We start from the raw sequence: 144,179 nt of genomic DNA, 5'->3' as shown, positions 1-144,179 counted from the left end.
TAAATCTACTGGATTTAATTTAAGTGTAATTTAGTAAAACTATTGTAATATACAAAATATTCTAAATTAGGATTAAATGAAAAACAAGTTTCATTAAATATATATGGAATTTGGCCTTTCCATAAAAGACCAAACATTAGATATGCATTGTTTATAACCTGCATATGACATTCTTCATTCTTTAAAGCAAAAGTGCAACTCCAAAATATTTAAGAGAAAAACTGTATTTAGCAGTAATGCGATTGCATCAAACGTGAAACTGACCCATATATCTTCTCTTTGTTTTCTCCAGCTGTTGCCATTTCATTATAGTTTAAGTTAGCAGGGGCCAGTAGTCTGTACTGGTCAGTCAAACAGGGACAGTGAAAGACAGAAACCCAGTGTAGGCTATGATGATGTCGTGTACTCGTGCATCCCACGTCATCAGGTGGATCAGTTACTTTTCAAATGTGCGTCTAAGAAGATTAATTCTAATTGGATCTTTTCTAAAAACGTCCCTCACTCACATTTTCGTCTCGTTTTTATTAGTCAACGAAAATGTCAATATATATTTATTTAGTTTTCGTCGTCATCACTTAATTTTTATTTAGTTAAAGTCTCGTTTTCGTCAGTGAAAACTTGTTGTTGACGAAAATTATAACGAAAATACTTCAACAAAATTAACACTGAATCACTGAAAATTTAAATCAGAGTCACAGTAATGCAAAGATATGTAAACACATTTTACATTTTGTGGTATTGTGAAAGAAATGGAAGTATGCATTACCTCTATAGATATTTTCATGAAAAAAAAATCTAGTAGTGACATTTGAATAAAATGCTAAAATACAATTGCAATATTAACTTTATAATAAAACAGCACAGAAATCTGCACTTTGATACAATGTACAAATACCATTATTGCAACACAATATTACACACTAAAATTTTTAACCACTTCCGGGGTGTATTCATCAGTTCCCAGTTTGGTATTAGGTACATTGTGGTTATTGCTGAGGATACTGTTTTGTAACACTTTGTGTACACATTCACAGCAGATGCATGGAGTGTTTTGCTTCAATTAACTCCTTTATATCAGCAGCTCATTACCAGGGTCAGTGGACACAACACATTTGGAGCTGGGGTCATATTTATAGTGGATGTTTCTTGTGGAGAGATGCACAAATCCTGTGGGAAATTTAGTGTATCGAGGTGTTCTATCTATAGTAAATCTAACTTGCTGGGGGCATGATGTTCAGTGTTTGTGTGGTTGTGAGACAAGCCCATGATGTGACAAGGTTTAAAAAATGAAAAAACATGCATATTAAAGTTTATAATGTCACATCAACAAAAGCATAAATTTAGTCTTAGTCATTGTAACAGTGCAATTTTTAAACCTATGTTGCTGTATAGTTAACAAATATTGATATATATGTACAATCTCATGTTACCATGCAGAAAAATAAGGATCATAATCAGTTCACATAGAAATATAGCTGTGGAGAATCACCGTTTGTGGGGAAAGAGGGGGTTGTTGTATTTGCAGTTGTCTTCCTATCTGTGATGTTTGTCCTTTTGCTCTGTGTGGTTTTGTACATAGGGAGAACATTAACAACTTTAAGTATTTAAATAAGTATATCCATTTTTTGCATGCAGAGATTTCTACATTGTCTTTAAAGTGCTGTTTGTAGCACTGAAAAGGAAGGTGACGTAACCCTCATAGAAGACAACTGCATCTACAGGAGCAGGAACCCCTGGCCACTGCTGCTCCATGAGCATTGGTGATCCCTCTATGTTCTTCTATTGCTCATTGTACCTATATATTATACACAAAGAAATTATGTTAGAGGTTTGTGGCTGTGCATTCCTGAATGTATGACACAATGCTTCCTCAAAACATGCACCTTTTTGGGAAGTATTGTAAGCCACAGGGCTGTGCCTTATGTCATCACCAACAGCATCTTGGTTAATCATGATTACATCTGTGTTGGATGAGAAATCAAATACAGTGACGGCAAGCTATTCTGGTTTACTTACATGGGAAATTTCATCAAATACTATAAAGGAAGCAGTCTGGTTTGGACTGGTTTACTCTAAACACATCAGATTTAAAGTGTGAGAAAATGTTAAGACTATAGGCTGTCTTTGGTATCTCTCTAAAAGAAAGTCCTTTTAGGGTTATGACTGCCTGTGTATCTTCCTTTTTCTCACCATTGTAAAAGCAATACACTACTTGCTGCAGAACAAAGATGTCCAAATATTGCTTAAGAGGGTGTACCAACAGTCTGTTCCAACACTGCTTTTATACAGAATACAGATAAACAACAAAACTTGGGACACCTGTAGGAATCGTTAGCATCAACGTTCAAGGCTTAGAACAGCTGTACATTCCCATTACTTGTTCCATTAAAAAGGCCTTTGGGTCAACCTTGGCCTCAACTTTTTTCCCACCTCTGGCAGTTTAACACTTTAACTTTGTACCATTTCAGGTTATTCATTGGACTTTAACTGCTTAAATTAAAAAAGATAAGTTTGAAACATTATCTAGAAGCTCTAGAAACTTTGCTCTCCATCCTCATCCAACAAAGATGTCCAAATATTGCTTAAGTTGTGCATTATATTGTTATTGTAATGCAGAATAGAAAAAAATTCATAGAAATTCATAGAAAAAAATAATCCATTGGCAGGTATACACACACACAACCAGTTTAGGTTTCCAAGCTTAATACATGCATAACACAAATTTATATTTATTTGGAATGATGAACAAAAGATTTAAGATTTGAAGGTTTCATCTGATTTAAAACTTTTCTAAATATGCTTGTATGCTTTTCTTATCTAAGTAGGGAGGGACACTGTCTGGTCACAGACTGCTTGTCAGGGTGATTCCTGTTTCATCAAACTTAGGATGCGTTCACCACATACATCTCAAATGCTGTTTCAGTTATTGTTTTCTTTTCCATTATCAGTGGCCCAAGGAAACATCACATGAGACTAAATCCAGTCTGTCACCCTTCATGATATAGACATACTAGCACAGTTTCTTTGAAAAACAGGAGCTCTTGTTGTAATTCAGTTACAGCATCAAAGGACAATTCTGGATCACATTTGTCAGGTGTTTTTGTGGAGGCTTTTTTGATTTTAAAACTACTTTAGATTAGACTTTGGATTTCTTAATGAGGTTGTGACGTTAATGTTCCCTTAAAGAGGATGTTGTGGTTTTCAGAATTTGGTCATACTTGAGCACTTATTTACAACTAATTATTGTGTGATTACTTATGTATTAATCGAATGTATCAAGTGTCATATGACTAAATGAATTTATGTTACTTTTGTGTGTTTCGGAAAAAAGTCAGTTTTTCTGAATCTAAGCAGTGATATTATGCTTCATCTGTTGAATCTGGCTAAACTCACCATACAGGTGCTGGACATTGCGAAAGGACAACTTTAACTCATAATTGGGGTCAAAATTGTATGCTGGGTACATGATGGTTCCAGATGTACACTCAGATGAGTGGGGCAGGCCAAGAGCATGGCCAAATTCATGGACTGCCACAGCAAATAGGTTGAAACCTGTTTAATGGCAAAGACTAGCTGTAAAGCTGCAGAAAATACTTTATACAAATAGTGACATTAAAAGTGTTTCTCTACATTCATATTAGGTCATCTATTAGGCTCATGATGCTGTTTTCAAGCCAAAATTAACCTTCAAATTGATGAAGCAAATTGGACTTTAATTTTGGGTAAATTTGGATAAATCTGTGAAGTGTTAGTTTTTAGTGTTTTAGCTTTAGAGGAGCTAAAAGTGAGCCATCCTTATGGTCTGCCACAAACTGTGGCATTATTACATTCAGTAAATCCTGTGACTTTCATGATCCCCTGTGATGGACTGGTGACCTGTCCAGGGTGTACCCCTGCCTTTCACCCGAGAGAGAGCTGGGATAGGCTCCAGCAGATCCCTGTGACCCTGGCTTTCAGGAAAAAGCGGGTATAGAAGATGGATGGATGGATGGATTTTCATGATCCATGCTCACTTCCTACTCTACGCTTTTATTTTGAAGAACCTCCTGTCCCTTGGTCTTATGTTTAGCTTATAGCTTATGCTATAGAAACCCCAGTCACTTTCTCCTTGTTGCTGGGTCATCTCTTGTTATAACCTTGAGCTTTGTTCCCCTCAACCTGGGTCTACCAGCAACAACCCAGGCAAGTCCACTATTATGTCTCTATGATACCACTGAAGAGAAACACTCTTCAGTGTTGGTGCACTGCTGGCGACCCCACTGAGCTCACTGTGGCCAAGTCCAGCCTCTTTTCTGCTTTGCTTGCAAAATTTCATTGGTGCAACACTGGACCAAAGCCTCCTTCCATGCCTCTCTGAAGACTTTGTGAACCTTTAAGTCTGAGACTGGGAGGTTAGAGCCAGCGATCTTAGGGAACAAACACATACATTTTACTCATTTAATTAGTAATCCTGTGGCTTTTATTATAAATAAATAAATAAAGGGTCTTATACATCCTGCATATAAAACGATAAATACCTCTGCAACCTCCTGGTCAGCTTCAGATGGTCCACCATGGGGTTGTGTAAGCAGGCCTGGGTTTTGGAAAGGCAAGGCCACAACAAAATTCTGGTTGGGCATTAGAAGAGTCAGAAGACTCAGCCTGAGCTATTTCATGTTTGACAGGCAAGACCAGACACCAGCTGCTACACATGGCTATATGCAAAAATGCAGTGGGGACCACTTGTTTATTATGTGTGTGTGCTCATATCCCAACAAGAGCAGGGATGTGGGTTCATGAAAATCAGGGTAATCTTTAATGTCTCTTTAAGAAAAAAAAAAAAAAAAGTACACTATGAAGACTAAACTCAAAATGCTGTTGAAGGATTCTGTCAGGAGTTATCATGGAGTCAGTCTGCTCTCTGCAGAAAACCTACATTGACCCCTATTTACAGACATGTTGATTTGACATTTTATTTATTGCACCTCCAAGCTGCAAAACATGTTCAATAATCTAAAGAAAGTATGATCACTGATGGTGTGAGTTACAGATGAACTAGTATCACTGTTTTCATTTTTCTGATGCTTGAGTATTAAAAGCAAAACATGAGGCATTTCCAGACAGAAGGAACTTTTTTATACTTTGGAGAAAGATCCTCTTTTTGTGTAGGAACCGCAGAAACTGAGAACGATCATAGATCTTAAAACAAAGTTTTAGGGGACTATTTGAGTTCCTATTTTGGAGTAGGCACTATTCAGTACAATAGGAAGCACAAGTGACATCATCTGTTTATGTTGAGTTGTCAAGCACTAAGCCAATACACCGGCAGCTGACATTGTAGTAGTGTGAACAACCGCTTTTACATAGAAAATAAAAACTCAGAAATGGACCGACTAAAATGCAGGAACACAGAAATGTTTATCCTAAAAGTGGGGCAGGTTGGACGTTCTAACACATATGTTAATTATAGTGTTTGCCTTTACTGAACTGCCTGCAAAAATATGGCTGATTTATGGTGTTACACCTTTTCTTTCTTTCTTACTGTTAAAGCAGTACGATGAAGATGTGGTGCCAAAGATCAGACTATATGTTCTTATGAGCTTTATACATTTCATTGCACTGGAATCTCTGAATTTTTGCAGGCCAAACAATGAGAGATTTCATCTAACTTTAAGCTCATGGATGGTACAGAGCAGGAAAACATGGCATTCCACACTGTTAAACAGACCAGTCTGCTTCATCACTCATTCAGTACAAACAGCAGCCTATAGGCAGGTTATTGCAAAAGTGTACTGTGATAGTGTCAGTGTCATGCTCAGTGTTATGTTATTATCTCGAGACAGCCCAGAGGATGAAAATTAAAGCTTTAATAATGTGTTTAGGTGTACTATAACCTAAAAACTAAGCATGTACAAAGGGCTCTGTGTGATTAGATGATCACATAAGAAATCAGGGCCCAGTCAGGACAAACAGGAGAGTTAAATATGTCTATCCAGCTCGTTTTGACAAGTGTTTCCCCCACTGGCCCTGCCCCTGTGCTCCCACTTGACCTACAGACCTCACATCCCCTACCCCCCCCCCCCCCCCCCCTATTCTATAGAATAGAATTTAAAATCCTTCTTCTCACATACAAATCCCTTCATAATCAAGCTCCTTCATACCTTAAAGACCTCATAGTACCATATTATCCCAATAGACCACTTCGCTCTCAGAGTGCAGGCCTACTTGTGGTTCCCAGAGTTCTCAAAAGCAGAATGGGAGGCAGAGCCTTTAGCTATCAAGCTCCTCTCCTGTGGAACCAGCTCTCAGACTGGGTTCAGGAGGCAGACACTCTCTGTACTTTTAAGGCTAGACTTAAAACCTTCCTCTTTGACAAAGCATATAGTTAGGGCTGGCTTCAGGCAACCCTGAACCATCCCTTAGTTAGTTATGCTGCTATAGGCCTAGACTGCCCGAGGACCATCGGTGCACTGAGCTCCCCTACCCTACCCCCCCCCCCCCCCTTCTATCCCACCTCATGTATATTCCACCATTGAATGTTACTAACCTTGTGCTCTCTCTCTCCCCTAGTTTGTGCTCTCTCCCTCCCTCTCTCTCTCTCTCTCTTTGTACCTTCTGCAGGTGTCCCTGGTCCTGGAGCTGTATATGGCTGATGTGCAGTTACTGGCCCCACCAACTTGCAGTGTCTATTTGTTGTTTATTGTTGCTGTTCTTTTCTCTCTGCTCTATCCACTCACCCCAACCGGTCGAGGCAGATGGCAGCCCAAACTGAGCCTGGTTCTGCTGGAGGTTTTTTTCTTCCGTTAAAGGGAGTTTTTCCTCTCCACTGTCGCCAAGTGCTTGCTCATAAGGGAATTGTTGGGTTTTTAGTTTTAGTTTTTGTAAAGTGCCTTGAGATGATTTGTATTGTGATTTGGCGCTATACAAATAAAATTGAATTGAATTGAATTGAATTGAATTGAATTGAATTGACATTAGGGTCACAAAAATAAACTCACTCTTGTATGCTCTGTTTACAAAACTAAAATATTCATGAATTATTAAACTCAAAAAGTCTAAAAATATGTCTTTGCAGTTGGAGGTGACCTGTCAGTCTGTCAGGTTTTACACACATTTGCATGTGAAGCCTCCTCTTGTTTCAGTTTTCACAAGGTGACTAGGAAAGTAACTTTCTAAGTGAATTTCTAACATTAATGCTGATGAAATTCTTTATACGTTTAGAAGTTCACCTCCATACAAAAAAGAAAAACTCATGACTACATCACAATGCTCTCATTACTTGAAACAACCGAAGTAGGTGAGAACTGGACTAGACTATATTAGTATTTAACACAACTGGTTTCCACTAACCTGGTACACTGTACTTATGTTTTCACTCAAAGGATTACTGTTGTTAACCTTTCCTGCTTCGGTCTCCTGACCGTGGTCGGGGGACACAGGGGAGGTCTGTGCGGACTTCTCCAGGGCCGAAGGTGCTCGTCCTCCGGGGTTAACTCCCGTTACTTGTTGGTTAGAGTAGTGAGGCACATAAGATCGACACCAGTCTTTCTGAAGAGTTTTTGTAGCTTTATTGCCGTACTGCAATCAATGAGAACAGTATACACTCCAGCCTACAGCTAACTAAACAAAACTAGCCCCAATTGCCACTTCAGTCCACCGGCCATTTCTCTGCTTTCCGTCCTTTTCGCACACACTGGACACGCGCATCGGGCACACACATACACGCCACGCCCCCCACACACACCCCGTACACTGAGCTCCCTATTCACCTCAGTGGTAACAGGCAATTCCCATAACACTGTAAAAGCTGGCAGCAACTAAAGCCATAACCTAAAGCTCACATTTGAAAAAAGAAAATTGTTTATGCAGAAACATATTGTTAAAATACAACTGCACACCTGTTCTCAGTATACAAGCTAACAAAAGCTTTAAGCAACCTGGGCATTGCCAAGATTAGTCATCTCAGTACTGACACAGCCTCACCCTGACTAAATCTGTTGCACAGCTGGGACATCTACCTGGACCAGGGCCACCATTTTAATTCCTGATAGCAATTCAGTCAGCAGTTTCAGTAGCTATTACTAACACTGAGTCAAAGGAAGTAGGAATGCTGGGAAAACCTACCAATGGTGCTTATTAGGACTCTGTTACACACACTTTGACTCATAATATTTTTGTACCTAAAGGCTAAGTCTGTGTCTGATGTCTCTCAAAAGACCTGAAACATGATACGAATGAAGTACTGTTATTTTATAATATGCCAGTGGTTATTTAAAGTTATATGTCTCTCTTACCCACCAAATCTGTTTTAAATCTTATATGATTTACAGTTTTAAACAGGGTTAGGCCTTAAAATATCAACATGATTTTTCATCTTTCTGGGCTGTTTTGAAAGTGAGATAAGGATTTTTTTTAAAGATATGGTCTTTCATGTCTACCAGTATTAGAAAAAGAACCCCATATTTATCACACCTATAAGCTATCACAAGTACAGTTAAACATTACAGACATTACATAACATTAAAAAGGGGAAATATGTTACTATATGGCATCTATTATTATGGCAACAAACTAAAGATAAAAATGCAAAGAAGTGAAAAAAATCTTTTCGGGCAGAGTTTCATATGTTATCAGATAAAATGGATCATGTGTTTTGGCATTCGAGGTGCAGCTATCCTTATCATGCATTTAAAATGAAGTGATTTTCTTTACTGAATCCATAGTTCATGTTGAACACAATTACATTCTGATGAGTGTCCTTTTACTATCTGCACATAGCTGACTAGCAATTAACCTTTTTTTTCCCCAACAGCTTTTGAAAGCACTCCTGCACCATAAAAGTAGGACGGATTATTACACAATGTGCCCCTGGGACATGGAAAGGCCCCCCTACACTTCTAAAACACCCTAAGACTGAAAGAGGCACAGAATTTGTTTGTTGTTATGGTCGTTTTGCATCTTCTTGTGGCTTATCATCTCTTTGCAGATATTTGGTAGTTGCTCAGTGTCTCATTCTGGATGTGTCGTTTTCTGGGATATTTTGCAGGTGAACTCCATGGTGCCCCTGATCACTCAGGCCTCTGGGTAGGCTTAATGCTTAATCTTTATGACCTGCTGAACCATCTTTGTCCCAGCATGCTCATAGACCAACACAAACAGCAGCTACAGACCTTAGATACTTCAGGATCTTCTCTGGATCTTCTCTGGAACCTTTGGGCACTTCTCGAGCAATTAAAGCAACCATCAAAGGACTCGTGAAAACATCAGTGAATCACTGATGACTATGTAAATGAAAATCCAAATGACGTACACTTTTAGTTGAATTCAGTTGAATTCAGTTGAATTCCACTTCCAATTTAAAAACCAGTTATTTATTTGTTTTCCTTTCGGCTGCTCCCTTCGGGGGTTGCCATGAATGACTCAATTATATGAGACATTTACTATATTTAGATAACTAATGTTTTTGGAGTTATTTGTGATGTATGATGTATTATGTTGGGGTTGTGTGGTGGTCTTTTTATATGAAAGTATAGACCGTATTTTGTATTCATCATCAGTCAACTGTTTTAATTTGTCCAGTTCTTTGGTTTATTACTAAAAAAGTACAAAGCTGTCACATCATCGCTTTGTAAATTCTTACTCAACTTATAGCTGCTAACACACTAAACTTCTTCTTTTCCTTTCGGCTGCTCCCTTCAGGAGTCGCCACAGCGAATCATCTGCCTCCATTTAACCCTATCCTGTGTATCCTCCTCACCCACACCAACTATCCTCATGTCCTCCTTCACTACATCCAAGAACCTCCTCTTTGGTCTTCCTCTAGGCCTCCTTCCTGGCAGCTCTAACCTCAGCATCCTTTTACCAATGTATTCACTGTCCCTCCTCTGAACATGTCCAAACCATCTCAATCTGGCTTCCCTGGCTTTTTCTCCAAAACATCTAACATGAGCTGTCCCTCTGATGTCCTCATTCCTGATCCTATCCATCCTTGTCACTCCCAGAGAGAACCTCAACATCTTCAGCTCTGCTACCTCCAGCTCTGCCTCCTGTCTTTTTCTCAGTGCCACTGTCTCTAAACCAGACAACATTGCTGGTCTCTCCACTGTCTTGTCCACCTTTCCTTTCATTCTTGCTGACACTCTTTTGTCACACATCACACCTGACACTTTCCTCCACCCATTCCAACCTGCTCGCACACGTCTCTTCACTTCTTTTCCACACTCTCCGCTGCTCTGGACTGTTAACCTATTCCTTCCATCTTTCCATCACACTTGTGGCACCTGTCAACACATTTCCATCCTTGTCCTTAATCACCCTAACCTGCTGCACATCCTTCCCATCTCTCTCTCTGCCTCGCCAACCTGTACAAATCCACCTCTCCCTCCTTAGTGTCCAACCTATCAAACAAATCCTCATACTTGGCCTTTGCCTTGGCCTACCACTATGTTTGGCCTTTGCCACCTCTACCTTCATTTTACGCTGCATCTCCCTGTACTCCTGTCTGTTCTCTTCTGTCCTCTGTGTCCAACTTCTTCTTAGCTAACCTTTTTCTCTTAACACACTCCTGAACTTCCTCATTCCACCACCAAGTCTCCTTATTTCCTTTCCTCTTTCCAGATGACACACCAAGTACCCTCCTACCTGTCTCCCTGATCACTTTATAGATACAGACATGCTAATGGATCAGTGACATTTCAGAATTTCAAAATGGCAAAAAAATAAAAATGAAACAGTAAGTCAGTTTCATCATTTCCTGTGTACATCCACATGTATATTTTTCATTTCAGTATGTGCACCTTATAAAAATATAAAAGACATTTTAATGCATTTAATGTTTTGCACTTCTTGAAAATGTCATTTGGCAAAACAGAACTATTTTTCATATATTAAATTTAATGTCAATTATACAATCATAAATAATGCAAAATGCAAGTGTTGATTTACAAGTAATTTATAGCCACTTGCAGAATTTCCACACTAACTACAAATATTGAATAATTAATGAAGACGACTGCTGGTAAAATTATAAAAATTATTAAAATCATACAGTTTTCTCTTTGGCATATTTTTTAAAGTCATGAGATAAGGCTGTAAAAGTATTTGCATTATAGACCTTTTAAAAACATTTTTAGTATATAAAATCTATTTCCTTAAATGTCATTTGGCAAACACCCACATTTTGTGGGTGTGAACCTTTGACAATCTGTTTCTACTATGTAACCAAACAGAAGTGAAACCTAAACTCTACTTTATAACTCATTATGTGTAAAACAACCACACCAGTAACTGCACATCAGCAATATACAGCTCCAGGACCAGGGACACCTGCAGAAGGTACAGAGAGAACAGAGAGAGGGGGAGAGAGAGAGAGAGAGAGCACAAAGTTAGTTACATTCAATGGTGGAATATACATGTGAGGGGGGAGGAGAGGAAGAGAGGGTTAGGGTAGGGGAGCTCAGTGCACCAATGGCAGGTGCAACTCAGGCAGTCTAGGCCTATAGCAGCATAACTAAGGGATGGTTCAGGGTTACCTGAAGCCAACTCTAACTACACGCTTTCTCAAAAGGGAATGTTTTAAGTCCAGCCTTAAAAGTACAGAGAGTAAAGGGGCCGCTGGCGGCATAGCAGTAGCGTGCCCATCCACGAACGCAGGGAACGCCAGTTCAGAAAGTGTGTGCCTCCTGAACCCAGGCTGGGAGCTGGTTCTACAGGAGAGGCCCTGCCTCGAAACTCTGGGAATCACAAGTAGACCTGCACTCAGAGCCAAGTGGTCTATTGGGATAATATGGTTCTATGAGGTCTTTAAGGTATGAAGGAGCTTGATCATGAAGGGATTTGTATGTGAGAAGAAGGATTTTAAATTCTATTCTATATTTTACAGGGAGCCAATGAAGAGAAGCTAATATAGGAGAAATATGATCTCTCTTGCTAGTTCCTGTCAGGACTCTGGCTGCAGCATTCTGGATTAACTGTAGGCTTTTTATAGAGATACTGGGACATCCTGATAGTAATGAGGGGACGCATCAGGCAGACAGAACATACATACACAGGATGCGGAACACAGCCTGGGTCACACACAAACAGGGGACACACCAGGCTAACACCTGGACACAGGTGAAAATAATCAAAATCAAAACAAGGTTAAACCAATAGACAAACTAGATCCTGCACAGTCCTTCAAAGTAAAAGTCCAATGCAGGAAGTCCATGGCAGGATCCTGACAGGCAGGATAATAATAATAACTTTGCCTAAAGGAAGCATGTACAAGGTGAACAGAATCTGTCCTAGCACCTTGTGGAACTCCATGACTAACTTTTGTTCGTGTGGAAGGTTCATCATGGACATGAACAAACTGGAATCTGTCCGATAAATAGGATTGGAACCACTTTAACGCTGTTCCTCTGATACCAATCACATGCTCCAGTCTCTGTAATAAGATGTTGTGGTCAATGGTGTTTTTCTAGGATTTTAGAAATAAATGGCAGGTTGGATATTGGTCTATAATTAGCCAAGACTCCTGGATCAAGAATAGGCTTTTGGAGTAGGGGTTTGATTACTGCAGTCTTAAAGGCCTGTGGTACGTAGCCTGATACGAGAGATAAATTTACTAAGTCTAATAAAGATGAGTTCATTAATGGCAGGGTGTCTTTAAGCAGTCTAGTCTGGATGGGGTCTAAGAGACACGTTGATGATTTAGATGAAGCAACTACTGATGTAAATTCAGAGAGATCTATGGGAGAGAAGCAGTCTAAACATAACTGAGGTCTTACATATGATTCAAGAGCTACTGTAGTAGAGGATTCATTTATTGCAGCTATAGGAAGCATCTGCTGAATTTTATCTCTAATAGTTGTGATTTTATTTGTAAAGAAACTCATAAATTCATCACTGCTGAGAGCTAAGGGAACACTGGGCTCAACAGAGCTGTGACTTTTTGTCAGCCTGGCTACAGTGCTGAAAAGAAACCAAGGATTGTTCTTATTTTCCTCTATTAGTGATGACTAATATGCAGCTCTGGCTTTACGGAGAGCTTTTTTATATGTTAATGACTGTTTTTCCAGGCTAGATAAAATTCCTCTAAATTTGTGGAACGCCACTTCCTTTCCAGCCTTCGTGATTGCCTGCTTTAAGGTATGAATATGTAAATTATACCATGGAGCTAATCTCCTCTGATTCACTAACCTCTATTTCAGAGGGGCCACAGTATCAAGCATTTCACGCAGTGAGGCTACAGCCCTGTCAACAACATGATCAATTTGATAGGGAGTGGGATTGAGGCAGCTGCCCTCCACTGTGTTGGCACATGGCATAGATGGAAATAAAGATGGAATAATTAAAAAAAAAAATTTAACAGCATTGTCAGATAAACATCTGCTGTAGTGGAATTTTCTTCCAAATGCTGCATGATCCATCATTTTAAATTCAAAAGTTATTAAAGAATGATCTGACAAAACAGGATTTGGGGGAAAAACTATTAGATGTTCAATTTCGATGCCAAAGGTCAGAACAAGATCAAGGGTGTGATTGAAATGAAACAGGTATCCTTAATGAAACCAACTGAATCTAATATAGAATTAAATGCAATGCTGAGGCCGTTATTTTCAACATCTACATGAATGTTAAAATCTCCCACTATAATGACTTTATCTGATCTAAGCACTAAATCAGACAGAAAGTCAGGGAATTCAGTTAAAAACTCTGAGTAAGGGACAGGTGGACGGTACACAATGACAAGTAGAACTGTTTTTTGTGTTTTCCAGTTTGGATGTGAGAGACTAAGAGTCAGGCTCTCAAATGAGTTATAACTGTTCTGAGGATGAAAGTTTAATAATAAGTTTGAGTGGAAGATTGCAGCTACTCCTCCACCTCGACCTGTGTTTCGAGGAACATGACAATTTTTATGACTGAGGGGGGTTGATTTATTCAGACTGACATATTCATCCTGCTGTAACCAGGTTTCAGTAAGATAAAGTAAGTCAATTTGGTGATCAGTGCAGGGGTTTCTGATTTACATGATTTAGATGGTCAGGAAGCAGACACAGTCTCTAAAGAAACTGCAAAGAGGCATATAAAACTAAGTCTCTGCGTCCCAGTACCCACTCTGGATTGTCATACTAGAACATTGATATTGTGTATTAAAGTTAAAGCTTACGTGGGAAATATACTTGAAATTTACTTAAGTATCCTTAATTAAATAAACTTTAGGTATGCTGTTTACATTAGTTACATGTTTTCTTTAAATGCAGTAAAAAGCCACTTTACAATTACAGCTACCTGAGACAAATGTAGGAAAAGTTCCCTTATCCCTATGACTGAGAGGAGTCACTCAAATATGTCAGTGTAGTGTACAGTGTGTTTGTGCCACAGCCAGTAAGCGAGTGCCACAAGGTGTGTGAATCATTCAAAACAACATAATATTATCAACGACAAGATGCGTCATACACTGTTGACACTGTAGCCTTTTGTGTCATACATTCATTATGACTGCTCTGCATGTCATAAACATTAAGGAGTAACACAAAATAAAGCCCAGACACTCCTTTATTTGACAATACAGGACATCATAAGAGACTGGCAAATCACCAAAAACCAAACATTGGCAGACTTTGCTCTTTTGTCGTTAGCACAGATGCATCACCACTTTCTGCTACAGTTAACATCATCAGATTAACCCGTAATGAAGTAGCTGGACACATGAAGAGAATGCAAAGCCAAAGAATCAGGCATAGACTTTGCATTATAAGCTGTTATTATTTGTCCTCCTGATGCATTAACTGCTAATAATCAGGTGAAGGGCACAATCACAGCCACAAGAGACAACAGATACAGTATGAATGGATTATCATGAACATCAAAGGCAACTTGGATTACACTGATAAGGATATCTATAAGGCACTCTCTTTCACAGCTGCTCACCTTTACTAATGAACAGTGCTAATAACACATATTGATGATTCTACACAAACAGTGTTAATACTTAGTTTCATACATTGTGCTTCCAAATATTTGTAACACTGTATTTAAGCTGTTGTTATATTCTAGCATATTTTAGAGTTATGCATAATTAAAAATGAATGTACTATGTGTTGACAATCCAGCACACTGCAGTTTCAGAGGCCACATAAAACATTCAGACAACAATCAAGTTCCATGTTCTATACCATTACATATCTACAATTTCATAGTAACAAAACAAGCACTGCACATAAAAAGCCCTTCATTTCAGATCCAGTACATGAAAACTGAAGCAACGATCCAAAGCATTTTGGAGTAGATAGATATTCAAGCCACTATGGCATGCTTGGCAATGTCTGAAATAAGCTATGGAAATTACTGCCATCTAGTGGTTGTATTTTGTTCCACAAAGATTTTACTCTACAGTGTGATTATGTGCCATTTGACTCTTGATGCCATGTTGTAAACACACAAGATTAATAAATAATAGAGTAATAAATATAAAATATTAGTATTTGGGGGGTTAACTCTTAAGTACCTGTAGATAAAAGGATGTCAAAAACAAGTGTTTTGTCATAGGGGCACAGTACCACTGACTACCAAGACATAATAAGCAGATTTAGCGGAAAGGAGCGGGAGACAACAAGAAGCGGCTGTATCCTGTTCTCTGCTGATGCAACCATTTAGACACGTTTCATTCATTCACTTGATCCTTGGAATTTTAACAATTACATCAAAAAAATGTTCTTCTTTAACACGTTAGTTTGGGCATGGTCAAATTCTACAGATGCTCGTCAAATTCAGACAAAGTGATTTTTAAACCTAACCCAACCTGAAGGAAGGTCACTGTAATTCTGATACTCATTCATCCCTGGTGGGTAAAATTAGATTCCTTCATGTGTGAAGTCTTACTTTAACAACTGTGAAAGTCACACAAAGTCAAGGTGTAAAAGTTGTTCAACTTGTTCTGTACAGCTGGGAAAGGTTCAACCCTGTCCTAAACAAAATGAAAAGTCTGTGCAGTAATGCAAAGCAAGAAAACTGTACATAAGCACTGTATTTCTTGCTTGTTTATAGTGAGGTAAAACACGAACATTTCTCACATATTATGTGACTGTTTTAAATTCTAAAACAACTTTGGCACAACAAAAAGAAATAAACAATTCCAGTCCTGGAATGTTTTCAAGTAAAAATTTAGGCCTGTGGCTAAAACAAATGCAATAGGATTTGCTAATCATGATAGCTGAGCTACAATAACACAGTATCACTTTCACTTTCTAGCAGGAAGATATTGCCCCATATTAAATGTACACATCAAAACAATGTGATATTCCTTGAAATGGGATAAAATAACATTGTGTTGTAAGCAGTGCTCCCTCTTCTAAATGTACATATAAGTAATAAGTTATTGATTAGTTTAGGAAACTATTTAAATAGCTTTAAAGTTTGATGTTCCACATATCTGAAGAATCACACAAATAATGATACATGCAAATTCTGAATTAATGGTATTGTTTTCCCTGTTACCAAACCCTGATCCACAATGTCATTTGCCACTACAGTCAACTAAAAATCATATGTTCATTAAAAAAATGAAGCAAAGTGAAGCAAATAAAATGTTTATACTTCAATTAAGCCTAGTCTAATAAATTATGATTTATGAGAAAACTCTTCCATTTTAAAACTGGACACAGTGTTATACTGTACTTAGTAAATCCCCAAAGTGCAGAACCAAAGGATCCATGGGGTGGTGCCTTGGGAGTCCACCTGCCCCTTGGCTATGAGATGAGTTCCCAGCAGTGAGCACTAGCAGGTCTCTGTGCCGATGGTGCATAGATATGGCAGTCACCATCCTTTAGTTGGTCCTGAACCTTTCACTTCAGCTCATCTTCTGTGGTTCGATGTGCAATAAGGGCCACACTCCACACAGAAACTGAACAGATTTGGGAGAAGACAAGAAATATTAAATAATTCAATTACAATAAATAATAGCTTTGAGACATGCAGCATCTAAGAACTAGACATACCTTTACTTTTGGTCTGTACTTGAGGTAGGTTGATCTGATCTGCAGACTGAAAGACAATGACAGTTTCATTTTCATGCATATGAATACAAGTCACCACAACAAAGCTCACTTCAGCTGTTATCCCCTTACCTGAGAAGTATGTGCAGGTAGGATCCCAAGCCTGTGAAGATATGCCACCAGGCATGAAACTGTGTTACTACTCCAACACCAGGGGGCAGGGACTGTCTACTGGCTCTGAGATGCAAAGAAAAGATTGACCCAACAGCTTCGAATAATGAAAACAAAAATTATATCTCACAGGAGGGTGCTAATTAACTAAAAATTCATTACCTTTATTATTTTTATAAACACTTGCACTTTTTTTTAATCAAAACCTAAACATACATCCATCCATCCATCTTCTATACCCACTTTTCCTGGTTCAGGGTCACGGGGATCTGCTGGAGCCTATCCCAGCTCTCTCTCGGGTGGAAGGCAGGGGTACACCCTGGACAGGTCACCAGTCTGTCGCAGGGCCACATATAGACACACAAAGACAGACAACCTCACACACTCACACTCACTCCTACGGGCAATTTTAGAGTCACCAATCAACCTAACATGCATGTTTTTTGGACTGTGGGAGGAAACCGGAGTACCCGGAGTAAACCCACGCAAGCACAGGGAGAACATGCAAACTCCACACAGAAAGGCCGGGATGCGAACCCACGACCTTCTTGCTGTGAGGCAACAGTGCTAACCACTCAGCCACCATGCTGCCCTCTAAACATACATTTTAGATAAAATAAATACAGTTAGTTTCTTATTCCATGGTAAATAAGCTGGTACATTTCCAAGCTCTGACATTACTGTTTGATCTGTACATCACATCTGTGCTGTGATGTCAAATAAAGGTTAATATCTGATTGTGAACATTGCAGATAATTAACTTTGCTCTCAGAACTGTAAACTTAAATCTGAGCAGGTTAATACATAATAATAAGACCTTAGTGTACTGTGTTTTTACTACAAATCCTCACCTTAATGATTCACAGAAGATATTGTCGACATTCCACAGAAGGAACCCTAACATAAAGATACCTAAGGAGGTGTAACACAGTGGTCTAAGCCATGGATACACCCTGCAATTCGAACAAAAACAGGAAAGCATTTAGAAAATTGCTACTTCGTGAATGACATTTTCTTTAATACAGTAATAGCAATTTTAATTGTCCTCTTGGCAAGCTTACCATGTAACAATGAAGATAGATCGCATCACAAGGCAAGCTACTAGAGCACCATACATCACCTAAAAGAATGGGCAATTATTTGGCTTTCAAACAATGCAAGAAATTGTGGTGCAAAACATGAAAAACCATTTGGCTAAATCTTCATCAAGTCACCAGAGCTCAGAGTGACAGCTTGTAACTGCTTTACATCGATAATGCTTTCATAACCTGCTCACATAGCAGAGCATTCGAAGCAGAATTGTCTTCATCCCACAATTTTGCCTGCATGACTGTAATGAACATTTACAGCCATTTATTACAGGGTGAGCTCTGTATTAGCACCACAGACCTTTTGTCTTTTTATAGGACAAATGACTTGAACTATTAATCTTTCACCAGACTTGCCAATTGATTTTCTTTTCCTGTCCTTGGACTAATTAAGCAAGTTGATAAAGAACCACTAACACTGCTTTTTTTCACCTAAACGTTATAAATCTGCTGCAGTAGATCAGTGTTTCCCAACCTGGTATCTGAGAAATCTTACAGCATTCAGTAAGATTATGTTTTCATTTATAGGTGGATATATGGATAGAGAAATTCTTGATAACTCCATGTTGTTTGATAATAAGACTAAACTGTCATTTCATTTGCACTTTTTTATTTCTGTGATTTGGTTGAAACTAGAGATGTGTGTGGCAATTCAAAGAAGTGAAACAGCGCATAAAGAAAAATCCACTCTGGTTAAACTGCACACAGCTCATGTCAAAACAAAGGTCATAAGCTGTTTATACATTTGTTGGTTCATTGTGCTCTTAAAGGAATATAATCAGTCTCATTATGAACTACAGAGCAATGTGATTAGTAAACAAACAGCTATGTCATGCTGTCTTTACTGTTGTAAAGCCACACACACACACAGTGAGAGAGGGAGCAGGTAAAGACAGACGTTTTTATGCTAATGTTGAAACGCCTACGTTGTTATTTTATATGGTTAGGGTTATAGTTAAGCATTAAGTGCAGAAACTCATCTTCTTAATGTCACACCCTAATAAATTCGTAACTGATCAGCAACAGACTTAATAATGACGTTAAAAGCTGCAAAAGTTTGTCTTATTTGATATGAAATGCTAGTTTACTGCATGTTTAATGACCACCATGTATTAGACTGAGTGCTGCATGCAGTTTTGGCAATCCAAGTATTTACACAAGGTAAAAATAACTTAAGGCATACTTAGCCCTAACAGCAAACAATGAGCAATCTGAGATAGGTCAATTTAACACAGGACACTCCCTTACCTGGTGAAACACTGGCTCCTTCCAATGTAAGTATACCTACAAAACACAAGAACAGAAACTACTCAACATAATCTGATGGATGTATACTCCATTTACATTATGGTTCAAAGTAAATGATCGTGTTCTAGTGAAAGTGGATACTCACCAAAGTGACTGAGACACTGAAGAATAATAATAATGCAATAGGAAATAAACTGATTCTCTTCTCCTGTTTGAAACACTCATATCTGAAAAAGCAATATATGTGTGTATCTTACATGTTCAGTTTATATAGCCATAAAGAGAGAGAAAATAACATGAGCTGATGTAGAAAGAGAAATACTGGTCCAGTTTAGAATCAATAGTTCCATTACATACAGTACACTATAGCAAAACAAATATGACAGTGGGATTTCAATAAATGGATAAAGTGAACAATAGAGTTTCCCTGGTTCAGTTTACAGCCACAGTCAGATTAAATTAGTTCTCTGAGACTGTCAGACTTGAGAGTGATTCAGCAGCAATTAAGGCAAGCAGCTAAGGCACTTACAGACAGTAGACAAAGATGCATGTACTGTAAATCATTGGCAACTCATCCAGTAGCTGCAAATGAGAACATAGAGAAAACACATATTAACTATAAGATTACATTGTTTCAGCATTATCCAACATTAAATTTGGGAAAAGATGCTTGACCTCCTATTTCCAACCAGTATGGTGATCACCTCTGCCAGGTGTTATAGGAGCTTGAGTGCCCCATATTTCCTTTCCTTTGCTTGCCCAATAAAACAATACAATATCTTCCACATGTGTTTTTAAGACATATGGATAACTGAATTTTAAGTGAAGTTTAAGTTGTTGAGCCTCCAGTCTCCATGCTCACTGTAGCCTACCTGCATCTCATACAGCAATGTCATGTGGAAGCACCAGGAGCCAACACCAACAGCTGGGTGACATGCAGACAGAAAATATTCAAACTGAAAGTCAACACATTCTCACATGCATGCATTACAGTGCATGATCTTTAGTATTTAGCACAGATAACAATCTGTGCTAAAGTATTTAGCACAGATTGTTATCTGTGCTAAATACTAAAGACTGTTATAAATGACTATAACAGGTAAACAAGAGCAGTGTTTGCTTCCATATTGTCCCTGATGTAGAGTCAGGTAGTTTGTAGTTACAACAGACTAACCTGCTAGTCCAAAGAAAGAGCAGATGTAGCGTAACTCGAGGCCATCTCGAAACGTCTGGATGGCCCCATAAATAGGAGGAAGAATCATAATCAAGTTGCTGACAGTGTTCCCTGTTGAAAGATATGAGAAATACATTAGAGCCAGATCATATGACCAGTGTGGCATTTGAAGTTCTTAGAATACCCCTGTGACTGACATGAGAGTAACCTGGGTTGCATGGTGTGATCCTTTTAACAACATGAATGGTATAATGGTGTGAACAGTTATTCAGGTTAATATACCCTCTTCAGATTTAGTTTAAAGATTAGAATCTAGATATTAGTTGAAGCCCTAACTATTTGATTGTTTGTTGTTGTATTGCACAGCTCATTTGAAGGAACTGAGATACATGCATTATTAATAATCCCCTTGTGTGAAGAGAGTGAAATGAACAGAAAGGTGACGACAGTATGCCTGATGTTAAACTCGTGAGAAAACCTGCAGAGGAGAGAAAAACAAGCTCAAAAACTGTCCCACATGGCCGCCTGAAGCTAAGTATTTAAGCAGTTTGCTGAACTGGTGTCAGTGTTTATGTATGTAAATCTCCCTCCCCCAGGCTACTGCTGTGTGCCTGCTGTACTGCTGTACATCATCAAGCCTGATAACCCGGTAACACGGCTCAACACCAATCCTTACTTTACTGTTCCTGGGTGTGGTGATGTTCAAACTCGGGTGTGAAAAATAATCAAACTAGCCCGGATGTCAAGAGACCAACATGACATTTCCCGTTTATCTGCATGTCTGATAAAAGCCAAGGTGAGTCCTTTCAGTGGCCCTTTGGACTTGGTTTACTGATGAAAACATCTGAATGTGAGATGTACCGTGTGCCAGACTTTTTGTCTGTCACACGTCCCTCTGTGTCTGCCTTCTGCTGTCACCATGAGGTGATGGTTTAAACAGAGAGATAATGCACAAAAACAAAAGGGGATTTTAAACCACGTCGGTGTCACTTTTCCACTGAAACAATGCCACATACCAACCATTGTAACCTGAATCACGGTTTATAGGCCAGACTCTTCTTCTGTGGCTGAAATATCTAGCTAGGCTAAAATGTGTCAAATGACCAAACAAAAGCCTTAACTGCCAGTATCCTAGATTTATAAATATATCAATGAAATGACTGAATACACTAAGCCAATAATATGAAGGGCTTCATAATTAGCAGCTTAAGAGTTGGATTTTGGACTGTTTTGGACAAAAACTGTCTAACATTACCCAGGCCTGTTGGCATGGGTAAATACAAAGAAGATGGAAAAGCAGTAATGAAACTAAACTCTAACCCACTTGGCTTGAGTTCACCAACTGCATCACTTAGTACCCTAAACACCACATGCAACATGACCACAGCAAATGGTGGATTCAGAGTTCCCAGTGAAACTGTACTCCCAGTAGTTCAGCTTGTATTTTAGTTATTCTGTAAGGAATCTGTAGGGCATGTAACTTCTGCGCTATAATGCTAGTTCAACGTCAAGTTCATGTAACATTTAATGAAAGCTGCCTTTCTTTAATGCGCGCTGTAAATACTCAGCCGAGTCCAGACGCCTAAACACTGCACATGGTGATACATTTTCAAGTCCGATTTTCAGCTTTAAAAAATCGTAGCTGTGTTTGTCTAGAGAGAAATCAAGTATGCACCGCTGCGGGTCAGTACAAAGCCGGCGCCAGCGTCATGTGCCGTTTCTGCACGTCCCAGTGACAGAGCAGCTTTGTGAAGCCTGTCAGCCGCTAACATCTAAGATAGTGGGTCCTGGGAACCAGTTTTTATCGTTAGACAAAGCACTGTGCGCCCTGATAGCATGAGGGAAATGTGTTATCTGCTTTCAAGCGCTGTGAATGTCTAATGCAGCCGGTGAACAGAAACACAGACACGCACTTAAAATACAAATGAGTGTAAATGTGGAGTCATGATGAGGCTAAAAAGGGCCATAAACAATAAAGGTTTGGTAAAGACTCTGCAGCAGCAGGAGAGCTATGCAGTTCAGCTCCACACACAAGAGGCTGGCTGGGTCTTGGCGGTGGAGACAGCTGTACCGTGTCTCACTAACGCCAGCTCCGACCTTAGTTGCTTAAATGCCGTTTAAAGATTTTACTCAGTGACCGAAAACCCTGCAGCCATGCTGTCACTGTGGCATCAATCATTATCACCGCCCCGGCTCCCACTTCATGTTTACGTTATTCCGGAGCGACTGTACGTGCACAGGCAGTCCTCCACTAAAAACCTCCCTTACACGGACTCCACATTCACAGTTTTAGCGTCAACGACGCAGGTATGTGTTACTTACAGAATTCCGCTATGTAAAAAGAGACCACATAATTTTCTTCACACCAGTCCAGCGTTGAGGTCGGCCGCCCCCAGTATCCTTGCCTGTCTATCGAAGGAGCCATGATGGAAGAGGAGGAGGCTGTGGCTGCTCACAGACAGCCCCACCAGAGATCCCGCACAGCTACACATCGCCATGTAGAAGTCACGCAGTCACAGTGGGAGATTGGGTGTAATGTGGGTGCACACATAGCAGACAGGTTATTCTACGTTTTAATCAGCTTCACTGTGTGTCAAAGCATCAATGTATCTGTTAGTAGTTTGCCATCACGTTCAGGATATGATTGAAACTAGAAAACCCAGTGGTTCTTTTCCTGTGTAAATTGCATAGCAAGCCTTATGAACCATACAGAGCTATGGTAAATCAATCAATCATATTGATACTTTCGATTCTGTGCTTTATCGCCACATCAGCTCAGACAGAGGAAGAGAGGGTAGCGATTAATTAACCAGCCAATCATTAACGGGTTATGTTACAGTCAGCATAAAGGCACTGGAGCAGAAGTGAAACAGGACGTAGTCCACATTATTTGAGGGGGGGGGGGGGATGAAAAAAAAGGGATCAAAGGTCAAAACGCCAGTTTGGCCTTCAGTCTACACTGTATATGCCATAACAACTAAATGAAAACATTTTAGGACTGAAATCATTCCTGGAGTGGTGTCACTCCAAACTTCCTAATGCAAAGATCAGGATAAAGGTGGTAAAACCTCTTCTGGGTGTTGACATGAGCACAGTGGATTCAAATAACTGTGAACTGAAAGATGTTTGAAGCTGACTATTGACATTTATAGGCCTAATCATAGAATATAGTTTATATTAATACAGGCTTATTTTAAACACTATTTCAATGAACACCTCTGCTGTATAACATATATTATAAGCCATATTTTAAAAGTAGCCAAATATTTGAAAACACAGATTGACTTGCAACTGCTGTATTGTCTTACTGCTTGATTGGCTTCTTTGTCTTGTATGTATGTCTTGTGTGCAACTGTGGTGTTTTTAAATTGAGCAGCGGAGAAACATAAATTCCTTCAGGATTAATAAAGTATACAGTGGGTAGACCCCCCTCAGACCCCTTTAAATTTTTCACTCTTTGTGTCATTGCAGCCATTTGCCAAAATCAAAAAAGTTCATTTTATTTCTCATTAATGTACACTCAGCACCCCATCTTGACAGAAACAAACAGAAATGCAGACATTTTTGCAAATTTATTAAAAAAGAAAAAATTTCTGTTTTTTTCTGTCAAGATGGGGTGCTGAGTGTACATTAATGAGAAATAAAATGAACTTTTTTGATTTTGGCAAATGGCTGCAATGACACAAAGAGTGAAAAATTTAAAGGGGTCTGAGGGGGGTCTACCCACTGTATATCTGTCTATCTAGATATCCATCCATCTATGCAAGTAGTGGTGTTGCATTTCTTTTGCATGTAGGGAACAGGCAAACAGCAATGGGAGCAGGTAACAGAACCACAAATCTCAGCTGGACAGAGGAGTCCTCCATACTCTTAATACAGTACTTTAACACCTCAGGAGCTGTCTCACATGAATAACTATTATCTTTTGTAGGATTTACTCTTAATTGTAAGGAAAATTTTAATTGTAAGGTCATGATTTAAAAATGTTTCTTACTAGGAGAAAGTCTTTAGACTAGTAAGCTTTTGTGAAGATCAGGGACCATATTCATAAAGTTTCTAAGATTCCTCTCATAGAGCTCCTAACTTAGCTTAAAAACTTTTTTTTTTTTACCTGAAATCGTAACTTAAGTGATTTAGGACTGATCTTAGAGCAACACTGAGCAGGGAAGAGACAAAAACCTATAGGTTAGTAAAGTTATAGTTAGGAGGTATGACACCTCTTTCTGAAGACTCTGACTCATTGTAAAAATAATTTAAAAAAATTAAAACAGCCCCCCACAAACAAAAGCACTTGATATATTATAATAAGCCTTTACTTTGAAAACATTTATTCTATATTTTCCCCTAATCACACTCACAGGCTCAGTTTGTTTAAAGTAACTGGAGAAAAATGGCCCTGCTACCCTCAATGGAAACAGCTTGAATGTTGTTGTTTTACCTCTGTCTATTTACATAAACCTCTGCATTTTCTGACGTTGCAATAATTCAGGTGTGCAATCTGTCAGTTACCTTCCTTGTCAATACTGGGGAAGCTTGCTTTGTCACCCTGCAATAAAGTATATTCCGTGTCCAGTGGAAACAGAATTAGCTGAAAACAGGATGAAGTTCTGAGATGCTGTGCTAATTATTTGCATGATCATTTTTCTGATGGAGATTGTGACAGAGGGGGTATAGATAATGGATGGGTGTATCTTCAAGTTGTACAGTACAATACACAAGTTTCCTAAATTCAAATGGCTGCTGACGTTGGTATGTGGTTTATGACTGGTATTCGGAACTTGTACTTCTAAAACTCAGTAAAGCTTTTGTCACAGTGTGCCTCTTCTGCTGGAGAGACCGAGGCACTGGGTTGGGGCATTTTAAATGCTTTCCTCTGATCTGTCAGGATGTTATGTGTCTCTATGAACAACTATATATCTTTATGTATTTTTTACTTTCCTTTTTTCTTCCTCTTGAGCATGATGTTGCTCAGGAGACCTTTGGGGGACAATTTTATTTTCCCTGTACATGATTCTCTGTGGGCACATTTAGAGACAATGTATGGGTCCATTGTTATTCTGATGACATGGTAATATAACTGCTATTTAGCTCCTCTGCCTTATTCATTAAATTATGTCAAAAACTGTAAAAAATTCTTCAGCTGATCTCAGATAAAAGAGAGAATATTGTCCCTGAGTCCTAACATTGCAAGATAAATTCCACCATCTGCTGCACTCCTCCAGACCGTACAGCACTCTGCTGTCATGCTTTTTTAAATTTATTTTTTGAATATGCAAACAAACAACAAAGAAAACAAAGTATGTATATACATATATATAGTCATGTGTATATACACAGACACATAACTAATAACAGATCAATGCAGACATAATTATTTATCTGACACAGACTGTGCTTACATATCCGAAAGGGAGTGAGAAGAAGTAAATACTTATTTGCTCTCATCCCTTTGCATGTACAATAAAATCAAGTCATGAAACTTTTAAATATAAATATCACTCCTCAAAAAATCCTGAGGTAACAGCTCAATCAAAGAAATATATTGTACTATTCATATGGCTTTCTTCATACACTATTTATCATCACTTTTACTTGTGTATTGATTCTACATTCCCGTCCCTGAAGTCCTCCAGTCCTCCACCTTATCATGGTTTGAGTACCCGAATGATCCTAGGAGCTATGTTGTCCAGGGCTATATGCCCCTGGCAGGGTCTCCCAAGGCAAACAGGTCCTAGGTGACGGACCAGACCAAGAGCAGTTCAAACACTCCTTATGAAGAGAAGCCGGGGCCCCACACTGGAGCCAGTCCTGGGGTTGGGGCCCGTTGGCGAGCGCCTGGTAGATGGGTCTCCCCCCATGGGGTCCAGCCGGGCAAACCCTGAAAAAGTGACATGGAACCACCCTTCTGTGGACCCACCACCCACAGGAGGATCCATAAGGGGCCGGTGCTCTGTGGATTGGGCAGTGGTCAAAGGTGGGGACCTCGACGACCCGATCCCTGGGTGCTGAACCTGGCTCTAGGGACATGGTATGTCACCTCACTGGGGGGAAGGAGCCTGAGCTTGTGTGGGAGATCGAGCAGCACCGACTAGAGATAGTCGGGCTCGCCTCCACACACAGTCTGGGCTCCGGAATCCAACTCCTTGAGAGGGGCTGGACTCTCTTCTACTCTGGAGTTGCACAGGAACACACAGGAAGAGGGACTCCAGCCAGTGTCCCCCCACTAGAGTATGAGACACCAGAAAACGACACATCTGAAACACCTCCACCAGAGACTAACTCTGAAAGTGTGAAGGGACCCACCATGCTGACCAGATCTAAAGGGCAGAGCCACTCGTCTGGTGAATAAGAGGAAACAAAAGATGACTGGGGACACGTGGACAATACCCTATACAGAGATGCCATTGTTCAATTGGTACAGGGGGTGCAAGCAAAATTCCCACCCAAACAAGATATGGGTATTATCAGCACAATGCATCAGAAGTCGGAAGAATCTGTGGGAGCCTTACTGAAGCTTATGACATCCACAGCGGTCATGTCCCACCTGAAGATGGGCTGGGGGGCAACCCAATGAGTACCTATGAAGCCTTTTTAAACAGGCTGAAACCTGAGGTCACAAGAAACTGCTCTGTGAATAAACAGAGAGCGGACTGACTTGGAGAGGGGGTGGAGCAGATGCCAGGTCAGGTGACACCTACACAGGAACAAACGCCAAACCAGGTAACTCCAATCCACACATTTACACATAGGAAGATAGAGCCAAAGTATAAATTGCTAAATTTTTCCACGTACTGTGATTCTGACAAATATAAGATTTTCCCGGAACTGTGTCTTTCTATTGATAAACATGAAGTAACATTTCTGGTGGATTCAGGAGCTACAAGCTCTGTACTGAAAACTGACTCACTACCATACCCTCCTAAAATGAGTGGTAGGTCTTGTCTCACAGTAGGTGCTAGTGAAAAACCTGTTTTGGAAGCTGCTCTGTTCCTCTCAAATGCACTTTGGGGAAACAGACCAAACACCAAACACTCATTCATTATGTCACAAAATTGTCCAGTAAATTTATTGGGTAGAGATTTGATGTGTCAATCTGGCATACTGGCATACTGGCATTCTACACCTAATGAAATAAAGGTCCTGAAACAGGGAGATGAGAATTATCCAACACAACTCACTCAGATGGTTAACGTCCTTTCACAATTTGCATATAAATGGCAGGTTGTAGGTAAGACTCCTGTTACACAACAACTCATAGACTTTGCACACTCACACTGTACACAAGCAGGTACCCTCACACAACATAAATCACTACACTGCACAGCACATGTAGATGTAGGACCAGAAGTTGAATATGAAAGACTGTGGAAGGTAGAAAATAAAGAAGTGGAAGTGATAGATTTGACACATGTCTATTGGACAAAGACTGCTGCTGTTGCCTCTGTTCTGCTCTCCCCTACCCAGAAAGAACTGTTTACAGGAAACACTCCACAGATCCCACTGCAAAAAAAACTGTTGACTGGAGTTGGAAAGACCTAAACCGCTGGTTGCAGAGCTTGCTGTTCCTTGAGGAGTTTCAACCAACAGCATCAGATCCTAGGACAGAGTACAGTAAGAAGGGTTGATGTACATCGTACAATTTACATCAGTTGTACAAGTTTGTAGAACAGTTGAGCTCATTAATAGCCATAACACCGCTAATGCTGCAGCCTTTACCATCACAGAAACTAGTTTACCACCAGAGCTCAAGCAAATTCCAAGATCTCTCTGGGCAGCCCATATATATGATGTAGGCCTTGTAAAAATGCTGAACCTCTGATAGTACATCCAAAATCAGAGTACAGGCCTTGTAAAAAGCAGTACCCTTTACGACAGGAAGCCATCAATGGTATAAAGCCTGTCTTCAGTTCTTTGTTAAAAGCAGTAGTAGATTTGGCCAATGCTTTCTTTTCTGTCCCTGTACAGAGGGACAGCCAGTACTGGTTTGTCTTTTCATTTGAAGGAAAGATTTACACCTGGACCAGATGTCCTCAAGGTTACTCTTAAAGTCCAAGTTACTTTCATCAGACTCTCAGTAGAAACGTTCAAGGCCTTTATTTACCTGCCAGCTCAGCATTACTACAGTATGTAGATGATTTGCTGATTTGTAGTCCATCTGAAGAAGCATGCAAAATAGATACAGTGCACCTGATAAAACATCTTGCAGAAAATGGCCATAAAGTAAGTCTTTCCAAACTGCAGTTTGTACAACAAAAGGTGACATATCTGGGTCACATCGTCACCCCAGAAGGAAAGACAAAAAAATTATCCCAAAAAATTTCTACAATTCAAACTGTTCCTAAGCCAAGTACAAAAAAAAAACAACAAAAAAAACAAATGATGAGTTTTCTTGGCATGACATCCTTTTGCAGGCAGTGGTTGCTATTCGTTGCGTGAAGCTCCCATGTCTGCTATGGTGCATGGTAAATAACTCTCTGCACATGACAAAATCATGTGGACTCCTGAAGGAAAAACAAAAAAAAAGGCCTTTCTGGATTTAAAGGCAACACTCACCCACACTGGGTCTGCCTAATTCTAACTTAACCTTCACTCAGTTTGTCGACCAGAAGGACAGTTACATGACTTCTGCGTTATGCCAAGCTCACAGCAGAAAACTACGACCTGTTGCTTATTTCTCGTCAAAGCTGGATCCAGTAGCAACAGGGCTTCCTCTCTGAGAGCCGCCGCTGCAGCAGAGAAAGCCGTTCTAGGGTCACATGATTTAATTTTGTTCGCTATTTTGATTTAACATTGATAGTTCCACACGCCATTGCGCATATACTGCACACAGAAAACTGCACACTTGTCAACACAGCGCTGGTTAAGATATCACACTATTTTGCTTGAAATGCCTAACATCACTGTCAAAAGGTGTAACATGCTAATCCCTGCAACTCTTCTTCCCACAGAAAATGATGGAGATGCTCATAACTGCACTGAGGTGTTGGAAACCATCTGTACTCCCAGACCTGCTCTTGCAGACACACCAATCTTGAATACAGAGAAGGAGTTATTTGTTGATGGCTCTGCTTCCCGTGATGTCAAAACTCAAGTAGGGTTTGCAGTTGTCACAAAATGGTGTGATCTCTATTGATCTGTCTGCACAGGCTGCTGAACTAATTGCTGTCACTAGATGTCATCCTGTTGCCTAAACAGAGCTCAGTTATGAAATGTGAAGCTCACACTAACAAAAAAGATCCCATTTCTACAGGAAACTCAGCAGCAGATGCCGCTGCAAAGCTGCAGCCACGATGGGTCAGATGTTTCACCTCATTCAACTTTCTCTCTCACAGGAACTCAACCTACAGGCTGGCTTGTCAACCATGCAGTCACGAGTATGCAAGTATATCATAAAAAATTTGTGGAGAAACTCTGGCGCAAAATTACAAAAAAGGGATATGGCTTGGCCCAGACAACAAACCTTGTTTACCTAAAGCTTATTTCCATCCCTATGCAAAGCTTGCTCATGGTAAAGATCATGCATCCAAAGGAGGGATGTGTACATATGTTAATACCCACTGGTACACCAGGGGTTTTTCAACACATGCAGCTAAGTACTGCAGAAGATGTACAGTGGGTACGGAAAGTATTCAGACCCGTTTAAATTTTTCACTCTTTGTGTCATTGCAGCCATTTGCCAAAATCAAAAAAGTTCATTTTATTTCTCATTAATGTACACTCAGCACCCCACCTTGACAGAAAAAAACAGAAATGTAGAAATTTTTGCAAATTTATTAAAAAAGAAAAACTGAAATATCACATGGTCATAAGTATTCAGACCCTTTGCAGTGACACTCATATTTAACTCACATGCTGTCCATTTCTTCTGATCCTCCTTGAGATGGTTCTGCTCCTTCATTGGAGTCCAGCTGTGTTTAATTAAACTGATTGGACTTGATTAGGAAAGGCACACACCTGTCTATATAAGACCTTATAGCTCACAGTGCATGTCAGAGCAAATGACAATCATGAGGTCGAAGGAACTGCCCAAGGAGCTCAGAGACAGAATTGTGGCAAGGCACAGATCTGGCCAAGGTTACAAAAGAAATTCTGCAGCACTCAAGGTTCCTAAGAGCACAGTGGCCTCCATAATCCTCAAATGGAAAAAGTTTGGGACGACCAGAACTCTTCCTAGACCTGGCCGTCCAGCCAAACTGAGCAATCGTGGGAGAAGAGCCTTGGTGAGAGAGGTAAAGAAGAACCCAAAGATCACTGTGGCTGAGCTCCAGAGATGCAGTAGGGAGATGGGAGAAAGTTCCACATAGAGCTTGCCAAAAAATACATGAAGGACTCCCAGACTATGAGAAATAAGATTCTCTGGTCTGATGAGACCAAGATTGAACTTTTTGGCGTTAATTCTAAGCGGTATGTGTGGAGAAAACCAGGCACTGCTCATCACCTGTCCAATACAATCCCTACAGTGAAACATGGTGGTGGGAACATCATGTTGTGGGGGTGTTTTTCAGCTGCAGGGACAGGACGACTGGTTACAATTGAAGGAAAGATGAATGCGGCCAAGTACAGAGATATTCTGGAAGAAAACCTCTTCCAGAGTGCTCAGGACCTCAGACTGGGCCGAAGGTTCACCTTTCAACAGGACAATGACCCTAAGCACACAGCTAAAATAACAAAGGAGTGGCTTCGGAACAACTCTGTGACCGTTCTTGACTGGCCCAGCCAGAGCCCTGACCTAAACCCAATTGAGCATCTCTGGAGAGACCTGAAAATGGCTGTCCACCAACGTTCACCATCCAACCTGACAGAACTGGAGAGGATCTGCAAGGAAGAATGGCAGAGGATCCCCAAATCCAGGTGTGAAAAACTTGTTGCATCATTCCCAAGAAGACTCATGGCTGTACTAGCTCAAAAGGGTGCTTCGACTCAATACTGAGCACAGGGTCTGAATACTTATGACCATGTGATATTTCAGTTTTTCTTTTTTAATAGGGGTCTGAATACTTTCCGTACCCACTTTATAATCTGTGCAGCACATAATGCCTCTGGTGCCATTAAAATGCCATTGCAAAGCCCTTGATGACCCTTTTCAACATTGGATGATTGATTTTATTGAACTCTCAACTTGCCAGAATAGGAAATACTGCTTGACTATGGTCTGCATGTTCAGCAAGTGGGTAGAGGTTTTTTCCTTCTTCCAAACAGGATGCATCCACAGTGTCAAAAGCCCTGATCAGAGACATCATTGTACGATGGGGTATACCAAAAATGATCAGCAGTGACAACGGTCCTTGGTTTGCCAAGTGTTAAAACATGTCTGACTACTTTGGGTTTGATTTCAAATACCATTGCTCTTATCATCCATAGAGTGCAGGTGCGATAGAATGACAGAATGGCATACTCAAGAGCAAACTAATAAAATGCTGTGAAGAAACAGCCCTTTGTCCACAGGTGAAAGCTGCTCTGTCTAGCCCTGCAGATACCACACTTCATGATGTCAAACCAGGTGACTACGTGCTCATTAAGAACGACCAGAGGAAACACTGGAAGCAGAGACGATTCACCGGACCACAACAGGTGCTGCTGACTATGAACACAGCAGTGAAGGTGGAGGGACGTACTTCATGGGTCCACGCCAGTCACTGTAAGTGTAAGGATCCACATCTTGGCTTTTTCATGCTTTTATTTTGGAGAGCCAAGAGGATCTAGTGTTTTTTACGTCGTTTAGTTTGATTTAATTTCCTGATTGCTTTCACCTGTGTCCACTCTTTGTTTTAGATAAATAGTGCACCCCCTGCCACAAACCGCCAGGTTGTCTGTTGTCTACCCTGAAGCCAGCTGATTGATGCACGGTTCCATGCTTGTTCATTGCCAGCTTCGTGACTTGGAATTCCTTTAAATGAAGGACATCAGGGAAGAGCTCATGGCTAAGTGTTTTTCTTTCACTGTTTCTTTGACCTGGACAAGTATTTTTGCGTAAGTGGATTTTGCCGAAGAGAAACACTGTGGTGGAGTTCTTGTGTTTTTTCCGACCAGGCTCTGTTCCAGCCTTGTTTTTGGTTGAGAACGTTTTGGGATCCCTATCACGGGAATTTTGATTTCCAAGTACCAGTTTTTGATCTACGAGCTGCCTGATCTTTTGATTCTTTTTCTCTTCCTTTAAAACTGACCGTGAAGCAAACTGGATCCTTCGACCTAGGAAAGTCAGCTACCATCAGATGTTACTCTGAGGGGCCAAACCCAGTTCTCCCAGGCCCATCAGCCGATACCAGCGCGTCCATACCGTGTTTTGGCCAGGCTGAAACCACTCAACTACAGTAAGACTAACCCAGCGCATCATCACCATCTACTGGTCACTGCATTCATTGTTGTTTGTACCAATAAATGACCTCTTTCTCCTAACTCAGAACTTCGTGTGGGTGATACTGTGCTCCTGATTACCTCCCTGGTTCATGACAGTAAGAGGATTCCAACACCAGACAACTACCCCCTCCCAGTTGCACCCCGACTGGACGAGGAAACAGCTGCCATGGAAGACGATCAACAAGGTACAGAAAGTCAAATTTGTCACCTCGGTGAGGGGGGAAGTGCCAATTGGGCAGGGCCCACACTTTGAGCTCCAATAAACATCAAGACAGGTGAATACAGGAAGGTGACAAAGGCAATATCTGGTGCCCAACAATGGAGAATCATGCAGAACAAGTGCATCCTCTCTCGTCACTGATTTTAACAATTACGTGAATGAATTACAAATTATGGTAAGATCAGCAGATCACACAGAAGTTCACCACCAATACGAGACTGACAAGGAATATAACTGAACCTGGACATTTGCTCAACAGGAGCTGAGAAGACATACATTGACTACATTGACACCAGTACTTGATGCTGTGGTTGGAAAATGAAAAGCTTTTCTTGTTTCTTCACACGGTTTGTCTCTCTTTTGCAGGTGTCCCTGGTCCTGGATCTGTATATTGCTGATGTGCAGTTACTGGCTGTATGCTCTGTTGTGACTCTGTTGCTTCGCCCGTTGCCTTGCCTATTAAATTTGCCATCCTTTGACCTGAGATTTGCCTCCAAGTATTTTTTTTTTTTTTTTTTTTTTTTTTTTTTTTTTTTTTTTTTTTTTTTTTTAAAAGGATCACCTTTAACCCTGCCAACACGTCTTCTATAAAGGAAGAAGGGGCTGGGGATTCAGAGGCTGATCCATCGATCACCCAAGCCGAGGTCACTGAGATAGTTTGGCAGCTACTCAGTGGCAAAGCACCGGGGGTGGATGAGATACCTCAAGTCTCTGGATGTTATTGGGCTGTCATGGCTGAGAAGCCTGTGCAATATCATGTGGCAATCGGGGACAGTACCCCTGGATTGGCAGACTGGGGTGGTGGTCCCTCTTTTTAAGAAGGGGGACTGGAGGGTGTGTTCCAACTAGAGGGATCACACTCCTCAGCCTCCCTGGGAAGATCTATGCCAGGTTGCTGAAAAGGATCATCTGGCCGGTGGTCGAACCTCAGATCCAGGAGGAACAATGTGGTTTTCGTCCTGGTTGTGGAACACTGCACCAGCTCTATACCCTCTCGAGGATGCTCAAGGGTTCATTGGAATTTGCCCAACCAGTTCACATGTGCTTTGTGGACTTGGAGAAGGCAGTAAGTCAGACCTGTTCCCAGTGCATGTTGGACTCCGGCAGGGCTGTCCTTTGTCACCGGTTCTGTTCATTATTTTTATGGACAGAATTTCTAGGCGCAGCCAGGGGCCGGAGGGAGTCCAGTTCGGGGACCACAGGATCTCATTTCTGCTTTTTGCAGATGATGTTGTCCTGTTGGCTCCATTGAGCCAGCACCTCCAGGATGCATTGCAACTGAGTGTGAAGCGGCTGGGATGAGAATCAGCACCTCCAAGTCCGAGGCCATGGTTCTCAACCAACTGACTGGTCAACCAATATCACGTTTCACAATAAAATTATCTAGCCTGCTTGATCAGAACATGGATCAACAATGATCACATCACCCCTGTTTTAGCCTCCTGACACAAGCTTTCTTAACATATTTGATTTGACCAGATTTGAAATCATACAGTATCTTCTAGTAGATTGCTGTAATTATTGCGTATTTCATTTGTCACATGGAAAACAGTCATTGATTTGCTATATATCAGGAGGTCCTCTAGGTGGTGCAGTACACTAAAAACTGTCCCAGAATGCAATAAATAATCATTTTCTCATTAATGACTGCTTAAGGGCAAACCTATGGAAACATTCAGGTGAGAGGTTGAAACTTTAGCTTTTATTTTAAAGACACTGCAGATCAAAATATTTATTGATTAAGACACTGTATGTTTAACATACTGTGTGTCACTGTAATTGAGAATCTTTACTGAAGAATGGCTACAGAGACCAACAGTCACACACACTGGAATTTTCTTGTGTTATTCTTCCGGAAAATGCCAGTGGAGTGCTAGATAATAGATGGATGGATGGAAACTGTGCAATGAGTGGCCAAATTATTTGTGAACAATTCTTTGACTTTAAAGCAATACTGTTTGACAAACTAAAAGATAGAAACAGAAAGCACCATAACATCTCTTTAAAAGTAAGATTGCTGTACACTTGTTACAAAGCCTGTTAATTCTTGATTACAACAGAAAGAAATTTTGGCATTTGCATAGATGGTTTGATCTGGAAAATCTTCAGCCCTTAAAGTAGTCTGAATGGTGTGCACAATGCTGCACAAAGTTAAAACATGGGACAAAATGTTTAAGCACTTCTCATGTATTGTGGAATGCTGTTGGCATACAGTAGAAGAATGTGCTTGTGCAATTTAACAGAGGCATTCAGGTCCGCACATTGTTATAGTTCATCTCTCATCTTTTCACCCTTTGGCCTCACCAGCCTGCCTATAAACATTATGGAGTTTGTCTTCTGGTCCTTCACTAGGAAAATGAAAGGATGGTCAGCATAGAACAATTTAGGGTTTTTCAGCCTGTCTGTGCCAAAGATGCTAGTGTCAATTTCATTTCCATCTGTGTCCCATTCCATGGCAGAAGCATGAAACACACTGGCTAGGTAGAGATCCTTCTTCCCAGAGATGTTTGACAAGTCAGCTTTGGATTTGTCCACAGCTTCTGTCAGGCCAAGCTCCCTGAGATGGTTCTAAAGAGAGATAGAAAAATCAAATGTAAGGCAGAAGTAAAGACAGACAGTCCTTTTTTATTGATCTCTTGCATCTAACCTGTAGGTTGTGACTGACTTCCATGCTGACTTTGGGCAGAGACAAAGCTACTGCTGTCTGCTGCAACTTGCCCATCCACGTTTCCAGTTGCTTCTTGGTCAGCAGCTTCTCCAGTCTCTCCAGAGGTTCCACATGATAGGGCATGATAAACACCACGCTGGACTTTTTATGAGCCAGGGGAATGCTTAGGATGGACAGCTTATTGTTTTCATCATCATAGAAGTTATAGAGACCTGGGAAACGTACATTAGCAAGACATTAGCAATCTGTGTTTACATTATATTAAAGAAACCTGAGTATGTTTTTTTTGTTTGTTATAACCAATCAAAGTGACCAGATGAATAGGGGTTAGAGTGAAGGTTGATTCTAGCGCTAAAATCCTAACCCTAATTCTTGTTCTATACAGTCTGTAGGTTTATTGTATATATATATATATATATATATATATATATATAATTTACCACATTGAACGTCACTAATTTTCTTTCTCATAGTTTGCGCTCTCTCTCTCTCTGTTCTCTCTCTCTCTCTGTACCTTCTGCAGGTGTCCCTGGTCCTGGAGCTGTTTATCGCTGATGTGCAGTTACTGGCCCCACCAACCTGCAGTGTCTATTTGTTGTTTATTGTTGCTGTTCTTTTCTCTCTGCTCTATCCACTCACCCCAACCGGTTGAGGCAGATGGCCGCCCAAACTGAGCCCGGTTCTGCTGGAGGTTTTTTCTTCCATTAAAGGAAGTTTTTCCTCTCCACTGTCACCAAGTGCTGCTTATAAGGGATTTGTTGGGTTTCTATTTAAAGTAGCTTGAGATGATTTTATTGTGATTTGGGGCTCTGTAAATAAACTGAATTAAAACTAACTAATTAAAATGTACAGCTTTTCTTGGTTCTATGAACATATAGTAGTAGTTTGGGATTTTGGGAAATACTCTGATTCACATTCTTTTCAAGGGAAGCAGCTGTATAGCTTAGATTAGTGTAAACTCTGTAAACAGTGGGAAATAGCTGGCTCAATCCAAAGATAACATAATCTATAGCATCACTGAAACTCAACACAATATATCTTGTTTGTTTTGATTGTAGAAAACCTCCAGAGCTGTGCTTGATGTCACCCTTCACTCATAAGTACATACTGTAATAATCACAATAGTACTGTTTAGGCTTCTGTTGTGAGACCTAATAAAAGGTTACCAATTCTGTGTCCTAGCTTGAAAGTGTGGTCTAACCTGACTGTCTTGCGTTGCACTGTGGTATTGTTAGCAGTAAGTAGTGTACAGGCCAAGGACACTCTTCTACGTCAGTATTTTGTTGTGTTCTGATTTTTATACTGCAATGGCAGCACTATGGAAAAAAAGCTGAGTCAGAGTTGTGAATGTTGATCTATTATTCCCAGGGGGTTAGCACACCAGATAAACAGCATCAAGTAGCTTCATTTATTGTGTTATGTTATAGTTGGTTGCCAGTTTTATTAATTGGTTTATTTTCTTTTCCAGAGCTGGGTTTGTTGACATTAATGTAAATAATGTGATATTAATGTGATTTTTAATAATGTCTTTTTGAAACACAGCCTAGAAGTTCCAGTTTTACTCTGGCTTTCTTTAGTGGACACATTTCCCATCAATACAAACACTCCAAAATAGCAGAATAATCTAAATATAGTTCACTGTATATGGAAACAGAGACAAATTTCAGAAATGAACTGCAAAACTACTAGTTGTTTTTACACTGCTGTTTTTTTAAAGATTAAAACAAACAAAATATGAAAATGTTAATTAGGGAGTTAATTAATTCTGTTTAGAACACAATGTACCTGTGCGGTGCATCATCTGCACTGAAACTGAGTAGCTATGGGACACCAGGAATCCACGGTTGTCCACCATCTTATGATGGAACTGCTCATCCCAATGAGCTGTAGAAAAAAAACAACAATAAATTAAAGGAATAAAATACCAGAAATATACCAATTTCATACAGACTCACGTTTGAAAACCATAGCATTGATGATTATCACCCCATCAGTCTTCTCTACATCCTTGGTGACCTCAGGCAGTTTGCCGTCAGTGGACTTGGCTGCCCACTTGTTGATGGAGTTCACAGCATTCTTCTTATTAATGAAGTTAAGCTTGGAATGGGTGCAGTTATAGTGCTTTTTGCTGCTCTGGACAAAACCATCCACAAAGTTGACGGAGCTTGGTCCATACAGATGGTTGCTAATCTTCCATGTGACATTTCGGATCTTTGGGTCGCTGAGCTCAGTCAGGAGCTCGGCCAAACCTGAGTGCAGCTGCTCGTCTTTCACCTTATCTGCGTTCAGAATGGTTTTTACCTGAGAAGCAGTGGACGCCTTTCCCCCAAGAGCCACCAGACCCAGAGATGAGGCCACTACTACAGGAGAAATGAGAATGTTTTCTGCGTTTTCCTCCTTTGCCATCTTTTGGTAAAGACTGAAAGCCAGGTTTGCGCTGTTATCAGCCAGGATAGTGGCATGATTGCTGAGAAGCTTGTCTGCTGATGCAGAGGTGGCAGCTGAGGCTGAAGTGGCCAGTAAAACCAGGGCTATAAGGTTCACCGCCCACATGATGTAATGATAATCAGAGAAAACCTATGAGAAGACATGAAGACTGAGATCAGATGCTGCCACACTGATCTGATAGATTTTCAACTTAAGTTGCCTTGCTGAAATGTATTTGATATATCTTACTCTACCTACTTCAAATTCAAACACTATAGATTACAGTCGTTCGGCGCCGTCACCTGCTCTCGCTCCCCTCTGACGACACCCGCTGCCCCCGCCTTAGTCCAAGTGCTCCTCGCGAAGCCCGTTGCCCCGGCGGAAAACAGTCTCCATCCCGCTCAGCTACTACATCAGTGCGCCGTAGGATCTTTCGCGAGGCCGTGCTCAGGCACACTCACGGGCTCCCTAGCTACGGACCAACCGAACTGCCGCCTCCATCTTCCACCTCAGCACCTGATGTCACCGCCCCGCCTCCCCGCCAGTCAGCAAGACGACACGACTCAAACGGCCAACTACTGGCGTCTTCTCCACGCCCCCTTTTTCCCCCAACCACGTTAATCATCGGAGACTCAATTATAAGGAATGTACGCTTTTTCAACGCCACTACTCACTGTCTCCCTGGAGCTACGGCCTCTGACATCTTGGCCATGCTTCCTGGATTACTGCCAACACTTCCGTCTTCCATCATTAGAATGATTGTTCATATCGGAACTTGTGACACGTCACTCCACCAGTCTGAACTAACTAAAAAGGATTTTCTTTCTCTCCTCCACCTCCTAAGCAACTGTGGTAAGACTATTTTCATGTCTGGTCCCATCCCCACGTTTGGAAGAGGCTCTGGCCGCTTCAGTAGAATCCTCAGTCTCAACACCTGGCTCAAGTCTGTCTCCCTGTCCTACAATCTCCAATTCATCGACAACTTCAACCTCTTCTGGAACCGACCTGCCTTCTTTGCAGGAGATGGTCTGCATCCCAACCGCCTGGGCTCCCATATACTTTCCACCAACATTCAACATGCAGTTCACTGTACCCCACACGCTAACACTGGACAACCTGTCCATTCTGTCCCACAAGCCTGACTATCTGACTCCATACTACCAATCCCCTCCATCTGGTCATCCTCCCGACCTCAGCCGAGGAAACCTGGTATACGCCTGATCAACCACTCTGTTCTAGCTAACATCCCCAGACACATGGACTCTACACCTTTCCATAACACTCATTTTGGGCTACTTAACATTCGCTCCCTCTCTCAAAAAGCATCCCTCATCTTTGACATTATTCTAAAACACAATCTCGACATCCTGTGCTTAACTGAAACCTGGCAGCAGCCCAACGACTTCACTGAACTTAATCAATCTATTCCTCCTGGTTTCACATATCTCACCCATCCACGCCTCTCGGGACGCAGTGGCGGCCTCGCCATACTGTTCAACCTTAAATACAAAATATCCATCCACCCCACTGTCACCTTTCAGTCCTTTGAAGCTCTCATAGCACGTATTCATGGTCACACACCAACCTTCTTGGCCACTATCTACCGCCCACCAAAACCTAACCCGACCTTCCTGGATGAACTGTCTGACCTCTTAGCTAACCTCATCTCTCTGTCAGCCAACATAATTCTTCTTGGTGATTTTAACATCCACTTCGACAATCCCAACAACACCACAACAAAAGACTTCATTTCCTGTCTGGACAGCTTTGGGCTCCAACAATACATCACCTCCCCAACACATTCTCTAGGCCACACCCTCGACTTAGTCTGCTGCTCTGGCATCACAGCTCAGTCATGTTCTACCCTCGACACCTCCTTCTCCGACCACAAACTAGTCTGCTTTAACTCCAAACTACCTATCTTCAAAACCCACCTCTCCCGCACCATCACCTTCCGTAACTTAAAGAACATCGACCTCCCCTCCTTCACTGCTGCTCTCAACAACCTTTCATGTTCTAATTATACACCGTCCCTCTCCAACATGTTATCCAATTTCAACCGTGAGCTACGAAATCTACTCGACACCTTCGCCCCACTCAAAACTAGATCTGTATCCTTTACGCACTCTGCTCCATGGTACACCCCCGAACTCCGCCTCCTCAAAACCCAAGCCCGTTGCCTTGAACGTCTCTTCAAAAAAACCGGTTCATCCACCCACAAGGACTTATACCTAAACCACATACTGAAGTACAAGCAAACCATTACCCAAACAAAATCTGACTTCTATGCCTCTCTTATTGTATCCGCCTCTGGCTCCACGCGTTCCCTCTTCTCCACTGTCAAAAATTTATTGGGCCCTCCCGATACTCCTCTCTTCCCCTCACTCTCCACCACCTTGTGCAATAACTTCCTGGATTTCTTCTCATCAAAAATTGAAAATATACACCAGCAATTTCCCCCCATCTGTGACACTGCGAACTGCCTCCACTGTACCCTACCCTGTCTATCAGTATCCTCCCCGCTTTCGAGTTTTATCTTTCCACCCACCACGGTTATCTCTTCACTGATCCTCAAATCCAAACCCTCAACCTGCAAACTTGACCCCCTACCAACCGCTCTATCTCCAATCTCCCGTTCCTCTCTAAAATTCTTGAAAAAGTTGTCCACCACCAGGTCCATACCCACCTTGCCGCCAATAGCCTATACGAACACTTTCAATCTGGTTTCCGCCATCTTCACAGCACTGAAACTGCCCTGGTCAAAATCACCAACGACCTCCTAGTAGCCGCAGACTCTGGCCTTGTCTCCATCCTCATCCTCCTTGACCTAACTGCAGCTTTTGACACCATCTCACACAATATTCTCCTCCTTCGCCTTGCTTCCATCGGCATAGCCGGCTCGGTCCTCTCATGGTTCACCTCCTACCTCTCTGACCGCACCCAGTCCGTCCATCTCCAGAACTTCCACTCCCAGCCCTCTACTGTCAGTTGTGGCGTGCCCCAGGGCTCTGTCCTGGGGCCCCTCCTCTTTATTATTTATCTCCTTCCTCTCGGAAATATCCTTAGGCAACATAACATCAATTTCCACTGTTATGCAGACGACACCCAGCTCTACCTCTCTGCTGCTCCATCTTCTAGCCTCCCCCCTCCCTCCCTCCTTACCTGCTTACATAATATCAAATCCTGGTTCACCCATAACTTTTTGAAACTCAACCCCGACAAAACTGAAATTCTCCTCGTGGGCACCAAATCCACCCTTTCTAAAACCAGCACCTTCTCCATTTTAATTGACAACAATACTGTCCTCCCCTCCCCCCAAGTTAAAAGCCTGGGTGTCATCCTAGACGGTACTCTCTCCTTCACTCAGCATATCAATACCACTACCCGGTCGGCCTACTCCCATCTCCGTAACATAAACCGCATCCGTTCTTCACTCACCATCGATAGCACGGCCATACTCGTTAATGCCTTTGTCACCTCTTGTTTGGATTACTGTAACTCACTCCTCACTGGTCTACCTCTCAAATCACTTCATAAACTTCAACTTGTCCAGAACTCTGCTGCCCGAATCATCACCAGAACTCCATTCTCACATCATATTACCCCTGTCCTTAAACAACTTCACTGGCTCCCTGTGTCCTTCCGTATAAACTATAAAATCCTCCTTCTCACCTACAAAGCCCTCCACTCTATTGCCCCACCATACATCACTGATCTACTTCACATTTATTCTCTGCCTCGTACTCTCCGTTCCTCCAGTTCCACTCTCCTCTGCACCCCTACAGTGCGCCTGGCCACCATGGGCGCTAGATCCTTCAGCCACACTGCGCCCCGCCTTTGGAACATTCTCCCTCATCACATCCAGTCGTCTCCGGACTTATCAACTTTTAAATCATCACTCAAAACGTATCTGTTCCGTTTAGCGTTTTCCACCTAACTCTCTTAACTTCTCAAAGCAGCCCGTGATGTTCTACCACCCTCCGCCTATTTCATATTGTCTCATATTGTTTCATATTTGTTGTTCTGTCATCTGGGTTTCTGTGTTTCAATTTGCTTTTGCTGTACATCGCCCACTTCCTGGATGCTCCGCACTTTTGCCTTTACATTCTGGCCCTCTGTTTATGCATTGTTGATTTTATTGTTGTTTTAATGCACTCTATGTATTTCATGCTGTATGCTTCCTTTTTCTCTCTGTAAGGTGACCTTGAGAGTTTGAAAGGCGCCATGAAATAAAATGTATTATTATTATTATTATTATTATTATTATAGAATATTCATGATCTGCTCTGCACTTTTTAAGGCCAATAGCATGGGGAGTCATAAGATTTTTTCTAGGAAGGCATCAAGCCAAAGCTTACATAACAGCCATGTGGACAGCTGCAGCATGTATCCAAGCCAAAACACTGGCCAGCTAGATGTGAGTTATTCATTTGGTGCCAGCATAAAAACATCATAAATTATCTAATAGAGGAATGAGTCTGGTTGATGGTGATTGGTTCCTTGTAGTGTGCAGGAAGTGCTGACAAAGTGTAAGACTTCCAGTTCCAGTCTATGTTTCTAGCAAGGGAACATGCTTTAAAAAGAGGTGATTCTGTGCATATAGCCTGTGCTGTTATAGTTAGGATATTTTGCAGTAAGAAAACTGTTTACTGATAAATGATTTGGCTGGCTGAGCAACAGATTCTTAATCAAATCTAGTAGAGATACAACATACTACTTAAGTGGGCTATATATATTAAGAATCTTTTGAAACCCTCTGATTTTACAGTTCTACTAAGCAATGAAGTGATGTCTTAATCTTAGCACAGTGTTTATAGTATTTAAAATCAGGACTATTTTCTGTAATGTTGCTTGCATCTTCAGGACAAAATGAAAAGGGACGAATGCATTTAATTGAAACTAACTGTGATCTTACCCTTGAAAAGTAATACTGCATCTGACAAGCCAGTTTCTTTAAATGGCACAGTGACTCACATTGTATAAATCTGGTTTATCACTATTTTATTCATATCCTCCAGACCACTCAAATGTTTTGTATGTCTTTGTAAGTCTTTAATTCTGAGTCTGGTTCATCTTATGTAGGACACGAGACTTAGTATAATGAAATCCTTTTGCACAGTTGTAATTCACAAGACAATTTCTAAAAATCATGTTAATGGATTTTGTAATATGTAGACTAGTCACAGATGAAATTTGACTAGAAGTTGCACCCACTCCTGAAATGTTTGGACTCTCATCCATGTTGGAACTTGAACAACATGCAAATACATCTTTCTAATAATTTTCTACTTTTCAAACCAGTCCAACAACACGGCTTAACTACACTGCTACAGCAGAGTTTGTGAGCTCTTCTCACATGCCTGGGCTTTTCCCACCAGCTCAACACTGTACAGTATACTTTCCCTCCCCCAACTCCCACTACTTTTATCTTACCTTATTAGGTTCTTTCAGTAGTTCAGCAGGTTGTGCTCAAGCTGTTTACAAGTATATCTCCCAGTGTGGATCTGCTCCGTTTGCATTTAATGTATCCAGTGGTTCAAAACAAAAATGTATGACACAATTGCAACAATTGTGAAGACTGGTTTTGGGCACAGGGAAAATCTCTGCACTAGAATCTTATTTCCAGGCCAGTCCCACCCTTAGAATCCAGAGCCACTTTGAGCAGAATCCCCCACCTCCAGGTCCTAAAGCCTGAATTAATACTCAGATGGAGTACACTAACTACACAGTGACCCATTATTAAATGACCCCTCATTATTTACTGATTATTATTCTCTTTATTTTCTAAGACAGTGTGAGCACTGTTTTCTCAGCTATTTCAACAAAGTAAACCAGGACACTGAATTCTCTGTTTGTGTTTTATTTCAATTAACAATTAACAATGTAAAAACATCACTTTATTGAGGGGGTGGGAAGTGGTGGGGTTGGGGAATTACAAGACCTGTTCCTGTTCCAGCTTTCAAACCTTAGGTCTCCCATTTAACTTAAGTTAATTTTATGCCTCAAGTCTGTTTTCTCACACTATGAAAACACATTAACCATTTTCACAGGCTATATATATACTGTATATATGTATATACTTGTATAGTGTACAACTATATATAGCTTAAAAAGCAATCCAGTTCTATATGTATGAATATTATGTGTGTATGGAATATTGGAACAGGGGGATTCCCAAGAATGCTTCATTTTCTTCTTTGTGTCATTCACATCCTCCCCCTGCTTTGGGAGTTGTTCTGTGTTTGGAAGTAGATCATGCAGCAGGAAGTCACAGAATAAGCGGATGCATGTCCGGTGGAACAATCTCTGTAGAGTTGGTTATTACATTTGCAGTTATTAAAAAAATTGACCTTTAGTCCTTCATATAGGTCTTGTTCACAATCTCTATACTACAGTATATTTCCATAATGTAAACAAAAGCATCTTTAGTTAGACTTGTCGTTGTAATGTGTCAAGTTCTAGCTCACTTGCAAGACAGCTGTGGTTATAGTTGGGAGAGGGGTAGAAAAATCATTGTGAATGCAGCCTTTCCAATTTTGGCTATGTCTGTGCAATTTAATATGGAATTTAAATAGAAAGTGTTTAAAATAATATATTTCCTTTTGTAACAGGTGTCCTTAGCTCCTGTTTGGCATCACCTGGCTATGCAGAAAAAACTACAATAAGCAGATTGACAAATTAATATTGTTTTTAAACAGTTAATGTGGATTTCAAGATGACGTCCAGTAGGCCAACACTGGGTACTTTCTGATTACTTCCTGCTTCTGAAGAGTGCAGACGCTTTTCTCCTTGCTCCTGCATCTGCCAGTTTTCCTTTGCTTTTATTCCTTTATATTTTTACCCAATAATTTTATAGTACACTTATTAACATTATTTTACCCTCTTTTAACTGGACTTGAAATTTTAGTGAGGAAATCACTTTTGCTTGTCAGTGGACCTCTCCCAACATTGACAGGAGAAGTAATAATTTCAGTCGGCTGCTTGCATTGAACACATGGCTATCCAAAGCCTGTGAGATAAGAGGAGTGCATTTCAATGATAATTTCAGTGGAGTGAGACGGCTAACGGATAACTTCCTCCACTCCCTGAGGCACCAGACTGGGTCTTGACGGTGAGAGGAGAGGAGTGAAGAAAGCACTCATATCTCACCAGCAGCAGACCTCCCATCAGCCAAGGATCCCCCCTCGACAGCACTTCCATTGGTGGCCCCTCCTCTGCCCTGGGCACCCCCAACTGCTTCCACACCCTCTACAGACTCGTCATTGTCCATTCCATCCCCAACTTCACCAATGGGATTTACAAATCATTTGGAAATCTTGGTGAAATCAGGAATCAACATGGTGTCCCTTATGCCTGACCATGCAAGGTCACAGGTATTATCATCAACGCCAATGAATTCATCCCCCCAGCAAACACCACCCTCTTTGCCACCCAGGAACACGACCTCTGTCCCTCGATCAATTAAAACTCCACAAGCTCCACCACCTCGGCCAACACTCACACTTGTCTTGTCACTCCTGTTAGATCTGTATGTAACAGATAATTTTTTAATCAATAATTTAATTTTTTTCTTGATTTTATGTTTTTAACTTTAACTAGCAGGACAGGAAATGCAGTTCTTATTGAATCCACCCCATCTAATTTTACATTTCTATCAGAAACATGAGAAAACAAAAAGGGTGGTGGTGTCTGCCCCATACCAGAGGTCACACTCTGGACCTCGTCATTACTAAGGGTGTTAACATTTCAAATGTCACTGTGACTGATGTTGCTTTGTCTGATCATTTTTGTGTCTTTTTTGATTTGTCCATAATTCCCAAAGATGCAGCTGGACCTAGACTTGTTCAGAAAAGACACATAAATGATAACACCAGGACACTGTTTATGGAGATGATTTGGTTTGAAGATACCACTTGCTCTCATGTTGAAGATTTGTTGAATTCATATAGTTCAAATGTTGATGTCATGGATGTGATTGTTCCTGTTAAAGATAAAGTGATCAGGAACAGGCAAAAGGCGCCGTGGAGAAATGATGACTCGGTCAGGGCACAGAAAAGGGGAGTGCCAGAAGGCTGAACGAAAATGGCGTAAATCAAAGCTCCAGGTTCATTATGACATTTCTAAGCAGATGATGTGTGTGTTCAATGAAACTCTACGTAGAAAGAGAGAAATGTATATTTCTGAAATCATCAACAACAGCAGTAACAACTCACATGTCCTGTTTGCTACAGTGAGTAGATTAACAAATCCTCCATCTCCATTCCCATTGGAACTAATTTCATCATCTAAAAGCAATGACTTTGCATTATTTTTTAATGACAAGGTTCAGGGTATTAAACTGGAAATTGTACAAGCAATAAACTGCACAACACATAACTCTGCAGCCATCCAGGAGACACTTGGTAGAACTGACACATTTTACACCTCTAAATGACAAAACAGTCGAAGAGATTATCTCCAGTCTGAGTTCATTCACCTGCTGCCTCGATGTTTTACCCACTAGATTTCTGAGCTAAGCAGTTTGTTACCACAACTCACTCAATTAATTAATAATTCATTACAGTCTGGAACATTTTCAAGGGCCCTGAAAATTGCTGTCATCACCTCTCCTGAAGCAGAGCAGTCTTGATGTTACAGTACTGAACAAGTACTGGCCCATATCAAACCTGCCATTTTTAGGCAAAATCCTTGAAAAAGTTGTTTACCAACAACTTACTGACTTTCTCCTGTTAAACAACTGCTTTGATGATTTTCAGTCAGGTTTTAGGCCCAATCACAGCACTGACACTGCACTGTTGTTTCCGGGTAAGTGAATTCACTTCTTATTGCAAGCATGTTGTGCTGTGTTTACTGAATAGTTTGTCTACAGATTAGCAACAGACTAGCTTTAGTCTAACATGCCTAAAAACTAACTAAACTCTCTAAACAATTCATTAACCGCTACACATTCTGGTACTAGTCAAGTACCTTTCTACTTTGACTGGTATTTATGGCTATTTTCAGACTTAATGCCATGGACCATGTGATCCTGTTACAAAGGTTGGAGGACTGGATAGGCATCTCTGGTACTGCCTGTAAATGGTTTAAGTCCTATCTTGAAGACAGGAAGTATTTCATTGAAATTGGTAACTGTGTCTCGACTAAATGGCGTTGACATGTGGGGTCCCCCAGGTGTTCATCTTGGGACCCCTTTTGTTCAATATTTACGTTTCCTTTAGGTGAGTTAATACGCAGCAATAATGTGTCCTACCATGCCGATGACTACTATGCCGATGACACTCAGATTAACATATCACACACAGCAGGTGAATATGGACCAGTTGATTCACTGTTTATCTCTAGCAGGTCAGATTTCTGTAACGGCCTGCTCGCAGGGCTCTCAAAACGAGCTGTAAGGCAGCTACAGTACATTCAATACACTGCTGCTCAGGTCCTGACTATAACCAGGAAGTACAACCACATTACTCCGGTTCTCAGATGGCTTCCTGTCGCTCAGAGAATAGACTTTAAAATAGCCCTGCTTGTCTATAAGTCTCTTCATGGCTCAGCACCACAGTACATCTCTGACATGTTGATGCCATATGAACCATCTTGAACTCTGAGAACATCAGGGACAGGCCTTCTGCTCGTGCCCGGAGTCAGGAATAAACATGGAGAAGCAGCGATTCAGTTTCATGCAGCTAAAGTCTTCCTGATGATGTTAGACAAGCCTCAACTCTGGCAACGTTTAAGTCCAACCTAAAACCTTTTCTTTTTAGCTCTGCATATGACAACTGAAAGTGTTTTATCTAAAGTATTTTATCTGCACTCATTCTCCTTTAATTTGATTTCAAGGTAATTTTTTACTATTTGCTGTTTCCTGTTTTGATTTTTGCATATGTACTTTTAACTTTTATTCTTTTATTTCTGTAAAGCACTTTGAATTAGTGTATGAATTGTGATATATAAATAAACTTGCCTTGCCTCTGCTGGTTCTAGCAATTTTCTGAGTCAGTGGAAGTAATTCCTATGAACACTAGAGGTAGCCAAAGAGCTGGCTAGAAATAGAGGAAGCTACATAATGTCCTTTCACTTTTACTGCAGTCAGCACTAGTGTTATTGTTGCTGTTATTGCCACAACACCCAGGCACTGAAATCCAGGAATGAAATGACTTCAGTTAAACCAAATTGCACTTACATACTCCATAACATGATTAAATTTGGTAATCCAGATTTGAAATGACCAAATCTTAGGTTTCACCAAAATGTCTGGCTTGTTTCCACATTTCACTGAAATATTTCTTAATTGTGAGCCACAGACACCATCACAGGTCTAGTAAATACATTTCATGTGTAAGAGACCTTCTAGCTGCAGGACTGCAGGTCACTGCTAAATTATTTGGGATTAAAGGGAACTGACGTAATTATCCCAAGCCAAGAGGTAATCTCTGACTGCTGGGCCTGGAATAGCTCTCTTACAAGACGTTCTTCATCTGCTCCACCTCTTTGCCAGGTGTAGCCAGGGTATGGCCTCATACAGTGATGTAGACCTGATTGTTACCTAAATATTATGATTATCAGTTAAATTACCACTAAAGTGATATGGTACAGTGAATTTCTCCATATGCTGAGAGGATCATGTTTTTTGCTGGCAGTGTCTATAAACATTTAACATTGCTAACTCTACTGAATTTGTATTGTTTTGCCGTTCATTTGTGTACTTGCCATATATAAACTGATGACAGTGACTGTTGCTGAAGTAGCCCAAAGAAAGAAAAAAATCATCTTATTTTAGTCAAAGTTTAAAGTGTATATTGTCAGTTTAAATGTATCTGTGAAAATCTTTGATTTGGCTGGTTTCTGTGTTCAAGCATGTTCTGAACAGTTGTCTCTTCCCTAATGTCTTCTAATTAAAAAATAACTTCAGGCAGCAATTAGGATAATCACTTTATTAAAGTAAGACTAAACTGCTTACATTATTCAAGGAAATACCAGTTGTTGCCAGCAGATATAATTCCAAATGAAAAATAAAACGTTCTGTCCCATTTGCGTGTTGTTAGGCCTGTTGCATGTTTACAGTGCCCTGTGGTTTAGACAAAACCAGGATTTTTTTAATGTTTAATTCTGTAAAATTTGGAAAAAGGTTGAAACTCAAAATCCAAAAACCTCTCTAAATACAGAGTGACACTTATGACTGCAAAAGTCCTGACATGCTGCTTTGTGAACTTTAAATGAAACAAACAAAAGTGGAGACAGCTAAGAGGACTCCAGATGACTTAGAGGTTAGCTCATTTCACATATAGCACCTGCTGTAAGTATAATAAAATGCTCTGCCTACTGGCAGAATTCTTCATTTTGCTTCAGGAGATGCTAAAAGTGAGTCTTACCAACCTGTGGAAACAGACATACGGTGTAATTATTGGAAATGAATATAGCCTAACTTTAACAGTGGTTCATGAGCTGCAATTAGTTTGTCCTGTAGTGTTTAGCAAATTATTTAATAGTCTTTTACCTTTAGTTGTATGTGCAGCTTATTAAGTAAAGTGGAAGCAACGCTGTTTGTGAGGGATAGTGTGTTTCCTAGGGCACCACGAACTCTACAGAAAACATTAACTTCAACACAAGTGCTCAGCCTGAAAGCCTGAAAGCCGCATGAGCGGATATTTTTTGCAGTGTGCCACCACAGCTCCACCCACCCCTCGTCGGACAGACTGCAGCCTGGAGCTGCCCTGTGGGCGCTGAAGGTGCTCTGTGTCATTTCATTTATTGAAACATCCACTTTTTGCAGCTTCTGCTAAGGATGGTCAGCTGTTTCCGCTGTCTATAGAGAGGCTGACATGTGCCATCGCGCTGGCTCGTACTGTTGCTGAAAGTAACTTTACAGACTCCTTACATGAATCCGTGAAGTCCACCAGCGAAGAGGTGACATTATGACAACATCCAGGGAAAGAAGTGATTAATCGAGAGCTTCTGGCCTTTTCGGCGTTGTGGGATTAGAAAGATTATCGTGGAGGTACAGTAAAGTAAGTGTTTGTGCGCACTTCATCGGATTATCTTCATATCGTGTAACTGTCACTTGGCTTTGTTTGCTTTTGAGCTCAACTATGAGTTGAACTGTAACCGAGTCAGTGGGTGGTTTTCTAATAAGCCTATCTTTTTTCGCTCAGACGTTCAGACCACCCTCCTTTATCCATGTTAATTCTGTCTTTGCGTCTTTTCAGCACAGACTCTTCAGCAGCAGCAGTAACAGCATTATGACCGTCTGATATGTCTATGGGCTGCTCTCGCCATAAGGCTGCAGATCAAAGGATGGTAGATGGGAATAGGTAATGATTTTCCAAGGCACTATTAGATTTCAGGTGTCTTTCTGCACGATGGAAGCTGTGAAATAAGTGAAACTGCTTTCATTCACAGAACAGTCTTGTATAAGTTACTTTGGTTCAGGCACAGAAAATCCTATGCACAACATAAGGATAAAATCTAACTGCATATCTGACTTGAGGTATAGAGGCTCAAAAGTTAAAGTAATCTCTTTATGCTGATGCAGGTATCTCCATCTAGTTACTTCACTGAATGTAATGCAGGTAAAGGACGATTTGATTTTAAAAAGAAGTGGAAACATCTTGGACTGATTGGTGATATCACCAGCTTTGCACAGTAAATGAATCAAGTTTTAATTACACTGGTCTTCCCTTTTGTTCCCTCCAAATCTGATTAGTATGAGACATGTCTGACTACCAGTTTTCATCTCTGTCTGTACACTGGCCTCCTTGCAGCATCACTATCATTATCAGAAGAGGGTCGCATTTTTACCAGAAGCCTGTATCTTCTGACCACCTGATGAATAAGAAAGGTTCAGCATGAAGTCACTGGCTTCAACAGCAACTTAGTTCCCAGTCTGTGCCCCCCTCAGTGTATATTGAAAAAGAAACTCTATTTTTGGCTGAATCCTCTGAAATATTACAAATATGATTAATGCATGCATATATAAATTTCATGAAGAAGTGAATGATTGAAGCATGGAAAGAGGCGGCTGCGACCGAAATAAAGAGCTAATAATAGACAGATATGGCAGAGGCTCTGTGGCAGGTGGTTGGCTCACACTTAGTGGATTATTGTATTATTATTCAATGACCACATAATTCTAACCGCACTGACAACTCTGACACAACGAGGTGCCTGCAGCCCCAGAGGCATGGTGACAGCCACCGAGTTACCACTAGTGGCTGGCAAGAAAGTGAGGAGAGTAGTAAAGTCATCTCAGGAGCATGGGAGGAGACTCACCTGAAGCCAGGTGAATGAGAGGCCAGCAAAAAGCTGGAGAGTGCCATACATGTAGGCTGCGCACCAGTGAACCAGGGTGAATTACTGTAATAACTGTAGTCTTCTACATAAAGTTACTAGGGCCTGGAAAATGTTGAAAGCAATACAACATCAATACCACATTTATTCTCAGTTTGTCTTGAAGCAGAGAGCCCATTCTGTTCATACATTGAACACTGAACTCCCAACAAAGAAATCACCAAATTCAATTGTCAGCATTCTAGGCCTTTCCGGATCTACGCTTTTATTTTGGAATTAGATCCTCCTCCTCCCCATCGCCATTATATTCAGGCTATGTGTCCCCATACAGTCAACAGTGAAAGTTTGCAGATCTTCAAGGTGGATGCACAGCAATTTCCTCCTTTTGAAGGCTCTTATAGATTTAAATTGGGTATTATAAGTGTTATACCACATGTAACACACAGTGTCCAGTAAAATTGTATTTTAGAATGGACTGTTTTACTTTGTATGAAGGAAAAATGTCTAGTTCGAGCCCAGTTTGATCACAGTTTTGCGGCCAACATCGTAGGCACATGTCCTCATAACAGGCTCTTTTCTATCGATCTAGCTGTTGGTGCTATTTGGAGGTTTTAAATGTGTCAGTAGTACCCATGATATGCCTTTTCACTATGAAACATCAGGGCTTTCATCTGTTATTTTATCCATCTTCACTTCTCCAAATAACAAATTAGCTTCTCTTCATTGCCTATTCAGTAGCTACACTTGTCGCTTGATGGTCGGGCAGTCGTCCAGTCCACTTTCTTGGTCACTCACTTCAGTGAACACCTAACCTCTCCTCTTTTCAAGAATTTGGAAATGACATGGAAACATAATGTTGGTTATAAAAAGACACAGCAAGATGTAGATTTAGCCTGGTCCCTGTTTAATGTTGTACATTCTCTGCTCAGAAATAATAAGTAGTTTGGTTTGCACCTTAGCTATTTTTATCTGATTGGGAAATTGCCTATCACTGCTGCCTTTTAAATAGATAGATAGATAGATAGATAGATAGATAGATAGATAGATAGATAGATACTTTATTCATCCCACATGGGAGAAATTCAGAATTTTATCAAATATATATATAAATAAATAAATAATATATAAATATAATACCTTTTATAAAAAAAAAACAATAAAATAGTAAAACATTTGATTTTACCTATGCTTTGCTACCAACTCCTCTGCAGTGTCACCTGGCTGTACAAACATACTGAAATGAATGAGGTCTGGTGGTGTTACTGTTCTGACCACAGCATCAATGGTGTATGTTTCATCCATTTTCTCTTAACATACAAGTAAAACACAACTTGCAGAAGGTCAGGTGATTGTGACCAGGGTCAATAACAGCTGTATCTCAGTGGGATTTTGCTAGTGCTGTTACTGTCTAAGGTGCTTTTCCAAATCATCGACAGAATCACTCTAATGGTGGTCTCAGCACTACAGTACTACTTACTGTGACATCAGTTAGTAGGGCAGGTCTACTTTTGACTTCAGTTCAGGTAAAAGAAGAGGTGAGCTGGTCTTCATTAGTCTGCCTTCTGTTCTGTGAACTGAACCCTATATTATTTGTCAGGATTCACTGGTTGAACTTTTTTGTAGGGTTTATATTCAGGCTCATCCTGGGTCATCAAGGTGTAGGGTCAGTGTGTGCATGAAAATCAGGGTGTTATTCATTTATATTTTTAAATAAATGAATAATATTATAAACTAATAACATCAGCTAACTGACCTACTGAATTTGTTGCTGTGAGTCCAGTGGTCTATGGTTTACACAACCTACTGTATGACACCAAACACTAGAAGAAAAACAAAACTTTGAGGAAACAAAATACATTTATGTTCACTTGCAGTTTGGCTTCACATTGTCTTCACTGCAGTATGGTCAGTCAGCCATGTAATCCATATTAGAAATAAGGAGTTATCTAGATACATTACAGTATACTACATACCTACTGATGCCTGTTTGTCACTTTTCTACAGTCATAAATCCTCAGCTGGATAGCGGCTTACTTAGTGACTGTACACCATATCATTATTTCTGTCCCAGACATGACTCGCAGTTGACTAGTCTGTTGGCTTCCTCTCACAGGTGTTGTTGCCTTAAACAAGGCCCAGGTCTGTCAACATATTCACTGTGTTTTTGGGAAATAAATCTGAGCATCATGATGTCACTTGGCATGTTGATGAAAAATGTAACGTAGGTACAAAGACCAAGCTAACTTTTGAAAAGCCTGCCCCATGTTCTAACACTTTGGTCGTCTGCAGGGTTCCCAGACCTATGTGGGATGTTCACGGACTGGTGGTGCGTTGAGGCTGAAGGAGCATGGTGAAACACCAACCCCTACAGGTCTATGAGAAGCAGGTCTTTGTGTCCTTTGTCACCGGGATCTATGGTTGCCGCTGGAAACGTTACCAGCGTTCCCAGGACGACAGCTCCAGGGTAAGATAATACACAGATGTACCTAAATTTAGGTGACAGTGATAATGTCGTGGAAAGCAATATTTTTAGGATAACCTATATGGGACTGGTGAATATGTTTTTGTTCAAAATCCTTTGGACAAAAAAGAGAAACAATCGAAATGCTCACATGTGAAACATGTAAGCAGAAATGCAACAAAATTACCTCAGTAACATAGTCTAAAATTTGATTTTTTATTATTTAAAAAAGAAAAATAAATAAACAAGACTATTCATTTGACCAGACATCTAACCCCAGTTAAAATACTGCATTTGTCTTGGTCAGTGTTCCTTCCTTCCCCTTCAATATGCTCAGACAAGGCTTTAGTGTAGCTCTACAGTGGCTCAGTCATTACACAGAATAATGGAAGGCAGACAACAAGGATCACCTTCCTGTTGCTATCACACACAGCAGCAGGTGTCATAGGCAGGAAGCACAACCATAGGGTTATTAAGTTAATCATAGATGCTTCAACCACAGTAATTACAGTGCATCTTATGAATGCTAATGCTCTAATCGCTGTTATAATAACCTGGCCTACAATTCATGCACTAAACAGACATTTACACCCCACCAGAATAAAATATAAGTTGCAGTCCTACCAAAATAAGGGTTTCAATGATAAGAACATGTAACAGAATTGTATGCTAAAAAAATGTGTACAGGCATCCATCCATACATCCATCATCTATACCCCCTCATTCCTAACGAGGGTCACAGGGATCTGCTGGAGCCTGTCCCAGCTCTCTTTGGGTGAAAGGCAGGGGTACACCCTGGACAGGTCACCAGTCCATCACAGGGCCACATAGAGACAAACAACCTCACACACTCACACTCACTCCTATGGGCAATTTAGAGTCACCAATCAACCTGACATACATGTTTTTGGACTGTGGGAGGAAACCAGAGTACCTGGAGAAAACCCACACAAGCACAGGGAGAACATGCAAACTCCACACAGAAAGGCCCCTGACAGGTTTCAAACCAGGAACCTTCTTGCTGTGAGGCAAGAGTGCTAACCACCAAACCACCATGCTGCCCCTGTGTGTAAACATCTACTATATATTTACCTGTTTGACTTTGTAGCTTTTTGAATGAAATTTATATATAGCATAGTCTTTTAGCAAGTGGTGTTACAGTGTGCACAGTTTCTAGACCACTGTGACACCCCATATAGCTATACTGTAGACACCTTGTATTATATATGACTCTTGCCAAATGCAGAAAATTCATCCTTTAATTTTTTTCAGATAAATTTATGCTCATTTAAATAAAGTTTGCCATCCTTTGAAAAGATATTTGGTACATTTAAAGAGCTTTGATTGGGTTAAGCACCAAATTTAAACAAAAATCATTTGTAACTACAAACAGATGAAGTGTTTAGCCTCTCATTCGTCTAGTGCTGGGAATTAGTATGCTATGTGAATGAGTCTAATCTAATGAATTTGTAGCCTAATCCTTTTAAGCTTCTCTACGAAGAAGGTTTTATGGGCTTTTAAAGACAGAAAGATTGTTTCAAAAACAGATATATTAGAGAATGCCATTGTAATTTTTTTCTCCTAAATTCCTAAGGGATTTCTTGATCTGAACCAAGCAACAGAATCAGCACAGTGTTTGGATGTGTAAAGCAGGGCCAGACAACCAGCTGTGTTGGACACCCACTGGGCAGTCACAGCTACTGCTGATGAGTCTCTTATCACAAACAGCCAGTGGCCTGACCATAAATTAGCCCATTTACTGAATGTGTGAGCCAGGCACTGATGATGTCCTGACTGAGAGGAAGAAATACAAGCACACAACTGCCTCTCTGCCCTCTCTGCCTCCATTTACAAAGCTCCATGTTGTCTCACACACAGGTATAAGCAGAAAGGCTAGCATTCATGGACTGATATGTTGTCCGTTTACACCGCATATTAGTGATGTGTGACTGGTTCAGGAGGGATTTTAGCTCCACAGGTTCAACAGGTCCTCCAACCTACACAACAATATAGCTCACTGGTCACTAGGTTACAAAACCACTCAGAGGGCCCTTCCAGTGGCACACTTATGGACCTTTGTTGTCACAAACATTTGGTCACAGCTATGGAATTATCACAGCTTCATTAGGTTTATGTAGAAACACAACTTGGTTAGGTTTAGAAAAAGATCATGGTTTGGGTTAAGATAACCTTTGTCATCATGGTTACATTAATAAATGAAGTTATTGACACTCATCACACTCAAACTAAACACTTGCCTCCTTTGTTTTCTGACCCATCCATCCAGGTTATAAAATGTCACTGTTTTGTTTAAAGCCTGTTGCATAGCCCCAAAGTGGCCAAAAAGAACATGTAATGTAGGTTTTCCAAAAGTTTTCTCATTTCTTGTTTGGGTCTCAATAATTTTACTGTATCTTTTCTTTTTTTTAAATTCTTCTCTTTTGGTCCTAGCACACAGCTATCTTCATTTAAGCAACATATAATATGCATGAATCAGTACACTCACGTGTGCTTGCTTTATCAGTGTTCATTTTCAAGTGACACTGACCTAGTCTGACACAGGCCATTCTGTACAACATATATCAGCCAAGAAAAGAAGGAAGGAGAGGTTTGGCATGTGCTAAAGTCAACACATTGATCAGGATTTATGAGCCCTGTTAAAAGTTGGGTACCAGCAGCTCCAATGCTTGAGATGAAGGGACCTGGTCGCACTTTTAAGAAAGTGTCAGATATCACACAGCTCTCCTGAAAATGTTGGCCTGCGAAAAGTTGGAAAAAGTGATATAGATATGACTTCTACACTGTAGATGAATAGATGAAGCAAGCTACATGTGTTCAGTTGAATCCCCCGACAGTATGACAGTTATTATTGTTATATCTCAGACAATTATCACTAATCATGGTAACTGAATTAATTTATGGACAATTGCCCACCTACTCATGGACCGTCCCTGTTGGTAGAGGGAGAGAGAATGAACACCTCTGCTGAAGTAGGTGTGGACTGTCATGTTTTTGTTGGCTGCATCGGGTTAGAAGACATTCCCCTTTGCATGCACTCATCTCCTGACTAATGGTGAGACTATTCACCAGCCTGACTGTGTAGACTCAGCAGCTTCGTCAGCCATTTGCTCTTTACCTGCACACGTCTAATTCTCTCCCAGCCTCTTACATAAGTTTCTGGAAATGGTGCCCAGGCATGGTGTGGCACAAAGCTGATCAATGCTCAACAGGATCTGTTTATTGCCTATCATACTCTACACCTCCCATCACATGGGCATTAGCTGCAAATCCTGTTAACTACTGAAGGGAAGAGACCTTGAGTGCTGCTTATGCTCTCCTCTATACCTTTACCCTATACTGTATGTCAAATCAGAAGACTGTACCTGCAAGCTTTAGGGCTTCATAGCCTTTAGGCTGTGGGAAAGTAATCAGGTGGCTATAACTATGTTATGTAGTTTCTTCATATAATCTGAAATCACTGAACAATCTGAAGAACCGTTGTTTTGTGTTTTCCTCACAGTGGGAGTGTACATGGTTCATCATCTTGTGTAGTTCTTTCCTTCTGCTTCTCTTCTGGGCTTACTTCTGGGTGGTGGCTCAAAATGATTTCAATGAATTTAACTGGTGAGTCAAATGTTCCTAGTGACTTTGTGCATGTTTGATATGCATTATTTCATGAGTAAAAACCACACACAAACAAGGCAATGTTTTTACTCAATGGTCAATATAATATACATCGGTCAGCACTTACCAGTTCACATTCCAGGTTGGTATACAACCGCTCTGGAGAATGGAGAGATGAGACCATCCCCATCCTTGCTTCCACCACCGTGGGATTCAGCTACATTAGTTTTTTACTGGTAAAATGTCTTCAACTCCTAAGTGTTAGCAAATGTATTAATTGATGAGTGAATGCGTGAGTCACTAAACTGTGGTTCTTTTTCAGATACTAGCAATTTTTCACATTTCCCTGGGCCAGCAGCTAAACCTCTACTGGGTTCATAAGGTGCTGTGATTTACCTGTTAAATTGTTGCCACATTCACTTCTGAAGTCCAGTCTGACCTGATCATTGTGCGTCTCATCTTCACAGATTGGTGTGTTGGCTACTCTGCTCAGCACTATATCGGGTCTTGTCTCTGTTGATGACATATGGAGAGATGAGTGGGACATCATGCTTGTGTCATTGCAGGTTGGTCTGAAATAAAAATGACATCGTAAGCTGTGGTTATCTAGGATGGGTGTAATAGATTGCAACTTAATAAAGGTTTTGAAGATGGATTTAAAGTGAAGTGATGGAGTGTGTTTGTTTCAAAAGAAAAGGGATATTCTGAAAAGTAGAAAAGTCTGGACCTAACCTTGTAATCGTGTGAATGATGTCAGCTGAATATTAGGGGCCGTCAGTGGCCAGTTAATTTGCTTAGCTTAGTATAAAGAAGCTAAGTCACTGCTCCTTTAAAAAAATGTCTTCAAATAATCCTGTGTAAAACCCCATATTAGTAAAGTATTGGAATTGTTACAGTCCAAGTTAACAGTTTCCAGTCTTTACGTTAACCTGAGCTAACCGGTTGCTGGCTACAGCGTTGTATCAGTCTTCTAATCTAACTCTGTATAAGAGAGCAAATAAGTTTATTTCCCAACGTGTCAATCTATTTTTTTAAGGATTTTGCAGTAATTTAAATCCTGTCCTAACTGACATCTTGTTCACATTAATAACACTAACTAAAACTAGACTTTGGCTCTTGAATGTTGAAAAAACACTGAATGGTCTTTCTTTAAATAAGGCTATTAAATCCCTGTGAGTGAATTAGCCCTACAAATAACGTAGGAACTAGCATAAATTAACAGTTTTTCAATGTTTCTGTTATGTTTCCAACCAGTCTACGGCACCATTCCTGCACATTGGAGCCCTGGCAATGGTCACAGCTCTCAGCTGGTTGGTTGCTGGATATGTGATTCGCAGCCAGAGGTCCAGTAAGTGTTTTCATAAGTGAAGATCCCCTAGCTATTTGTGGTGAATAAGAGGAATTCATGATTCATCTTGCAATAATTCCTGCATTAAATCAACAATTTTAAGAATACTTTAGTGTGTGATTGCTACCCTTATTGTATGGTGTTACTGATGATTCCGTTGCAAAGAGCAACGTGTAGCACAACCATCAGTGAAAGAACATTTGATATTTCATTCTTGCAACAGTGAAAACAGTCCACATAGATTTGCCTCCTCTTTCATCAACAACAATAGTTTTAAAAGTTTTTAAGAGTTTCTAAAGTTTTATTTTGAAATGCCATTATCTATTGTCATTGACAGTGCATGAAGGTTTACTCACAATTTTTGTTTAAATCATTTAAAAAGTGCTGTCAGTGTCATTTCAGATAGATACAGCATGAACTGTACCTATGCTAAATGATTTTCCAGGTGGCCTGTATTTGTTTGAATTTTCACCAGAACACCCACGCTACCGCAGCTCCAATATTTTACCCTTTGAAAAAGGCCCTACCCTGTGACACTAAAAACAACCTGCCAGTTGTCGCCACTGACCAACACAAAGCTAACCATTTATTGTCATAACAAGTTGATGAGATGATGAATTGAATAGAGTTATTATCATGAGTTAAAAATTAATAAGCTCTCTTTCTTCTGTTTCTTAGATTTCCAGATGATGGTGTTGCTGATCTACATCATCATCCTCCTGGCTGTGTGTTTAGCTCCGCTCACATTCAGCTGCCCCTGCATCATTGATCGCCACAACCTCAAACCTCGACCAGACGTCATTGGCCGGCGAGGAGCTCCAATGGTGAGTTGCTGCTGTTAGTTGCTCATTTCCTGGACAAAATCTGAACTACATTGATAAAAGTCAGATTTCTCTTACGAATGCTTATGTCAACACACCATGCTGATAGATCAGTCTATCTATTTTTGAGTCCTTAGGCTGAATGAGTGTCTGACTCTGCACTGTACCTTCCACAGCATTATGGTGTGCAGCTTCAATGCATGAGCCTACAGTTGTCAGACACTGTGAGCATGAGAGTAAACTGTGCACTGAACTGTCATTTTTTACAGCTGGGCAAGCAAATGTGCTTCCAGATCATTAGCTATAAACAAATGTACAGTGATGTTCCAAATTTTGTTTTCCTGCATTCTAAAAAGTACAGACACAAACACACACATGCAAATTCAATCACAGACACAGACCCTCACAGATCACACAACCTAGTTGGCTTTCAGCTCTTTAGGTGCTCTGCTCCATGTAGGTTTTAAGATTTAATGCCCTAGGCATTTTTTAAAAAAAAGTTTTTTGTGGAGAAGAAATATCTGGGAGAGTTTTGAGATAAAACAAGTCTCCCTGTCGCCATTACTAGGCCAGATTGAGACTTGAAGAACTCCAGCAAACATTTGAATGTTTACTGCGGCCTAGACAAAATTTTAAATTGGACAGTGAAAGCAGCCTTGTAATACTGAGTCAACACTGATGAATAACCCTGATATTGGTTCATGACATCTAGAGGAATACAGGGGTCTTGGAAATAATAACGCACAATTTCATTTATTAATATATAATATATTTAAAAAAAACAAAATAAATGATTTTTTTCAATGATAATTAAATCTAAATCATTATGTAATTTATATTTTAATGGGCAATAAAAACAATGAATATAGCAACTGAAATTATAAAGGAAAACATGGAAGTTACATTTTTTCTGTTTGAAAAACTGATAATTATACAAATTTACATAATTGTACAATCTATTTTTAGTACTGCTATTTGATAATGATGTCTTCAAAAACATTAGCAATTTGAGAATTTAAATAACCATGGCTGATGTCTCAATGTGCTGTAGAGGTAAAGGTACAGTAGTTTTTCATAACAAATGTTATTTCAGTAAATCATACTTCTCTTGTTATATGTTATATTGAATAATTCTGCTGCTTCCACTTGAGGTGTGTTTTCTACACACATCGACTGACAGTTGTGCTCCTGTTTGTTTCCTCTCTGCTCCAGCTGGCTCCAGAAAACACTCTGGTGTCCTTTAACAGGGCTCTACAGCACGGAGTCAGCTCCCTGGAGGCAGACATCACTATCAGGTAATTAACTACGCATTAATAACCTTTTAATCCTGGGTTTTTCATATTTAATGAATTCTGTCTGCTCTGAAGTTCCACATATAGATCCAACAGCAGAGGTATAGCTTTTTGGATAGAAAACATTACATTTAATGAGACTGCTGCAACAAAATATGTTATTTAATGGTAGAGCTAAAGGATTTTACACAACCTGGTGATTACCAGCACATTAAGTCTGCTTTTTAATGCTGATGACTGAGCTGCTTTTCTGATCTAATATAATTATATTTTTTTCACTAAAGTAAAAATAAATGACAACTTCCAAATTACACTTTCTGATCACTGTTCCTTTCCCAGTCTGGATGGGGTTCCATTCCTCATGCGAGACCGCACATTGAGGCGAACCACAGATGTCAGTAAGGTCTTTCCAGCCAGACAATTTGATGATGCTTCTTTCTTCAGCTGGACAGAGATTCGTTCTCTAAATGCAGGCCAGTGGTTTTTGGAGGTAGTGAAATCCACTTTACCTAAACTCACCCTAGTGACAGCTATAAACTGCATTTGATTTTACAATGATTAAAATTGACAGTATTTTGAAGATATGAAATGTAATTTCAGAAGACAGTAGTAAACTTAATGTCTGTAAAGGTGAAGATGAAATAAATATGTATATTTTGTTTTTTTCACTTCTTAAATTCATTCACAATAAAAAAAAGTATATATGTGCTGTCAACACATGAAAAAAAAGAGAAGCAACAGGTTCCTCGTGTTTGCATTTAAAATACTACAGAACATAGTATATGTTAAGAGGCATTAAATCTTTGTGTCTGGCTCTCTTTTGCTTTGTTTTGCTTGCAGAGTGACCCCTACTGGACAGTAAAAACCCTGACAGCAAAGGATCAGAGCAGAATAGGCAACCAGACGGTATGCAGCCTTGTGGAGATGTTGCGTTTGGCAGCTAGAGCCAACAGTTCTGCCCTGCTCAACATCTGCAGACCTCCACCAGAACACCCACGCTACCGCAGCTGGTTCATGGACACACTGTGGGCGGTGCAAAAAGCAGGGATTTCCCAGAAGAGGGTGAGGACTGTAGGTCCCCCATAATAATCACATGATTAATTGAAGGTGCTGCTTGGAGTATTCTAACTATTCTAACTTATAGTGTATCATTATTATTAATATAGTGGATTAAATTTACAGAGTGAGCCACTGTAGAGAATATTGTGGAACAATGCACTGTCTTATGGCAAAGACAGTAAGAGGATGATGATCCTTCAGCTGGATGGATTTCTAAATGCTATACAACTTCATCAGGGCTTCTTGTTTACTGGAACAACTAAATAATTAGTGAAATTGTAAATGTAATGATTTGTGAACACACAAGGAGCACCTTTTTATCACAGTATTGTAATTGGAACATGAAGCACATACTGCTCTCTGTGTAATCAGGGTCTTCCCATGTCATATGTGTTTTTGTTAGGTGACGTGGACGCCCGACTCAGACAGGGGGAGGGTGCGAGGGCTGCAGCAGACCACTAATGAGAAGCTGTCGATGAAAGAGATAAGGCAGAGGGGAATTACAAGCTTGACTCTCCACTACAGCAAGGCCAGCCACAAAGACATACAGTAAGCAAACAGCTACTGAAACAGGTGACCAGGAAACTGATGTTAAATGGTGTTAAATTCTTATTAGTGCGCTGCATTGTGCAATATTACTTTTTCTCAAGTGACTCCCACCCACTTCCAACTATTGGGAGAACAAAAACATGGAAAATCAATGCTGTAAAAGCAAAACGAGTGTTTTAAATGAGTGTTCTATCAGCACCCACTATTAGTACAGTATTATATGCTGAAAGTCACAGCCATATGTTGACAATAGCATAGTATAATATTCTATTAGCACTCACAGTGAAAAATAACTTTAATATTCAAAGACTTTCATTCATAAATTAAAATCCATCCACAACATTTGATTTCACATGAAAACAGAAATAATCTCAAAACCACAGTTGTGACCCTTTAAACTTTATAGTACCTTTGGATGAAATGTAATGATTACCACAGTGAATGTATTTCTATTACCATATACAGAAAGATTTTAAAGTGACAAGTGCACAATGGTCATGCAGGAGCAAAGTTCAGTGACAACAGAGTAAAATAAGCCAAGAAGTGAAAGGGAGAAAACCTGTATTTTCAGTACTGACATTTATTTTTCCTTCCCCCAGGGAGTATCTGGCCAATAATGTGAGTGTGACTGTCTACCCAGTGAATGAGCCCTGGCTCTACTCCATTCTGTGGTGTAGCGGGGTGCCTTCTGTGTCCTCTGATGCCCCCCAAGTCCTCCGAAAGGTGCCTTACCCCATCTGGCTCATGGTAAACAACTCTCCTCTCTCTCATTTGGCATCTCACACACACAGACAAGGTCACACGGCGAGATGAGAGGACATCAGGGGACAGAGACTGACAAGGGCCCAGCAAGGCTTGAGGGCAAGGATGCAGAAAAATATGAGGGAGCTCAGTGTGGTGTTAGAAAACAGCACCCTGAGTCCAAGACAGGTTGAGACAAGGGCACAGAACTGAACTTAAAGGCAGCTGTCTATCAGCTTCTTTTGCTTTAGTCAGTGACTTGTGTTAGCTTCAGGATACAGGCATGTTGATGGTGACCTTAAGTGGCATTGACTGGAAACTACTTTTCTTTTTTTCTTGTCTTGCAGAGCCAGAATGCTTACAACTTCATCTGGATCACTTCAGATCTAGTGTCCCTTGCCATAGTTATAGGGATTTTTGGTTTTCAGAAGTAAGTACAGTTTGGATTATGATCATGCTGAAAGTCACAGCCATATGTTGACAAATACTAAACACACTGTAAAAGCACCATATTTATTTTTAAAGATAATGAATCTTCACAAAAAGATTTCTACTGCACGTCTGTCCTCTAATCCTTGCCTTTTTCTTTTGATTTTACCTCTTCAGGCCTGTAAAAATGACTGGCAAAGCATTATTCTTCATTTGAATCGGTTACTAACACAAGATGTAGGCAACCTGTTAGAAGGGCTTGTAGGGCCCTTTAAGTGTCAGTTCACCCAAATTACCAAAACAAGACAAAAAAGTCACTTAACCTCCAGTAGAAGAGGTGAAAACTATTTAATTTCTATTGCTCGTTGCATGAACTGTATTGAAATGTATGTACATTCGAAGCCCTATGATAGACTGGTGATCTGTCCACTGTCACGTGTCTGTAGTGGCAATTTCTCTAATATAGCAATAAAAGATGAACAATGAGATTGTATGTACATCAGCTGGTGGGTCACAAATACACACTGGGTGACCCTGAAAGACAGAAAACAAGGCAACATATAGTTCCCCACATCCTGTACTGACAAACAGGGTTGACAGTTGAGATGCTCTATGCAGAAGTCTAACACTTAAGCTATATTAAGCACTATATCCCTTTCATGTGCAGTGGTCACTTCAGTGGACAGCTATTCAAAAACTGTTTTCTTGAATGTGCGTGGGTTAAGATTGTGTAGTTGAATATCACCCACTACAGTGGACGCTAGCGTGTCATCCAATATTTGGTGTCCCACTGGTCATCCATTGTAAGTGTGACAAAAGCTGACCAATGGAAAGCCAGAAACCCTCAGTAGCTTAGGAGTAGGAGTGATTTAGCTTTGCACTCAACAGTGTTAGGATTTGTTCAAATATGTACATAAGTAACAACATTTTCAATATTATTTCATAGTTTTCACATATATATTTTTCTCTGTTTTGTGAATGTTTCTTCAGTTAAAAACTCAAACACATGCATGTGATGAAATCTGAAAAATAGTTTTGTTTTTTTTTTTTTAATTTTCAAGCCCAAGGAGCAATAAAGACACTGAGGAAAAATTCTGACTAGAGCTTTAATTACTCATGCATGAAAGGGATATGCAGAAGACCTAAATTCTACTGGTTCTTGGAACCGGGTGAGATTTGACTGAACTTTTGAACTTTAGCTGTTGACATTTTGCAGCACATTCTCCAGCCTCCAGACCACAAGACCTAAAGAAAACAGGAACCAGCTTTCAGATGAAAACCAGCTCATCCTAGACTTTTGCTGACCCCTACACAGCATAGAGAATAACATATTAAAGAAACCCGAGAAGACAAAATAAGCAATAATAATAAGATGATAAAACATTTCTTCCTAGCTGGATTAGCTCCTTTCTCCATGTCAGGAAACTCTGCCTCTTTTATTCTGAATATTCCAGTCAAGTATCTCAAAATATGAACAATAAAACCACAATTATCTGCATTGTTTGCTGTTATCAGACAGAAGTGACTAATCTTTAATTTGGGGGAATTGATCCTTTAAAAATGATGAGGTCTTTATTGATTGGTTTATTGAGTTGGTTGAACATTATCATTAATATAACATTATTTTTTTGGTTTTAGTAAGCACAGTCTGCTTCCACACTGACTGTTCATTCTCCTCTTCTTTTGCTTTGTTTTTTCCTATTGTCTTTTGTCCTCTTAATGTTTCTGTGTGCCTCCCCCATGCTATATAACCTCTCACTGTCTTCTTGTCCTCTCCTTCTCCTCTGACATTCTTATTGTGTCCTGTGCTCTGCCTGATCTGCATGCAACCTCCCTCTGCTGCCCCCTGGCATCTGTCAGCTATCATATGATCAGGTAACTGCTGCGACTGCCTTGGCCTTTGTTTCTGCCTCCTTGTCTGTCCTCATTTTGTTTTTTCTGTCTGATACCCCAAGGCCAACTCCTTCCTTTCTTTTGCTATGCTGGATTACCTTTTGTTTATCAGTGTGCATTTCTTAAATGTATATGAGTCTATATGTATCACTGCTACTGTATTAAAAGGTATACTGACACAGATGGAATGACAGCCTCTCTGCCCTTGTAATGGTTTGGATCTGTGCATGCTCTCACAGGTGGAGGATGAGTGGGATCCAAAACTATAACCCAGAGCAAATTATGCTAAGTGCTGTTGCGCGACGGTCCAGTCGGGACATCAACATCATGAAGGAGAAGCTCATATTATCAGGTGCAACTCTGACTTCATAAACCATGCATAATGGCCATGTGGAAATGCAGCCAGCAGGCTTTGAGATTCAAAACTCCAGTAGGGAGCACATACACATTTACTGTATATACTTTTACAACACAGAGGCATTTTAATGGAAAATATACTTTTATAAATGCATAACAAGGACGTGCATGCATATCAGACAGGCAGATCAAACGCCTGAGTAGTTTCTGATGCTACCACAGGGTGGTGCTTACGTCAAATATTTTCCATTTTTACAGTGAGACGCTATAAGATAGATATGTGCTGTGTTAGCCTTATTTACTGAAGAACTGTACAGATGTTTTGCCCGTGGTTTAGGGCAGCAGCCAGTGAGACTTATTACACAGGCCAGTTACAATATTTTCATTCTTTACAGCAACAATTTATTAATTTAATAATAACTATGTATTAATTTACAGTAGGTGGTTTAATCTCCCATGGATTTTTCCTCACATCACTTCGTCACATATAGACCTCCAACCATCTTCATAAAAGTTCAGCAGCAGAACACACTGGTTTGTGCTGCTTTTTTACTCTCAGCACATGTCAAAACAGGCTGATACATTCACAGCTCATGCACTAATGGGCTCATTTACATCTAAAGTCATAGTACATCCAAACAGAAAAATTGTGGTTATGCAGATTTTGTCCACAAGGTAAATAAAGTATGGTGTTATGTGAATCCTGTTCAGTAAAGCAAATGTTCTCCTATGGTTTCCAGAACTTAACAATGGACTCAGCAGTACAGAGGAGCTTTCTCTCTACCCTGAGAACAGTTATGCAAGACACTCTCATGGAGGCCTCAGTAACTGAACAAACATGAAACAAAGAAGGTGCACCACTACAGCTGAAAGATCTTGGATGTTCATTTAATTTTCGAGCTTTGGCATAGACTAAAAAGGAAACTGAATTTGTCAACGTATTCTGAACATGGTGACAGCATGGATAATAAATCATGTCTAATGTACAAACACAAAAGCTTTCACCATATGAAAATTAATGTTATCCATTTTTTCACAACGGTTAGCATTAAAATCATCCTTGGAAACATGTGGTTGATGCAGCCTGCACTGTATATGAATAGGGGAGTATCTGATGAATGGGCAAATGTCTCGAAAACATGCAGAGTTATATGTAACTGGGGATGTTGACAAGGAGAAATTGGAATTTTTGTTTCTTTGTAATGAAGACGTGTTTAAAATGATAATTTTACTTGCTGTCACATTTTAATGTAGAAATTTTATTTTCCTGGAAATAACATGAACATTATTAGCTGTGCTATGGTATGTGTGGGCCTGAACTCCATCTCACAATGAGACAACAAAATTTCTGTTACGGTTTGTTGAGTGACCATCTTAAAATATTTGCGCTTATGATATGCTGTTTTATTTTTCCATGGCATTTACACCACTGATGTTTTAAAATGAGCTTTGTAGTGGTCTGTGCTGTACATGAATGTAAATATGAGTCGTTTTATTTTCTCCTTCTGAGAGGATTTTAAATGTATTGGAAATACACACTGTATATGTTACATTTTGCATTTATTAGCATTATAAGTGATATCCTGTTGAAGTGTGACAGAGAGATAAGTGCATACAGCATGTTTTCCTGCATAATGTGCTGGGGGGGAGTGGTTCACTGTTTTCTATTATTCCATGATTGATTTATCTATGTAGTCATATTAGCGTTTCTGACTTTCACATGCTGCCTTTTTGTTAAATAAACGCACTGGTAGAATATGTTTATCTCTGATTAGTTGATTTATCAATAAATAAGTCAGACAATCAATCAGTCATCAAAGTAATTTCTAAGCAAATATGACAAAATACTGCCGTTACCTTATGAAAATAATAAGTTGCATTCCAGACATCAGGGGTGGTTCTAGACCCCTTTTAGGGGGGCTTTAGCCCCCCTGTCTGTCATTTCAGCCCCCCTAAAACAATCAACTACCAAACTATCAAAATTTATTGAAAGTATAATTTTTACATTTTAAAATAAATATGAAAATAACAAAGAAATGCAGGACATGTCGATCAAAAAAAAAAAGATCCAAGTTTTTTTATTATTTATGTATTTATTTTATTCTCTTTGCTATTCTGCGAATGCGTGATAGTCCTTAGAAGTGCAACATCTTGTGCTGTATGTCAGCCGGAGGCGGGAGACGATGAACTGTCTTGCGAGGCATAGGTGGTTATAGAAGGTAGGTGGTGTTATCAGCAACAATAGTGAGGGCTAAGCCCCCATAAGGATTAAATCCTAGAACCACCCCTGCCAGACATCCTTTAAAAGATATCATTTTGATGGGACTGTGAGTGACTGTCAGGAGGCAACCCTCCCTGCTGTAGTGTTGTGCTACATACAAACGGTGAACATTTATCCATTTCATGGAGCAGTTCTTTCTGATGACTCTCATAAAGCTCATTAAAATGTAATTATGCTGAAAAGAAAGCAGATTCATAAAATGTTTAATGTCAGAAAACAAATGAACATATATCTTCCCATTTCCAGACACATGTCCATCTGTGAAATTTACCAGTGAAGGATTAGCAGCGCTAAAGGCTCACAATGAGTACTTTATTGCATATAATTACTGTACTGTGTTGGAAGAAATAAAACAGCTTTTGATTCACAGGACATCTCACAAGCACAATAAAGAGCAAATCAGGCATTAAAACAATTGGATTACTGTTGTCTCAGCTGCTAGAGGATGCTCAGAGGGGAAGAGAAGCTCTGTGTCTTCTGAGCTGCTGTTGGGGCTGTCAGATGACATGTGGCAGCCGGAGTTTCTGTGCATATCTGCCTTCATGTTCTCACTGGGGGTCTCAGCCTCCTAATTGGCCTCATTCTCCAAATGACTGTCAGCTGTAAGGCAGACAAGATGGGCTGGTTGTATGTCCCATAATAAGTAATACTTCACAGCATTTATTCCAGTGTGTTAAGGTTGAGGCTGAATTGCCCATCTGTCTACAGCTCCTGTCCTCATGTGTCTGTTCTCAAAAACACTCCTTGGTGTTATCCTGTCATCCTTACCCTCCTTAATGGCCTGCTTACCCTCCCAAGCTTATCTGCTTGAGATGTAATGTCACCTTTTTCCTTTCTGGAGCCAAGTGTCTCAGCATATCCTTTTTCACTTTTATCATGTCACAAAATGTGTGCGTGATGACACTGTCCTTGGGTGACCTTGTTTGTGTTTCCCATTACTCACAGCGTATTTGCTGCAGGCAGTCGACAGCAGTGAGCAGACGATGCCTGTGCTCTGGATCAGTCACATTCAGCTCTGTCAGGTGATTCTCCCTCAGCCTCATCAGGTCCTCTACTGTCTGGTAACCATTCAGGTGCAGAGATGAGGAATATTCCTGGTAAAAGAAGTGGAGAAAGCCTAATTTAGAAGCTGACAGAGTACCTTCTTGTATGGAAGGTGATTGTTTCTATAATCAGTTGATCTAAAACGCAAATAAAAATAAAATACCTCCAAACTGAGGCGCTTTAACACTTCCTGGACTGTTGATGTGTGTCTAACTCTGTGAAATTGTGTTTCCTTGCGTGTCTCAGAACTCTCTTCTCTTAGTACATCCACATAAATGAATTTGAAAGTGCCTATGCTGCCATTCAGCATGCCAGTCCATATTCCTATAGAGGGCTTAGAGATGATGTCAATCACATCTCCCACCTAAATGAAAGTTTATTTTGTTTTATTACATTTATTTATTTGGGGCCACGTACAAGAACAGGATACAAAAGATGCTTTGGGTAAATTAAAGTTTTTTTATTAAAATTCCCATTGCTTTCCAGCCTTGTTTACCTGGAGTTTGAGAGACTCTGTGTCATATGGACTTGGTACATAGTCTGTATGGACTCTAGCTCTGCCACAGTACTGTCTTGTGTACAACAGATCCTCCTCGAGCCTCAGACTGCCTCTGTTACTGGAGCAGCCTGACCCGCTGGTGACTCCACCTGGGGAATAGCACACAAACAACAGGGTTTGATTAGGGACAAGCTAATTACTGGGTTGTGTTTGACAGCTTCCTATAAGACTATCCACACATTAGTAATAAAATAGGATTCGGCTTGGCAGAAGTTAGTGCATACTGTCTAATGGGCAGCAACATGCCAGGGTTGCATAATTCATTGGATTGTAGCGTAAAGAGAAAACTTGGTTTTGTGCCTGAAGGTACTTACTTGAGGAGCTTTGTCCACTATTCAAGCTGTAGAGGCTTTCCAGAGAATTACTGGACTGCCTGTGTCCTTTGGTAAACAGTTGCCCACCACCAATCTCCCTCTTCAATGCTTCACTTTTTTGTGTGTTTCCATTCTGCATGGTAAAAACACCAAGTCACATGCTTATTTGTTTATATGTGCTTCTGTTTCCTTGTGGTCAGTCATTATAGACATGCAAAAGAGAAAGCTAGTTAGGGCCCTAAGCTGTCATGTTTGATTTCTCGTGTGATGGTAAAGCTCGGTATCCTGGTTTATGCTGGGACACGCTGCTCCTCTGGCAAGCAAAACACTTAATCCTGCAAAAGTCGTCTTGCTTTTTATAGCTGAGAACTCAGGAGTGTGGTGAGTATAATCCCCGACTACCTGTGCTCACCTTTTACCTTATTGCCTGGGAACACCTAGGTTATGGTGTGTTTATAACTGATTACCCATTGATACAATCCTGTTCATATTTCTGTGACAATAGGCTTTGAGAGAAGCTGGTTAAATTCAATTTGATTTAAGCTATTTGGTGACTGTTAACCCCAAGATTTTCCATAGGGTTACATCCTCATGAATCATATCTAGTTTGGCGCAACTGCCCTGAGTTGATTAAACAATTGACAAGCTTTCATCTGGTCCTGGAATTATCCGCCCACCTCCAACACTTGTTTAGATATGAGCTCTTGAAGTATTTCCAAATTCCCACCTATGACAGCCAATAGATGAGAATTTGGAATTTCTTCGTTCCCTTACTTCTCCTCATGACTTGGAGCTAGACTGGTGCAACTGCCCTGCATTGATTCAACAATCTACAAGCTTTAAAATAAATTTTAAGTTCACAAATATGACATACAATAAAAGGGCCCTGGCTGGGAATCAAACTGTTGGCATTGTAGTATGTGCCTTAATCATAAGAACACCAGATATTTTTTTGCACATGGCATGTATTCAATTCTTAATTGTAAGCAATTAATCCTGTAGTCAAGATTTAGTTTTGCATTACTTAAACATACAGCATGTTTTATTTCTGTTATTTTAAAATTCTAAATAATTAGACTTTGACTTTTGACTTTGACTAGATGTCCATGAATTAAAAATGTTACTGATATTTGTATGCGAGTTATGATAAAACAGCTATGTAATAGGATGTCACATATCGTAGAAGGAAGACAAAATACAAATAGGTGAGCAGAAATAGCAAATAGTCATTCAGTCACATTCTAAGTATTACTGATACAATGTGAAAATATTGAAAATATGATGGATACTTCTATGAAACTTTTTGCATAGTGATATTGATATTGGTATTAACTTATGTTTTATGGTAAATGAGAGTTTGACTGAAAAGCAGATGTGGGACTGACAGCTGGATGTAGTCGGTAACATATGTTATTTAATTACGTGCGAACCACAGCAAATCCAGGGTGCCATGAACTGACTGTATTTACTGATTGTATTAACATAAGATTTGTTGGGTGCATGACATACAGTGATGTGCTTCGTGTCACTTGGTGATGCAGCTTCCATTTGCTTTCCCGGCAGCTTCGGTTTGGTTGGATCACCATTCTGCTCCTGTTTTTTGGTTTAAAAGCAAAACCACATAAAAATAAATAAAAAATAGAAAATAAACTGATTGCTCCTCCAGTACTGCTGGTCTGAATAAGCTTGGTGTATATTTTCAGTATACACATGGTATTTGGTGTTTTGTGGATGAAGTTTAAGAAAGCTCAATTCCTAGATGGACGGTCTAGCAGACTGAGGATGTTGGTTCTCTTACCAGAGAGCTTCCATTATCCAGTGGTTTCAGTAAAGGCGAGTGCTGCCTGAAGGCTTCAAATCTCCTTAGTCTGGTCAGCTGTGTTGGTGAAAGACAGATTAAAATGTGCGCTTTCTGGTGACAGATGGGCATATCATGTGTCTCTGTGTGTGTTTTCTCCTTTTGACCACAACACAAACAGACTGTGTTTATTACCTCTTTATGATGTATGCTCTGAAATTAGGTTAAACCCAGGCAGCAACACAGACTGTAGAAGTGATGTATTTTTTTTATATCCAGTCAATTAGTGCGTCTTGTTTCTGAAGGATAATGTTGCACTGATCTTGTACTATTTATTATGTGAATATTGTTTCGGTATAATGCAGGGAGAAATTAAATTATTTTGTCAATATCTGGATTTTTTTACAGTTTTCTCCAACCTCCAAAATTCTTATATTTTCCTACTTTAGTACCGTTATAGGACACAGTATGAAAGCAGGGAGACATTGCTTCCTGGCTGACTAATAGCATCGGTTTAGCAGTCAATCTCTTAGATCATTTCCCAACATCAACCACCAGTGAACTAAGCCCTTGCTGTCATGCATTGATGATAGCGCTGAATGAGAAGCTAATAATACCAATATTCTTTGTACTAGAAACTGCAGAGATATCCTGGCGTTAGTCCTTATTATGGCCCTACAGTTCCCATAATGCAGCTTAATACAATCTTTTGATGGATGCAAGCATATAAATTTGTAGTTGTGACATTCATATATAAAGGAGAACAGGGTACTGGATTACTGAAGGGCATCTAATGCTTTCAAGTGAAAGTTGCAAATCCTTCTGGATTACAACCATTAAGATGACTTGAAGTTGATTGACCTCCTGTTGGCTCCATAAATACACATAAATGCGTTAAAATAAAAATATTGTATGGTTCTCTGTGATTGTCTAAATGATAATGGACACAATTAATCAAATTCTGTGAAAAAGTATTCAGCTCTCATCTTCCAATGATTCTCTATGGGAAAAATGCTTTTTGGGACAGTGTGAATCATGTGAGTAACATAATTTGGTTTGGGCATTACACCCATAACACCAAAAATGCTTCATAGCCCATCACTGTTCTTAGAGGCTCCAAACCTGAGATAAGATACTCAAACAATGTGACTTGAATTATTTCCTCAGATTTGACACCTCTCCTCAAGAACCACAGAGAACACTGTTGTACATTCAGTGGCTAATAAATTGTCTGTGAAATGTAAGTTAGTTAGATTAGATGCATCACTGATTCACATGGAGCTCCCTGACATTTAACTCTGAAACTGCTGGTTTCTCCTCAGTTATAAATATGTTCTCAACCAAACTAAGACCAAACATCACATGCAAACTCTGCATCATCCAGTTTCAACAGGATGGTCTCTACACTCCAACAGTCTTACATAATGTCATCATATTTGCTCTGTTTTCATAGGATTATGATTATGACATTAATAAGTAGCATTTTATGAGGCATTAGCAGTGCTAACTGAGGCTGAAAATGAAACTAAGTGTAAACCTTTGGTTCAGAATACCATAAAGCAATTAAAAACAAGCATTAGCTACAAATTTCAATTACAGTTCAGTTAGTCTAAATGTTCCCCAAAGAGCTCTGAGGTGCAATTAGAAAGTGAAGCCCTGCAAAGCACAGTTTAATGATACTTTGGAGTGGGAGTAGGCTACATATAAATTGCAACATCTGAAAGACTCAGACATCACAGACAGCAGTCTTAATGTTGGATTCTATTGTAATTTTGCATAAAAAATGTAACAAATAAAAGCTGTTCAATGATCCTGTATGTCATACTTTACATTATTCTACAAACATTTAAATGAAAGCGAGTTTTACTCCCATGGTTACATTGGATATATGGTCTTATAGCAGAAAATATTTGGCCCAACTTGTTTATCCTTCTCAACAAATCAAAAGTAATCGGAGATACATATAAAATCTTCTGCTGACAACTACTGGTCTAGCAGTAGGCTGTCACTCATTCAGCAATGTGACCAATAGCAAGGTATATCTTACTGTGTTTTGTGAGAGGTGCAGATCTGTGATGGAGCGGATCATTTGCGGGGGGGAGAGATTAGCCTGTTTGTCATCCAGTTCTTCTATCAAATTCTCAAAATGATCCCATTCGGTGGTCCAAGGTAGAGACAAGGGGCCACCGCAGACCCACAGCTCTTGTTGAGGTTGGTGGCAGGTGTGGTAAAACGGAGTCCAGGCCTGTGGGCACTCAAATGGGCTCCACAGGAGACCTGTAAACCCTGGATTCCAAACCTCATCTGAATTGTCATAAACTTTACCCTGTTCCTGCTGTGGTGGTGGAGCAGTTGTAGAGGGCTTCTCTTTAGTCTTCCCAAGGCCAATACAGGTTAGAACTGGACTGCTGTTACTAAATTCAGCTGCCAAATCATCTGAGGGTGAGCAGAAATGATCTTTTACTAATGATGCAATAATGCAGCCTATAACAGGTTGGAGAACATCGCCCACAGTGACTCACCATTATTCTCAGATGTGTTCCTCCCTTTTCCAGCTCTGTTCTGATATCCCTTCTTTGTCAGGACCAAATTCTGCAACTTCTTTATTCTTCCTGTTTCTTGCATTGATTCTGCTGTATTAACTGCAGTCTCATCACCCTGTAATAAAGAGACAATGTATAATAATATATATATATGTATATATATATATATATATATATATATACATATATATATATATATACATATATATATATATATAGCACATTAGTATTACAATGTGTTTTACTTATATTTGCTTATATTATTTACAGTACTATATATATTTGCATGGCCCTGCTATATAAAAAAGCAGATCATGGAAAATAAGCAAAGAAAAACAACCCCCATCATTTCCCTCAGATGCACTATCGTGCACAAACATTCAGCTATGCCAGGTACCTACGTGCCTCACACACACAGTCATGTGGTCTCAGGATTACAAAAGACTAAAATCTCCAACATAGTGATTGTAATCATGTGTGACAAAGTCTTCTCATATGAAGTGTAAAAAAAACCCAAACATTTCTTTCTATATATTTGCCCCAAACCAAAATATGTAATGTATTTTTACCTGAGCTGGTAGATTGGTCTGTGTCCTGTTAGAGTTCAGCTCTTTCTTTTTATCACCTCTTGTCAGAATGCTGCTCTGGCAGGGAGCTTTACACCTCTCTATAGGATCAGTCCACACATATAACATACATTTGTAAGTGCTTTAGTTTCCCCTTAACTCATATGTTGGTCATCGAAATCAATAATGCAGTTTCCAGCTTTATTTTAAACTAGATTTCAAGGAAATTATACCAACATCCTTCATTATTTTATGGCCGTCTACAGCATCATGCACTCACTTAGATAAGTTATGAGGAGTCAACTGTTTCTTGTTTAATCTCTAACCTTGGGTAGCTATGGTTTTCTAATGAAGGTATATAGGGTTTGCTCATGCAGATATATTTCTTTACCCCTATTCTGGCCTCTCTTTTGATGAGATAAATCCTTCTTGTCACCAGATGACATCCAGCAGGTGTGATTAATGTCTTTTTCTGTAACAGTCAAGGTGGAGGGGAAGAAGGAGGTGACAAGCTGTCACACTGTAGCTGTACATGGAAAGGTTCAAAATATATATAAGATATAATATAATATAGATAGTATAAGATCAGGATGATCAGTGTGAGCCTAAAATCAGTACTGTTTACCGTTCTAACAATCTGCAAGAAAATAAAGCTAGATATAGTAACATCATTTTTTACCAACCTAATATTTCATTGTCCAAGGGTGGTACACACAACCTAAAATGACAAATAGAAATGATGAATGCTTTTCTTTTCCTAATGGTAATTACACTGATTCTACTGCGTGAAAGGAGATTAGTGAAAACACAACAAGATATCATTAAGAAATCATCACAAGTTATTAAGAAATGCATTGTGTGCTCACTTAACAAAATGAACCAACAAATTTACATACCACTTATTGTTCCTTTTTAATTTGATCACATTCTGAGGTTGGCCCTTGGGGAAACAATAAGATAGACAATCTTTAGCAAAACAAAGAAAAGAATAAAAAAACAGAAAAGAAATAGAACATAAATACGACGTACTTGCAATTGTTTTTAAATGAGCTGGACAATGCTATTGTAGCGGTTGTGCAGGGTACTGCATTATCTGGATGGAATGTTTGGGCCAGACTAAACAATTATTAGGTTAACTGCTGTAAAATTTACTGGCAGAGATCCAGAAAGCAAAGATGACTAAGCCTAATGACTTTGGTGACCTCTGACCTTCCCTCTAACACCAACATAAAGTTCACATTTGTGGTTTGTTGTCAGTGAATTGTCTCTTGACTATTGGATGGACTGGCATTACATTTGTGTCTTTCTAAGGATAAACTGAAATTACATTCCTGTCAGCCTCAGCTGTATTTTTGTTTATTGCCAATTAGTGCTAACTTCAGCATGTTAGCAGTGTCATTTTAAGCATGCTGATGTAATATATTTATAGTATGTAGTATATTTAGTTGTAAGAACTGCAGTGGCTCACAGTGCTGCTAGCATGGCTATAAACTCTGCCTATTACATTGTTTCCCAGAGCTGCATGTCCCTGTGTCAGCCAGCAAGATCCAGCAACACAACATTAACAGGTTTATTTCAGTGGAAGTGAAAGGAGAGGTAGCACTGAACATGCCTTAAAACCACTATTACACCTGTATGAGGTGAGAATAGGTTCAGAATCAGCAACACTGAAAACTAGGATTTGAATATTTGAAAATACATTTTAAATGTGAAAATTTTGGTGTCAGAACTGAAAGCTATGATTCAAACCTTTGAAAATAAAATTTGAATATCTATAAAAAAGCTTTATTCTTTTCATTGTTACAAATCAGTCTCTTGATTAGTCCCACTGGACATCAATACAGATGGATACCATAAAGAGGATGCCTTGGTTCCAGCGCACCTGCTCCACGTCATCAAATTATTTTTAAAGTTTGGAGGTTTCCCTCTGTACCCAGCATCAATGTCTGATCAGATCTAGAAATGAAAAATAATACACTTACAGAACTAATGGATGGATCTGAGCCACCCCAATCAGGCTTACGCCTCAGAAGAGCAGGGCTGCACTTGTACTTAGGTAAGACTTCCTTGAGTGTTTGGCTGAGAGCTGGTTCATATATGCTTTCTGTGGAGCCCTCCTGGCAAAAAGGACAATAAACAGTGAGAGAAGCCTAATCTACATACTGTAAATACTATTGTACATTGATTTGCTCTATTCAAACTTTCAGACTAAATATAGCTGGCTGCTAAAACTGTGATGGCCACATGTGCTGCCACACCCATCAACTGAATGTCGGTAACCATCATGCACTAAACATTAGTTGTTTTGGTTTATAGCTAGTTAATTTCCTTCAGTTATATTGATTGTTAGTGTTACACATTATAGTTTCATTTTGGCATACAAAGATCACACATTTAGTAGTATATTTATTTTATTTGGTATTGACTGTACATTAGTTTCTATATATATAGTGCGCACATTTAGCTTACTATTGTACATTGTCACATTAGTTATTTCATTTGAGTTACCAGTGTTGAAGAGGGTCACTGGTTGGTGTTGCTGCTGGAGCCATCTTGAGTTGTTTGAGCAAAAGATTCACTCCAGGGAGGAGAGGCCATAAATACAGGAAGTGTCCAGTCAGACTACACCAAGCTTTTCCAACTTCAAGGGGGGGCGGAGAGTTTGTGATTTTGAAATTTATTTACATAGTTTATATTAGTATATTCATGTATTTGTTTTAGTTATTTGATTTATGTATACAGTTTCTTTATATCTGAGAGAGACTGTTAGGTTAGTTTATTAATAGTCTTCTAGTTACTCCTGTGTGTTGAAAATGGTCTGATCAGCCATTATATATGTATATTATGTATATTATCATTATATATGTCAGTTTTATCTTTGTCATTTGGTCTGTTCAGTTAGTTCATTTTGTTAAATATTTTGCCTGGGTTTGTTTTCTTGGCCTCTTTTATGGGCCCAGTTTTTGTATACTTTAAATAATTTTCACCTTTTGAGGAAAAAATAAAAATTATATTCTGTGTGAGCACCATATAAAAAGGTATCAAAACTGAGCTTCCAAGTTCTTGTGAACCTATATTGGTTAAGAATTTCAACAAAAGGAAATGTTTCATAACCTTGGTAGTAAAAAATAAACATAGAGCAGCAAAGAAAGGAGTTGTTGAAATGTCAGTTGTTGATTAAAGAGACTCACTCTGTTTTACAGCAAGGGCTATAGGATGTTAATGACCTGAAAATGTGTTTACATTCATACACGACATACTTCACAAACTGAAGTGTTTGGTTTTTAGTCTTGTATGGAGCCAATTCGATGTCTTTAAGTTTTGGCATTGCAAATAAAGTTTGGCATTCAAAAAAGAAGCATTGGAATTGGAGCACCAGCTTATTTCAGATGCTACTAAAGCAGCAAAAAGGCATTTAGAGGTTACTGTTAATAGATCCTACTTCTTTCTGAATAAACTATGGCAGAGAGCACAGACTCATTTGTGGTTTAAGAGCTCCCGGAGAACTTGTTTGTGAATTTAGGTCCATGGTGAGCAACAGGCTGTCAGTGGACAGCAAGTTGGTAGCTTCTCCGTTGGTTACTCAGTATAGACCATGGTATGCAAATGATATGTAAATCATGGTCTCATAGCCCCTCCTTTGAAGCCCCCTCCTCCACACTATAACGCTGTCAGAAAGTTGGAACTGAAAAACAGTCATTGGCATTGTAAAAAAAAGGAGCAGCATCGTACAAGAAAGATCATCAAAAAAAATAATTGTCAAAACAGGAAATATCAAAAGATTATCATTGAAAAACACACCATAATGCAGAAAGATACAAAAAAAAATATATCCTCCTGAGAACCAAGGAAAATAAGTGTCTTCCAATTTCTTGTTTTTTGTAATTTCCTACCTATTTTTGGTTAAAAAAACATGTTACAATTTAGACTTTTTAAAATTTATTTTTATTTGTAATTTTAAAGCATGTCCACTGTAGAGGACCATAGGACCGTTTGGATGTGAACAAACTGTCCACTACAATGGACACAAGTCAGTGGGCTGGGTCTCAGGAGGATATATTTTTAATGCCCGTTTGCAAAAAAAGGTGTTTCAATGGCAAAGCTTCATTTTTCAATGCCAAACTTTTTCAATGCCAAACTTTATTTACAATGCTAATGCTTCTTTTTTCAATGCCAAACTTTATTTACAACAACTTAAAGGTATGGAATTGGCTCCATAGTCTTGAGCATATTCACCTCCCTCCCTGGTACGTTTACTGTCACTGTGTATGTTCCCACTTGCCATACATTCATAGACATGGTATTCCTGTTCAACTTTATACAGATGATATCCAGTTATATGTACCAATAGAATTTGGCCCTACTCACTATTTTTGTTGTTGTTCTTGGATTATATTATTAAACATATTTATATATGGTTGATATATTTATTTTTAAAAATCTATGTAAAAATAACTTGGAGAGAAGGCTTGCAACACATTCATGTTTTTTCAAATATAATGACAAATTAATGTTTCAAACCATAGTACTTGCACTAAACTTAACAGGGAATGCACTATAGCAGGTAAGTAAAGTAAGTGGTTACTTGAGTATTTTTGAAAATCTCATGTCAGGAGGCTCATTACACCAATGTAAAATGACACAACACAATGCAGCAAATACAACCACAGCAAAAAAGAAACGTAGGTACAAGGAACGAGCTACAGAACGTAAATCTGGAATCTTGGAAAGAAGGAAAGTTGTTTGCAGTTTTGTCTCATTCCCTAGAGAGCCCATTTCAGATCATTTCCAACAACAATAACATCACCAGCATATCCCACAAAGGCACACTGAGTCTCCTCTGTTTCTTCAGTGGAGAGGCTAAACAAGTGCTTCTGATAAACAAAACTAAAATTGACAGGAGTAGAGCAGATGAACTATCTTACCAGTGTGAAGCAGAACAGGTTCATGTTTAAAGATCTCTACCAAAGACAATGGAGCCAAGTGAAGACAAACTGCACAGCATGGCATCTGGGATGCAAAAACACACATTCACAAACCACAGTCCTGTTCCAACAAACACACATGCACCCTAACACACCCCTGTGATGTAAATGCTCACACACCCCCTATGCTGTCCACAGCCCAAAGGCTTAATCCAAGTTTCAAATCCCTCACATAATCCAATAAAAGCAGTGAGCCATCACTATCCAGCACTGACCTCAGAAAGACACGGGCCACCCCCAACAAGAAAACAATAAACAGCACTGGCACAGAACTGTGACAATGACCTAATAGATGAAGTAGTCGCTAAGTGAGCTCAATTGTCTACAGAATGTGTATACAGAGAAAAATGACATTTTTTAAATTTACATTTATTATTATCATGAAAAATCACAGCTTCCTAAAGGTTTTGTCACAATATTATATGTGTCTTGTGTGCCGAGGCTTGCATAATACAGTTAGTAACCAATCCAGGAATACTTGTATTTCTAAATCTGCCATTTTTTCTAAATATGTGTAAAAACAAACAATATTGCTGTAAATTAACTGTAAAATATACAAAAGCATAATTGCACCATGTTACTCTGCCGTATTGCAGCAGTTTCATACAACGTGTTTGCACAGGGAAGCTGCAGAGGCATTTACCTGTTCTCAAAGTGGAGATACTTTAGGAAATAACCATGTTTCACTCTGACAAATCCCATAAATCTCAACTACAACCCTCTTATTACAGTCATTTCTTTTCACCTGCTCTGAGGATAAACATCAGTTTAAATCTTTAGGTTCCAGCTTTTATTCTTTCCAGGTGGTGGTCCCATTGAAGAGGCTTGTGCAAATACCATTTTTTACAATTATTACTGATGTCAGGCTCCATGTTAATCTCCTCCTCAAAGCCCTCTCCCCCTGTTCCTCCCTGGTACAGTTGTCTACAGCGCCTGCCCCACTGTTATTTTGTCTCTTATCAAGAGATGAAAAACAGACTTTTCATCTTGTTGTGATTAGGGCTCCACAGCAGAATTAGGTCAGAGTATAAGGACATTGTTTTTTACTGGCAATAAGAAACAAATGCTACTTATAGTTTACTTATTCAGAAGGGAAACTTCAGTCTTACTTTTTATCTATCCAGAATATCCTGTGTTACTTATGGGTTCACCTCTGTGTTTACTGCAGCAATATCTTTATTTGATTAAAGGGGCACCTCTATAAAGTTTCACAAGGGGCAGATTGTAAGATAGAATGGTCTGCACTGAAGCAGCAGTCAGGGTTGCCTGTTTTACTCCCTATAGTCAGAGTAAAATTCAAAAATTCCACATCCTATTTCCCCTAATGCAATTAAAAAGCATCCGATGAGGACGACTATGGTAATTTTTTAGGCTTTGGTTCATTAAAGCCACAAAGATTTTCTGTGCAATATTGGTACAGTGCCAATTTTAGAATAACATTAGGTTTGACCTTTATTATCATTATTAGTATTATTATTATTATTTGTAGAATAGATTTTAAATTTGTTTGTATTGTTGATTATAGTTTTTTAAATGATTATTTTATTCAATGAGTGTCTGGCTGTCAAAAATGTTATTTGTGAATACTGATGTCAAAGTTGCAAATAATGAAACAAACACTGAATAGTCATGTAATTCTTATATTTCAGTGTTTTTTCTTATAAAGGGCTGTTTTACTTAGGGTGAAAGACCCAGGTTAATTTTAATTTTAAGTACACAATCCACACTGAGACACTGCGCTGTTGGACCAAAATCTGATCTCCAGGCCACTGAGCAGTTCTAGTGGCTTGCTCATGGGCACCTCCGCAGTGGTAATGTTTTTTTCCTAAACTCTAGACTAACAGAGTCCACAAGCTTGTTGTAGCTCATCTGGCTTCATTATCCTCTAATTAGCTATTAGTGCTGTTAAATTAACAATGTTATGGCTGCATATTTAATATGTTATGGCTGCTGCTGCTGTTGGATTCTGACCCCTGCTACAAAACATCTGCCACTGTCTGAGGTGCTGCTTAACAACAGTGCTAATGTGGATAGCCTGCTCTGGTTTCATGCCTTTAAGCCTTTTGGGGCACATTTTGTGTTGTGACATCTTGCTGAAAAATTTGTTGCATTTCTCAGCCTGACGGAGCCATCTCTAGGACTTGACTGAATTACAGTATGTTAGGCCTTAGAATATCCCCAGGGCGCACTGTGGTTGTTACAACCATACTTTTTTGGCTTCTTTCCAGGAAGTTAGCGGCATTAAAGTCACTCTTAACTTATGACATATTTATTTTTTTAAAAGTTTTTAAAGATAATCATACATTATTAATTTAACGTGGTTTTATGGGACTGACTGAACAGAAAGATTCAAGATTAAAGGAAATAAGCAGGGGTTCATTTTTTGAAAACATGATCAACTGAGATATAGATTAATGGTGTATTTCTAACTTTTGTTGTTTTCACGTTTTAATGGAAATACAATAATCCAATAAATTGATAATGATACCGCTAAAACTCCAGCTCAGGTCAAGTTTAAGTAAAATAACAGGTGAGATTATGAACCACATTACTCTGTTGAATGGAGGTGAAGACACTGCTGCACAAATGGTGCTTCCAGACTGAAAGGAACAGGAAGTAATCAGTTTCTTGTGTTTGAGTACACGAGAGAAAAGCACTTAATTTAAAAAAAATTTAATTCTATCAGCTTTTATGTTTATGATGAGTGTAAGAGTTGTTATACCTGTGTAGCAAACAGTATAAGTAAGTGAGAGTGAATTTAATAATTTAATAATAATAATTCATTTAAACAGGTCAGTTTGCAATATTATAATTCACAGACTCTTTACATTAATCCCTGATCCTTCCAATCTAAAAACAATGATAAAATAGTCTCTCTTGTCTTAGATACATGGGGTAACCTCCAGGAACAAAGCACATGGAAAAAGAAAACACACTGCAAATTCAAAAACACATACAAAAGTCAAGCAGGTGCAGGAAGAAAAATGCTGCAAATGTGGATTTGCTATAGCAGAAGTGCTTCAGGACACTAGAGGTAGTGATGAACTCAAGGTAGACATGCAGGAACAATAGAAATGTAATAATAAATGTAAATTTAATATTATTAAAAAATCACCAAAGGATTATTGGGAAATATTAACCTAAAATCATATCAAAACTATTATGAATTGTTTATTATTAATTATTATTTTTATTTATCAACTTTGAGCTCAAGAGCTCAAGCTTATCACTCCCTGTAGGAGCACTTCCAGTGTAGCAAATCAACATTTGTAACATTTTTCTTTTTGTATGTGCTTTGACACTTGTATGTGTTTTTGGTTTTGCTGAGCAGTTTGTTTTTGCATTTGTTGTCAATTTTGTATATGTGCAGTTCATGTACTTTATCTGAGAGTGGCATAAGCCCCACGGTGCAACATTACAACACCATGTGTTATTGTGAATGTTTTGAACTTCCATGTAGAGATGGACAGTATCTGTCTTTGCAGGTTTTCACACAGAGAGAACAATCACTAGACAACAGATCATCCAACAGTGTAATTTAGGGTGCAGTCTGATTATTGTGACAATATTAATTTCGTTGTTTCACCCAAACTCACGTATTCAGAATGTGAGGAAACACCAATTTTCATGATTCCATGATTAGATCAGACTTATCACTCACCAATATCTTTCTTGGAAGTGTTGGCTAATAGCAATGCTGACATTACTCTGGCAGTTTTGCAGTGCTCCTGTAGATGGCAGAGTCACACCTACTGATTTGAAAGTGGCTCTGAGCTCATCTCATCTGTCATTACAGCTTAATCCCATGCTGTTAATGTGACTACTTCTTACTTGTACAGTCATAACAGGGTGCCTGAGAAAAGTACTGAAGTACATTTTATGCTTTATCTTCCATAATGTTAAATACTCTACATGTGTTTATTTAAATTCTTGAATATCCTTCAGGCAGGGAATATGTCACAATATGCAACACATTACATATTAATTTCATATTCCTTGTATAATTTTACCCAATGCAGTAATAGTTATCCTTGAAAAGTTTAATTAAATGCTGTAATTCTTCTTCTGACAGTCTGAATATAACATAATCTATCAATTCCTCTTATATGACTTCCACTGTGTGTAATTATAATATTAAATCACAGCTACACCTTCAGCCCTGCTGCTCTAGGCAGAGTTTGACCTGCAGTCTCAGGTAAAATTACAATTCTCATTCACTCAGATATGTTCATCCAAATAGGGGGTGGAGACTATACCTTTGACCCTGCTCCCAACCTCCCATTCACCCAGCATTCCTGTGCTGACCTCTGACCCCAGGACGCAGAGATTCTCAGCCCAGAGGCCATGACCTGCAGCCCTTTGCTGTGACCTTTTGAACTTTTGACACCCTGGAGTCAAAAAGTGAAACAGTTTGTCCTCTTGGAATAAATGACCTCTCGTCCTCTTGTCCAGCAAAGGTATGTGAGTAGGTTGACCCTGCTCAACCTTTCATTAGCTCTTCCTTTTATTACAGCGCTTCCTCCTCGCTGCCTTGTCAGCATGCCACAGAGCAGGGGACAGTGGAGGGAGGTGCCGTGTTGTGGGGAGGGGAGGGAAGGAGAGAAAAATGAGGAAGAGCAGGAAAGCTAAAGAAAGCCAGAAAGAAAGAAAGATATAGAGGGAAAGAGAAAGGTAGGGAGGAGGAGATAGGGATGTAAAACGAGGGCAGAAGATAGAGCCGAGGAATGATAGATTGGCAGCATCTGCTGCGTTGACTGAAATGTCACCTTTAAATGGCTTTCCTGTCCTTGATGCTGGACCTCCCTATCTGATCTCCATTCTCCTTGGGAGTTGTAGTTCTTATGACTTATGTAGGACACAAAACAGATCTCATAAAATACAGCCCCAGTTCAAGATAAGCTTTCAGCAAAACAAGAATCTATTTCTCATGCCTCTTGTGTCTCTGTGGGTTCTACTAAAATTGGCCATTTGAGTGTTAAGTCAAAGGTCACTTTGCCATGTATGAATAAGATAATTGGATTTTGTGGCTTGTTGATACCAAGAGCTTACCAGGTGATGCAGCCATGCTCCCCAGCAACTGTTATCCCCCCCCCCGTTTTGCCTTAACATGACTTGAAAACTATTTAATTGAGTACTGCAGGTAGAGTAAGACACCTCTGCTCATCCTAACCACATTTAGTTTAGATATGCAATATCTGAATGATTTAAAATGTAGCAATGAGGATTTAGCTTTAATATTCCCAATGCTAAAAAATGTTATATCCCACAAAGCTTATGAAATAGAAGAACATTTATTGTGTGTTTTATATAAATCTCATGCAGCTAAATCTGCCCCAAGGCAAGATCAGCACATCCACATCTGGAAGGTGGCAGAGCTTGTTAACTGTCACTTGACATGAGATGCAGTTGACATGTGTAATAGATATGCATGTGTGTGGGTGGGTGAGGGATCCACAGCATTTTGGGGCAAAGTCAGATCATGCTGACATTGCCTTCATGTGGTGGCTTGCCACAGGGCACAGCGATGCCACACTTGATGTCATTTCTATCTTAAATGTCACTCTCAGTAAGCCCATCACCATCTACTGGCTCATTTCCCAAGGGCCTCATTCATCCTTCAGCCTTACAGTAATGTAGCAAAAAGAAGAGGGCAGCCAGACGTCATGTCCGGCCCTCTACGGCTGCTGTTTATTCCTCTTTTATATATTCTATTGTGTCACTGTAGGTCGTTAAACTCAAAGATATGCTGAAAAATATAATGAGACTGGGTGGGCCAGTAAGAGCAGTGTTGTGTGAGCTTAAGCATACAGTTAACATATGCTCACTGGTCTGATGCTGGCCCTAAAGTGACCTTTGATCTAACGTGACCCAGAGGTCGTTAGATGCCCTTTCATTCCCACTGGTGTGTTGACAGCCAGGCTAATTACCCACACTGTTTCTTTGTGTGTGTGAGAGCCATAAAAGAATTTATGGCTGTAGGCTGCACTGATTGTGCTCATTTAGTGATGCACCACTGCTTTTATCTTCTACATTCATTAATGGATATAGTGCGGGCAGTACTAAGTTTCCCAACATATTGCAATGAAAAAATCATACTGATGTTCAAAATTAAGCTGTAGCAAGCAAAAATTCACTTACTTACTTATATATACATACAGTATCAACATTTTTGCAACTTGCCAAATAAGTAAATTAAAGCTACATAATGTGTCTTTTTGTTGTATCTTTTCATAGATTTAGGATACAGGGAATGAGGGTTGGGTGGGGGAGCGTGACATGGCGCTCTCCTTGCTGCTCATTTTTCCCAGTGGTCATTTATGGTAGTACAATAAAAAAAACACTACTTGAAATGCATTCTCATCATCCCTCCAAAGGCAGTTTAACACCTCGTCACATCTTGAACCATGTGACTCCAACTAATGACACACATAATGGCTGGGTGGGGCAACGACCCATGTGTAACCTCAAGGTTTACAACTCCACTGAGGTTAAATACAGGGGACTGAGATGAATTGAGGAAATTTACTTTGCACATGAGAAGAGTTTCTGTGTTTTCATGTCGTGCCTTAAAGCAGCTGCACAGCTCAGCCACCATTTTATCAAACACTCAATAATGAAATGCTTCCTCACAACATCTAAATATAGAATGCAATAAAAGCAGTGTCAAAAAACAAATACAAAATAGATAATCCATCTGTGACCCATTTCTGTCCCTGTGTGAGCTTCATTGTTTGGTGTAATAATAAAAAAAATTCTCTCCCCAGGCACATAAATATCTACAAAGCTCTCGTCACTGACAAAGAGTTTGTTACTGTGGGACCATGAAGAAATTAGGCCTCCTGAGCAAGAGGCTTGTACAGCAACTAACAGCGTTTTGAAAAATAAGGAGGGAAGGAAGTGTTGCTTGTTATACCGCCAGTGTGATCCCACTTCTAATTTTGAGATCCCACCCCAACGTGTGGATTCAAGTGTGTGAAGCTGACAGCATTAGTGCTACTTCTGTGATTGCATGGGGGCACAGGAACGACATTGTCACCATGTGTGTTTTTAATAGGGTAGCAAACTAAACCTGTTTTCTGGTCAGCAATTAAGCATTTTTCAAGCCTTATGAAAAGCTGCAGAAAAGAGGCTTTGAAGGCTGAAAGAAGGAATGGATGACAGTTTCAATTAAGGCTGATTCATTTTTTACTCCTGTAACTTATACTTCAGCATTGTTGCTTTTCCTAACCCCTGTATTAGCACAGATGGACGCTGCACACTTTCAGGTTTCTCATCTCATGTCTTCATTGTATGTGAGGGTGTGTTTTACAGTGTGTTTGCGGGCTTTGGGTTTTCTAAAGTGCTTAAGGCGGCAGGAGATCAAACACCTTTCTCTCATGGCAAACCACTGAACACAGGACCCTCCCCCTGTTCTGAATCACAGTGCTGTCTGTCTGGAGAGCTCAGATGAAACACTGGATTATGACTTTAGTAAAGGAGTGTGGATGATCATTTTAACATCTGGCTCTTCGGGAAGGACTTTCAAACAGAATTCATCTTTACAGTGATGATGGTGCAGGCTGGAAAGGGGTTTTGATCACATGCCATATAAGGGCATTGCTCCATGGCTGCTGGCCAGAGTATGGGACACACAAGATGTGATTTATGTCACTTGTACAGTGTTTGGATAAAGGTTGTTCATAAATGTGAAGATGGAGTGTATAGACCAGCCTCAGGGGCAGGTGATGTGTTGCTGTGATGTTGCCTGACATCTTCCTCAGAGGTGTTTTGGGCAACAAATAGCAGGTCTGTCTGCTGTCACCCTGCAGGCCACCTAGAGGGTCAAGGCTCACACTTTGTGCTGTGACAGCACAAGCTCTCAATACCAACCCCCCCACTCTACTCCAAGTCCAGGGCCAGACCAGAGCCCCACAACGCACCAGCAGCCATCACCGCCGATGAGGAGTGTTGCCAGTGAGGAGAAAGAAAAATCCCTCTTTCCTTAAGGTGCAATCAAAGGTCAGCAGCCTGGTATCACTGGGAGAATTAGTCACCGCTTTGCCTACCTTGACATCAACAGAGAGAGAACTGTAGGGAGCAAGCGACAGCGAGACAAAAGGAGAGAACAGGTGGAGGGCTGGAGAGCGGCGGAGAATAGGTGGTGAGGGAGTAATGAGTCGGACAGGAGAGGACAGGATGACAGGGTCAGGAGGAGGTGCAGAGGCAGGTTGAGGTAATGGGCTTTAGGGAGCATGTATGTGCGTCCTGGTGTTTGAATGTGTGCTGTGTTTGGAGGTGGTGGTTTGGAGGGGCGGTGGGTCTGGTTTGAAGACGTCTTGCCCTTGCAAGCACTACATCACATTCACATTTTTTTATCCACACTTCCTGAACTTCCACTGGCTTTTCTGCTCCAGTTGGCTCTCAGCAGACAATACGACCACAGTGGCCCCGCATGTGGATTTTGCAAGCAATGTTCCAGGCTTTCAGTGGTGCGTGCACCTCCCCAGTCCTAATGAGAAATCTCCAGGGACAACAGTAATTATCAAACAACTAAACATTAAGCCAGGGAAAGTGTGATGGTTATTCATGGGCCTATCCCTAATAAAAGACCTGACTGCATCCTTTGCTTTGGATTAAAATAGATTCTTCTCCCAACGTTCTTACTCGCCAAATTTGAGATGATGTCAGATACCAGCAGTCTGTCAGTAGTAGTCAGAGCCTGTCACACTTGAATTCTGGGACCACCTGCTACTTCATATATCCTTTCTAATAGCTTTACTCTTTCAGCAGGGATGTCTCACTATTTGACATTCACTCAATATTCAAAAATGTGCACACTATCTGAATTCACGGATGTGTGGCATTCTCTCAACCTGCCAGGACGAGCACTCGGTATTTGACTGCTCTGGAGTCTGAATAGCATGGAGGAGAGCTGAGTAGAGGATTGAGATTGATTGAGACAGTGGCTGTGCCACTTGCTGAGTGTTTCTGATTTGCTAAGGTCACCCTCACTAAAGCCAAAGGGCACATCAATTTTAGAGCCCTCTTGAGGAGGCACTGCGTCTGCCTCCTCCTCGATCACTCAGCCCCCTGCGGAGAAACGGCATCTGAAGGTGCACTTGATTTGTGTGAAACCCGGCACTGTGCATAATCGGAATAAAAAATAAACAGACACAACCTGGATAAACAGATGGATAGCATCTCAACATGTGATGCTCGACAGCGTCAGACAAATAGTAACAACTGGCAGGCAAATGATTAGCAACTTGGCAGTTGTCAAAAGTTGTCAAATGCAACATGGTGCTTCATAAGTAATTTTTATAATGCACCAATATAGATAATATGGTTAAAAAAAAGAACAAGAGATGTAGCTGAAGATTTAAACATAGTCATGTCTTATTTTCACAGACACAAGGAAGAAAAACAGCTTTTGAACTTAGAACAGTCTTTAGAATGAATGAAACTGAATTTGGACATTGTCAAATGTATAATTGCTTAAAATGTAATTGGCCCAGACACGACCCCCGTCCTTTAGAAACAAAAGGTCATACAGAGAGTAAGGCTGCTCAACATCCACATCCAGTAATGCACTTTTGGAAAGCAGTGCAAGGACAAAAACAATAAGGCGTTCATCCCCGAGACAGCTTCAGGGAACAGCAGTGAGTGGGAGGAGCGTGAAAAGATAACATCACAAAAACACAGACGAGGAGAGGGAGAACAAGGGAGAGAGCAGGAGGAGGAGAGTCATCAGAGATCAGGGTGACCCTGCGCCAGGAACATGTTCTGCCTGTAAGCTAAAGGAGAAACCTAAAATTTGCCATTGAGAAATCTCTCCGCTGTCAATGGCCCAGGAACATGGCCTTGACGTAAGTGTTTTGACTCTCAGAACTCAGCCTGTCATGGCTGTAGCATGTGTCAATGAAATGGTCAGCCAAGTTCATGTGAACTGACAACAGAGAATAAATGTAAACCTGTTTTAAACAACACACAGTAGTGGGTTAGAGATACTACAGAGTAAAGGGTGCACAAAAGTAATTTCATGGAGAGGGAATACTTTCCATTGGGATACCAGAATGGGGGGAGACTCAGGAAGCATGCTCACGAAAACATCACAGCAGGTTTAATGGAGCCTGCCTACTATCAAAGAAAAACAACCTTCTTACTTAAACTAACTGAGCCTGACCAAGATTTGCCCGTGGACAAAAAGGACAGAACTGTCTGTGGTTACAGAGACTTAAAAACAATTTGGCAACAGTTCAGTTTGTCCTCACAACATGGTATCCATGCTTTCAGGGTAACATTCAACATGCACCTGATAACAGTGACTGAAACATCTTTGGAAGCAAGAGTGCAACATCCAAAAAAATGCAGCAAAAAGAAATAATACATAATGTGTGAAACAGATGCATTTTCAAAATAACCTCTGCCAGACTGAGAGTTTACTGAATCTGTTCAGTTACACACATTTTGCTAGCATGGCTCAAAATACAAGGTTGGTCTGTCGGTTGATAAACCACTTCGGTCAAGACTGAAATATCTGAAAAATATGGGTTGCCATAAAATGTTGGACAATTTTGGTCTATTTTTAGCACCATCATAAGGTCAGAATTTCAATTTGTCCAATAACTTGGTTTATGACCAGCTAACCTCAGAACACACTCTCTCCTTCATTTTTTATCTGATTTTACTTAAAGCACACTGAACACTGGACGCTGAAACTTTAGATCAACATCATCTAAACAGGAGGAAATCATTCATTGAGGTATGCTAGAACTACTTAAAAACAAATAAATTCTACGTTGTAATGACTATTTCACCCAGTGCAATGGTGTGGCTAAATGAAGAGGAATAAATTGCTCTGACAGGAATAAAATCTGACAGACTTTAGGTTCACATAACTACCCACTATAATCATTATGATCATTACAACAATCATTATATATAGTTTGAGTGTTTTCATGGTGTTTGTTGATTATAAGAAAATATACAATAAAACCAGATGCATCTTTTATATAAAGATGTATCAAGATGAAAACTTGTTTGCTGGTATATTTTAGTCTCTAAAACGACCAATTTCTCGCTTCTACATTCTTCCAGAAATGGTACAACCAGTATTCTGCACCTCCTCTTATATTGTTTTTTAAATTTAAATTTTAAATTATATTGTAATTTAAATTTGTGTTTTATTAATTTTAATGCCCTTTCCTACCACATCTTAGACTAACTGCTGCATATTTATTCTCAACTAAAAAATAATATTTTACCATTTCTGATGAGTGCATTAAAAGTTGACTCTCTTTCAAAACATAACCTCATATACAGTTCACCACTGCAGCACCCACCCCTCTGCTCCTATGCAAACTAATAAAGCTACTAAAGCTGATCAAGGGCAGCTTAAAATGGATAACCCCACCAGAAATGAGTGGCCCATATTGACCCCATATATAAACAACATGGGTGCTGAGACAGTGGACATGCTGAAATTTGTCTAGTTAGGATTTAATGTGGTGGCCATGCTCCCCTTGCCTGACCCTTTTAAAACATTGCTGACCTCTCGCTTGGATCCTTTGTTAGTACATCAGCTCTTCAGTGTATGCCACAATTTGCATTTTAGAATTGTTAAACAAATACCCACCCATGGATCCCTCTCCCTGCCACCCACTGTGACCCTCCACCCACTCTCCTCTCAAGCCAGCTAAAGGTAATAGCAGTCATATGGTGTTGGTGGTGAAGAGGGAGGGTTACGCCAAATGTCAGCCAGGCAGAGCAGGGTCAGAGGTTTCATAAGTTGTATGAGCAAGAGGAAGAAATACTCAAAACAAAAAGGATAATAGTTTAACTAGCTTTGCAGCATCATCCAAATACCAGGGACTCCTCAAATTGATGGTGAGGAGTTATATGAAATCATTTTGTTCCATTATTAAAAAGCTTATTGCACCATTTTGTAGATTCAAAAGTGTAAAACTAGCTTTATTGAACTAGACTGTGTGTGCTCGACATGACATCATCTCTATGCACATTAGCCAGTGCAGTCAGAGGCAGGGAGGCATATTTTTGCCACTTGGCATTTTGGAAATGTGGTATTGCCAGTACTGTCAGAGCCTGATTGTGTAGGACTGCAGATCAATAGCCAGCTATTGGGTAGACAGTGGCAGTGTGCTGCAGTGTAATCTGGGAGTTTCCTCTGGGGAGGAATAGGTCACAAGGGGTACAGAGCATTGGACTGCTCATGTTGTTTAAGATGGAAGTGCAGGCTAGCACTGTGTGTTTGTGTTGCAGCTACTGATGCGTGAAATGGAACTCAGGTAGCAGGGTGGGCCTCGGGCCTTCACTGTATCTTCCGCCAAGTGATTACTTTACTTCATTGATTTTTCTCTCTCCTCCACTGATCTGAGAAGATCACTGGAAAGAGGAAAAGAGAGAAACAGAGAAAGAGGAAAAGAGAACGGCAGAGAAGGGAGAGGCATCATTGATCGACCTAATACTTAGATTCAACAATTGACAGCAGAACCTTGAGTAGCAATGCTCCCTCTTTGCCCACAAATCTATGACTGAGATCCCTGGTACATTCAGGTTACACTGTTTTATAAATCCTTACAGAGAGAGGCCAAGTCTTTTCCTCTCCAAACACGTTGAGACATTCAGAAAAAGATGGAACTCCATGGATGAAAACCCATCACTGTCATACTGAATATAAATGTAGGAACATCTTAACCATGTCTAATACATTGCCCTATTAAGAATATAGTCTACTTACTGCACATTATATTTGGTTGTGGCTGCAATATGTTTGTTTCTTTCATGGTCTTATCAAGGTTTGTTGACCTGGTAGGGCTGTGTAAATATATTCATGAGTTTTCTGAATGGTTTATTTTATTTTTATACTCTAGTGCATCTTTCAGACAGCATGACATCTCCGAGAATCAAAAGCATACTGCTTTACCTGCAAGGGATATTAAAAAATGGATATGAAAAAGGTGCATGTCATTATCATAAGCTACAATGGGTTTGTGTGTATAATTGCTAAGTGTCTGTCAAAGGATAACTGTATTTTTAGAATTTTATTATTATGTTTAGCTCGATGTGGGGGCAATCACCTGCCAAGGCATCAGCCACAGTGGATTCAAAGATGGAGTTAAGCGAGTTGAGTCACAGTGTTTCCTGTGAAAAGATAAACACCATCAGACAATAATATGCAAACAACTTGATTTGTCTTAGAAATGCATGAATGCTCAGAGCTGCAATTTCTGAGAGTACCCAGAGGCAAATCACAATCAGAGTATTTGCAGTCTATTCTAATGACCTGTCTCACATTATCAATTAGACTTTTATCTTAATATTTTACATGATAAGTAAATATATATTGTTGTTATTGTCAACCAATCCAACTGATCATACCAACTAAATACTGTATATCCAAGGCACACCAAAACCTGTAGCAGATTACAGTAATTCCCAACAACTGCACTATTAATTATTTAGCCCTTTGTTATTTTAACAAAACTCTGAATTACATGTATAGACGTGGAAGAACTAAGATGGTCATTTTGGATTTGTTAACAATAAGAAAATAAAAGAATCTGCAACTACTATGCTCATTTTCAGTTGATAAGCAACATAAAGAAAACTTCTCACAACTCCTTTTAATTATGGTTATAATGAACAGGCAAAAGACATGTCGTAAACAAGCCAACAGTTGTGGCAGATAATTAAATCCACTAATTTGAGTGCATGCCAAATGTCAGTGATCACAGCTGTTATATTAAGAACGGTATAGGTTATAGTTAAACCAGGGTTCAATCTGTAAACTGCAATAGATGTTTCCAACAATCAGTTTGAGTAATATTAGTTGCATGAAACATAAAATTGCATGTAAATAATTGCATCATGTGACCGAGGTCCTTTTCAATCTGTCAATAAGTCAATAGGTCGTTGTGTCATTATTACTGATAATAACAATTCAACAATGGTGGAAAGTACTCATATCTTGTATTTAAGCATAAACCACTCAGTACAGTACAGTACAGTAAGTGTTTAGTGTTTATTAGTCCTATGGTATTTTAAAGTATTGTTTGAATATTGCATGTAGTTAAAATATAAGCTAAGTTTAGCTTATATACTGTTGGTATCTATATACCTGACCTTGAATGTGTATAGAATCATAATGTACACAGTATCTGTCATTAGTAGATGCAATACCAAGGAAAGACACAAAAGATGGACAGTGTATCAACAAATAAGTCAAACAACATAAAACAGTTCTATGTATAAAATGATTGAAGAATAAAAGTTTGTCCTGTGTAGGAGGAGCAGCACCTTTGTTCTCCCAGCTGAGAGGGAAGGTCAAATGCAGCAGTGTTATTGGAGCATCATTAGGCGAGGAAACATGTAAAGGCCACCGCCGTAATTAAGACCTGAGACCTGCGCTTAACATTGGCACACTCTAGGTCTGGAGAGTGATAAGTGCTTGATCCTGATCAATAAGATGCACAGCCTCGTTGCCACTTGCAAAATCAATATTGTTTTATTTGCTGTTACAATAGGCTTGTCTGGTTGCAAATGAGGTCTGAGTGGCAGAGTTACTTTGGAAGTGGAGACCTTACCCTAGACTTCTGCCCCTGTATGCCTTAATGAATAGGCCAATAAGAGCCCTACAGGACCAATCCCCAAAGGTGGCAGTCATTATCTTCACATGCACTGTTAAATCTGCATGGAACAACCTCAAATTGACCACTTTCTCTATTATATCAATTTATTAGTATGGTGTACAGCAATTGAGGAACATCACAAGACTAATATTTGCAGTGGGTAGTTATCCTTTTATAATGTCAGGGTGGAAAAACTGACACCTTCTAGCATTAGGACTAACTGCAGCAATTAAGGTCTCTCTAATGGTAATTCCTTTTGACACAAGACCGTCTCAAATATAATGGAGTGCATTGTATCCATTAATCCTCCTCGTATCTTCAATAGACACAGAGGTGGGGTGATTTAGTCTGGTTTTAGCAAACACGAATCCTAACATTGAGCCTAAATGTCATGATAGAGCAAAGATGGTGATAGGAACAATGATTAATAAGATAGGAATCAGCCAAGTTATGGATGGCACTGGGCAGTTCAGATAATAGAGGAAAAAGTCTAGAATAGAAGGTCATTAATAGACTCAACAAATCTCTTCATTCAGGGAAATGTACTGTGTCCTTGCCCCCTTGGTATCATAGATCATGCTAATGCCCTGGCAGATTTCACCTCCCATCTTGACTTGTTCTCCATTGTTTAATTTGGGGTGATATCAGCTTCAACTGCAACAGACAAAGTCTTGCATGTGGGTTTTGTGTTTGTCTTTGTCTTCAGGAAACCCCAGTAAAGTAGAAAAACTAGAGGGTGGCTGTTCATAAATAACGATGGTTCCAACAGACGTAGTAGTAGTAGTAGTAGTAGTAGTGTAGTGGTAGTCATTAGTAATGTTACAAAGCTAAGTAAACTTGCGTCCATGTTCTGAAAGAAATATCTAATAGTACAATGGCTCCTCCAAAATATTTAATGTTATAGAGGGACGTAAATAACTACTGCAGATAGCCCTATGCAGGCTTGTGAGTAAAAGGAAAAACTCACACTCAAGGTTATGATGTGCTTGAGTCAGTAATGCAACATTGAAATTACAGTGTAATAGCAACTCTGACAAACAAATTTATATTAAACACTGTCAAGATGTAGCTGGTCTTTGACATTCTGGATAAAATATATATATTATAGATATATATAAATATAAAATCACCACTTTATCATTTTGTCCTATTAGACATTTTTTTCTGAAATACGGGTATGATTAGTGTATGAATTCTTGGGTTATTCTTCTATAAGTGTGTTTCTATAAATGTGTTTTGCGATGCCACAATGACATCCAAATTAGAATCAGTTCATCCTAAGTTGATGTTTGCGCCAAATTCCTGATATAAGTTGCTCATGATGTTGGGATGGACGGAGGGGCAACTAAAAAACATTAGTTACAAACATGATGCAATGCAGTAAAATTATTTATAATTGGGAATAAAGCACATCATAGTCACATAATAGTTATTGATACAGTTTGATGTTTTAAAGTGGTTTGATGTTGTTCTGTGGTCCAACCCCTGTATGTGAGTATGTCTGTATGTATCTGTACCATACATACAGTTTTTTGTAATATGTGACTGATAACACTATCAGCTGTTATCACCAATATCTCACAGGTGTTGCCCTACATGTTTGTCATACTCGAGATGCAAATTATTCCAGGAAAAGGACAAACAGGAGACAGACTGCAGCTCAGACTTGACTGCAGTAACTTTTCCACCCCCATCCTCTGCCTGTCACTGTGGGGCATCCTACATTCTCCATTATCACTAACACTCAGCCAATCAAATCAATGATGTTGCACTTAAGGCTTGTTCACTCCTTAAAGATTTAAAACCCCCTGCTCTATATCTTCACAGACTCCACCAACTTCATTAGAGCACTGTGCAAGAATATATTTGCTACCCCTGCTGTAATGCCTTCCTTCCCCTTGCCATAATTCACCTGGGTTTCACCTATAGGGCACCATTTTGTCTTAGGTGAACAGCGGTGCTAATAAGGCTCCATAGGTCTCTGTGATTATTATCAGTGACAGGCATGGTCAGGAACCAGCAGCTCTCTGCTGCCCCCCATGTACAGCCAATGCTGTAACCCACTTGCCCCTGCAGCTCTGCCAACTCACCCTTTTGCCCTTCCGACACACCATTGCAGTGGATGAACTTGTGGAGGGACAGAGGGAGCTGCTGAGGTTGGCTGCTGCTGGTACCCACAGCATGGCCTGCCGCAGCCAGGCAGCCAGGCCATCTATGGCCCTGAGGCTGTTCTGTCTGTTCAGCATCTCCCTTTAACCTTCATCGAGGAAACAATAAAACAAGAACAGAGGGGAGGAGAAGGAGGAGGCAGAGGAGGGGAAGAGAGGGTGTGAATTTGTGGGTCTGTGCGTGTGTGTTCCTGCTTAGAGTATCTGTGGGTGTGGGGAGATAGAGAGGGATGCTGTGGACATTTGACACATCTCCTTAAGCCAATGTCTACTTTATTATCTTTGGCAGTGCTTATTGGTTGCACTAATCAAGTGGAAGGCAGTAACGCTGTGTCGGGGGCTAACACACTGCGTGTGACAAATATATTATTAACTGGAGGGAGACAGGCGACCTTGGCTGTGTCACCTGAGGACCCTGCCGGCGCTCGCTCTGCCAGCAGGAAACGACCTTCATATTAAATCCCCACAGAGGTCAATAAACTAAATAATTCACAAAGGTTATATGCTTTGCACTGAAATCTGCTAAACGAGCGAGAGAGAGAGAGAGAGAGAGAGAAAGGGAGGAGAGATGGCAAATCTTTTAACTTGTGAGCAGCTAAATGAGGACTTGTGTCCTTGTCACAGTGTAGTCTCTTCATCATTGGGGGACGTTTATATGAGTGTGTCAGAGGACGATGTAAATCCTGAATCTCTCTCTATTTTCTCACTGCTCTCACTCTTCAATCAATCTATCATTCTGTGGCAGTGGTAGAGGTGATGGAGGTTGGCCAGAATGGAGTGTGGGGCCGGGCGGGTCAGTTTCTCTAATAACATGATAGCCTTTTTTAACGTAACAACACTAGTGCTCTAGTTACAGTATAACCTCACTGATACCATGTAGTTGATCAACCCATCATTTTATTTAGGATCTGCAGGCGAAACTGCTTTGGTTCTCTGCTGAATACTGTTTACTTCTTAATAAATGCCAGGTTTTCTTTAATGTATTTCAAAATGAGGGATGAATTTTGTTGGTGGTTGATCACATGCAGAGCTATTGTTGTGGGCAGGAGGCAGACCCGACACAGCTAAAGGTCACAGTTAGAAAAAGAAACGTCTGCATTATTTACAGGCTGGGACAAAAGGGAGGGAGTAATTAATTTAATCTTTGATACAGTCATTGGTGTCAATTCCCAATTACTGGAAATGTGTTTTAACAGTCTAAATAGACGGTAAATACAGTACAATATCTTACAGCATTAAACATATCTTTATAGCAACAAACATATTTCTACAGATATTGCCATTACAGATGTTAAATTGTTAAGTCTTTTCATAATCTTAAGTGAAAATGCTTTTAGTCCATTTTTGCAACCTCTGACACTTGATGCTAGCGGAGCATGGAAAATGATTAATTCATTCATTATCTAATTGGGGTCACAGGGATCTGCTGGAGCCTATCCCAGCTCTCTCTGGGTGAAAGGCAGGGGTCCACCCTGGACAGGTCACCAGTCCATCACAGGGCCACATAGAGACAAACAACCTCACACACTCACACTCACTCCTATGGGCAATTTAGAGTCACCAATCAACCTGACATACATGTTTTTGGACTGTGGGAGGAAACCAGAGTACCTGGAGAAAACCCACACAAGCACAGGGAGAACATGCAGACTCCTCACAGAAAGGTCCCTGCTGGGTTTCAAACCAGGAACCTTCTTGCTGTGAGGCAACAGTGCTAACCACTACCACCATGCTGCCCACATGGAAAAATAATTGAATGAAATTACTTTAACCTAAAGTAGTCAATGACCATCTAGTAGTTCACAACCATACTACCAGTTTTGTGATACTGTACACATGGCTGTATGATGTTTACTATGTTCACAATCTTAGCTTATCTGTGTGCATGTGCTAACTCTAAACTAATTTGTTAAATTAAATTATTAATTAGCACTGTAAACACAGTAGCAACTGATACTGATAGGAATGTCAGTTTTGCAGGCATTTGTTCATACACTAACAGGCTAGACAAGAAGAAGAAGAAGAAGAAGAAGTACTTTATTAATCCCCAAGGGGAAATTCAATTGTTACAGCAGTTATTCTAATTTAAAGTTATTAAATTTAATATTATTTAAATTATATAAATTAATAGTAATTAATAAAGTAATAAAGTAATTAACTTGTATGTAGAAAAGTAATAAAGTAATAATTTATTTTTGGGGGTTTGTGTGTGTGTGTATGTGCTTGCATGCGTGTGTATGTGGTGCGTGTGTGTTATTGTTTATATTGTGGAATTATAGAGTCTTATGGCCGTGGACACAAAAGACTTCCTGAATCTCTCAGTCTTGGTTTTAGGGTGAATTAGTCTGTGGCTGAATGAACTTCCCATTCTCCACAGTTCCTCATGAAGTGGGTGGGCAGGATAGTCCAGTATGGAGTTTATTTTGTCCACCACCCTCCTCTCTGCCACAGCCTCCAGACTGTCCAGTTCCAGTCCAACAACAGATTTTGCCTTCCTGATCAACTTGTTTAGTGTGTTGGCCTCACCAGCCTTGATGCCACTTCCCCAACACACAACTGCAAAGAACAGTGCACTCACTACTACAGACTGATAGAACATCTTCAGTAGCTTGTTGCACACGCTAAAGGAACAGAGTCTCCTGAGGAAGAACAGTCTGCTTTGTCCTTTCTTGAAGAGTGCATCTGTATTGTTTGACCAGTCCAGTTAGTTGTTAATGTGGACTCCAAGATATTTGCAGGAGTCCACAATCTCTACTTCCTCTCCAAGGATGGAGAGAGGGACTGGGGTCTTTCTGCTCCTCCTAAAGTCCACCACCAGTTCTCTGGTTTTCTTGATATTGAGCTTTAGACAGTTGTTGCTTTTTATCAAGTGTCTGTATTCCTCATTGTTATTATTATTGATGCATCCAAGGATTGAAGAGTCATCAGAGAACTATATAACAACAGGGTAAGTTGATGTTTACGCCAAATTCTCTTTATGTGTTCCTGATATAAGTTGTTCATGATGTTGGGATTGATGGAGGGGCAACTAAAAAACATTAGTTACAAACATGATGCAATGCAGTAAAATTATTCATAATTATGAAAAAAGCATATCGTGTTTACATAATATTTATTGATACAATTGGACAACTTAGTTATGGTTATTTTTAAAGTTACTTTTTTTAAGTTTTAAAGTTACATTTTTGACCATGTGGCACTATGTGAAAAGAGGGAGTCACCACAGTTACTGGAATTTGATACCAGTGAGACATAACCACATTTCATGGCAATCTATCCAATAGTTGCCATAACATTTTACTTGTGGGAGTTTTGTGGGAGGCAGGACGGGCTGTGTTAATTGGTGCTGTTCTGCTATTGTATGCACAACATACATCACGGCGTCTCTTCACACCATCAATGTCAGTCCAAAATTTTATGGTAATCCACCCAAGGGTTGCTGAAATATTTCAGTCTGAGTGAAAAGAGGTAGATCAGCAGTTAGTGCTATTTTAGAGCCATGCTGCTAGCATGGCTAAGGCTTAAAAAAAACCCAGTTTGGGATGTCATAAAAAAGAAATGGCATGTGGCATAATGTGCACCGAGCTGCAGATTTGTATTTGATGTAAGAGTAAAAATAAAGTCATGATCGATAATGACAAAGACATATTTTTGCTTTGCTGATAATGCATGTCTCTGTTTGAAGTAGCTTTACTGTTACTATCTGAGCTGTTAGTACATCATGCAGGCAATATTTTCCACATTATAAGAGACACAGTGCACTTTATACTTTATGTTTGCTCTTTATTGTTCTTATTTTTACTTTTAATTCTTTTATTGTTGCAATTAGGAAAACAGGCAAAATAGGTTTTTCATTGTTTGGTGTAAGTTGTCAATACTGTGCATATAACAATAAATGTGTTACAGTGTGGTGTTGGTGGGATGGTGAAGGAGGAGAGGTAGGACCCAAGTGCGGACACAAAGCAGGTTTATTTCCCAGAGCTCAGGCACAAAACGAACAAGAAAACTCTTCGCCACTTGGCGGACAGACAGACAGGCAGAACACCACTCAGCATAACGGACACAAGACAAACAAACTCTTCCTCTCACTGCTGCAAACAATGCTAACAAACATTAGTACACCGTGCATACATGCAATGCTCCACCAAAGAACAAAGGAATACAGGGGGCATATATAGACTCAGAACCAAGGACTAATTAACACAGGTGAAACTGATCAACCCTAATAACATATAGCCACCTAGGAACAATAAACGAGGAACACAGGAAACCTACCAAAACAAAAGTCCAAGAGTGGAACTCAAAAATCCATCCCCATAACAAAATATCTTGAATCTTCTTGAATCCAGAATATCAGCAAGAATGTCAGCTTTAAACAAAGCTTATATTTAGATAACACTGGCATTTGTTTATTTGTGCCCTCCTAAACAAGCAACGAAAAAAGGGGTAATTTTCAGCAATTGTTCACACATATAGAGTTGGTTGTCATCAATATACCAGTAAATGGTATATCTATTGACTATCTTACATTGAGTCAAGTGCATAATGCTGAGTAGCAATGATATTGTATCACATCTATCTGTCCATCTCAGATTTTATCACACGACAGCAGATGAACTAAAATAACGTATACTAATGTTCCTTTATGATCTGGAGATTAACCCTTTCAGTGGTTCACCCCATTTAACACCATAAGCTGTGGTAAATCTTTTTGTAATGTATATCCTGGGGGTTTGGCCCCATTCTAGTTATTCAACACCACAGTGAAAAAAAACAACACATGCCTCAGTTGTTGATTGCTTTGCAAGCTGTCTTTCAGTTTCACAGCACCTCTCATAGTACATTAAAAAAAGTAAAAATGGCAGTTTTGCTCAGATGGGTTAAATTACAGGACAGTGAATTGGTGTAAACTCACTGGCATGAATGCTGTATTCTAGGGATTGTATCTGTTTTTTTCTTCATGTGCGAAAATTATTTGTGAATGTTTTGCAGTGCATAAACACCAATCTAAACAATTTCAGATTTTCTAAAAGTGTCTTGCAAATGTTTGAATATGTTAAAAAAAAGTTTCAAATGCAACAGAATCCAGTAAAATTCAAGAAATGACCCTCATACTTAACATATTGTACAAACATGTCTGTTCATTTTAAATAGACATTTACATCTGCTGATACACACACAGACATAGAAACACACACACTTTCTAAGTAACACAACAATCCAAGCTCTTTGGTGTAACTCGACATTGCATAACTGACATCTGGAACTTGCTGACACACTTGTAATTTCCAGTGATTGCAGCAACTTTTGACGCATCCTATACATGAACGGCTGAGTGTGTTTATGAGTGTGTGTCGGGGGTGGGGGGCTCACCTGGCAACCCGTGTTAGTTATGCGTCAAACATTTCACAGCTCAAAGAGTTTGCGGGGGAAGTCTTTAATATGGCTGGTAGTATCTGCTGCTGCCTTTGCGTTGTGTTCGTCTGCCTTTGAGGCGTAGAGGCAGATCAGACACATCAGTGCCATCACAGCTTGTCATGAGGAACAATCACGTCTTGAAATAACACAAACAGCCATGTTCAAAGACCAGACATGAAAAGATGACATGCATCAAGAGTTCTGAATGCGTTTTGTGTGTGAGTGTGTATGTGTGTGTGCTACATTAAGAGAGATCGTTTTGCAAGGATAGAGACGAGAGGAGAAGAAGTTTTACATACGGTGCAGAAAGAGGATTTAATGTGAATAAAACTGCTGTAAAAGAAAGGCGAAGAGAGAGGCTTAGAGGAGGAAACAGTGAGACAGGCAAAGGGGAGGAAGGGGATGAGAAGGATAGACTTTAACTGTCTGAAGGACAAAGCTACTGACCCATGGATCATTCAGAGGATTGCCTTTCAGTTTCAGAGCAAGGTCAGACTGCTTATTTTACCTCAGTGTTTTCACTAATCTGTTTTTTGTGTGACACAAACAAACACTGAGGCCATGTACATATACACACACAGCACATGCAGACAGGGAAACTAAGCCTTCCCATGCAGCCCTGAAATAATCACTGTCTATGTAGGCTTTGCAATCAATAAACATTCGATGTGCAGATATGCCTACATGAATATCACACTACCTCACACCTATGAATTTCAATTTGGTGGAAGGGACCTGTCACAGACTACACATGTCCACATTGCATTCTAATGTCTGCAAGATGCTTTCCTGGTTGATCGTTTGGCTTCAAATGAATAAAATATTTTAAGCTTCATGCTTTGATCTGATGTATATTTATCTAATGAGGTAAAATCAGCCTCTTGTCTTTTGATAAGACTTGAGAAGCTGACAGTGGTTATTGGTTGGCAGCTCATTAGTAGCTACACTACATTTATGTCAGTATGTTTAGTGACAACCAGCAGGGGAATGCTGGGAGGCTGTGGCCATCCCACAGGAACCGCCAGCATCTGTGGAGGATATGTACCAGTGGGCGTTGAGCTTCTCATGGAGCACTTTTTCAAAACGTAACAACACTGAGGAGTGATTGCTGGGAATAGCTAAGTGCCCTACACAGGTTTGAGAGCAGGGGCTGCAGCCAGTGTGTATAAGGCATGTGAAGGTGTGTGTACGTGGATAAAGAGTGGGTTAAGCTGCCTCAGTGTGTTCTATGCTGATCTGATAATGAGTGAGCAGGGTCAATAGAATGTTAACGGCCCCGTGGGAACGGCTGGTGGTGGATGGGTGGAGTAAGGACAAGGGCCCAGGGACACTGAGCTGTGTTTTCACTGTTCTTGCTCACCACCATCTGTGAGTGTGTGCTTGTGTGAGAGTGCAGCAGGGACAGTAAGGTGCCTCTGTCTCTGATATTTGACTCTTCAGTGCAGCCCCTGCTGTGTCCTCCCAGTAAACGCTCAGTCAAACAAAGCAGCTCGTCCATTGTAAAACAGCTTTGACTGCAGATTAGTTGTTGCTCTGCTGCCACATTTGTCACACGTAAAAAAAAAAAAAAAAACGGTGAGAGAAACTTTGTTGTGGTTGTTTTTGTGCATCTTGCATCTTACAAAACATATACAGAATGTGACCCATGCTTACAAATGGAAGATACTGATACTGGTTTATAAAAGGACAATAAACCACAGGAAAACTGAACCCGAACATGAGTAATAAGTCCTCATACAAGAAGACAGCATGTTAGCTGTTAGTAGGGAAACTACAGTTACATGTGTAGGCTGAGACATAAGCACCAATAGCTGAATGATGTGGAATGGGGATGGCTACATGATCAGAACTACAATCAAACCTCTAATTGCTGAGGAAACACACACTCTCTCTCTCTCTCTCTCTCTCTCTCTCTCTCTCTCTCCCTCTCTCTCTCTCTCACTTTCTCTCTCTCTCTCTCTCTCTCGCACTCTCTCGCTGTCTTACACACACACAAACCCAATAAAAGTATCAATGTCACTATGAATCAGTGAGTCAATAGGGCAAAAATATGGCTGCCTTTTATGTCTGACAAGTGGTTGAAAGAAGAAGACCCATGATGGCATACGGGAAAGACAGTGGGGAGGGAGTTGCAGGGAGCACAGAAAAAAACATTGCGTGTTATGTTGGCAGGCGTTCCAGGCAAATCCCTTGGTAGTTCAGAGATGTTTTTTTTTTCTTCTGCAAAGCCCCGCCTTTGCCATCTGATATTCAAATGCAGTGGAAACTGAAGGAGAGCTCATCCCAGACCACCCGCAGAATCGTCAGGGATTAGTCAAAGAGCAACAACTAGGTCAACAAGATGCAGGGCCAGTGCATGTACAGGAGGATGTGAGGCAACTCACCCACACAGGAGCCAGCCTAGTCTTGCCTGCATGCCTATTCACATGAGTGAACTGTGTGTGTGTGTGTGTGTGTGTGTGTGTGTGTGTATGTCTCATGCGCACACAAACGTGGTGCTCTCACACAGAGGCAGCCACACTTAGGCAGTGACCTGTTTTCCCATACTTTGACAGTTATCCAAAAACAACTCCAAAATTCCTCTTGATTTTTCTATTTCAGAGCGAGTATGGGTTAAGCATTAGATATGAGGACAGGCGTAGGGAGATGTAAACATTCCCGCTGCTGTCTACAGCCTTACAATTGAGTCCCTGGCAGCATTTATTTTGCTGGGTTAATGCAAAATGATGAAATGAACAGTTGAGTTTATAAGCAAGGATTGTTCTTTTTTGTTCTAGTTGTTTCACCTCTAAACTCAGCAACCATTGGGTGGATTACCTCATGTAAACTAGTGAATAAAAGTTCTGCAGTTTCACAGTCACACCTTAACAAAAGTGACCCTGGCAGGATGGCCTTGGAGATTTTGTCTTCTTGTGGTTATGAAGCCTATTCTTCTCTTTACCAGTATCAGTGAAGAAACTGTTGAATGGGAAAGCAGACACCATCCTATTGTGAGGCTCCACATCATGATATCCCTTTGCAGAGGGCTGCACTGAGTGTGGCTCCTTTCTATCAGATCACTGGCACTCTGGAGAAACTTAACACGGAGCTGCTGCACTAAATAACATTGACATACCTGAACAGTGACCATAGTATCAACTGTCTGAGCGTCAATACCCCAGAAGCCATTTCTCAATATCCGATGATGACCTCAGTCAGATATAATGTTGCTTACCTGGAGCACTTCCCCCCGGAGTGTAATTATAAATATCAGAGTGTACTTATTGTGATTCTGATGAGAAAATAAGGTGAAAGAGAAGAGATGTGGGTCAACATATTCAATCAGAAGTTTAGTACACCTTTTCTGAAAGTGGCAGCTCTGACTGTTGTGTATCCCCTCTCCCATAGCACAGTGCTGTGTTGTACTTGTATTGGAATTATCTATGTTGTCTATCAGACAGAGTTTCATCTCTATGACGCACTTCAAGGACAAAAGTGGAATATTTACTAAGATGACTGAGATGGCTGTTTAGCATGTCTGCAATAATCCAGTCATAATCACTCTTGTCTGTTTATTTTGAACAGAGGTCATGGCTTTTCTTTTCCATCTATAATGTGGTGCACCACTAAAGACAGTTTTGTTAATGAATAATCCACTCATCATGTACCCAGTGTTGAGGCTGTAGACAGGATGACACTTTCATGATGTTGCTCAATGTTCAGCAAGCTCAGGCATCACACATGTCAGTTAAATGCAGATTTGGTCCCCTGTAATTATATATTAGAATTTAGGTACCAATAAAATATAGCCAAATTTTAGGTATAGTGAAGGAAACAAGACTGTGTGGGAAAAGAGAGTAACAATCAGGAAATTTAAAATAAAAAATACATAAACTACACCATTAAAAGCAGTTAAGTATGGGAATCAAACCTGAGATTTGGGGGAAAAAGTGTCATTAACAACAAGGTTGTTATTGTAAAATGAGAGAGTAAAAAGGGGACAAAAAGCCATACATTATATCACTGCCCACACCCCTTATTCTTAGTGTGTAACTACAATAATAATAATTAGCTTCCTTATTAAACACTAAAGATGAGCTGTTTGACCCTATATGTTAGATTATTGTGTGACTTTTGTTACATCACATCACATTGCATATTATGTTATACTTAGAGCACAACGGAATATATCCATAGCTGTGTACTTGTGTGGATAGAAAGAGTGCCTCTGTGTTGAATTTTCTCCTAGACATTGCAGCAGTGTTTGTGCATTTTACATTATAATGTGTGTCTGTTAATTACACAAAAAAAAGCCCCTATTCATACCACTTTTCCCAAACTTCAGTTTTGTTTCCCAGCACTGCTCCTCATAGATACCCATTATTTAAAAAAATCATTTATTTCCTCTAGAATGTCTAATTGTTTCTCCCTTATTTTCCCATACTCATGTTTTCTGCTTATTCCTTTATTTGCTTTGTTAACTTAAATATGTGGCCTCTGTGGGGTTTTATCCAAGCAAAACAGGTGAAGAATTTAAATATTCCTGGTCTGTCCCTCTAATGGCAGGTTTTGCTGCGTCATATGTTTTTTAGCAGAACCTTCCCTGCAGCTGCATACGTGGGGAATGTCACAACCATGCCATACTCATTCCAGTTCAAAGGTCACAGTATGGTGTGACTTCCAGTGGGCCCTCCCACTGCAGCACGCACCTGCCTCCTCCCCAAGGGAGCCTTCCTTTCCTCCAAACCTTGGGTAACACTGTGCCTGAGATTGGGGAGGAGAGGTCAGAGGTGGGGGGTTAATGTCTCCTGACGCTCCTGCTCCCTCCCTCTGAGACAATGAGGCGTCTGAATCTAAACTCCTGTCTGTTTGCACTGCTGTGCCAAAAGAACACCACGGCAGAGATGACCTTTGTCCATACATTCATCTGTTTTCCATCTACTATTTTTTCTTTACCTTGAAATATTCAGTGTAGTACAGTATGAGTGTATAGAGAACTGATTTTAAAAAGGCTGAGGTCAGATTATTTTATTCCTGGATGGAGGGACACGTCAACTCTGTACATCCGTTGCAAAGATTTGAGTGATAATCTGTCCCAGTAACTGCTCAGTGAACTCACACTGACACAGAGCTGGGTCACTGATAACCTGGCAACATTACACTGAATATCTAGTTCATAGTAATGGAACATAGGTTTGTCAGCTGTTACGTTCCTAAAGTGGCTTCACAAAACACTTTTATTTAAGTAAAGTTTGCAGTTGTTTGATTAGGAGAACAATACAGGAGAAAACAGTATTGAACATTGTTTGTTATTACATTTTAATCACTCCTTTCACTTCTCCCTTTTGACTTGCTGTCAGGATAAAACACCAGCAATTTAATTCTCATGTTCTTTCTACTTTCACAGGATTTGATAATTCTGATAAAAATTTTGTCACAAAATCCCAATCAAGCACTGTTTTACACCTGTAGTACAACAGTGTTAACAAGCATTGTAAAACATGAAAGTCCAGTCTCCTAATAATAGTTAAATGCTTGTTAGTCTACCCCTTTATAATGCACCACACTTTATCCATTTTCCTGGCTTCTTTTGTTACTGGCCACAGATGTATTAGGCCAACTCTGCAACCAGCCCTTTGACATCTGTAACCAACCTTCATTTCCTCAGCTCTGAATAGAATATATTGAACCGATTACATAAATTAAAATCAAAAAGGCCTTAGACTGTTTTTTAGGCACAATTGGTCCTTATATATTTCAGGTCAAAGGACAAAGTATCTTGCACCACATTTCTGTGAAAAGCTTTAAGGGCAAAGTTCAGCGTGTTCTGGTTGGGGGAAGGAATGAAAGGGAGGATATTGTATCTCCATTTATGTGGCATTCAGGGTCAGAATTCAAAGATGAAAGTTCACTCTGGTTCAGAGGTTACAAGGTTGAGATACCATCCAAGTTAGTTTGCTAGTGTGGTCTAACTTCACTTAAGGCTGACATTAACGGCTGACAGCTAAAATAATGCCCTGAGCAGCACTCGAAGTGCCATCAGACAACAACAATAAACGCGGCAACATCAACTTTTTATGAATAGCACTCTGGCGAGGACTTTGATCAGACTTTTAACTGCTGTTGTAGTCAAAATGCAAATTGCAGGTAACACCTTTTGTGAACAACAGCCTTGTAAAAGAAAACTATCCAATTTACCTGAGTGACATGTTGAGTGCTGCCTCTGTTTATACTACTGGCAATGAACTGAATTACTATTTAAACACCACAGCGAGGTTACAGCAGGTTAGAAAACACAGTATCCAACTGGCTGAATCCAAGTGGCCAATATCATAGCCTGACGCGATAGCAAGAACAGTGGGAAAAGGAGAAGGAGGAGCCATCCTCCCACACACACACACACACACACACACACACACGCACACACTACCCCACATTCTGGATATGAAAAGGGAAACAGAGACAGGGATGGGTAAAAGTAGGTTATGTTGTTGTGTTCCTATTCATGAGAACACTGATGTTCCCCAGGTCCTTAGAGACATTTTGTTCAAGGCCATGGTGAGATGACAGGCTACAGGCCAGTGGACCTGATAGTGCAGATTAGCACAAGATGTCAGAAAAGAAACAAAAGGGAAACTGTTATATGGAAGCATTTGGAGCTCACTTGCTGTGGAAAATATTTCTTCATCATGACGAATGGCAAAAAAATTTCAGCGAGTATGTTTGCTGTTTGTGATAGACATCCCACTTCACACTTTAGCAATACATGTTCACACCTGGGAGCTACCTCACTGCCTTGTTCAAGGGCACCTGGATAGAGTTTAAGTTGTTCATTTTCTCCACTTGGTCACTGTATTTGAAAGCAAGTAGTAAATCTCCACTACTGTGGCAGATAAGTTCTTTCGACTGTCATATCCAGGACTTAATCCAAGGAGAGGTCAAATGATTTGTTTAGAAATGCTGTTACTTTATTCTTCATTCAGCTCAACGGCCATTTTATTACCCTGCTTCATTAAAAGAGATGTGAAAGGATTACTGTATACCCTGTATTAAGGTTGCTGATTTCACTCCACCCATTTTTTCATATTAGTTATAAAACAAAATACGTGGAAATACTGTGCACAAGTTCTAACTATGGTGTAATAAATAATGCAAATACTGTTGGCCACTATTAGGTTTTATATTGGCCTGAAAACTCAAAACATTATTTATTCCAGAAATAATAAAGAAAAGAAAGTTTGGGATTGACCTACATTACAAGCATGTATATGACACTGAATTTGGGGTAGGCTACAGTAAATTTTGTGATTATGTGAGCTGACCCAAAAAATATGCAGTCTTCAAGTTACCCAGTCACACGTTAGATCAAAATATATGTGGATGAGGTTGAGATATTCCAACCTTTATTCCTTATTATGGATGATGCTCCAAAACCATTGGTTCCTTCATGTCCCATAATCATAATTTAATAGCACTTTCATTACACCTGATGACATCACCAGGGATTCTTTTCAGACTTTGGAAAGTCATTCTACAACATTTTGCACAGGATGATTCTTCTCATCATTGCAAGTAATCTACAGGCTGTGAGAGTAAAATGAGCGGAGTGCCCCTTTAATTGATTCTGTACATCCAAGAATTTTTGGAATTATCTTCCTTGTCTGTGTTGTAAAGCACTTTGCAGAAAGTACTACTTTTTCTTTTACAACTGCTCTAAAATGCTGTGGCTTAGAAGCTGCTGATACTGCTACTAGTACCTATTAGTAGTCTGTTACTGGTACTAGTACCTTTAGCATTGCTGGCTAAGTACTGTGTTGAGACTAAGTACAGCATATATTAACATAAAACAATTACATTACGATTGAAATAATAAATAGTTTAGGTAACAGCAACAAAATGAATATATAGAATAAAAAAAGCGAGCCTGTTTATGACGGCACATTATTATTATTGTTGTTGCTGTTATTATTATTATTTATATTACTATTATTATTATTAATATTAATATTAATATTATTATCGTTGTTGTTGTGGGGTGTGTGGGCAGCAGCAGAGTGAAGGCTTGTTCCTTTAAGGGTGGTGTCAGCGGCAGGCAGAGGAGGAGGAGTGTGGCTGTCTCCGCTCACTTCTGCACAGCGAGGGGACTCCGAGAATAAACAATTCCCACAGACTACACGCTACATATTTCAGCTCGCACACAGTCATAGCACCAAAAAACCTTTTGGATTAACATTTTGATTTTTTTAAAGCCTCCCTCGCCATTTCTATCTCGCTGCCAAAAGTGACAAGACAGATGCGACCGTTTTCATTGGATTTGCCTCCTCCTGTCGAATAACGATGCGCCTCTCCGGCTGACTGTGGGGTGGACAACGCAGGTAGGGGATCTATGTACTGTAGACACACGCACTGACATATCTGGAGAATTATTATAACCACCCGGGAGAAAAATCCGCGGGTGCGCATACGGGACACGGTGTCGGGGATGATCCCAGATAATAGCGTGTTTTCTCGCGGATAGGAAAGGCTGATTGTGTGTCCTAAGACGAGCAGAGACGCATATGGATATAGCGCTGAAAACGCTGCATAAAGAAGTGGAGAATGAACCTGGCCGTGTGCGGTGCTGTAGGCTTATGATTTCGTTTAATTATACCAGCCACCGTCTGTGTTCCCTGGCTACGTTTTGCCAGGTACATTGGGCCTACACGGAGGTATTCTTCGCTGTGAATGTTGCTCATTTGCCAGTGTGAATTTAACCTGACGGACCGACAGCAGCCAAATCAAATGAAACCGTTGTGCTGATTTTTAAAGTGTATTTTCTGCTATTTTGACGGCTTGGCCATGGCCTCTGCTGAAAGGATATTCACAGTCCATAGGTTAATTAAATAACACACTGTAGGGCTGCCCAAGTCATAGGAGTTATAATGTAACGTGAATACAGTTAATGTAGTTCATCACATTGGGTCAAAACAGTGGATGGCGTCCTATTTGGAAGCAGTTTTAGCACCACCAATGGCAAACACTTGTAATGTAAATTACCTGCTCCTTTAAAAGATCTTGAAGGGTTTCTGGTGAACCTCCAGGCCTTGAAACAGACAGAAATGTGGTTAAATATTGAGCTTGAGTCATAAATAGAGCTTGCAGAGGTGTTAAAATGTAGTGTTGTCCTGGATGCATTAGTCTACTTAATGAACCCCCCCCCCCCCCCTCACCCCCACCCCTGTTTGTCCACATACCAACTTCATTCTGAGCTTTTTACTCTTAAGTTTGCCTTGTATGTGTTTCTGTATTCGCTGTAGTGTCATTTTCTCACTGACAATGATGAGCATGTACAGTAAATACAGTGTAGGCGAAGGGAGTTAAAAATGTTACAAGGCATTGTTGCTACATCATCAGTGTCAAGGTAATCTTTTTAATGAACTATGAAGAGCTGTTATGTTGATTTCTAGGTTAGTTAATGATCCTTATTAATGGTGATTTTTGGCTTTGCCTTGTCTACACCACATCCTAAAAGAAAATTCAGTGTCTGTGAAACCTCCAGCCGGTCCATTCAGGTTTTGGAAGGATATTAGTTCTGCAGGCCATAAATGCAGCCGAGTGAAGTTGGTCTGTTGCAGCCTGTCACATCATTGTGTCGTCATGTCTAATATGTTTTGATAGAGTTCAAAGACTTGGATGTTTTTCAGTAACTGCCAAAGAAGCTTTGTGAATGGCCTTTGAGTAGGTGTTCATTTTCCTGAAGTGTCCTGTTGCTTTACTGGACTTTGGATCAGTTTGGAGGCAAAAGGGCATGGGCTGAAGTTTGCTGCTGGTTACAGGAAAGAGGACAGAGTACATCACCAGTTCAGGTTCTAAAAGGGCAACAGCAGCAACTTGTTTGGATGTTGTAATCAGAGGTATTTTTTTAAAGGCTTGTTCAGTTAATATGCTACACTTCACAGAACTGCTGTAACCTCGACTAACAATCTGAAGTAAGGTGGAGAAAAGTTAAACATTTTTAAAGCCCTCTAAATGCTGTCTGTATCTGGGGGGGTGCCTTTTAGCCTTGCTTTTTGTTGAGCATTTAAGCAGCTTAATTATTTGACCTGAACTTATACAAGATGTTCAAGGTATTTCAGCTTGTCCTCTGTTGCCACAGATAACTAAAACCTCCACATTTAGAGCCCAACTTTAAAGTAGGACTTCAAAGGTAGTATTGTTTGAGTGGTTTGACCAGTGTGCTGTAACTCAAAGAATTCTCTGTACTAGATGTGGCTTGATTTGACTGAGCCATCTGCTATTGTCCAGGGAGCTGCTCTTGAGTGATGTGCAGTAGTCTGCAACAGAAGCAGAAGACATTCAAATGGCCAAATGCAAATGATGTTGAGGCTGCTGAAGAGTCACAAGACTGGACTCTGCACTCTTCTCTCTTATCCACTGGCTGCCTTTTATGACAGCAAATCTTATCTGCCATCAAAACACTACTGCTGCTGTCTGGAAGTGGCATGTTTTGACATGTGTGTGTGTGTGTGTGTGTTCAAGCAGTTCCTTTGCAAATCTTTTGTGCAGATGTGCCGTATGACAAACATTAATTTCAAATTCATGCTACTTGCTGCTCCACAGTGACCCATTTCACTTTTAAACAATTTCATGTAATAGTATTTTCATTCGGGATGATGCCAGCCTCTCTAACTACTGTGTCCACTCAAAGCCCACGGTTTGTACGTTTGTCAGTCACTTTAGCAGAGATTCAGGGCAGACAAAACTGAGGGTGGCAGCCTGCTTTTTGATTGCTGAGATACTTGGCGACAAAACAAACTAATGTGCAATCTACAAGAACTAGTGTCATGCATTTACTGCAGAGTTTTTGATTTATTATAGACCTGGGAGCTGCCCAGCACTTGTGTTGTTGGCCACCGAACATTGTTCAAGGGCACTTTGACAGTAGATGTAGAGGAATAGAAGTGCATTTCTCATTTACTTACAAGCCCATACTTTGTCAGCCCTGCTGAGGAATCAAATCAGAGACCTATTGGCCATAAGCTCGTTCTCTAATTGTTTGAGCTCTTTAATATTTGTGAGGAGCATGCATTAAGCCATCATTTTGTTGTTCTCGTTGTTTGTTTATTCAGTAGACATGTTCTGCTAATAACAATAGTCAGTAGCCTATTACTATGGCTGAGATTTACACCACAACTGTGCTGTAAATTTCACAGTCAGATCACAAATCAACATGACAAAAACACTGTACCCTGGCTAGTTATTGCTCAGTTTGTTACCCCTTATTCTTAAGACAGTGTTGGCACTCCTTAGTATCATGACTCTTCTGTGTGTCTCCTGCTTCACACCCCTTATCTCTCAATGGATTTCACATACACATGTATCACACAGATTCCAGTATTATTTCTTGTTGCTGCAGTAGGGCCAGAATGCAGAGAAGTGGAATAGAAAATGTCATGAGATGGATGTGATGAAGCTAAAATATCAAGGCTTGAATGATTTAAGTGTAAACATACACAGGTTGGTTTTGTGACTGAAAATGAGTGAGGACAACACAATAGATTTTAAAGAGTGAATATGTAATACAGACATTAGAATTAACACTGGGGCTCCGTCATCCAAGCAGATTTTAGGTTAGTCAGGCTGAAACATAAAGAAGCATATGGAAACCTGGGCTATTTACTAATCAGAATGTATTACTAGTATATTTTCTCAGAATATTCTGTCACTGAAATACCCACTGAATCATACACGATCACATCACCACATCAGAAACCCAATGAAGCTGATTTTGCATGTTTAAATAAAAAGATCATTATGCAGGCAGGTTGAGTGTATTCCCTCTCCCTCTATGTTCTGTGTAAAAGATAGGGTTTTAGTGAGGGCTTTCAGTTATAGCAGGACTATCTCATTCTGAGACAATCACTCCTGCTCCTGTTGGTGCTTCTGTCATGAACAGAAGGCAACCAAAGTCAATGGCACTCATTTTGATGACAATGCAGGAACTGCTAAATGTGTCTTTACAACCATCACTCCTGGATGATGGCTGCAATGCAAGGAAGAAAGATAGACACCTCCGCTGCAACACCTGATAGCTATACTAGCCAGAGCTCATCTGTTGAGTGATTCCCGCCTCCCACCTCTTCCTCATTCCCCTTCACCCTCACCTCTGACTCTCTGCCCCTCTGCCTTCACGCTTCCACTTGGCCTTGGTGCAATGACAGGCCCTTCAATTATCTCCACCAATTGATCGCTGCTGATTGCAATTACTATGAATTATTTAGACTCTGATGAAATTGCTCTGTAAATAGGAAGCAGCCAAAAAAGATGAAGATATTGCAGGTCAGATAAATTAGACATTACCCACGTGAAACATTGGCCTGGTTTGAAAGCAACAGCTGTTCAACCTCAACTGTGCCTGTCAGTGAAGAGAGTGGCAAGAACAGCAACAGGCTACCTTGTGCTGTGGTAACAGAGGTATGAGCTCAACCCTGAACTTCTACTGATATGTGTAAGTAAAAACTGAGGGGATGCAGCGTGGAGCAGCAGACCTCTTGGGTCATGTCCTGGCCTGGATGGTGTAGTTATAGCAGAGGAGAGGAGTGTAACTCACTACCTCACTCCTTCCCTCCCCACCTCTCCTGCTTCTCTTGCTCCTGTAGCAGAGCTGCTGTCCCCAGGCTGTAGAGGTGGAGTAAGAAGGTATCTCTACCACTGTGGTGAGCGTGTTTCCAGGATGCTGCAGTCAGACAAGGGGAAGGTCTCTGCTTTGCCACAAGCAAACCAGTGTCACATGTGTGACAGAGTGGGCAGGCTGATCATAAATAAGAGGCAAACCTAGCCTGTGTGTACATGTAATGTGGTGCAACAGCCTTATTTTCTTAAAGAGGGATACATGTCTACATGTCTGTTGCTTTTTGTGGAAATTGTTTAGCTGCAACATTCAGAAGATGTTAATGGTTTAATCTTCAATAATACAGCAGTTGATTCCAAGGATCATAACAAACATGAGCTTGTTTCGTGCCTCAGTCCCCAAAAAAAAACACCTTCTGACCGGCATCAGACAAGGCTACTGCATGTTGTGTACTAAATGCAAGGTGGTTTTCCAAACGTATTATGGTATATGTCCCTGGTGTAGTCTAAGAAGCCTAAGGGTTGAAGGCTAGAACAATGGGTCACGAAGTCCAGAGAGTGTGGTTGGCTGTTATTCAACTCTGTCCTATTTTAACCAGGTTATGTGGCAGGAGTGCAGAGGAGAAGCTGGGGCTAAGTGAAAATGCCACTCATTCCTGAAGAGTCCCTGGCCTCGTCAAGGTTAGTGGCTTGTCTTTGTAAGTTGAGGGATTGATGCATGAGCCTGTCTGGCGCTGAATTCAAAGTCCAAGGCTGTCACAGGCAGCGGCTCTCTCCCCCTCCGTCCCTCCAACTCTCCCTCCCTCTTTTTTCAGGCTATCACAGGGCCCCGTCCTTCCCAACTTCTTAGCAGCCTGTCCTTTTGGGAACCTTGAGCAGCAGAGGCAAGGACACAGCGTCTGGTGCAGTAAGCCTGTGCAGAGGGGGAGGCTTTACGTAACGTTCTGTTTTAAACATGGGTGTATGACTTCCCTGACACGGAGCAGTGCAGTGCAGATCTGCACAGCTCACAGCACATGTCCCCTCACCCTCCCCCCACCCCTTGGACCCCCTCCCTCCCCCTGGACAAGGAGGGGGCAGAGAGATCTCGGCAACTTAATTATATCTTTCTCTTTTAAAAGCTTTCATTTGAAATTAAATTTTCCCAAGCAATTAACTAAAGAGGAGTTTTCAGAATTTATGAATGAATGATGGATATATTGCACAGGACGACAAGGGAGGGAGGGTGAGAGAGAGGTAGGAGGAGAGGGAGCTGTGGATGCATATGCATTATATGCTTCCAGGTTATGTCCTACGTGAAATTCGGGTAAGTTCAGGTGTCATTAAACTTTGTACCTGAGCTGCTCTGTGCCACCAATTTAACAGCACTTCAGTGGTCATAGTACACTTTTGTACTGCCAATATTGGGGTTACTTTCAGTGTAACCTTGTGAACACCTACATACGTGGACATTGCTTGGCTTTGCAGTGTGTGTCTCCCCCCTCGTTCAGACCCATATTCATTTTCAGACCAATATCTTATAGAAGATGGATAAAACTTGCTGAATTATGGTATGTACTGCATTCCCCAAATCCTCTCTTGGCTTGAACTGTAATTGTGTAACTTTTAGGTTCTAGTGATGAGCTGAATTGTTGCTGGGCAACAAGGGACCTGTGCGGGTGGCCGTGGAGAGTCGGAGCTTTGTGAGTTCAGCTAGATCTGCAGCACATTACTCAGGTTTCCAATAGAAGAATATCACTGAATCCCACCATGGAATACCAAATTTTTTGCATTTTATTCCATGGTAGATGAGCTATCATATTTTAGTACACTCTGTCCTCTAAGATGCATCAGAACAGCCTTGTAACAGCTCTGAATTTTCAGATGCGCTTCACTCCATTTAAGATTTGCCAATGAATGCATAAACAACTCGTTGCACTTTCAGTAAATATCTTTTATCAGAACATGGTTAAAAAAAGTGGCACATCTCTAAATTAAAAATGAAATGAATGGCCTTCCACACCACGAAAGAAAGACAAAGGACTGGTGGCATAACCCTAGTCTCCCTCTTTCACTGAAAGTGGTCTCTTGAAATTCTGAAAAATGCTGTCCTTTTGTGGACCTCCAACCCACATGTAATCCATTAGTGAGGTGGTGGTATTCAGTGCATCCTCACTAGGGTAAGTAAACAGACCTAAAGAATGTGGTTCAGAAGTACAGCTTTCTTGCTTTCTTATAACTGTGTTAGAAAGCTCCCAGTAGTAGAGTGTCCATTTGAGAGGAGATGGAGAGCACTGGGCTGATGACTTGAGGCAGTCATATGACCTATTACTTAGGGAAAATGGACTGGTGACCAGAAGATTGCTGGCTCATACTCTGCCCACCCTCTGCCCTTGAGCAAAGGCAATTAACCTGGATTCCTCCAGTAAATATCCAGCTGTAGAAATGGAAAGAGATGTGCAAGAGTGATAATCGTGTAAGTGACTTTGAATAAAAGTGTCCACTAAGCAGGAAGATTAATACAGCTAATAGAATCATTGCTTGTGTTTTCAAGTTATCAAGGACCCAGGATTGCTGAACATGTAGAGTAGGACATAGTCAGCCTCCTCCCTCTTTTCAGTCTTTGTGCACTCTCCCATACACACACACTCAGACTTCTCTCTTTTGCTTTGGCATTAAACTGGAGCATGACCTTGACCTGATTGCTGAGGAGGCTTTTTAAGCAACTCTCCAGAAGGAGATCCAATCATGTGACACCCTTCACCTGGCCTCATCCCCTATCCTCTCTCCTGAGCTTGTATGTCTATGAGGATGAAGGGGTGGAGACACTCGCCACAGTGCTGCATGCAGCTGCAGGGGCCATCATTCAATTGTGTGATCACTTCAAGGTCAAACGGGGTTAAGGTCATGTCACACTGGGCAGCGCAGCTCCAGTGATCTCTGCACTTATCTGAATTTGGGGCTGGCCAGCCACAAGTTTCCACCCTGTTTGACTGTGGTGACGAGCTGAGCAGGTTTAGTCATCTTTCCATTCTCAATCACTGATACCAGCATATGTCAGGGAAGGTTGTTTCGTGTCCAGAATGATTCATGTCCAGAGTGAGCTGGCTGCTAGGATTTGTGTTATTGCAGTTGCCTTTACTCACTCCCTCCAGCTGCCTTGCTGTTTAAAACCACGCTGGCTCACTGTCTTGCTTTAGAGCATGCTACTGTCTCAGAGTATTTTTATGCTAGTACATTAACATTTCTGCCCCCTGGATATGTTTACCATATGGTGGGGTAAATCAGGAAACCGGCCCACTTGTTAAAACTGCTTTGATACTTTGTAGCCAAACACCAGTCTTTGTACATATGAATCAGTCATTTTTCACTTTTTCTGATTATTGTGTTCTTCAGTCAGTATATATGGAGAACTGTACAATCACAGGGATGCACTGTTTCCCTCAGGTTAGATGAAGCTGATTATGTTGCTTTTATATGTACTGTAGCACATGTGACAGAAAAAAATGAGGATATTTTTATCTGTTCTTTAAATTCTAACTTGCCCATCATTAGAATGTTTAAAATTAAGAAGCTTAATCTGACAATTTGTTAAAAAGTCCTACCTCTCAAAATGGGCTTAATTCTGTATCTAACATGACAGGCATCCAGACTGTCAACAGGGCAACTATATGAAGCAAAAACTAATTTCTATTCCCTTTTTTGTTTTCACAGAAATGTAATTTTTCTTTACTTTCCATTGGGCTAGTAATTCTCCAATGCTGCACTTCTCGTCTCGCTGTAAGATTTTTAGAGCACAAGCTGAGACATACCATATTCTTCTGCTTTAATGAAACTAACTAATCATGCTGGAAGAAGTAAGGAATTATACAAGACTGTTGCATTAGTTGCTACTAACCGCAATTGGTCTTTGAGAGAAAACGATTCTGATATTCATATTCCTTGTATCTTTTAGAATTTTAGTTGACAAATATTTAAATTGACATGTAGTAATTGTTTATTTGTACCATAAGACTTTTACCCAACACCTCATAAGCTTTCTTATCTATGTGCACAGTTAGACAGGTGCTCACCTGCTAAGATTTGGTATTGTCAGACGTACTGCTGACAATTGCTGCCCACCTGTGCAAATTAAGTTCACATGCACGTACACACACACAAACACAAACACAAAGCAAACTATAATATAGAAACCTATAACTTGTATCAGTCAGGTAGATTTTCAGCCTATAGTCTATCAGAGGGGCTCCTTCTGTGTAATAATAGTATTATGTCCGAAAAGGGCAGCCGAACTGTGGCTAACTCATATTAAGTTAAGCTCTTTTTGGGGTTATAAAAAGTACTGGAAGCTATAGTAATGCTTGTATAACATGTAGGATCTTTTCTATACACACACCTACACACACACCTAGGGTTAGCCCAGAGGAGCTGTGCGCTTGTGTAACTGTGTTTACACGACTGGGGCTGGTGCTGGCACAAAAGCCAGACGAATGTGGTTTATCCAGGGCCTCTTTCTCTCTAAGCCACCTTCCCTTCCATTCATTGTTGACCTTGGTGCTTATGAGGAGGCAGGACTTGACCTACATCCACCTCCTTAACTGGAAGTAGAACCTCCACCAGCCCCTGCTGAATAAAGAGACCTGACACCCTATTCTGCTTTTTCCAACAACCATTTTCTCTCTGCCTTTGGTCATGTTTGCTGCACTGTACACACAGATGTAAGGTTACTGCGCAGCTCCCCCATTTTTGCAACGTGTCTGGCAGCAGAAGAAAGTAGAGCAGCGGGCTTCATGACTTGTCTCTGAGGCACCAACATATCTGTGTGCACTAGGTCACCATTAGCACACAGGGGCTTAACACCGGGCTGGGGAGAGTTTAACAGCAGGTCAACCCTCCTCTGGTTTTTAAAGTAGTGTCTAACTGTGGCTGATGCAAATGAGTACACACAGAAACACATAGTGGCCAGCATCAGGCAAACAGTGTGACACTGGGTTGCTAACATAAGGCATGCTAATATTCAGAAACCGTTTTGTAAAAGATTTGTGTAACCTAGCCACAATTTTTAAATCTACATACAAAAGTTATGCTTTAGGTTTGGGCTAAGATGTGACAAATGTGGCTTATTATAAAAATGGCAGCACACTACAGCAGAATAATTATCAGTTTAGTAAGTCTCTTTAAGGTAAACGGTTTGAAAAGTTAATAATTAAATATCACTGTCACTCCTACAAATTTAGCTCTTCAATAGAAACTAAACAAAGGTTGCTAAGCGACACCAAAGCACCAATGAGTGATGATTGTGATCATTTATGGCTGGTGCATTATTATTTAAATTAGCACTAAAAGGTGTATGTTGAGTAGATATTCACACTGGATTTAAACAGGAATCCAACACTAATACAAAGGGTATTGCAGAGCAAACTGTTTTCTAAATGAATATAATTCTCAGCCGTTGTCAGAGGTGGCGTACCTGTCAAGGAGAGCCGTGGTTAATGTATGGAGAGATTACAAACACAATGCATACGTAAGTGCGGCCTAATGACTGAAGGGTTTGCATAGAAGCACCATGCGTGATCTGAGATACATCATGAGCCCTAACCCACAGAGGAGCATTCAAAGGGGCCAGTGACATGCTACCAGGCATTAGGGCAGCTCCCAGGTCAGTTAGCCCATAATATCTTCCCTAGTACAGAACACATTTTTTTCTGGATATGTCATACCTTCATGGGTGCTAAATGACTGTAAAAAAGTGAGTACCTCTGTGTTTAAATAAGGCAGAGTATCCTATTTAGCATTCTGAGATAATGGCTGCCTACAAGAAGAGATGTTGAAATCAGGAGGTGGGCTAAACTGGGGAGGCCGGTAGATGGTGTTTAACCTCAGGAGCAGTTGTTGTATCAAGGCGTGGGAGGGTTTTTGCCAAACATACAACAGGCTGGCTGATAAGGGTCACTTCTATTCCAAAGGCCACAGGAACACATCACCAGAATGCAGGGACTCATCACAGAGAAGTCTCTGAGTCTGCCGTTTTAAAGTTCTTTTCTTCCTTTGTTTCCCTAACTCTCTTGCTTTTACTGTCTCCTTCGATCATGCTCTGCAGAACTCACAATCTTAGGGAGGGGAGGAAAAAAAAGAAGAAAAGTGGGTCAGGGCGACCTATTTTTTTTTCCCACAGTTCACAGAGGCAGAGGGTGGTGGTGTTATCGTCAGTTAGACGAGGAGCAGGGCCTGATGGGGAGGCAGGGCCTTGTCGCGAGACGCAGCCACTCAGAACTGGGTCAGCAGCAAAGGCTACATCTTGTAAACGGCTTGTCATACTGGGGAGAAAAGCTGCAAATGAACCATAGATTATACGCCCCAAGCTGAGCACTGAGGTCTCTCCTCACTCCCCAGCCCCACACTTTAAAAAACACATGCACATATAAGCCTTACAGTAGCACAGAAGTCTCTGAAGCACTGCCACCTCCTATAAGTTTCTCTCATCCCTTTCCAGTCTCCAGTAATGCAATAGTGTTTGATTACTGCAGTCAGACCTGACAAGCCCGAGCCACATGCGCTTTTAAGTAAAGGATCTTTTCACATTTCATTTTCTGACACACGGGTGCTGCTTTCTAAATATAGCCTGCTTTCTCCCAGATTTGCTTGACTTTATTCAGGTTAGGTTATTTATTGTACCAGGCTCAACTGTGGTTTAGAAATAAGCAATACAGATGCTTATTCAGCTGCAGTGACCTCTTTGCATATCATCTGTGCCAAAGCCAGACACATGAATAGATAATTTGCTTACATGAGCCCTCAAGAGATATTATTATTTCTGACCAAAACCCATTTCCTTTAGCTCACTGTGGTAAACCTTTCAATGGAATCCCATTACCAGGGCACTGGTGGTTAAACCAGACCGATGACTGTTGTTGACTCAGTGGTGATTAAATGTTGCACATGTTGATTTTTGACAAATTGCACTTAAGCTGCAGAGAAGAAATGATCCAGAGTCACCATCTATAGATTTTAGATATTGATTCACAGGGGCCTGTGCCATCGCTCGTTCTTTCAAATCCTTCAGGTCTTCCTTTCATGTCTCAGACAGACAAAGCGGTGTAAACACTGCTGCGTCTGTTGTACAGAGCTAAGACCTTTAGAACTGAAAATCAGGGCTTATTCTTGTACTGGAGTCTGCTTATGGAGCTATGCAATTTTCAGGCAGTAAAGCTCACTCATATTTCACTATGTGGAACAAATCTGCCTGTAATGAATCTCACAGGACACCATGGTGCCTCTACAACCGACTCTGCTATTTGGCTCTTCTGCAGGGGGGATCTATAGTGGGTCTTTTAATATTTCAACACACCCATCTCCCTGATATGAAAAATAGATTTTTGGATTTCATAATAAATCAACACAAGGTTCATTAGAGTTTGCGTATTTTCCTATATCAGTTCCAGCTAATGTTAATCATATTGGTTACACTCTGTGTAAAAATAGCCCTATTAGCCAAGGTGTCACACTAACAAACATAACATAATATCCCGAGGTGGGGCTAAACATGGTGGGGGATCGGATTAGCAGCAAGAGTAGTGTATTAGTACACACTCCCAGCTCTCTTCGGTGTCACAGCTCCCAAGCCCTGTCACTGCCGGGCAGTAGACCTAGCTAATGTTATTCTTAGCCCCAGAACTCTGTACGCCCCGAAAGCCCCTTAACGCTAATTGAGGAGACTGCTCATGGCTCATGTCGCTCAACAACAACCCCTGAGGGGGGATGTATATGCGTCACCATCTTCCTTGTGTGTGTGTGTGTGTGTGTGTGTGTGTGTGCGTGTGTGTGTGTGTGTTTGTGAAGGTGAGACATGCTGAGCAGTAAACCAGTCAGAACCAGTACTTGCTATTCTAACCAGTGTTTTTTTGGGGGGTTTTTGTTTTTGTTTTTTTGTGAGTGTGCTACCACAGTGCCTTTAGCAGATGGTTTCCAGCAGGTCTGCATATGACATGTGATAACATTACAGTTTTGAAAGGTCAGGCATAAAGAGAACTAGTGGGAGGGCTAGGCCAGTTTCCGAGTGTCCAAATCTGCACACAAGCTACTATGTAGTGTATGTATGTAATCTTTGAAAGGCCTTTTATGAATTTTCTAACGCCCAGTTTTTAACAGTTTGCTTCTAACAGGGCAATGCAAATATTTACTGTAGTACTTGAACTTTAGTGGCCTGAGTCACACTTGCAGAGAGAGTGCCACAATATTTGCATGCTGATAATATCCTTCCCTGTGCTCTGCATTCATGTAAGACAGTGCAGAGCCGGACTTTGGACTATGGACCATGATGTTTACTTTGGAAAATCAGAGGTCTTTATTGGGATCCAGCAGGTCATCATCAACCTGTCAAAACACTGACTCTGAGACACCACCCCCTCTCTAAGTAGAAAGTGGTTGGATGGTATGCTCTCATCCTTGGAAAAGTGACTGGAATATTTGTTTTGAAGTTACTAGTCACTGTGTGCTGATGGCTGAGAGCAGAACATGCAGGAAAAACAGCCTGGAATTTCCTTGTACATAAACCACACCCCTGGAGTGGATGCCCCATCTCATCACACAGGTGTATTCCATAAAGCAACCCCCCACCCTTCCCAAACACACACACACACACACACACACACACACACACACACACACACACACACACACACACACACACACACACACACACACACCAATACCCTTTCCTGAAATGGCACAGGGCTTGTGCATAAAGGAGGAGGAGGTCTTGTTTAAAAATATATCCACGCAGGCTGGTCAGACATTTTGAAATTCTGTTTCTATCACAGTCTGATAGAGAGGTTAAAGATACAGCATCCTGATAAATCTCTTCCCACCAGGGGGAAAAGATAAGGAGTGGCGTAGATTGAATAAAAGAGTTGAAGAGAAAGGGGGAGGATTGTGTGTGGGAGAGGGGGGTAGGAGGGCTGAGATGTCTATCAAACCCATGTGAAGGTTTTTTTTTTTTTTTTTTGTCTTGCAAATCCAGTTCAAGGGCACCCGCAGGCGAGGCAGCTCTCGCTCTTGCCGTGCCAGCGTTGCTGCTCAAGGTCATAAGAGCCAGCCCTGTGACATTAAAGAGGAACAGGAGGGGGGAACAGGCTGGGAGGGGGATGGGGGAGTAGCAAAAACCATCAACCACAGACATGCACACAAACATAGAATCGAGTTGTAGCAGGAAAAGTAGCCTTCAACTGCCTGAATCTTTCCTGTGACTTTCCGCACCGCTGTCTGGGTCTACAGTGGATTTTGTAAGGGCAAGAGCTTTTTAAGGGCAGTAATGAGAGTGTCTTATTCTCTCTGCACAGTGCCAAGAGATGCTTGGCTAACTGCTTTGTAGTTGCCAGCCACACATACAGGCAGCATTGTGTGTGTGTGTGTGTGTGTGTGTGTGTGTGTGTAAAAGAGAGAAAGAGAGAGGAAGATGGAAGAGAGAAGAGTCACAGTGATAAACCTCAGGGGAGGGAGGTAGAGAAGCGAAAAAAGGTCTTAAAGTTATTTAAAGGGACAGCGAACCAATGGCAAATGTTCCTTAGTTTAGGGTTTGCGCTAAAATGAGTTTTAGCTGCAGTACAAATCAACTATATAGCATCTGCAGGTGCTTTCAAATGGAAAGTAAAGTTGTGATTACAGGTTCAGGTGTAGTAACTGTTACTTATTATAAGTTACCCTGATAACAAAGGCAGCTAAATGGCTACAGTCTAAATGTAAACATTTTGGTACATTGACTCACCATTTTAATGGAGTCAAGCCTACCCTCTCAAATGGGTTCCTGAAGTGCTCATGTTACCAGTGTTTCCCACAACTCAGAAGTACATTATACACATGGTGAAGTCAGAGAGGATAGACTAGTGACTGTAAGCCTTCAAAATGGAGAAGATTTTTGAGCGTGTGTATAAGTAATAAATATTGGTGGCGTTCCTTCTAGCTGTCTCACTGTCACACTGTCATGCTTACCACGAATCAGAGTCACTGTCAATGTTATTACTAACACCTCCACTTTTCTTACTATGACAAGTCAAAATAATCTAGGTGGAGGTTTATGTAATATATAAATGTTTACACTATAATGGTGCTATTGTCTTGGAATAATGATACATTAATGATAACTAATGATAATATTTAAATAAAATTTACAATATGCTAGGGTGGTTATGACCTAAATAAGGGGAAAAACACTTTAAGATTATGACCTGTATTGTGATAGACATATCTCACCTTCATATCTTTAGTATGCTATACATATGATTTTCTAAGCTGAAAGGAATTTTTGATAAGCATGGGCCCCTTTTAATGCATTTTCTGGCAGGTGAGTCAGTGATAACCGCTATGTTTTTATGCTATGTTTTTAATTTTTTTATTTGTTGGTTTATTTATAAAGGAAAGTACAGATCAATAACCCCTGTTCTTTATGCACCAGAGTTATTCAGGCTGTTTATCTATCTATAGTCCATAAACTGATATTCAAAGTCAACTGTAATGTTGTTATTATAGAGCTGCCATGTATGTAAAGTCTGCAATATCAAAAGTGGCCCTTTTGTTTTATGTGTTGATGTCATAAAAATAAAATCACAGAATATCAACCAGGTATACCACGAGGACAGATAATAGAGTGCAGTATATAGTATCCATGGCCTGACTTGCTTGTCTACTTTTTGTTTACATTGTTGTCATGTGTTGACTGGTCAATCAGGTATCAGCTTGCAGTGCCTATTGCACTGTGGCTGCATGGTGAGAACATTGTCTTGTCTTACAACAACACACAGCTGTACATATCAGGGATGCACTGGTCATGACATGAGTTAAGAGACTGCCCTTTAGCCTGAAGACCTGGGCTCAAGTCCTTGTTTTTGGCAGCACTCTGCATGCCACAGTATGCTGAACCTCTAACCGTCCTGTGACAGGGATTCTTTCAGTTAAGTATCATAGTATTAATCAAATGTTATTAGTTTTGTATAGCCCAATTTAGACTTGGAAGTATGTTATACCAGTGCACCTGTTTGGTTTTTATCATCAATAGCCAGAAATGAGAAGCATCTCTTTATTTTTGATTGTGCACCAGTATATAGTGAATTGGAAAAGACCTACAAGGTGAATATAATAGAGGACGATTTTTGGACGGAGAGAAGAATATGGTTTTTGGAACAGAACTTATAGCTCCACTATCATCTAAGTTTCCTTGTAGATGTAAAAGTACAGGCAGACATTGTATGAGTCCACTAGGCCTGTCTCCCAGGCCGCTAATGGAGCTGCGTCAGGCTATGCATCAATATGACATCACAGATTACAATCTTTAGACTTTGGGAGCACTTTAAGTACTTTCAGTGCTGGAAGAGTGGAGCAAGAACTGGCCGACAAAACACTGAGTCATTATAATAACAATCATAGAGATGGGTGGAGTCGCAACCATTATACAGCCTGACAGAAATTACAGAAGTACTCCCATGAGAAGTTGTAGTGCGTCTGTGGGACTTCATAGGGATTTTACCGTGACATTAATGAGCTTTGTAGTATATTTTGTCTCATACAGTATCACAATATTGTCTTTCCTGTTGCATTGTTAGAAAGTTTTTAAAAGGATTACATTGCAGCAGATATTTTTTTTTAGTTTGGACAGTGCATGTCATTTGAATTTTAAAATACTGTTTATTATTATTAAATTATCTCCAGTACAAAAAAGGCACCACCAAAGTCTATGTGCGCTATTTTGTTTGTGGTGTATTTTAGGTTAACAACAGAGTATAATGTAGTTACATTTTATTCTTATTTTTATTTTTATTTTAATACACATTGTGTAAACATATGACACGTTGCTCATAGAATATCCATTACCTAACTATTCATTACTCAGCAGCAAAAGTAATGTGTTACATTACCTGTTACTTTGCTTTCATTACTTAGCACAGTTGTGTTAAATGAGGCTCTAAACAACAGCACATGTAAATGACATCAGGGCCTTTTAGGCTGGCAGGCTGGTCTGAAATTTGGAGGGATTTACTGCCCATTGACAGCAAAGTTAGTATAGCTCCTTTGACCGAACACAAGTTTCCAGCAATGCTGCACAGCCTCCAACTCAAAACTAGGTGACTCCTGACTGAAGAACACACAGCATGGAAAGAAAGCCACTCTGAAATACATTTCTCATCTCCTGGTATGAAGCTAATTCCAACGGCAAGGCTAACACCCTTGTGCTGAGATAGCATGTGCCAGTCAGAGTTGTCCACAAGCAAACAAACTGATGTTAACCTGCCATCTAACTCTAGCAAACAAGCCAAGAAATCAAACAGTCAAAGTAATTCCTTCTAGGATTTGTAACTGTATTATAATTACTAAATTTCAAACTGTAAAGTCTTGTACTATTTGTTACTGGTTCATAGCACTGTATTACATTGTTAAGGAACATGTTACTGCCTAATAATGCTAGAAATCAGTAAATGGGTTTATACTTTGGTTAGAAAGAACATGTTGATTCTTTGGAAAAATTCACTTGAGTTGATGAAAAATAAATTGCAGCAGAGAAAGTCCTATCTGTGCGGTGGTGCTCAAGGGATATCAGTGTTAATCCCCTTCTCATGCTCTAAATATATATTTATGTTAACAGGATATTTCTCTTCTGCCTATGTGGTCCTCTTTTCCATTTTATGTGTGTTACCAGAGGACCTATTTACCCCAAACACCTGTAGCCAAGTGAAAAGGGTAGAGGAATATGTGTATCTGGCTGGTGTGACGTCTAGCCCAAGACCCTATGAACTATACTTTCTACTCAGACAGGATTTACCAGATAAGTGTCGCTCACCCTTGTTACACAATCCTTTTGAGCACTAACCACTCAAAGCTGGATTTGAAGCTCCGCCGAACCCTGATGAACTTTGACATTTAAGATGGAACTTACGAAGAATAGACCGTGGAAAGAGTTTCCTGTCACGAGCAACAAACCTACTGTGGTCGAGACCCAAAGGCATTTGATCACACCTGTTCATCACCCTGCTGGCAGAGTACCATTTTGACTCTCTCTTTTGATTAAATGAAGAAGCATTTAGACTAAACAATCAATAGGTACAGACTTGAGTCCTGAATTGCTCTAGCATAAATCTTCCTAGTGCCTGGCATGGAGTCGTCTCTGTATCATTTTTGCTGATTAGTTTTCCCATTACTCAAAACAGATGTGTTCGCTAGTGATGAATGATCCAATTATGGGATATTTGTCACCCATTTGATATCTGCTGCTAGTCTGTGACTGTAAATAATTTCAGTGTGGCACTACCCCTCTGGTGCACAGTCCACCAATGCTGGGATGTGCTGACCCGGCCTTTGGATTTGTTTAAATGGCCAACTGGCTATTAGACAAAGGTTGCCCTATGATGTGTTTCTGTGCCCAGTAGCACACAGGCACTTCGCCTTGATCATCTCATCAATCTTGTGGTTACAGATAAGGAAAGTACTTAACAGAATACTCTGCACTCAATTCAATGTGAGATAAGAATAGTTGCCCTGTTGTAAAATTTCATGTAACTCCTGTATCCTCAAAAGTCTGCACAGCCTGTTGCCCCTCCTAATGACATGCCTCAGATAGTAGTCATACATGTCTAAACTATATTTGACCTCCCAACACACCAAAACAATACACAGACACTCACAGCTGAAACGATTCATGTGCAATCCCCCAACCCCCCAGCCCCCATCTGTGGACAGTAGGTTGATTCTGCAGCCTCCCTCCCTTGCACTCTTTCTCTCTCTAGCTCTGCTCTGCTGTGCTGAGCCGTGTGTGTGTGTGTGTGTGTGTGTGTGTGCGTGTGTGTGTATGTGTGTATGCGTGTGTGTGTGTGTGTGTGTGTATGACAGCTGCCTAATTGGGCATTCTCCCCTCGTCGGTGCGCCTGCCTCTCCTCTCTCTCCTCCAGCCCAGGCCGGGGCTGCTGACGAATGGCAGCGGATTACAGATGAGGACACAGTGACCCACCTGACCTTGCTGCACAGTCACGGGGGAGGAAAGGAGAGGGTGGGGCAGACAGGGTGCTAGGACTGCAGAGTGGTGGTGGTGGTGGAGAAGGAGGGATTGGGGGGGGGGGGGGGGGGGTACAAGTGGCATCGGGTCAACAGAGGGTGAGGTCACATGAAGGTAGGCAAGATATTGTGATGGGCGGTGGGGGTGGGGGTGGCCAGGTGGCAGGGTGGGCAGACGGGTGATCAGGCGAATGACAAGATTGTCACATGACAGCCCTTCTCCCCACCCATGTCAGTATGTCAAGGGCACGAGCAAGAGCCAACTGGCAAGAGCCATTGCGGCATTTCCCCCAATTTTATTTATATATTTATTTCCTCACCTCCCCTCTCCTTTCTCTTCTGCTTTTTTACTTTTTATGTGTTTTTATGTGTCTATCAGACGAGTAGCTTCTATATACTGCTGGCTTGCCTCCATACACCCCCAGGCCCTGATGTGGTCGGTCAAAAGGAGGTGGCAGATCCTTTAGTGTGGTGAATTTTAATTTCTGTGCGCACTATAGATACTTCCATGCCCCCAACCCCCCACCTTCCTGCTGTGCGTGTGAGACTGCCAAGGTGAGGTTGCGTCCTCTTGTTAAGAGCGATTAATGGCTCTCGTTATGTACATAATGAAATATCCCTGCTGATGCATAGGGTGGCGTTGTCTTTCTCTTTCCCTCTGTCTCACACACACATACACACTATTGCCTGTGTATGTGTCTATGTGCGTGCAGTTTAACATTGAAGACACTTTGTTAAAGCCTCCAGGCAACTCCGGTATGTGTTTGATATGGTGTAGAGAGCCCCCCTTGTAAGGCATCTCTCCAAATGAAAAACGAACAGGAATTAAGGCCCTGTCAATTCACAGTTGAGTTTGTTCCTCTTTTTTGCTTTAGATGCGCACAACACTGCAGCTCTCTGTGTGACATGTGTTCTGAGAGATAGAGATGGGTGGCTCACACTGAGTCCCGTTTTGACTGGCGGAGTAAATTTAGATCTAATCTGCTTGTGTGTGTTCTTTTATAGCTCGAGAATGTTCACCTAACATCAGCTTTTAAGTTGACCTTGTTGTGTTGTTTGCTCATTTGAGACTTGTGTGTATGTGTGTGTTTCTAGGACGAGACGCTCCTCGCTTCCCTATAGGTTTTTATTTTGACCTCGTGTGTATTTGTCTGTGTGTGTGTGCTCGCATGCTCTAACACTATTCACTGCCTGAGTCAAGCTGTGCAAGCTCTTTTAATCCCACGCCCCGGTGCACGTAGGCTTGATTAGTGGCAGCAGTTATCTGTGCAGAAGACAGCCCGCCCTCCTTTAGCATTTGGTCAGGTCTGGGGCACCAAAGGGAGGTGGGGTTGGTGGAGGTTTGAAGTCATGAGAAAGGTGAACGAGAAAGGAGAAAAGTGGGTGGTGGGGGCGCTGGCGGCGCAGGGATGGCGAGAATGAGGGAAGATGGGAGGGTGGAAGCCTCATTAGTATTCTAAAGGAGCACTCCTACCAGTAGAGCAAATTGATTACTGCACTTTACCTGTATCAGCCTCCACAGCTAAGGATGACAAGGTGCGGGAGCATGATGTGTGTCTGCATTCACCTCCCAACCAAAGCAGAATAGGTGTGTTAGCATTTGGCTTAGTGTGGATTTTTTGTTACTCTGTTGCACTGTTTTTACTATATTTACCACTGGATAGTTTTCTCTCTCCTCTCAATCTTCTTCATTACAGAGAAATAATAGGCCGGTTGCAGTTGGGTGCTGGCCTTGTCTAGCTCTGTCTGTCTGATTTAATAGTCAATGGCTGACTGAGGAAAGACAGACTCATTTCCTGCGAGCCTTGACCCTGTGCTTCTCTGCATTCAGGCTGACGATTAATGTGTTTCTCTTGGTTACAGTAAATGTAGTCTGATTTCAAAGCAACAAAAAACCAAACCAAAATCATCTTCTTCTTTAATTTTATTGTTTTTTTGGCTTCTTTTTAAATCAACCTTTCTGGTTTTAGGGTTCACATCCCTACTGGTTGTTATCGTAACTCTTCAGTCATGGAGTAGTTACACCTGGACACCTGAAATAAATGTATTGTGCATTTATTTATCTGGCCTTTTACTGTCTTTGGTGACTGAATCAAATATGTAAATGAAAAAAGTTTCATTGTCAGATACTCCCATTAGATTTTTTGTCTCAGCCCATTTTTTCACTGTGAAATGAAGATTCCAAGCCAACTACACTGATCAGTTCAGCTTGTCAGTTACATGCACTGTGCTGTCAACAATCAGTGGCCACCCATTTTTTTATATTCAACACTGGTCACTGGCACCATGAACCCTCCATTCACTGACCATTAAAAGCTGATTAAGCATAGTCTTATCTATTGTAACTGCTTTAAAAGAGTTTAATTCCCAGTGCAGGTCTGTTAATTCAGCATTAGGAGCTAGTTATCACTAGTGATCCAAATGTATAGACAAGCCTGCTGACATACATCTGACTTGATGCACAGGAAAATATTAATGTCACATGCGTTATGGAGCTAAAATCTATAGTATCCATTTAAGTCTTTTTTGGCATATATGTTCTTATTTTTGTTTTTAAACACCCACATGCTTGTGTAGCCAGTGTAGATGTTAGTAATGTGAAGGATGGTTTCCATAACATATGGATTTAGACTTTGAACCCTTAAGAGTTTTTTTTTAACGTTTCAAGCTTTCATTTCTTACTGTATTCAAGCCTTTTATTTATATATTTATTTTTAATAGATTTTTCATACATAACTCAGACTGTCCAAAAGCTGGAAAAAATATAGTATTATATAAAGATACCAGTCCTTCATGTTGGCAACATTTTTCTGTCATTTATGTGGTTATTTATTTCATTATCCTGTGGATGAGGAATTAACCACAGACATCCCCATATCATGCTACATAGGTTTTTGTGATGGCACTTTGAAATAAGGCTTTGTAACTGTCTAAATTGAATTTCATATTTTTTCTAATTTCCATTCTGAAGCTCCCCTTGGGAATTAATAAAGTTTATCTTGTCTATCTTATCTATCTATCTTAAGTGATCTTATCTAATTTAAAATTTGGAATTTCTGCATGTAAACAAACATGGTCAGATCATTTTCTTAAACCCCAACTTTACGTTGTCATTTTACCTGGTGTAAAGGGTAATATAAACAAGTTTACTAATGATAGCTGTATAGCTGTCATGTAGTTATTATGGCCATATGAGCATATTTTATTGAATTATATATTAATAGTATTATATAACAAATTGTATAAAACAAAAATTTGTTCTGTTGTGGCCCTGTGTCCTGGTTATCTAATACATCTTTTTGGAATTTACATTTTTACCTTGCAGTAGCAACAGTCATGATGATCTGTAAATGACCAGGGTTATCTGAGCTTCATGATGGGTTAAAATTTATTTTGTTCTGTGTCCTACTTGATAAGGAATCATATGAGGCTTCTAACATTAACTTAAATGCTTGCCTGTCTAAAGCTTATACTTTGGTCTTGTTCAAGTTGTCTAACAATAGGGTGCAGGTTAGTACAAGGATCATTGGGGTGACAGAATGACAAGAATATTATTTGTTTTTTGGGTGTTATCTAAAGCTCTTAAGGGTTTTAGTTAGCAACATATTTTGTTTTCTTTGGCAGTTGCTCTTGACATGGCACATACTTAGTCCTCTCAGAGTTCAAGTTCACTTATTAGCTTTCAGATGCATGAACATGTACGTGTCATCCTCACCAGATTCCAAGACTTAGGGAATATTTAGAGGAATATTTGCAGATTGTAACAGCTATTGCACAGGGCCTGGTGTACTACTAATCCTACTGAAGTTAGTGATTTTGGTGTTTCTAATGGAATGTCCCATCACAGCCCACTGTAGTCTATAATATTCCAACCTCACTTAGAGCGTGCATTAGAATGATTTAAAAACTAGAAAGTAGGTCAATGGGAGCATTATGAAATCCAAGATGATAGCGGAGATATGTTCTATTCTGTTTCTGTCACTTAGACCTCTGTCACACATCATATTACTCCAAATCATCCTAAATTACTTGCAGTTAAAAAAAAAAAACGCTACCCTTTTAACCCAATAAATGCAGACCACTTTGCTGACTCACAGGAATAGGCTTCTTAGGGCAGATGCCAAGATATTATGGGAATAATTCATTAAAGACCAAGACTTTTATCTGGTTTTATCCAGCTTTCAGGGCTGCCTGACTCTAGGACATTTGCGCAATTGCAAAGTGGCCCATTTCCCTCAGACATCACCACTGCAGTCTGTTTCAAAAGCCTAGCACTGCCTTTTGGCGTGCTAGCCATGGGGCAATCAGCTGTTCCTATTTCCAGCAGCAGTGTTTACAAATGGAAAATGTGTGTTGTTTCAGAAGGGAAATGAGCACCATTTTGGACAGATGATGTAAGCAGAAGATTACCTCAGAGCCCAATAGAAATGAATCAGGTATAGATTGATGGCAGCCACGGCTCATTAAGAAGGAATGTGTGTGTGTTTAATTGATGCACTAATTCTCAGCCATTCAGGAAATGGCCCTTGGGTGGGTCTTCTAAATGGCACACAAATATTTACTATGAACACAAACATTTTTGCAAACCCATCCATGCAAGTCTGGGCATGTAAGGTAAGAGGAAAGACTGCCCAGGTCTGTGGTACAGTGCACTATCATCATTGCACTGGCTGGTTCGGCTGGATACTATGTCAGTCAGCTGGGCACTGAGCTGCTTAGATGACTCATCAGTGTACATGAATTCCTCTATGCTCTCTTTCAACCCTAAGAACTCTTTGTACTGATGAGTACAGATGAAGTTAAAATCCGCCCCCACACTCCTCATCCAAGGCCAGATGCAGGCCAAGAACTTAAGTGCTCCAGTCCCATTTTGTCCACGTCTGAAATGTTAGTATTTACTCATTGCACACTGTTCCTCATATTCAAATGTTCGGAGTAGGATGACTTTTCAGTATTCATGTATCTACTTTTCTTTATGTGGGGTACATCCATGGCTTTCTATGTGCGCACATGGGGGCGTGTGTGCTATGCATGACTTGTTTGGTCAATGCATCCTAAGAAGTGGGTCAGAGTGCCCTACATCTCATTGTGTGGGAGCACATGTGCCTCTGTATTGCATTTCAGTGTTATTTTGTCCTGATTGACATTTTCTTGCTCTGGCTGTCCTGCTGTTCAGTAGCATGTTATTCTCTTGTTTACCTAGCTCAAGGTGAACATGAACTTTTAATTCAACTTTCCTCTGGTGCACTTGTTCTCTTGTGGTTAACCTGAAACAACTGCATTTGGTCAGGTAGCTTACATTTTTGTCTTATTTAATCATGTCAGGGCATATTGAATTTACAAATAGCGGTCACACCGCATGTGTAAGTGAGCTACCCTGTTGAGTATGTGCAGCAGGGCTGGGCTGCAGATTACATGATATAATAGTGTTTAGGCATTGCCTCTCCTTTTAAATTCCTTTAACCTTGACTCCCCTTAAATGCAGGGAAAACACATCTGCCAGGCTGGTGTCAGACATTAGTAATACACACCGCTTGGGCAGCATTGTCACTTTTTATTAACGCCCAGAGCTTTGCATGGACACCAGCTGTTGCATCAAGTGCAAAAGCCTTGGCGGCATGAATGACCTTGACTTTAAATGCTGCTTCTTTGCCTCATCCCCTTTTTAATTCTTTTGTTTGGTCTCATACATTATAAATGGCTTAAATGGATTACCATTCCTGACAGTGAAGGTCATTTAGGAGCTCACTTTTTTGAGATAAAAATAGACTTAGTATTCATGCCTGTGTGTCAGAAAGGGGTGCAATCTAGAGGTCAGTAGAGGTAATGAAGGACACATTTTGAGACCTAATAAGTGACATCTGCATTGACATATTTTTATGTTGGCCTTCTGTTAATTCCACATATCCTGGAAGCAGCTGGGGCTGCAGTGACCTTTCCTGTTCCTGCTGTCTGTCAAGTACAAGAGGAGCAAAGCAGGGAGAGATATAGATGAGTAGTCGACCAGCCAGTGAATGATGAAGCTTTCACCCCTCCCTATCACTTGCCCTCCCTCTCACATTTATGTGGTCGACTGTAGGGGTAAAAATCACTTTAGAATGGTGCATGCTCTGTCATTGGCTGACATTGTCAAGGATAATGGATAATCACCACAGAAACCGTAGAGCAGCTCATTGGTGCTGTGTTGTCCCATGGTGGGGTAGGGGAGTGGAGGTCGGGCTTTTTGGTTGCCACCACCAATGAGATGACATGTTAACAGATGTGTAAGGTCATTTTCAATGTATACACCAGGGGAGATAATGTAATAGTAATGCACACATCACACATTAAGAGGGAAAAGAAGCAGGGCTGAATGCTTTAGGGCCTCACTATAGAGGACAGCTTTTCTATATTAAGGTTATTTATTTGTTAAGAGAGTTCTGTCACTAAGGAGAACATATTTTTTCTTGCCCTTGCTCTAGCAGGGCTTTTTGACACTGGCTCTGTCATATCGCTCAAGAGTTAGACCCTCACCACTTTGTTAGGGTAATTCATACTTTATGTGAGATAGTGAATCCACTAGTTCTTGTATAGAAACTAATACTGTATAGTGCAGTGTCATCGTGTTCCTATGAGGCCTTGTCTGCTCTATACTGACGTTTCTTCAGGCAAAAACACAGACAAGGTCAACTGTAATTCCAAAGGTTCACTGCCAGCAGCAGAGAGATTACCAGAATTTCCCATGTTGAAACTATGTCACTATTTTTTCTTTTGAATTTACATTTTTTTTCTTATTAACTGGGGGTTGTATTACAGCATATTAGTTACTTTGCCTAGCTATTTTGAAAGTAAAAGTGTTTATCTTGACTCTGTTGTGTCATGGGTGGCATTACATAGCATTCTATTATAATTGTGCTAAAGTCATTAGTGGGAAAATAGCCCTAATCCTGAGCATCAAAGATTAGCATGACAGCAGACGTCAGATGGCCCAGTGTGACCAGGTTGGCTTTTGTTGCTGTTAGATTTAGGTCAGCACCTTAAAGATTGCCTTAAACTATATTTGATGCTGATGGGTCTGTCTCTGTTATGCTATTCTGTTATATACGGTGGTGCACAGATCAAGAGTCCCATCAACCTGAGTCTTGGTTTTGAAGAAATCTTTTAACTGCCATTCTGATTGTTTTCCAAATGCTACTCAAATTTAATAATTGCACACTGATTAACTACAATCCAGCTTCTAATCCCAGCTCATTTTTAAGGTTGCAGTGAAGTGACACCTTGTTGGCCTTACTGTCATGACAATTTGTGGAGTTTTGCTATGTGGATGGATTTCAGCCTGATTTGAAGCCTGCTGTCTTGTTGTTTTTTGGCCCTTGATAGTGCTATATGTGAAGTATTTAGACTGGTGGCTGTGTGGGTTGCCATGGCTTTCATTGTAATCATGGGCTGTCGTCCTGTTGTGTGACCTGCTATGTTGGTCCACTCAGCGGACACCATAGGTGAGGACTGTATTGGGAAAGTACAAGTATAAGCAGCTAAGGCTAGGTGGAAACTTTGTATTAATTAACCTTTATGGGATATAGCCAGAACTGTTAGAGGTGTCCTGCATGCATGGAAACCACACTGACAGGGTTCAGAGCAGAGGTCTCCCAGGGCAGCGCTGCTGACAGTGTCATGGCAACTGGCACACTGCTCACCCTCGTGTCACTACCTCTGCCCTCCTGACAGTGGTGTGGTGTGACAGGTGCACCTGATCCTTAAGCCACCCCTGCCCCCCATTTCACATACACAGAAATTGCACACGTGCACACACTTGACAGTTAAGTAGAGCTTGTCTGTTAGGTATATCCGTGCTGTTAGGTATATCCTCATTGTGATCCTCCCCTGAACACATATCACATCAAGTCAAGAGCATGTTTTGCACTTGTCTTCTGATTTAAAAACAACTACAGATTCAAAAGTGCTAAGCTAAGGGATTCACAGCTAAGATATTAATAAATAAGTGATGAGACTGAGAAGCCACAATAGTTTTGTATGTGCGAGTGTGCATGCATGTCATGCAAATATTCACGCGTGTGTCTAGGCATGAACACTTAAGTGCTTACTTGTACGCATGTGGGTGAGTGGGTGGGTGGCTCCTGCTTATATGTAGACCGAGGGTTGTGTTGCATGAGATGCTGCTGAAGTGAATAAGGAGCAGGATGTTGTAGGGCGGATAATCCACTGAAATGACAAGCTGCATAAGAAATTGTTCACAGCTCTCACGAGGCCCTTCACTTTTGAAAGACATCGCTGTGAGGGGCTTAAGAGTTCTAGCCCCGAATGTTTTCAAGGTAGTGGGTTTGAATTTTCAATTTGGATCTAATCAGGCCTAATCTACATTTGTCGTCTGTTCGATGGCTGAGGGGAGAGTGCAGAGAGGACAAGGAGACGTGTGCAGTCAATCTGAAATGTTGCTAAGTAACAGAGATGGCAGACAAGGTGGTAAAATGAATGTGATTTTGTGCTGTGCAAATCCCTGCTTCTCACAGTTTTTCCTTCTCCTTTTTTCCATCCTACTCTGTTTCTTCCCTTTCTTCTTTTCTCTCTCATTCATTTCCATAGGTTCCCCATGTGAGATCTGCAAAGCTCAAAGGCACCACTGACAGAACCACAGCCAGGCCTTAGGACAGACATTCCAAACATCCACAGCCATGGAATGTGTCAACATCTTTGTGGTGAAATCCTGCTGACTTCTTGCTTCTTACTCATATAAGCCTGAGGCAGGTCCTTCTGGGATCCCACGTGTTTAAAGGCACACAGCAATGCCTGGGAGGCTCATATGCCCCAGATTGCCTCCAAACATGGTTGCTGTTTTACCACAGTGCTGACTGTGCCCACTATAGACAGGGATCACATCCAGCCAGTGCATCCCTTAGCTTCCTGTGCAATTGCTTGCCCTCGTTTTGGTATTTGGAAGTATATGCCACTGTCAACCAGATGACCTAGTGGACATTTGTTTTCCGGTAGCAGTGCTAAACTATACGAGGGGATCCTAGTATTGAACATGACTCATGGGGAGGAGCCTGGCCCTGAGACACACAAAGATTCAGCTGTTCTAACTTATCTGGAAGGTTTACTTATGCATCCAGTGGTGGCCGGGCCTGGGGCCACGGCTAGTGGGAGGTCTGAGGCTGCCCACAGCAACCAGGAGCAGGGTGACAAGGTAGGCGGACCCTATCAACTGCCCAACCATGGCCCCACAGCTCCAAAGGCTGGAACCAATGAGCCCACACTAGGTTCTTCGCAGCACCTGAAGAAGGCTCGCCTACTCCGCTCTGGAGCCTGGAATGAATCAGGCAACCAGCGGATGGCTTCACCCCCAACTGAGCTGAATAGTCAAGGGGGAAGCCTGCAAAATGGAACACTAGAGGGATCACCTCATGCTGGGGAGAGCACCCTGTTGGCTTCCCTGCTTCAGTCATTCAGCTCACGGCTTCAGAGTGTGGCAATGTCTCAGAACTCTAATAAGCCCCTCAGCGAGTGTTCCTCTCCATCCAAGGCACCAGCTGCAGATAAAGAGCCACTTCCTCTGTATGGGACAGCCTCAAGCCGCTTGAAGGGCTTAATGCGAAAGAGTAAACTACAAAATCACAGCAACACCCCTTACAGTCGCCGGGGACATAATCAGGACAGACCCACCGAATCACCTCGGTCGGCTCACAGCGCTACGCCTCCCTCTGCTCCTACAGCTGCTGAATCAGTGTCCTGTGCAGAGCGTCTAAAGGCAGTGGCCAACATGGTGAAAATCCGTTCTAGTCCAGCACCTTCACCCAAGCCCAGTGTGGCCTGTAGTCAGCTGGCCCTGCTGCTCTCTAGTGAAGCCCATCTTCAACAATACTCCAGAGAGCATGCACTCAAAGCTCAGCTCACAGGTAGATCTGCAAGTGAGAGACTAGCAGCCATGGCAAACCAGCAGCATGGCCAGGACAAAAGGCCATCTAGTGTGGGAGGGACACTGCCTGGAGCCACAGACACACTAAGCTCTTTAACAACCCACAATGGAATAACAACAACCACAGTAACAACAACACTCTCGAGAACAGCCCTGTCAAGTCCTCAGAGCCCGTCTTTGCTGCGTGGCCACAGCCAAAGCTCCCCAGCCACTCCCCAACATGCTCAAACCCACACTCAGAGCCAGCCAATTAGGGAAAAGCGGGGCTTTGACTCTCGTCCAACCCGCCCCCCTCAAACATGCAGCAGCTTGCTGCTGCTGCTACTTAATAACCACAACAACCAGAAGCAACTGACCAAGAATGGGCATCTGGAGGACAGCTGTGGTGTTCTACCACCAAGTGGTTCCTCTTCAGTCACATCAGACAGTGAGTGCTCCACCCAAGAGAGAAGCCTGACCAAGGATAGCAGTGATGCAGAGAGTTCCTATTCAAGTTGCTCTCCCATTGACCTCTCCATGAGAACTCGGGCTAATACACATGGCACAGGGCCCAAAACTATCACCCTTGCTTCCCCCTTCTCCTCTTCCACCGCTACCCTCTCTTCTTCCACCACAGCATTCTCCCCTAACCCAGTTGCATTTTCTCCTCAATCTTCTGCTCACTCTTCCATGGCAACCTTTTCATCATCCTCTACTGTTGTCTCCTCTGTTTCTAATCCTCTTTCTTCATCTTCTTCCTGTTCTATCTCTACCTCCTCCCTGGACAAACTAACAGAATCATTAATAAATAAGTGGAATCCAGGATCGAAATTGTCAAAAAAGAACAAGGAGCCTGAAAAGAGCACAGACCTAAAATCCCACCCTAAGGTTACACTCATGCAGCTTCTTCTTGAACGTAGAAATAATGAGATTATTAATAAAAGCATAGGTAACCAGGATTTGCCACTTGATATATCTATGGCCGCCATGTCTCAAAGCCAACCAAAGCGATTGGTGCCCTGGGAAGAGACCAGGACAAAAAGTCCAATAGATAGGCCTGTAGCACCAGCCCAGCCCCTTTACTCACTTAGTTGTGACCCTAGTGGTGCACTATCCCCATATTCCTACCCCTCTGTCCATGTCCAGTCAAGCCCATTGGACTTGTGTAAGTCTAAAACTTTTCCTGCTGAGAAGGCTTCAGAGCCTGCCTTCAGTGCCAGTAAACTGTTGCAGAATTTGGCTCAATGTGGGACAGCTTCTTCCTCCCCACCCATTCCCTCCAGCAAAGGGATGGGACAAGAGCTTGATGCCAGCAGACCCCTTGCCCTATTGGAAAGGCTTAATGCTCCAATACAGAGGGCCACCACCACTCCACTCTCCGATGGACCCTCAGGCAGTGGCACACCTTTCAGTCGGAAGGAAACTCCTCCTCCATCACAGATTGAGAATCTTCTGGAGAGGCGCACTGTGCTGCAGCTCCTTTTAGGAACGGGCTCAGCTACTGCAACAGTCAGCCGCAAAGATAGGCCCAGTGGGAGTGGCAGGAGGAGTGTGGAGGCAGCAGGGGGGTGTTATGAGAAGAGCCCAAGTTCCTCTATTATCTGTGACAGCTCCAATGGACCCCCTTTGGATGTAAAGGTCAAAACAGAGCTCAGAGAGAGGGTGGGACCTTCCTCTGCTATGTCTGAGGATTTAAGTGGCAGAAAGAGACCTTGTGAATATGAGAAGAATAGCCCCCTCTCAGATTCTCAGCAAGACTTAAAAGCAGAACCACGACCTGCAGAGGTCATAGCAAAATATGGCCTCCTTAGCCAGCTGCTCAAACAACAGACTGCTACCTACTATACCAGTGCTGCTATGCAGGCTGAGTCACAGGCCAGACAGGTTAAAGAGGAACAGAGAGAGTATCCAAGCCCTAGTCCTAAAAAGAGACGCCTTTGCTCTGATCGGACTGATAGTTTGAATAATACCAGCTCTCCGAAAGCAATGGACAGTGGTAACACAAACATTTTTGCCTCTCCTGTGGTTCAGGAAGAACCCGACCAACAGAGGAATCTAAAGGAAGAGGAAGTTACACCGAGGAGCCCACCAGGTGAACCCCTCACCAGAGAGAGTCGAGGCTTTAATGTGCTTAAACAGCTGCTGCTCTCTGACAACTGTCTGAAGGAGCTGTCCCAGCAGCCTCAGGGGGCACCCAGCCCTTCCATGATGCAGGCCAATGAAAAGGCCAACGGCAACATTCTCAGTCAACCTGCCCATAATCACAGCTTCCTCCACCTGCCTGGCTGGCACCCCCATGGTTCCCTCAACTCAGGGCTTCAGAGTAATCTCAGACCAGTGCCCACCCCCCCTTCAGGTGACAGCCCTATCCGTACTCCCTGGAGTCGCCACCCAGCTTCATGGCCTGTTACTCAAAAACGGGACCCTCCTACTCTAGTCAAACAGGAGCCTGAGAGCCCAGTGCGATGGAGTAGTCAGGAGAATGATGAGGAGCAGGAGGGTTGTGACTCAAACCCAGACTCTCCCCGCCTCTCACGTTCCAACCCCATCCTGTATTACATGTTGCAGAAGGGCAGCATTCAGCTGAGGGGGGAGGCAAGGGATCAGGCAAAGGGACCCCAGTGTGTGGTCAAAGTTAAAGAAGAGCCAATCAGTGACATGCATGCCTATGAACACAGTCTGAGCTCCACCCCACAATCACTGACCCACAATGACAAGCACAGCCATGAGAGCCAGGGGCTGAGTCAATCATCTGAGTAAAAGTTGTAATATTAAAGAAAAATACAAAGTAAAAATCAATTTCATTCACACTCTTTTGTTTCCTTTTTTAATGACTAGCCAAATTGCTATGATGTGACATTAGGAATGCAAAATAATTGCTATTATTTATTTATTTTTTCAATTTCAAATGCTTAATTGCATTGCTTTCTCACCTTTTAAATAGTGAGGACATGGAATTTTACAAGCCAGGTCTATCTTAGCAAAATGTGTAATTGATACAAACAAAACTATCACAAATTTAATCTTTCCCATCAGTAATTATCATTAACTGCATATTTTCATTTTGTCAGTGAAGCTCTCCTTTACAATTTGGTCTTATTTGTGCACTCATTTGTAGAATTTGATTTTGTTATACACTTATTATTTATAACTGAATTGCACACATATCACTATTCCATGTCCTCTTTGTTTCCTGCCATAAAGAAAGAACATTTCAAATGACATTTATTATTGATGACTCCAAAAATGTTAGTGCTCAGTTCAATGGATATTTATTTATTTTCCCCATCAGAAAAATTTCAGATGGAAGTCCCATCAATTTTAGATTAGTTTCCAAATGAGGTCATTCTGTCGTAGTCAAAGCAGTCTATTAAAACAATGTACATGATAGAGTCATTCAGTGGAGGACCTTGAAAACAATATCCACACTGCAGTATCTTCAGTGAGGATCCTAAAAGGCTATATGCTTTGTCCTGCTTTTCCTCCATTCAAGGTGCTGCATAATTACCAGTGGAGTGAGAATATACAGTACCAATGGAAGTTTAAATGGTCACAAGCCATTATGTTTTGTTTTAATTTGAACTTTTAAGGCCAATATTCAACAGTGCAAATTCAGGGTAATGTTTGCACATTGTGCAGTTTTGAGCAGATGGGTCAACAGAGCATATGTGCTGCTTACAGTTGAGCAACTGTGTGTAAACAGGTTTCTAGAACAACAGTTAAAAGGCTGCAGTGTCTCAGAAACCTATCTCACCATCCTGGCAAACTCGCACCACTTTGCATGCTCACAAAAAACTTTTAGCGTGGAAAGAAAAGAAAAAGAAAAGGCTATGTGCCTTTTCTTTTCATTTCATATGAAGGACCACCCAGAATTTGCACTACCGAGGCTGAGTCCTCTGTGCCCTTTTCAAATTAATTTAACGGCATGTAGTAAAAAAAAAGTCAGTATTGTTATCTGTTGAAATTTGACATTGTGATTTTTTTCATAATTTCTTAATTGTTGTGGTTTATGGACAACTTTTATTTTTGTGGCAGTCTCTTAACTCATAAAATGTCAAAAGAATTGCATGATTATAAAGAGAAGACCACAGGTACATCTTTGTTTTCAAAGCAGCTGGATATGTATACCTGCCCCCCATCAATCACCAAGACATTTTGGTGTCTTGAGGGATAACTGGTATCTAGCTTCTTATTTTGATTGTACTGTATTCAGTTGTTTTCATACACTGCTTTATCCATTTAGTCCTGTGATCTTTTTAATGCATATACCTATGAAGTATGTCTCTTTGATTATTAATACATTTTCACAATGGTTAAATATATTTGTGTAAATAGTACTTTCAGTATGAAAGATGACTATTTTGTAAGGTTTAAGAAAAGATATTACCCTAGTTTTTAATGCCCTGATATGTAAATATGAATTATATGCGTACATGTGTACATACAAAGGCAGAGGATGCTATGCCCATCTTTTATTGGTTGGTTTGTTCTTTGCATGTGTCTCTATGTGGTAAATGATAATCTATCCTGCGCTGTGTTGTGTAAAAATGTCTGACTCTCCTCACTGCTGCCTGTTGCATGCAGACGCATGGGAACTACCTGTGTATCCCTACTGGTGATGGGGGAAAATGTCCAGTCTTAAATAGGTCTTTTTTATCACAGAGAGGTTAATTTAGAATATGAGCAGTCTCAAATAACCAGAGACTGTTGAGCAAGTTGATAAAAATGTGTGAGAAATAAACGTGCATTGAATATTTTTGTGATTTTCTTTTCTGTTACTGGTTAACAAAGCTCTGTGAAAGAGCTTGGGGCTATAGTGGGGGATTGACGTACAATCATAGATCTGCATTGTGCATCTAAGAAATACATTTGTAGCAGCAAATATAAAAAAAATGTTTAATTTTTTTCATGTGAAGACCTGAAACATTATTTCATTTTTTTATGTTTTCATTTTTGGTGTTCATTTGCACTGATATCTCAAAAATAAAGTACTAAAATGCATGACCTAGTATGAATGTGTTCCTCTTTTTCTAGATTGCCATTCAGAATATGAGATATGGTAAGAGGTTTTCTCATTTAGTCATTCAGGTGGGGGCAGCGCTATGGCTTAGTGTTTATCACAACAAGAAAGGTCCTGGTTCGAAACCCATCAGGGGCCTTCCTGTGTGGAGTTTGCATGTTCTCCCTGTGCTTGTGTGGGTTTTCTCCAGATACTCC

General features: G+C 40.6%; 5 protein-coding genes across 9 annotated transcripts; 2 read left to right on the top strand and 3 right to left on the bottom strand.

The window, feature by feature from the left end:
* Positions 1-14,502: 14,502 nt before the first annotated feature.
* Positions 14,503-23,090, bottom strand: acer3 (alkaline ceramidase 3). The gene is made up of 11 exons (XM_026329381.1): positions 22,962-23,090; positions 20,640-20,750; positions 20,338-20,390; positions 19,995-20,047; positions 19,611-19,692; positions 19,466-19,501; positions 18,191-18,249; positions 17,981-18,082; positions 17,091-17,195; positions 16,962-17,007; positions 14,503-16,867 (listed from the first exon to the last, which is right to left on the bottom strand). Exons 1-11 carry the CDS (start codon positions 23,062-23,064, stop codon positions 16,814-16,816), a joined length of 804 nt encoding a protein of 267 aa, XP_026185166.1. The 5' UTR covers positions 23,065-23,090; the 3' UTR covers positions 14,503-16,813.
* Positions 23,091-34,903: 11,813 nt separating this feature from the next.
* On the bottom strand, positions 34,904-43,940 carry serpinh1a (serpin peptidase inhibitor, clade H (heat shock protein 47), member 1a). Its single transcript, XM_026329380.1, has 5 exons — positions 43,745-43,940; positions 37,840-38,461; positions 37,670-37,768; positions 35,864-36,096; positions 34,904-35,784 (listed from the first exon to the last, which is right to left on the bottom strand). Exons 2-5 carry the CDS (start codon positions 38,435-38,437, stop codon positions 35,482-35,484), a joined length of 1,233 nt encoding a protein of 410 aa, XP_026185165.1. The 5' UTR covers positions 38,438-38,461; positions 43,745-43,940; the 3' UTR covers positions 34,904-35,481.
* A 6,073-nt stretch (positions 43,941-50,013) lies between these two features.
* Positions 50,014-67,958, top strand: gdpd5a (glycerophosphodiester phosphodiesterase domain containing 5a). 4 transcript variants are annotated; one of them, XM_026329370.1, is made up of 17 exons: positions 50,014-50,313; positions 50,512-50,616; positions 53,882-54,056; positions 57,574-57,677; positions 57,820-57,913; positions 58,000-58,059; positions 58,145-58,243; positions 58,932-59,025; positions 59,704-59,849; positions 61,059-61,141; positions 61,478-61,628; positions 61,979-62,209; positions 62,601-62,746; positions 63,346-63,493; positions 63,835-63,917; positions 66,049-66,161; positions 66,907-67,958. In XM_026329370.1, exons 3-17 carry the CDS (start codon positions 53,940-53,942, stop codon positions 66,996-66,998), a joined length of 1,761 nt encoding a protein of 586 aa, XP_026185155.1. In that variant the 5' UTR covers positions 50,014-50,313; positions 50,512-50,616; positions 53,882-53,939; the 3' UTR covers positions 66,999-67,958. The 4 variants fall into 4 exon arrangements, with proteins under 4 accessions (XP_026185155.1, XP_026185154.1, XP_026185156.1 ...); XM_026329369.1 differs by lacking the exon at positions 50,512-50,616 and having other exon boundaries at positions 66,907-67,957; XM_026329371.1 differs by lacking the exon at positions 50,512-50,616 and having other exon boundaries at positions 61,979-62,200; positions 66,907-67,897.
* Positions 67,959-68,440: 482 nt separating this feature from the next.
* On the bottom strand, positions 68,441-97,129 carry samsn1b (SAM domain, SH3 domain and nuclear localisation signals 1b). Its single transcript, XM_026328505.1, has 8 exons — positions 96,974-97,129; positions 74,210-74,536; positions 72,163-72,240; positions 70,365-70,497; positions 69,988-70,139; positions 69,655-69,855; positions 69,391-69,541; positions 68,441-69,047 (listed from the first exon to the last, which is right to left on the bottom strand). The coding sequence occupies exons 1-8, from the start codon at positions 97,127-97,129 to the stop codon at positions 69,016-69,018; spliced, it is 1,230 nt and encodes a 409-aa protein (XP_026184290.1). The 3' UTR covers positions 68,441-69,015.
* A 13,430-nt stretch (positions 97,130-110,559) lies between these two features.
* nrip1b (nuclear receptor interacting protein 1b) lies at positions 110,560-143,971 on the top strand. 2 transcript variants are annotated; one of them, XM_026329366.1, is made up of 3 exons: positions 110,560-110,823; positions 115,657-115,738; positions 137,654-143,971. In XM_026329366.1, exon 3 carries the CDS (start codon positions 138,096-138,098, stop codon positions 141,720-141,722), a length of 3,627 nt encoding a protein of 1,208 aa, XP_026185151.1. In that variant the 5' UTR covers positions 110,560-110,823; positions 115,657-115,738; positions 137,654-138,095; the 3' UTR covers positions 141,723-143,971. The 2 variants fall into 2 exon arrangements, with proteins under 2 accessions (XP_026185151.1, XP_026185150.1); XM_026329365.1 differs by lacking the exon at positions 115,657-115,738.
* Positions 143,972-144,179: the final 208 nt, after the last annotated feature.

This window comes from Mastacembelus armatus, chromosome 14, assembly GCF_900324485.2.
Source record: "Mastacembelus armatus chromosome 14, fMasArm1.2, whole genome shotgun sequence".
Lineage (NCBI taxonomy): Eukaryota > Metazoa > Chordata > Actinopteri > Synbranchiformes > Mastacembelidae > Mastacembelus > Mastacembelus armatus.
Note: the sequence above shows the minus strand (reverse complement) of the source record. Positions and strands in the feature narration are given on the sequence as shown.

Bases quoted from the DNA above. Each gene is read 5' to 3' on its own strand.
- acer3 (XM_026329381.1), bottom strand. From the start codon at position 23,064: ATGGCTCCTTCGATAGACAGGCAAGGATACTGGGGGCGGCCGACCTCA. The intron at 20,751-22,961 runs GTAAGTAACACA...ATCTTTCAACAG, and splicing joins TTTTTACATAGCGGAATTCT to GGAACACTGTCAGCAACTTG. The intron at 17,196-17,980 runs GTGAGGATTTGT...TTTGCATCTCAG, and splicing joins ATCTTCTGTGAATCATTAAG to AGCCAGTAGACAGTCCCTGC.
- samsn1b (XM_026328505.1), bottom strand. From the start codon at position 97,129: ATGCTGAACAGACAGAACAGCCTCAGGGCCATAGATGGCCTGGCTGCC. The intron at 70,498-72,162 runs GTAAGAGAACCA...TTTACCATGCAG, and splicing joins TGGATAATGGAAGCTCTCTG to AATGGAAACACACAAAAAAG. The intron at 69,542-69,654 runs GTATTTTATTTT...TTCTTTTACCAG, and splicing joins TAAAGCGCCTCAGTTTGGAG to GAATATTCCTCATCTCTGCA.
- gdpd5a (XM_026329370.1), top strand. From the start codon at position 53,940: ATGGTGAAACACCAACCCCTACAGGTCTATGAGAAGCAGGTCTTTGTG. The intron at 59,026-59,703 runs GTAAGTGTTTTC...TCTGTTTCTTAG, and splicing joins GATTCGCAGCCAGAGGTCCA to ATTTCCAGATGATGGTGTTG. The intron at 63,494-63,834 runs GTAAACAACTCT...CTTGTCTTGCAG, and splicing joins CTTACCCCATCTGGCTCATG to AGCCAGAATGCTTACAACTT.
- nrip1b (XM_026329365.1), top strand. From the start codon at position 138,096: ATGACTCATGGGGAGGAGCCTGGCCCTGAGACACACAAAGATTCAGCT.
- serpinh1a (XM_026329380.1), bottom strand. From the start codon at position 38,437: ATGTGGGCGGTGAACCTTATAGCCCTGGTTTTACTGGCCACTTCAGCC. The intron at 37,769-37,839 runs GTGAGTCTGTAT...TTTTTTCTACAG, and splicing joins CAATGCTATGGTTTTCAAAC to CTCATTGGGATGAGCAGTTC. The intron at 36,097-37,669 runs GTACATTGTGTT...TACGTTTCCCAG, and splicing joins GCAGATGATGCACCGCACAG to GTCTCTATAACTTCTATGAT.